Below are 138,492 nucleotides of genomic sequence, written 5' to 3' on the forward strand. Positions count from 1 at the left end.
AATAACTCATAGCCTAGATGGATGGTCTTTATTGTTTCAAATACCTCCACCTGGCCATGACACATTTTAGTTATGATTTAAATAACAGTGGACTCATTAACTCAATCAAAATATAATGCATAGATCATTTAATTCTAGCAGAGCCAACGAAGAGGAAACATATTCACAAGAATTACAAATTATCTACATTCAAAAACACTTTTAGGAAATATAATTCTATCAGAATTCAATAAGAGCAGCTGTAGAATCAGTTAAATAACTGCAGTTAAGTTTTTAAAAAAGATGAATCCGACGTTTAAGAGAGACAACTTGCAAATATCCTGCTGTGATTTGGGGTGTTGGGGTTTGGCTGCTGTGAAAGCTGAATCAGACCCACATTGACTCCGGACACCTGAGACCTCACAGCCTCATGCTCCTATTCCTCTGCGAGCCCAAAACCCAAGGCACCTTCTGATGCTCTAGGATGTGCGGCTATAGAACAGCAGAGCCAAGAAAGCCACTTGGGAAAAAGTAGACTTTAAACTCACTTCAAGCATTTTTGTTTGTTGTGACCGTTTTCTTTTCTTATAGTTCGTTGAGCTTTTTCTCAGTCAACACAGCCATCAAAGGGAAACCTTCTAAAGCTTTTTCTCTCATAGAAGATAATCTAGTTTTGATAAAGAGAAGTAAAAGGATTTTTCTGATTCTTTCTCAAGGTCCTTTATTCCAGGATATTTGTATAGCAAACAGCCTCGGAAGAGAGAGAACATCTACCTCCAGCGCACGGCGCAGGCGTGCTTACTACCCAGAAGATCCGGCTACTCCAGTTTGGAGTTCCGGTCCTGCAGCCCACTGTTTGCGCAGGCAGCCTGTGGGCCTATCCGCATCCTCCTTGGGGGGATTGAGGGGCAAGGGAGCTGACACAAATATGCCGATGCTCATGTTGTTTGCTGTGCCCTGAATGAGAACATCCTTTTTTCTGGTCCAGGAATTTCATGTCTTCCCACAGCACCCATGAAACTATAGCAGATTAACTTGTCAGCTTGCAGGTAAGGTAAAATCTCAGACCTTTTACAGTTCTTGACATTAAGCTAAAATGTATATACGGTGTGATTCTATTTATATCAAGTTCAAAAGCATTGAAGCTAATACATGGTGTTAGAAGTCAGGATAGTTTCCTTGGGGAGCAGAAGCATTACTTGGAGGAAGCATCAGGGGAGTTTCTGGTGTGCCGGCCATGTGCTGTCTCTTGGTTGAAAGGGTGCTGATTACATAAACTTATTCAATTCAAATTCAACAATCTTTTCACTTACTCCCCTCCCTTTCCCCCTTGTATGAATGTTTTACTTCTATAAAAGTTCAACTTAAAATTAAAAAAAAGAAAAAGCAGAGGTAGTGACCAGGATTGCCACATCACTGAATTAAAAAACATGTGGAACTAATTATCCACAACTCAAAAAGGAAAAAGAACTGAATATTATTAGCCAAAAGATAAAGAAAATGGAGGAGAGATCCAAAAAGAAACATGATTTTAGTTGAGATTTCAGAAGTAGAGTCAAAGAAGACACATGTTGGGATATATGCTATTTGAAATTCAGAATTTCAAGGATAGAAAAATAATTTATGCAATTGTCTAGTCAGGGAAAAGAAAAAAACAAGTTACCTAAAATAGAAAAACAACAACAACTGTATTTACAACAGACTGTGTTCATAATGTTCAATGTTGGAACCAAATGAAACAGTAGCTGCATCATTTTGGAAAAAAAAAAAGTTATCCAAGAATGCCAAGTTACCATCTAGCTATGTGACAAGAGAAATACAGTCTCAGATGTGGATGGATTAAAAAACTATACTACTCACTTACCTTACTGGAAAAAAAATATGGGAAGAAGTAGTCTAGCTGCCCAAGCAATAAATCTAAATTGATGTCCAAACACCAGGAAGACAGAGTGCAGAAGAGAAAACAACTACTGAAAGAACACTGAATACTTTTAATAGGCTTATAAATTACTCAGAGATGGTTACATTACACGCGGGACAATGTAGTAGTCTTCCTGCATCTCAGCCCCGCAAACTGCTTGATAGTGGCATACAGCTGTAGATGATTCTGCCCATTCTGAGTAAGAAATCCACAAAGATTGAGAAGGAATCCTTGTGGTTGTTGGAGTTGTGAGCCAGGAATAGACTAAAGACCCGCTTGGTACCCTCTCCTGCCTGTCTTCTAGGCAGTTTCTCGCTTATCCGCCTACCCCCTTACCATATATAAACAACTGGTATAAAGCAACCCCAAGACAATTCCATCAGGTGAAACCAAGACCAACTTCTGAGGATCATCCTTTAAGTTCAGGCATTAGGTTTGTCTGAGGTCCAATCGTTCACTTACATGGTCTGACATACGTAGCCATCAGATTTAGGCAAATCCATTCCTTTCCCCCCATGTGTCCCAGCAGGAATACTAAAGGTACAGACGGATGGCGGTTTATATCCGCGAAACCACCTTCTTTTACCATCCCCAGCTGAACATTCTGATAGATGTTAATGAGAAGAGGCTCAGTAGAAGGCGGCTCTGGCCTGGCTCCTAGAGCAGCCAACGTCAAATATGTCAATCAGATTGATTTTATTTCCTCTTCAGGCTTAAAAAACACAACTCTTTTTGAACTGATCATTTTCACTTTTCTGTTTAAATGGTTTACCGAGAAAGGGGCATCTGACACTTCCTGTTGTTGAATATATACATATAAATGGGGATAATTATCTTGTATGAAACATCCTTTAGCTGCTCTAACAAAATGCCGTAAACTGGGTGGCTTATAAGCAACAATTTCTCACAGTTCTGGAAGCTGGAAGTCCAAGATCAGGGTGCCAGCATGGTTGGGTGAGGGCTGTCTGCAGCTTGCAGACTACCCATTGTATCCTCATTAGGTGGAAAGTGCCACAGATGTCTCTGAGGTCTCTCTTATAAAGCATTGCTTTCATTCAGGAGGGCTCCACCCTCATGACCTAATCACCTTCTCAAAGTCCCACCTATTAATATCATTACCTTTGAGGTTGAAGGTTTTCACATATGAATTTGAAGGGACACAACTATTCAGACTATAGCAATTCTCACAGAGGTTGAAGTAAATGCCTTGTTCACAAACCATTCAATGGCTTCCCCAATGTCGATTAAATATATTCCAAACCTGATAGACCAGCAGACTCACTATGCCTTTCCTAGTGCTAGGAATATAGGAGGTCCAGTGATATCTTAGTCTTTATTTTCATATATAAGGACTTCATTTGTTCTCTACCTGTAAGCTCTCTCTTCTATTTCATTGATCTATTGTCGATTCCAGGGGTTCTCAACTGAGGTTTAAATTGTGGATTTGTCTACTGCTAATCTAAATCTCTCAGTTTTTGTTTTGTGTATTTTGAAGCTCAACTATTAAATTCATACACATTTAGAACATCCTTTTTACTTGAGAGACTGACTCTTAAATTACTATGAAGTGCTCTTTATCTCTGACAAACTCCTTGAGTTGTACATTCAATGATGATACAGCCTTTTCAGCTTTATTGGGATTGATGTTCGTGTGATATCTTTTTCTACCCTTTTACTTTTAACCTATGTAGTTTTATTTAAAGTGTATCTGATCTAAACTGCATACAGTAAAGCCCCGCTTTTTTTTCAATTTGAAAGTTTCTGACTACTAATTGGAATCGGGCTTACGTTAACTATCGTAATGTTTGTATTTACTTGCCCCACATATTTTCTGTCCATTTTTCCTTCTTTCCTGATTTCTACTGAGTATTCAATATTCTATTTTTAATCTCCTTTATTGGCTCTTTTGCTAGAATTATTTATTGAATAATAATATTTAGTGATTATAATAATATTTAATGATTGCTCTAGAGATTTTATTTTATTTTTTTAAAGATTTTATTTATTTATTTGACAGAGAGAGACACAGCCAGCGAGAGAGGGAACACAAGCAGGGGGAGTAGGAGAGGAAGAAGCAGGCTCCCAGCAGGCAGGGAGCCTGATGCGGGGCTTGATCCCAGGATCCTGGGATCATGCCCTGAGCCGAAGGCAGACGCTTAACAACTGAGCCACCCAGGCTCCCCTGCTCTAGAGATTTTAATTTTCATCCTTAACTTACCACACTGTATTTTTTAAAAGATTTTATTTATTTATTTGAGAGAGAGAGAGAATGAGAGAGAGAAAGCACCAGAGGAGGGAGGGTCAGAGGGAGAAGCAAACTCCCCGCAGAGCAGAGAGCCCACTGTGGGACTCGATCCTGGGACTCGATCCTAGGACTCTGGTATCATGACCTGAGCAAAGGCAGATGCTTAACCAACTGAGCCACCCAGGGGCCCTATCACACTGTATTTTTATACTTCCATTTACCACTTACTTATTCTTTGGGCTGTTACTGCCCTATATTTTACTTCTTCATATTCTATAAAATTCATTTTATTATTTTTCTTTCAACAGTCAGCTATCTTTTACAGAAATTAAAAAAAGGATTTCAAATGTGTTTTATATTTATCCACATATTTCTCATGTTGTTTTGTTTCAGTAGTCAGATTTGAAATAGTTTTTAACAGAAAAAAATCATGAATTTATGCTTAGACTTCCAACTCAAAACTTGGATTTCAGGATTCTGAACATCTTTAATTTTATTGTTGTGTTAAATTTTGTTGTATAAGGAAGCTTTATTTCTAAATATATTAACATAGTTATATATTTGCTTTATCCTATATTATCCACATATTTATTTTTAAAAATTATTTATTTATTTATTTATTTATTTAATTTATTTATTTTAAGTAGGCTCCATGCCCAGTGTGGAGCCCAATGCAGGGCTTGAACTCACGACTGTGAGATCGAGATCTGAGTTGAGATCAAGAGCCGGTCACCTAACCAGCTGAGCCACCCAGGTGCCCCCACATATTTATCTTTAAAACAACAATATCAATGTAACTATGAAAAAATACCAAATGCAGGTTAAAATTCCTATATGGTTCTTTCTGTTCTTATAATCTCTGTGGGGATGTATAGTTAAAACACTGATCAAGTCACGACGTAATTATTCTGCATGCATGGTTATCAACCTGATGCATAAACTTGATTCAGTCTGTTTTCAATTTGGGACCATTTTTTTCTTTATATATTCTTATTACTTAACTATGCAACTGATTTTCGTGATTCCAAAGTTAAAACCCTATACCAAGGTACAGTCACTGAAAGTCTCACTTCCGTCCTTTTCTACACTGTTCTTTTCCCCCACCAAGAGGTAGCCATATAAATTATATTAATAAATGATAAAATTACTTTTTGTTTTCATTTTTTAACAAAATTACGTATGTATGTATATTTGTATGTCTATGTCTATGTCTATGTATGCGTGTATGTGCCTATGTGTGTAGATACGTCACACCCACTACATGCTGTAAGGCATTGGAGACACTTGCAATGCAGAATAGGGCAGTGCATTCCACACACAACACAGCCCAGCAGACGGTTTGAATTCAGAGGTTGTTCTGGCCTCCTGGAGAATCATATACCATGAGGTCAGCATATTTTAAAAACAGTCAGCTAAAAGAGATTACAACTAGGACATTTTGTGATATGTGGGTTTTAGCAAACGGGACACCTTCTGATTTCCCCAAGGCCATTAGGGTGCTTTTATAACTAAGGCGTGGTGAGACTTACCTTAACTGAAATTTTGGAGTCTGATGATTTTACTCCTGAGCATCTGGGCCTTTTTTTTCTTTGCTTCATCACTGTTTGTCTGATTAGTTTTTCTAACACATTGATGTTTCTCAGGGGGAGGGGAGATGCAGCTGTGATGAGAAAAGTCAGGTCTGCCCAAGCCCCATATCTGTCCCCGTCACTGTTGCCAGCAACCTCCAAATTCTCTAATTCCTCAATTTCACACAAGTCTGCATACTTGTCTTTATCTTCGGTTTTAAGCCCAACCCGCTCTGGGACCAGGCCTGAGTAAGACCAATGTTAGAGACTCCTGTATTCAAATGCAATTGGCTCAGATCCAACTGGATTCATACTGCCAGGCCCTGTGCTAGTCTTCTACCCCATGCCTAGTCTCTGGTCACTGTTACTTGGATTACTGACATCCTCATTATAGTCTGTCCATTTTTGTATCCTCCTTTGTGTACTTACCCTGATGATCATTTTATGAACTGTCCTTGACATCAGCATCTGTACAATTCTCTCCACTGTAGTCTGAGATCCTTGCCCAGTATAATTTCTTTCTTCTCTCAATGGCCCAGAACTGATAACTGGGAACTGAAAGCATTGCCGGGCTATGCAAGGTAACATAGGGATTACAGGGATTAATCCAACATTTCTGAGTCAGCTTCAGCAGACAGATCTAAGGAATCAGAGTCCAGAACAGCCCAAATCCTTCTCCACTGCTCTTTGAGTTGACGCTGCAGTAAGAACATGGGCTCTGGAATCAGACTGCTGGGTTGCAATTCAGATTCTAATACTTATTAGCCCTGTAAACTTGGACATGTTACTTGACCATTATGTGCCTCAGTTTTCTGATCAGTGGAATGAGCACAACAACTGCCTACTCCATAAGGCAATTGTGTGAGTTGAGCAAGTCATACATTTAAAAGGCTTAGAACAATGCTCAAGTACTCAATAAATAATGAATGTCTGCTAGGATAAACATTATTATTGTCAAGAGATCATCAAGAATTTTAAGAAGTAAAATATTATCTAGTGATTATTAATGCTTGGTTATGGGCCATAGAAAGCCCTGGAGCACAAGACTCAATTTAATATAGCAGTCAACCTATAGCCTATAGCTCCACTATGAATCAACTTTACTTGGATTACTTCCTTAGAAGATATTCATGATAATATTATTTAATTTACACTTCTTAATTTGAGAGACATACTGAACATTATTATCACTCAAATAAAATTTGATATCCCATCTTTTCCAATCTCTACATAGAGTGTCACTCAAAGAAAACACAAATTCCCAGTTTGAAAAACAATTCAACCTGTGGTTGTCCAGTTTGGTGTTATTATCATTTTTAGCCATTTTAAGGTAGTTTGAGAGAGTTGGAGGTTTCTAACCTAATGAAATCCTAGCCAATCCTGACCCTCCTTTTTTTAACCTCAAGTAAAATTATTTATCAATGTCAAACTTTGATTAAAACTTGAATAGATTTATAATGATATTGTCTAAAACAAAAATAAAGTGTATGGCCATATCAGCATGTTAGTTACACACATCTTGACCAACCAAGAAGGATAAAGAAAAAATAGCTGCAACTGAGCTCTCACAGTGCATAAAATGCTTTGTATAATATACAGAAAGCACTTTGTAACGACCTATATGCTTTTTAGATGACAATTACAGCTAAAATTTGGCTCATATCTTGTCACTTCCTCTAGTAACTTAACACCCATCAAGTACTTACCAAAATTAGGAGAAAATCATTCTTTTTCTTGCCTCCCATTCTTTTTTTTTTTTTTTTTTTTTTTTTTTTTTTTTTTGTGTATAACACCCAGTGCACCATGCAATACGTGCCCTCCTTACTACCCATCCCCAGCTTATCCCATTCCCCCACCCTCCTCCCCTCTGAAGTCCTCAGTTTGTTTCTCATAGTCCATAGTCTCTCATGTTTCATTCCCCCTTCTGATTACCCCCCCCTTTCTTTATCCCTTTCTTCCCCTACTGATCATCCTAGTTCTTATGTTCCATAGATGAGAGAAATCATATGATAGTTGTCTTTCTCTGCTTGACTTATTTCACTTAGCATTATCTCCTCCAGTGCTGTCCATGTTGTAGCAAATGTTGAGAACTCGTTCTTTCTGATAGCTGAGTAATATTCCATTGTATATATGGACCACAACTTCTTAATCCAGTCATCTGTTGCAGGGCATCTCGGCTCCTTCCACGATTTAGCTATTGTGGACATTGCTGCTATGAACATTGGGGTGCATATGGCCCTTCTCTTCACTACGTCTGTATCTTTGGGGTAAATACCCAGTAGTGCAATGGCTGGATCATAGGGTAGCTCAATTTTTAACTTTTTAAGGGACCTCCACACTGTTTTCCAGAGTGGCTGTACCAACTTGCATTCCCACCAACAATGTAGGAGGGATCCCCTTTCTCCACATCCTCTCCAACAATTGTTGTTTCTTGCCTTGTCTATTTTTGCCATTCTAACTGGCGTAAGGTGGTATCTCAGTGTGGTTTTGATTTGAATTTCCTTGATGGCTAATGATTTTGAACATTTTTTCATGTGTCTGTTAGCCATTTGTATGTCTTCATTGGAAAAGTGTCTGTTCATATCTTCTGCCCATTTTTTGATTTGTTTATTTGTTTCTCGTGTATTGAGTTTGAGAAGTTCTTTGTAGATCTTGGATACCAGTCCTTTATCTGTAGTGTCATTTGCAAATATATTCTCCCATTCCGTGGGCTGCCTCTTAGTTTTTCTGACTGTTTCCTTGGCTGTGCAGAAACTTTTAATCTTGATGAAGTCCCATAAATTCATTTTATCTTTTGTTTCTCTTGCCTTTGGGGATGTGTCATGAAAAAGGTTGCTTTGGCCGATGTCGTAGAGGTTGTTGCCTATGTTCTCCTCTAGAATTTTGATAGATTCCTGTCTCACATTGAGGTCTTTCATCCATTTGGAGTTTATTTTTGTGTATGGTGTGAGATAGTGGTCAAGTTTCATTCTTTTGCATGTTCTTGCCTCCCATTCTTACTTTAACTTCTGAAATAGAGTCTTCCGCTGATCTACCCTCTTGCAGACTTCTCTTTATAGAAAGAGCATCGATTTAACTGACTGGAGAGATGGACAGAACCTCTCACTCTTTTAACTGCGTTAACCTTGGGAAGGAGCCCTGGCATTCAAGGCAAAGGAGGCTGTCATCACATCCCTGGCTCTCATTCATTTGCAATTAGGGAAGTTTGAGAGAGACTGACATCTCCCACATGGCTGGTTGGGTATCTCTTTTTAAACCAGCTCTTCCTATAAATAAGTCCCAGAAGCAAGCAGGATTTAAGTGGAAGAACTGGTAGGAAACTTATGCTGTCTTTGGACTCAAGCCATGCTTACCAATTTACCATTACCATTAATGTTAATCTTTTCCCCAATCTGACTTCTTTATGTTTCAATTGGTCAAGGACCTGTAGAGACACAGGACTGAGAAAAATTCAGCTAGCAGATTATATTTTTGGTTCAGTTTCTACCTCATTCATCTATGCTATAAGCAGTGATGAGAGTAATGGAATCTTTCTCAACCATGTCACTTCAGAACCTAACAAACTAGTAGGTGCCTAGTATGTGGTCATAGATTGTTTGCAGATAAAGCGATTCCCATGGAATGTTTACCCTGACTAACTTCAGAATAAGGCCTGATTTTAAAGATCAATCCCCAGAACTTGCTTTTGAACCTGTAACTTGATTTCTAACACAGGATTTTCAGTTCCTGTGTTCTCAAATTCAAGGCAAACATTCTTTAAAGTAGTAATGTTTTCTTTCTCACTTACCATTTTTACTTTCTGGGCTGGGTGGTGAGGCTCTTCCTGTTCCTGCCTAAAATAGAACTTTCCAAATGAGTCTGTCATGAATGACTTGGCTTCCTGCCACACCTGACTCCTGGTGGGGAGATGTGGGTTCATAAAAGCTAAGCTTTACACATCATCTGAGTTTCTTGTGAAAAACGCAGGATTTTATTTAGTAGGTGAAGACCGAAATTCTACATTTCTAACAACTCTCCAGGGATGCCCATGCTACCAGTTCGAGGACCATCCTTTAAGTAGCAAGGGATTAGATGACCTGTTTCACAAACAATATCATGCATTCTTTAAACATTATTTAATTATACTGTGTGCTGTATTCTTATACACTGGGATAAGAAACTAAAGATAAATGTAACCTAATCCTGACTCATAAGAAGCCCAGAGTCTAATATGGCAGCAAACATAACAAATAAATGCTATAAATGATGTCCATTAAAAGAATGAAAACACAAGCCATAAACTTGGGAGAATATAGTTGCACAAGCCATAACTGATAAAAGATTATTATCCAAACTATACAAATAACTCTTAAAACTCAACAATAAACAGACGAGCATCCGAGTTTAAAAAATGGGTAAAAGACCTGAATAGATACCTCACCAAGAAGATACATGGGTAGCAAATCAGAATATAAAAAGATGATCAACATCATATGTTAATAGGAAATTGCAAACTAAGACAAAGAGATATTACTATACGCCTATTAAAATGGACAAAATCCAGAACACTGACAACACCAAATGCCAATGAGGATGTGGAGGAACAGGAACTCTCGTACATTGCTAATGGGAATGCAGAATGATACAGTCACTTTGGAAAGCATTTTGACAGTTTCTTCCAAAACTAAACATATTCTTACCATATGATCCAGCAATCATGTTCCTTGGTATTTGCTCAAATGAGTTGAAAACTGATGTCTACACAAAAACCTGCCCAGGGACAACTGTAGCAACTTTAATCATAATTGCCAACTTCTGGAAACAATCCAGATGTCCTCCAGTAGGTGAATGGATAAACTGTGTTACATCCAGACAATGGGATATTATTCAGTGCTAAAAAGAAATGAGCTATCAAGACACAAATAGACATGGAAGAACCTTAAATGCATATCATTAAGTGTAAGAAGTCAAAGGCTACATATGGTTCCAACTATATGACATTCTGGAAAAGGCAAAACTATGGAGACAGTGAAAGCATCAGTGATTGCCAGGAGTTTGGGGGGAGGGAAGGATGGTAGAGCACAGAAGAGTTTTAGGGAGGTGAAACTATTCTGTATACTACTATAATAAAGGATACATGTCACCATACATTTGTCAAAACCCACAGAATTAAAACACCAAGAGTAAACCCTAATGTAAACGATGGACTTCAGTTGATAAGGATGCGTCCATGTTGTTTCCTTGATTGTAACAAATGTACCACGTACCACTCTGGTGCAGGATGTTGATGATGGAGGAAGCTGTGTGTGCACAGGGGCAGGGAATGCATGGGCATTCTTTGTACTTTCCACTCACCTTTATTGAACCCAAAACTGCTCTTAAAACACACACACACACACACACACACACACACACAGAGAGAGAGAGAGAGAGAGAGAGAGAGAGAGAGAGAGAGAAAGAATCTGGCCAGAGAATTCTGGGGCCTAAAAAGTCTTGATTGGTAGGCAAAACTGATCAAATAAACCTCATATACCAAACTGGCCTCTACACTGGGAAACCTGAATTAAATAATCTGGGGTGTCTTTCAATGGTGAAGATTGTAGAGCATATATTCTGGATCTTCTGAACGAGAATTTCTTAGTGCTAGGAGTTGGTAATCTGCAGTTTATCAAGTTCTCGAGGCTGTTTTTAAGTACCATAAAGCTTGAGAATCACTTTTCTACTTCATGTCTTCACATTTTTTTAGTACAAAAGCTAATACCAAGTTGATTCCAAATAAGTTTTAATAACTTTACTATTCATTACCTTATTATTAATGAAATAAGCCATGCAAATAATACTGAAATAGATTTATTTGGGAAATACCTATATAATTCTGACACCTTTTATTAAGAAGCAGTAAAAACATAAGTGATTTGGGATTTGGGCAGCATGGTACAAATGTAAGAATAAATCATTTGTAGAGGTGAAATCATTATCAACATTATCTTTACCATAAGACATGCTAGGAATATCCTAAACAATAGACAGAAATATTTTGTTGCTTAAATTTAAGAAAATTATGAAGGAACTGTTCAGCTGTGTGTTTATCTGATAAGGGCAGCTAAATGTATCCTCCCCATACTTCCTGTTTCTATATTTAAGAATACCGCAAACAGTTATTCTAATATATCTTTTGTACGTAGTTGCTTATAAATGCAGCTTGGCTGAAAGAGCCTACCTGGAACGAGTTGCTCAAAATTCCAGGTACGGCGCTATCGCACTGGCTTGATAACAGTGACTCTAAAGCAATACCCACAATCCCAATCTAAGGGGCAAAAGCTTAATGCCAGTGTTGTTACAGAAGAAAAGCTCCACCACAAAATCCTAGTTTTATCTTTATGGGATATCATACTTCCATCCTCCTAATTTCAAATGTTATTTTCATACATTTTCTTTAATGGTCCATTTGCTCTAGTATTCTGAACTTTTTAGGAAACTGAAATGGAATGTCAATTTTGTCAGTTTCTCTTTTTACCATTTCTGTAAGTCACCTAGTCTTCCTTCTACACACACACACACACCCACACACACATTCATTTGTGCAGCAGCTCACCTATTTGTTCAAATGGATCCCAACCTTTGCTGTCCACTTGGTATGAGGTGTACTGCTTTATTTAGTAGCAGCACCTGAGAATCCTAATAGCCTCAAGCTGTTGAATAAAGTTGTAGGCTATTTTTGAAATAATTAGACTCAAGTACTCTGGAAATTCAGAAACTTTGAAACCATCTCCTCTTGCTGTACTCAAGTGGCTGCAACTATAGCACATTAAAATGAATTGTTATGAAGCCGTACCACTTCGTTATATATGATTTGCCCTGATTCCTTAGTAAGAAGAGCAGCAAGATACAGATGTGCTTAATGAAAGTACGGTGATCTGTACTGGCCAACTAAATATTCCAGACTTTTCTCTATTCCATTAACTGAGCTTTTCATTTGCTCTCAGGTCAACCATGAGGCAGTTTAAGTTATCAATCTGCACTTGCTGGACGATACTTATTTTCACTGATTTTTATGGTTATTTAGACACCCCCAAGGATATTAACTTAGCAGCATTATGTCACATTTATATACATTAGTCCATGTGACCCAAACACTGAATCACAACTTTGTTTATAAATGCACCACACATTAATAGCTCCGTTCCCACCTGTGTTGGCTCAGCAGTGTAACAGGGTCGGTAAAACCATGTCGGGGATGAGGAACATCTGCTCTACATTAGTTGGTGTGTTCTACATCTGTATTGCACCATTTATTCTTTCCATTCTTTTCATATATCAAGTCTAAAATGATTTCTTCTTTACATTTAAGAAACCCCAGTATGAGATTGACAGAGGAAAATTTCTCATCATGGAAGAATGGCCAGAAATAAACATACTATCATTACTTGGTTGACGGTTAGTCAAATTGGAACATTCTTTCTTTGTCAGGAGAGTGTAGTGAACTAATCCAGACAACACAAATCTCTCTTGCCTACATGTGTCTCTTACCCTCCAAAAAACACACTAACTTTGTACATTGGGTAAAATGTAGACAAGTTTAAATGTTCTACTACCCTGCTACTGATAATACTAGTCAGTTTTGGAGGGAAGGCTTTTTGTGCTGTTGTTCAAGGCTATAATATAAAAAAGTTCCCTCACAATTTTTTGGGAGAAATTTTAGTTATTTGTCCTATGGACCCTAAAGACCCAAGCACCAACATGAACCTCCTTGAAGTGAAGCTTCTCAGGTCGAAAAATATAATTTGACGTTTTGTTGGACTCAGATAATGGTGTTGACATGCTGATCATTCAGTGATCACTGGTTGGAGGTTAAGACCAAATTTAACTCCTCACACATATGGCTGCATATTCTGTAGGTGCTTCTTTCACATTCCTTGCTTGTCTGGGGTTTATTCCAATGACAGAATGGTTCAGGGAGGCATAAACAACGCTCTGCTTGTTTTCCTCCAGACATGGGTTAGAATAAACTTCAGACTCTTCCTGGACCCTGAACCAGGGCTCATTATCATAAGTACTAGTTTCTGATGGCAGGGTTTGGGGATTTTGCCTGGTTCCCACTTCAGTTTGCTCACTCCTAAAGGGCTGGGGAATATCAACCTATAAGAGAAAAGAAGATTGTTTTAACTACCACCTAAGGATGCAATAGTGCATTCAGTTAGCAAACTATGAGTATATGCTAAATTGAATCAATACACCAACAGAAATAATTTACTCTTCCTCACATTTGCTGCTGACACCTACATCTTTAGCAGATTCTTACTTGTTAAAAGATGAAAGGCTTAGGACCACTATGTTCCTCCCAAGTAGTTATTTTGTGCTTTTTTATTAGTCACTTTTGAAGTCACAGAACACTTCTAGCTATACAAGAAACTTACCTGGTAAAAATGAAGATACCATTTTAATGCTAAGAGTTGTTATTTCAATTTGTATATACCAGTTTTGTCAATCAATTTATATTCTTGAAGTTTGGCCTAACTCCTTGAAGGCATCAAGTCCGCAGTCTTTGACAGTCTACGTGCCTTGTCAGGTCCTTTGTCGTCCCCATTTTATATATGAAGTAGTATATCTCCTACTCCTCCTTGGCAGAATTCTACCACAAGGGCATGTCTGGCCCTATCCCGAGAAGCTAAGCATTAGCTGCTGAGTATTCCGCTTCCCTCCAATGAGGTGGCTGCCCAGGAAATAACACTAAGACTGAATGATTGAACGAAGCAGGAATCTCTTTACCCTTCCCAGTCTCTTGGCTCAGCTGAAAAGTGCCCCAACCTCCACTCGAAGAAGCCTGGTTAGTCTCCAGAGAAGCACTGAAGAAGAAAATTGTCACATGACCTAATAAATAGCCATAAATCCTCAATATATCAACAAGATCCCTGTTGTGCTTTTACAATATATATGTCTGTCAACTCAATTACCTGGCTCTCTTCCCAAAAGATGGCTGGTTTCCATGGAAAACTTAATTAAAATGAAAGAGGCTAAAGAAAACATGGTGCTCTGTGGCTGACCATACCCTGTGGCACCTCAGCAAAGGGGTAGATGCCACAAGCTGGTGTGCCATACTGTGGTCGATAGAGATGACAAACACCAAAGCAGCGCTCCTACTCTATATTTGTATGGCATTTTACAGTTTACAAAGCACTTTAAAAAATACATAGCTGAGTGTTTTTTAGTAATCAAGTACGTTTACCCTCCAGGGACCATTACGGATTAAGACGAGAACCTTGTCTTTCATATGTACCTGCCATGTTTTTACCAGTTCCTTTCTCTCCTTTGGATTTCTTTTTTTTTTTCTTCTTCTTTTTTTTTTTTTTTAAGATTTTATTTATTTATTTGACAGAGAGAGAGAGAGACAGCCAGTGAGAGAGGAAATACAAGCAGGGGGAGTGGGAGAAGAAGAAGCAGGCTTCTCAGCAGAGCAAGAAGCCCGATGTGGGGCTCGATCCCAGGACCTTGAGATCACGCCCTGAGCCGAAGGCAGATGCTCAACGACTGAGCCACCCAGGTGCCCTGCTCCTTTGGATTTCTATTCCACTGGTTCTAATGTAAGTCCCTTCCTAAGAAAGCTTTCGTCTCAAGGATCTAATATGACATCACTTTATTTTCTGAAGTGTTGGCCAACTCAAATAGCACAAAGCTCTGAATTCGTGTGAAAGACACAGACATCTTAAAACAAAATTCCCAAATAATTACACACACACAGAATCCCTCTTGAATTCAACTTCAGCTCATAAATAATTTGTCCAGCCTACACAGGAAGAAATACATTTTAACCAAACTGGGCTTAACTCAAACAAGAAACTATTTAGATTATCATTTTAAATGGTTTCATAGATCTCAGTCCTGATTGTAACAGAATGCAATTCATTGGTGTTCACTATAGGAAGAAAGAAAACGACATTTAAGAGAATTTTCCTACTTGAGGAAACAAAATGTTAGCACCCAACACAATGTTGCCTACTGCCACTTACTAAAAACTTCATACAAGTTTACGAAATTGAATGCATTTGGTTTGATTTAAAAATGGGCAACCTGTTGGGGGATGATGAGTGTCATTTAGTATTATATGTAAAATTATTGGCTATATCTGCCTTTGGCACTTCTGGAACTTTTGAGAAGTTTACTATGTCTTTATCTACCCTTACACCCTGGAACATGCACGCACACACACAAGTTCCTTTGCTGTACCTCATTTATGACTATTTGCTTTTAACTAAAGAACTTCATAAAATGTTTTCAGAAATGTATTGCCTCATTTTGCTTTTTTTTTGAGTTCCAATATTTACACAACATTGAACCCAAATAAAAAAGCCTAAGTTTATAGTCCAAGAACTTGTAAGAAAACTTGGCTCTGCCTCCGAAATGCCCAGGCTTTGCCTGGGAGGTCTCTTCCTTGATGAGCCCACACACATTATGAAAGACTTTTGCAAAATAACTAGACTTCTGGTCAGGCTTCTTTATCTGCGAGTGATCTAGGAAGAAATCACACATTATTTTATGAGTTAATTTACGGTTCATTCTTTCATTAACTCTCAATTCTCTTCCAGAAAGACTTTAAGGTATTTTTTGTAAGAATAAATGAATAGCCTGAAGTTACATAATAGGGCAAGAGCAGAGCCAAGGTTCTATAATCCAGTCTCTGACTTTTCTACTTCGGGTCTACACGGCCACTCATGCCCTTCCAAAAGGCCACTTATTGTGAGTCTTGTTAATCCTGAAGAATCTTTGCTGCAGATGGAGGTAAATGTAAAATAAACACAATTTTTTTAAAGCAAGTCGATACATAGAGAGCATTTGGACAGTTCCCCGCACAGGGTGAGTGTTACATAGCCTTATTAAATTTAAAATAATATATTACGATGAACATGGTAGAACATAGAGCGCATTTGTTTTAGCAGATACATAGAACATACCAGGTTAATTTCCCTTCCTGCTGTATCAGAAGGCTTCTTTTGTTCTGCTGGAATCAAAAAAGAAAAATAAGAAATAAAAATAATAAGAAACCAAGAAGGGTAAAGAACAACACAAAATTCTTCCCCAATTCCCTGTAAGAGTATGGGTTCTGGAATCTGCAGTGTCTAGAGCAGAAGTGGGATGCGTCCCCACCTGCATGCCAGTGGCAGTGTTATTATTAGTTTGGGCTTATTTGCTGTGACCAGCAAGGCACATACACCTCAGTTTGTGTGCATTCACGCTGCTCACTTTGTTCACTGGTTCTTTGCTTCTTACTCCAGAGAGCCCTACGGCATGTCCAAGAAGAAGGGGCAGGATCTAGTACATCACTTTAAACACGTTGGAAATCCTTGTTCTGGGGATAGTCTATACTCGATGTCAGACACACTGCTGTCCCCTCACCTACATGGGCCAGGATCTCCAATGGCCCAGTTCACTCCAGATGTGGTAGGTCAAAGGATTTATCCCTGCCTCTTTTTCTAAAGTTTTCTGAAGCAGCCTCAAGAAAGATGGTGAAAGCTGGGGAGGGACTATGGAAAGAGTCTTGGAGTTGCAGATGTGAAGTTGGGGTTACAGAGGATTCCCTCAGTATTCTGAGAAGGTTCTGGGCTCCGGAAGTCCTTACCACAAAACACCAGAAGCACTTTTGCCCAGACAAAGATTTCTCTTGTGGCAGAAATAAGGGATGCTCTGTCTAGCTTCACTTCTGTAGCTACGCTGTGGCTGCCAGTGTGGCAAAGGGTGGGAGGAGATGGCAGAGAGGGAACAATAAAGAGAGAGAGAGAGAGCTGGGGCGTTTCGGATTAGAGCTACATCAGAATTCTCCACACATTTCTCTCTTATTGTGACTAAGTGTCTGTTCATGACTCTGAATGAATTCTTAGAAAAGCAGAAAGAAATTGCCTCTAAGATGTCATACCTCTCCCATCCTAGCCAAACCCACATTTTTCAAGTGCATTATTTTTGGGTGATGTGTTTGTGATGGTATCAGAAAATACAGACATAGGACTTTCCTTTGGGGACATTTGGTCTTCGTTTAGATAAGGGTGTGTATGATTGGCATGATGTGGTATGATTGTGAAAAAGAGAATGAGACGAATTCAAATCAGACATGTTAACCTGAGAGATTATTTCAACCTCCCTCTCAATACCCTTAAAGTTTAGAAGGGCTGCTTGTCTCGTAAACTTAAGATTGACACAAGGAGAATGGGTAAGTCCCAGCCATGTGCCCTCCTTATCACAACCCCTGCCTGGAGCACGGTGCTGTGGTGACCGTGCCTCACCACGACAGGAAGGGACCTGAATTAATTCATCTGGCTTTTTGGTGGAAGGATGAGCTGTCCCTGAGGAAATCATGATCCGTGGTTCCTCGCAGAATATTGGGAAAGAAAACAACAGGAACCAACTAAAAATTAATCAGCTCTAGTAACTGAACCTCAAATGTGTGGCACATAGCAGCAGCTGGAAGATGGAACCCACCTTGGTGCCTTCTAAGGCAGCAGAATAGGTAGAAACCGGTAATGAGCAGAAGCAATGCCCCCAAAGGAAGCAAACTATAAAGCATCCATTGTCTTTCATCTGTCCCTTCTGTGGAGGGTGGTCCTGAGGCACCGGTTGTATCTGAAATGTGAGTCAACGTTAAAGACAGGAAGTTGGAGATATAATAGGATCGGTAATAACTTCTGCACTGTTACAACTTAAATGAAAGATTTCCAGCTGATGCTTCTCTTTCTCTTGCAGAGGCCTTCCCCAAGAACACTGGGCCTCAGTGTTCTCACCCACCCTTTCTTTATTGATGAGCATATGTGGGTGGCTCTGGGTTATAATTCATTTTTTTGTAAGAATTTTTTATTCTGCTAGGGTTAATCCCCTCTAAAACAATACCCTCTAAAACAATACCCATAACAGCTCTCAGCAAGCACTTCACCTAACTCTTTCATTGACACGGACTTACTTAACTCTCATATTCACCCCTAAAGGAAAGTAAGGAAGCCATTATTTTTATCCAATTTCATGCCTTGATAAAAGTATTATTGTTCCAAGGTTTGGCCAAGGTCAGATAGCTAGTGAGTTGCAGTTGGGACTCAAGCCAACATGTTTCTGATACTAAATTCCAGTTTCTTTAACACAAAGGCTTTTTGTTGTCTCATAACTCGTTGGGACCTCCAAATACTAAGTACTCTTCTTATCTCAAGATACCTTTGTTATCACCAAATACGCTTTGCTGGGCATACAACCAGTGCTCATTGCTATGATCAATGTTAACATGCCTTAAATTCTGTTTGCCCGTGGTAGGTTGCAACTCACTGACAAGTCATGAAACAATTTAATAGATCACAAAAAACGTCAGAAACAGTCGCAGCCGAATAGGAAAATATCAGAATGCATCACACATCATTAATTTTGTATATATGTTAAATTTTTTTATGCAGGAAATTTTTATTCCTAAATAATAACCTCATTATCTGTTTGCTTCCGCATGTGCTTAGTTTGAGGTAAAGGTGGTCAGGACTACTGAGGCTGGGCAAACAGCGGTTAGGTAATTCAGACTGGTAACAAACGTGGCATTGTTTACACTGCAGCTGCTGCTTGGGTTAGGACAGCAGCCAAGTCATTACCAACGATGACAGACACAGCTGTCTGGGGGAAGGGTATGGATAGAAGCAGGGACGAAAGTTCCCACATAGATAACCTAATACAAACAAATCCACTCAGTTAGGAAAATCCAACTTATATTATTTTTCCAACCACCAAATAATCTATTTTGCTTAATTTTATTGGAATAGTTTGATACTTACTTATCAGAGGGTATTCTGAATTATTTCTAGTCCATTCTGAAATAGAAAATCAAGATAAAGAAGTAAAATTGGTTGTAAAAACAATACTCAGGTGTGTCCAAAGTCAGAGCTAATCTCTGAGAGGACTCCTATATTTGCACACTAACAGAATCCAGTAACCCAGCTCAAAGGAATTTGGACAATTTGCAAATCATCACCTCAAGATGATGGTCACAAAATAAGTCTCTGGGTTTATTTTGAGGCTTGAAGAAAGACTGTAAATACAAACTTTGTCTGCTTTGATTCCCTCTTTCCTATTACTTAAGTATAAAGATAGAATACAGCCTGTATGTCACCTTCTGGCTTGGAAAAACAGGACGTTCATTCAGCAGGTGCTGCAGGTGAGTGTGGAGAGCCACAAGGATGCTTCTGATGACATGCTGAGTATCATTCTGAAACAGATGGTGCCTCTCACTTCCTGCCCACTAATACCACCCCTGCTTTTCTGCTGAGAGGAAGACGACCTGCCCTTGTGAAGTTCCTAATCAGGGACTGACCAAGGGCAAGTTGGGGATGATGGAGTTGCGGCCAACGTACATTCCAGTGACTGTTTCCCAGCTCAGTCAACTTTTCTCCTGGTGCTTTGCTTTGCAAAGCATTTTTCTTCATTCTGGGAGAATGTTGCTTTCCCAATAGCATCCAAGCCCTGACTCTGTCACAGCCCTGTTCTTACATGGACCAATTCTTTTTTTTTTCATGGACCAATTCTTAACTTGAACATAAAAAGGAAAAGAGAGTCAGATACAAAAACAGGAAAATTCCCAATAGCCCCTAAAAAAGATATTTCAAGGGGAGAAAATGAAATATTTTTTATCATACCTCCACATTGTTTTTATGAAAAGCATCATCCTTAAACATAATTTCAGAGTATATTTTTCTCCTTCAGTACTCAGTTCACTGAGTATTCCCAGGTACAGAAGGAAAGGAATTTTTCTTTGACTCTTTCCCTATTATGTTTGTTTTCACCACATCATACCCAGTTCAAAGCCAATTCTGAAATAATTAATTTGGCCTTTGTGAAGGAAGCAAGGATGACCCAGAAAAATATGACACAGTTTCTGCTTCCCAGGACATTATAATTCTTCATGGGATAAAGAACATTTCCACTCATTACTACAGTACAAGGAAATGTCTGATAAATGAGAGGCACAGAACATAAATGGCATGAAATGTGCTAGAAAAGAGAAATCACTTTGCCCAGGGTGAACCCTGGAAGGCTTCATTAAGAACTTGGGAAATGAGCTGGGCTTGACAGGAAGGGCAGAATTGTGGTAGGTGAAGGCAGATGAATGGATGCCCTATGAATGGTGAGAGGAGCATGGTGAAGACATGTGATGGCAGGTAGGGCTGTTTGGGCTAGAGCAGAGACTCAAACTGGAGTCCAGAAACAATCCAGCAAGGTGGGTGGGGATGGACTGTGGAAGGCCTTGAATGCTGGTTAAATGCGAGCCCAACATTGGAAGCACTGAGGATGCTCTGCCAAAGACTCAGTAGAGGAGTGGCATGATGGGAGAAATTTATTAGGCAAATTAAGTGTATTAGGAAGATATTTGGCTGAAATGGACCAAAATAGGAAATACTAAAGACACAGAGCCCATTTGGTTGATTGGAATATTTGGAGGGAAGGTAATGAAGGTTTGAGATGCTCATGAAGCTATAGGAGGGAGGCAATCCCAGACTGAAGGTTGCCGACAGACAGGAGCAGAAGGCCAAAGCAAAGTCCTGGGGAATCCCCCTGGTCAGGAGCATGAATTCACGAAGTGATAAGAAAGGTAGGAGGGTACGAAATTAGGAGACTAGAAATCTCCAAAGGGAAACTTAAAAGGCCCTTCATGTCTCCTGTGTTGTTTTCCCTCTCACCACTCCATCTTTATCTCTCATTTCCAGTATGATCCTAACAAATGCATCCCCCCAGGGCACAGGGATTACAGGTATCAAGGGAGAAGCAGCCTCTCTTGCTTTTCTTCTCTTCAGGCCCCTCCTCCCCAAGGGAGACAGATTATTGATCCTAATTTTAGCCCCAACTTAATTCTTAGAACAGGCACCTTTACACACTTCACAAACTGTACAACCATCTGTAGTGGCCATGGAATGACCCCAATATGGGGCAGAGGAGACACAGTAACACCCCTGGGACACTTCCATGTCAGAAGTCATTATTGGCTTGCCCCTGACACTGGTTAAATTCCTCCCTCTTGTACAGAAGGGGATTGGCTCCCACGAAGGAAGAGAGAATTACACAAGAAGGCAGCTTTTTCAAGGAATGTGAACTCAATGCCACTGCATTTAATTTTATTATACATTATATTAACATATATAAATAATCTAGTAGTGTTTAATTGTTGTATATTTCATCATATGATTAATATCCTGGGAGTAATGTTTTGCAAGTTTGGCTCATTTTTATCATTTATTTTGCCAGTTAAAAAATTAATAGTTCTTTAAAAATTCAATATCTCATCATGTGAATTAATAGTGCAATTTTCTCCAGAAAGCATTCTTTCCGTAATCTTCAATATAAGCTTCTCCAGGTTGTTAAAGGCAATTGTTTCACTTTGCATAGATTTTGTCATTTAATTCATTTAAGAATTATAAAGAAATATTTATTCAGCACCTACCATGTGCTATACACTATGCCTTCTATTTGTAGAGAAGCAATGATGTTTAAGACACAGCTGCCATTCCAAAGTGGTTTATAAGCCAGTGCGCAGACAGTTGCTGGCAATTAGTTTTGGTTTTGACCCTACATTTGCAAAAGCAGATAACTCTGCCATAAATCCCTTCTACACTTCCAGGTTTCATAATAGAGGGTTGCAGCTAGCTCTAGAGTACTGTACATCCCCTTACTAGGCTGCTTTCAGAGGTCTTAAAGTGATCTAAAAGATTTTAAAGGGATTGAAATGGATTCCTTCATTGGGCTACTTTAAGGAAGTTAAAAGACTGACTCCAAAGTGTGCATTCATATGAATGGTGTCCATAGAAGTAACTGCCTAAGTCTGCATGTAGATTTCAGACATGCTGCCAGTGCACCAAAGCTCTTTGAAACTTCTCTTCTGCAGTAATCTTCAAGGTCAGTTTATGGGCCACAAAACAAGCTCCATTTCATTTCTTTTAATTAAAGGGTGATATTCTTTGATCCAAGTATTTTTTTATCTTGGTAAAATACATATTAACATAACTATTACTATTTTAATCATTGAGAGCATACAATTCAGTGGTATTTAAGACATTCACAGTTGTGCAACCATCACCACTATCTAGTTTCAGAACATTTTCATTATCCCCAAAGGAAATTCCATACACATTAAGTGGTTACTCCCCATTATCCCCTTCTGCCAGTTCCTGGTAACCATTAATTACTTTCTATCTCTATGGATTTTTCTCTTCTGGGTATTTCATATAAACAGTCATACAATAGTAATCTTTTGTGTCTGGCTTCTTTTAATTAGCATAATGTTTTTGAGGTTCATCTATTTGTTTTTTTTTTTTTTTTTTAAAGATTTATTTATTTATTCGACAGAGATAGAGACAGCCAGCGAGAGAGGGAACACAAGCAGGGGGAGTGGGAGAGGAAGAAGCAGGCTCATAGCGGAGGAGCCTGATGTGGGGCTCGATCCCAGAACGCCGGGATCACGCCCTGAGCCGAAGGCAGACGCTTAACCGCTGTGCCACCCAGGCGCCCCATGAGGTTCATCTATTTGTAACATATATCAGTACCTCATTCCTTTTTATGTCTGAATAATATTCCATTGTATGGATATAACACATTTTCTTTACATATTTATCAGTTGATGAACATTTGGATTGTTTCCACTTCTTGTTTTTTGTGAATAGTGCTGCTGTAAGTATTCATGTACAAGTTTTAATGTGGACATATACTTTCATTTCACTTGGATATCACTGGGTCTTGTGGTAACTATGTTTAATCTTTTAAAGAAAGGTTTCCAGACCTTTTCCAAAGCAGCTTAATCATTTTACATTCCCACCAGTGCTAGTATAAGAGTTTCAATTTGTCCATATCTTTGTCAACACTTGTTATTTTCCATTTAAAAAAAAATTCTAGTAATCCTAGTGGGTGTAAAGTAGTGTCTCATTGTGATTTTGATTTGCATTCCCCTAATGACTAATGACATTGAGCATTCCTTCATGTGCTTATTGGCCATTTATATATTTTCTTTGAAGAAACGTCTATTCACTCTTTCACCCATTTTAATTGGGTTGCTTATCTGTTTGTTGTTGAGTTGTAAGACTTCTTTATATATTCTGGGTACTAGTCCCTTATCAGATATACGATTTTTTAAATATTTTCTTACATTCCATAGGTTATCTTTTCATTCTTTTGATAGTGCCCTTTGATGTATAAAAGTTTTTAATTTTTATGAAGTACAATTTATTTATTTCTGTGTTTATGCTTTTGATGTTATATCAAAAAAACCTGACAAATCCAAGATCGTGAAGATCTACTTCTGTGATTTCCTTAAGGAAACATTGTATTAATATTTTATGCAAACATATATTTTATTATTTTAGTTCTTATATGAAATATCTGATCCTTTTTTACTTATTTTTGTATGTTATATGAAGTAGAGGTCCAAATTCATTCTTTTGCAATGGGTATCCAATTGTCTCAGCATCATTTATTGAAGAAACTATCTTTTTCCCATCTTAATGGGTCTGGCAGCCTTGTTAAAAGTCAAGTGGCCATCTCCTTGTGGTTTTGATTTGTATTTCCCTGATGATGAGTGATGTTGAGCATTTTTTCATGTGTCTGTTAGCCATTTGTATGTCTTCTTTAGAGAAATGTCTATTCATGTCATTTTCCCATTTCTTAATTGGATTATTAATTTTTTGGGTGTTGAGTTTGATAAGTTCTTTATAAATTTTGTATACTAACCCTTTATTGGATATGTCATTTGCAAATATCTTCTCCCATTCCATAGGCTGCCTTTTAGTTTTGTTGATTGCTTCTTTTGCTGTGCAGAAGCTTTTTATCTTGAACCACCTCACACCTGTCAGAATGGCTAAAATTAAAAACTCAAGAAACAACAGATGTTGGTGAGGATGCAAAGAAAAGGGAACCTTCCTACACTGTTGGTGGGAATGCAAACTGGTGCAGCCACTCTGGAAAACAGTATGGAGGTTCCTCAAAAAGTTAAAAATAGAACTACCCTACATCCCAGCAATCACACTACTAGTATTTATGCAAAGGTTATAAAAAAACTTATTCAAAGGGGTACATGTACCCCAATGTTTATAGCAGCATTATCAACAATAGCCAAATTATGGAAAGAGCCCAAATGTCCATTGACTGATGAATGGATAAAGAAGGTGTGGTATATATATTTAATGCAATATTACTCAGCCATCAAAAAGAATGAAATCTTGCCATTTGCAATGATGTAGATGGAACTAGAGTGAAAGAAATCAGTCAGAGAATGACAAATACCATATGATTTCATTCATATGTGGACTTTAAGAAGCAAAACAGATTAACGTCAGGGAAGGGAAGGAAAAATAAAATAAGATAATAATAGAGAGGGAGGCAAACCATTAGAGACTCTTGACTACAGAGAACAAGCTGAGGGTTGCTGGTGGGGAGGTGGGAGGGATAGGCTAAATGGGTGATGGGCATTAAGGAGGGCACTTGTGATAAGCACTAGGTATTATATGTAAGTGATAAATCACTAAATCCTATTCCTGAAACTAATACTACACTATATGGTAATAAACTTGAATTTAAATAAAATCTTGGAAGAAAAAAAAGCTAAACAAACGTCAATTGACCAAAGATGTATGGATTTATTCTGGATTCTTAATTCTATTTTATTGATCTGTATATCTATCTTATGCCAGTACCACACTGTTTCAATTATTGTAGTTTTGTAGCAAATTTTTAAATGAAGGAGTGTGAGTCCTCCAACTTTGCTCTTCTTTTGCAAGATTTTTTTTTTGGTTATTTGGGTCACTGCAACTGTATGTGAATTTTAGGATCAGCTTTTTCATCTATGCAAAAAAAAAAAAGTTTGTTGGGATTTTGATGGGAATTATATTGAATCTGTAGATCAATCTGGGAAATATTAAGTCTTTTAATATTTTTAAGTCTTCCAATGTGACTATGGCATGTCTTTCCATTTATTTACCTCTTCTTTAATTTCTTTCAGCCATGTTTTGTTCAGGGTATAAATCTTAAGCCTCCCAGGTAAATTTATTTTATTCTTTTTGAGGTCACTACAAATAGAATTTTTTTAAATTTCCTTTTCAGATTGTTCATTGCTAGTGTATGGAAATACCACTGATTTTTTTAGCTGATCATACAACCTCATTGAATTTATCTATTAACTCTAGTAGCTTTTGTGGATTTTAAAGGATTTTCTCTATATAAAATCATGTCATCTGTGAATAGATGTAGTTTCACTTCTTCCTTTCCAATTTGGATGCCTTTTATTTCTTTTTTCTTGCCTAAGTGTTCTGGCTAGAACTTCTAGTTCAGTGCTGAATAGAAGCGGCAAAAGCAGACAGCCTCATCTTCTTCCTGTTCTTTTTTTTTTCTTAAGATTTTTTTTTCTTTATTTATTTGAGATAGAGAGCACATGAGTGAGCATGAGCAGGGGGAGGGGCAAAGGGAGAGGGAGAAGCAGGCTTCCTGCTGTGCAAGGAGCCTAATGTGGGGCTGGATATGGGGCTGGATGTGGGGCTTGATCCCAGGACCCCAGAACCATGACCAGAGGTGAAAGCAGATGCTTAACCAACTGAGCCACCCAGGTGCCCCTCTTCTTCCTGTTCTAAGAAGAAAAGCTTTCAATCTTTTACCATGGAGTATGATGTGGGATTCTCATAAATTAAACATGTTCATTTATTTTCTTCTATTCCTCTCTGTTTGCTTTCCATGTTTTATTCAGTTTGGTTTTGCCCAACTTAACCTCAACCTATTCTCCTGATGTTTGAGCCTATTGAGGTCCTCCAGGAGAGACTGGGAAGGCAGCTAAAGCTATGAACATCCTCAAAACTCATCAGGGAGTCAGGGTTATTTGTGGACAGTTTGTTCTCTGTGCAAACTATGAATTACTAACAAGTGTATAATTGTCTGAGCACCACAAATATAGCTTCAAGGATTTATTATCAGTAAAAGTCAAGAACTGGTAAGTGGAAGAAAAAATAAAAGGAAAAGATGACAAAAAACAGAGAGCTGTCTACTACTATTGGTATTCACTTGATAATTTTTTCCATATTTCAGTGATCTACTTTTGGATTTATCAAATAAATGCTATACCTTCTAAAGGCAAGAACAGTAACTTTTATTATATTTTTTTCTCTATTTTTCTCTACCTCGCCCCAAATTTACACACACGCTTGCTCACATAGATTGCAATCTGCAGGAGTGTGGCAACTTTCCAATTTACATGACTTCAGTGTCTAACATAATCACTTGAGAATCTGGGTCCTCCTTTTCCTTAAAACATGATGAAAAAATATGATATAGTCTTGGTGTGTAGAACTCACCTGTCACATTAATGGTTACTGAATGGCTTTCAACAAGTCCAGATGAAAAATTTGCAGAACAGCGGTATGAACCAGTGTCACCAGGAAGTATGTGACTAAAATGCAGAATAAAAACTGAAGTATTCTCCTTTTCATTCCAAGTTGTGTATCCCTGAAGTTTATACCCAAGAGATAAACAGCTTTTTCCTTCAATCTTGCACCAGATCACAGTAGGTCTGTTAGTACAGTATTTCACAGGGCATTTCAGATCGAATGAATTCCCTGCTGAGACAGTGTATATGGAATATCTCTTTACATACAGTTGTTCATTACATGATTTTTCCCCTGAAAGATGAAAACAAAATTAAAATCAAATATGCTCTAGAAAGACCAGTTATTTGCCACTCAACTGTTTCTGCCAAAGATTTCTCAAGTATGATTTTATAATTCTCCCAGATACAATTTTTCTTTTCTTTTCTTTTCTTTTTTTAAGATTTTATTTATTTATTTGACAGAGAGAGAGAGTGCACATGCAGGGGGAGTGGCAGAGGGAGAGGGAGAAACAGGCTCTCCACTAAGCAGGGAGCCTGACGTGGGGCTCCATCTCAGGACCCTGGGATCATGACCTGAGCCAAAGACAGATGCTTAACTGACTGAGCCACCCAGGCGTCCCCCACAATAACATTTTTCAGTATATTAACCCTTATTAGCAGAGTGTCTGGTACATAGTAGGCACACATTATTTGTTGAAAAACAAATTTCCTCAATTGTTCAATAATTTCCTCAATTTCCAAAATACTACTGATATTTTTATTATTATAAAATTTTATTTTATTTTATTATTTTGTAGCTACTCCAATGGTAGCAAATAATAACAATTTCTGGTCAATAAATTATTATATTCCAGGGGCTGTTCAAAACACATTAAATAGGGACACCTGGGTGGCTCAGTCAGTTAAGCATTTGCCTTCTGCTTGGTCATGATCCTGGGGTCCTGGGATTGAGCCCCACATCAGGCTCCCTGCTTCTCCCTCTCCCTGCCCACCCCCTGCTTGTGCTCTCTCTCTCTCTCAAATAAATAAATAAAATCTTAAAAAAAAAACATTAAATATTTCAACTCATTTATTCTTCACAGCAAAAAAAATATATTATTATGACACCTATCTTACAGGTAGTAAAACATTTGCCTAAAGTTATATATTAATAATTAGGAGAATCAAGACTTAAACTCATACTATAGTCCATTAGTCTATAATTCATTAACCATTACTCTGTTATTGTTCCTTGAGTAGTAATCACATTTTCTATTACTAGCTCTGCTATGTTCCAGTAAGTGGGAGGGAGGAACTTTTGTGGACAACTATTTCCCTATTATACTTGGCATTAGAAATTTTCTTTACTTGTTTCTCAAAGGCTTTAGTGCTGCCTTGAAATTTTTTCCATGACTTTTTCTCTGTAGGACACATGCAACTCAAGATAATTGTTGGAAGATAGGATGTTGTGACATAATATGAATGTTTTGTCTTCCAAAGGCGGAGGAGGAACAGTGATGCACCTCTTTTGGCCTAACATACAGGAAGTTGCCTCCCTTTGTTTTGGTGGGGAGAAAAAGATTTTTTTTTGGAAAAAGATTTTCTGTTATCTTCTATGAACCTTCTGTTAGTAATTGTCAATTGCATATAAAATCTGCAGCCAAGAAAAAAGAACTTTTAGAATTATCTATTATTATTGAATAATTTCTACTACCCTTAACTTACCATGGAAGTATTTACCTGAAAACCTCAACATCTAGGATGTAATTGAGAACCAAGAAATATGAAGAAGAAGTGTTCTCTGAACATGTAAAAATAAATATTTCAAGAACGCAAACTCATCTCACTTTATACATAATCCTTATAATTCCATTATCATTTCTTAATTAGCTTAGAGAGCATAATTGTATTATATCATACAGAGTAATAACTATATTCATAATGAGAAGGTTGAATCAACAACAAAACTTTCAATTAGACTTAATGTATCCATTTCTTGAAACAAAGAAGAGTTCAATCCATTTTACAAAGAATTTCATCAGAAATGGTTATGTCAGAAAACATTTTGGCCTCCAAAGGGGCAAACTTCAATTACTTAGAATGTATATTTATATGAAAGTATTCATTCTTTGATAATTGTTGGATTATATTGTCCCTTTGGAGACTCATGCACATGAGCAAGAAAACGGCACCAATTTATGACAACCACTTAATTTTTTTTGCATCAGTTACATCACGAGTGTATTAAATCATAGAATATTCTACTATTGAACTGACCCCTTGTGCTGGTAAAACAAAATAACTACAATCAGTCATTCTTTTTAGTTAAGAATTCTATAGTGGTTCATACCTTTTTATTTTTCCATTAGAGCTAAGGTCTTAAGAGTGTTTTCTCTTTAAGTTCCTTTCCCTACATCCTTATGGTTTTTTTTTTTTTCTTGGCTCTTTCTTACCCCATTTTGAACTACCCTCTTAGCAATATATCAAATACATCCCCTTCATTAATTTCTTTCACTTATCTCCAGGCGTTCTTCTGAACAGATGTATGGTCTCACATCAGCATAACTGAGACAATAGCCTTAAACTCTCTTTTAAGGACAAAGCAGACTGAGGGCGACTCGGATGTTGAGGTGGAGGACACAGCTTTTGGCCCTGCTTTGCACATGCTGCTCTACTTAGCTGAATGTTCCACTTTATATCTACACCCTTGCCAGCATAAATATTCTCATTTTGAGCTATTTCCTAACCTCCAAAAAACCTCTCAGTATAATTTCTGTTCACATCTCATCAACCTCTGTTCAGAAACTGGATTGAGTTTCCAGGAACCAGACTGAGAACTGTGGAGAACTTTTAGAAACTTGCAAATATTTATACATTTATAAATGCATTGAAACTCAAACGAGTTCACTTTAAGACTCACTAATTCAGTTGCTTCCAAAAATTCAAAATAAAAATGAAAGCAAACTAAAAGCCAAGGTATAAGGATGAAGTTCTCAAAAACTTGAAGAGGAAGGGTAAGATAATTTACCAAAAGGAAGTGCCTAACAATGTAACACCTGGATGTGGTTAGACCTGCAACAAGAAAGCGAAGAGGCCAGAGGCAGAAAAGCCAAGTGAAACTCACATTTCCAGAACTCCATTCCCCCCACTAAAGTTAATAGACTACCTCAGCCTCCTAACTTCCCTTTTCATGTACCTGGATTTGGATAAATCAGCCAGTTTATGGGGCCTAGAACTGAGTGCCAACACTGTGGAAAACAAAAAGAGGCCTTCTGGCCCTCAAGGAGCTTAACATTTACTTGTCGAGACGAGATTAACTGACAAAGCCACTTTCCCAGAATAAATTTACTATCTACCACTCTTTTTATCTTCAAATTTATCTGAGCTGAAAGCAGGGCTCAGAGGGACCCTGTATGTCCTTGTATGTTAGTCGGTAGGGAGTATAGAAATAAATAAGACAAGGTGTCTTCCTTCAAGGGGCTTGCCTTCTAATGGGAAATAAAGATGCTTGACGGATGGGAGAATGAAATAACACTATAAAGAGGTGCAGACTTAGCTTGGGTGTGCAGAGGATTAACCTCAGCTGGGACTATTGGGAAAAGGCTTAATGGAAAGGTTATACTTGAGCTGAACCATAGTAAATGAGTAACCCTTTGATAATCAGAGCAGTGAAAGTGACAGGGGAGATATTTTAAGCCCGAGGACAAGGAAGGGCAAAGGCAGAGAAGCCAGGAATCTCACGGCAGATTCAGGGAATTGATACACACCTGATCATGGGTTTCTCACATAGTGACATGGAGACCACAGGTTGTTTCAGAATAAAGGCGGTTAGCATTAGGTGGGCCACGTTTAAACTCCGCTTATTCACCACGAGAAAACACAGAGCCTGATTCTTTTGGGGTATTTATAAAAGTCATGTAAATACCTAAAAACTAGAATATTCATTCAAACATGGTTACTCAAATACTAACACATTGTGTGAAGTTGAGATAGCCACCCAGTCTCCCTGGACCTCAATTTCTGTAAAACAGGATGAAAACAGGAAAATTTTTACCCACCATCCTCCCCTATGCAAATGTATCCACAACTTCACCTCCTTCAGTGTGTGACTGACACAATAAAACCAGGCCTAAGTCTATGTTGCCTTTCCATTTAGCCATCAGGCTGTCACCCAATGCTAGCAGCACATGCGAACATCCCTTCTAGTCCCAGCCTATGTGGCTATGTGCGTGGGGGGAATGCACAGAGCAGGGGTAAGAAAGGAGGAGAGCTCGCTGATGGTCCTGACCACATCACTGACTCCCAATGGTATTATGGAAACATCGCTGTGGTTCCTGCATATTCTTATCAGCAGGGTGAGGATCACTGGCTGTCATGTTGGCTGGCACAGAGATTCTTCTTGAATGTTGGAATGAATAGATGAATGCAGGCTTGCCAACAGGCATTAAAAGTCATCAAGAGGACTGCTCTTTGTTCAAAGAGGGTATTAATACTTCCCATCCCCCTGAGACTCAAACGGATGTTTGTAGCGCAGGAATGCTGCACAGAGCTAAATGGCACAATTCTAATTCTTCATCAGACAGCCATATTGACACTTTGCAGGACACTTTGTCCTGAATTCTGTACGGCTATTTCATGACATTCAGGAAATCAAAAGTGTCCCCGAGGGGTTTGTCTTGTCAAAAAAGCATTTTCTAAAGAGAGGTGAGGAACCCAGTTGCTTTTGGATGGGATGTATCAACCAACATTAGTTGTTCTGCTGTTATTCTCAAACATTGATAGCTAATGGTAGGGAATTTTCAATGCTAAAATAATTCAAATAAAGATATGCAGTGAAAGGATGAAACCTCTACCATCCTCTGGCTTTTGTATGGTGAAGTATCCCTTTTTAAGTCACTAGAGGTTTCAGAAGACTTACATTTTTGTTTTTGTTTTTTAAGATTTTATTTATTTATTTGAGAGAAAGAGAGCATGAGCAGGGTGAGGGGTGGAGGGAGAAGCAGTCTCCCGGCTGAGCAGGGAGCCAGATGTGGGGCTGGATCCCCAGACTCCATCATAATGTGGGCTGAAGCAGAAGCTTAACTGACTGAGCTACCCAGGTGCCCTGGACGACTTATATTTTAAAAATCTTTACGAAAGCCATGACTGTTTGTTACAGCACACATATTCCATGACCAGGGTATACCTAGTATATTTGATGCCCAGAGTGCACCATTTCTAACAACCCCTCCTCTGTATGGAAAAATATTTTCAGAGAGCATGAGTTGAAACGAACAATAAAATGGCCATAAAAGAAATACAGACAGTGAATATTTCCTTTCATTGAACTTTATACATAAAACCATGGAAGTTAAAAAAAATTTTTTAAATATTAGAATCAAAAAAGGAAAAGTGCACGAAATTACTTACTTAATAGTTCTGTAACTACTGAAACAGTGTGAACTTTGATCCTTTAGTTACAGTCTGATATAGTAGTCGATATAAATAATTTTCCAGTAGCTAATAAATGAATTTTATTAGAACTGAAATTGTCCAAAAGGTACAATTTAGGCAATTACTAAATTGCACCACAAATGTGAAGCTTTATTTTGATTCATTCTTTAATTTTAAAACAACACTTTAAGTAGAAGAACACATTTCAGTTGTATAGATATTATTCAATAAAACATGAAGTTTTAAACTTCAAAACTAAAGTTCATACCTGAAAACAAATTACACCACACCGTTTGTGCTGTTTCACTTTTAGATTTTAAACAAATAAATATTTGATGTGGTTGCACAGAATGAAAGCAATGGAATGGCTCACATTCTGTTTCTTTGGCTCCATAGTTGCTGTGGTGGTGTTATTTATTTAAAATCTGTTGAAATGAAGGACTATGTCGGGATCAGAGACACAACTGCCTGAAGCAAGCTCAGGTGATTCTGAACATTATAAATTAACTCGTGAAATGAACACATGAAACTGTATGTGTGTCCAGAGCCAGCTCTGTAACTGGGAAGTTCTCTGAGGTAGCTTTCGTGGAGAACGCAATGTTTATCAAAGGGGAAGTACTAAAAATGTGCTACTTTGAAACTTACATACATATCATTAAAACCCAGGAATAACTATAGTAATTATTTAGAAGACCAAAAATATTTTTGAGGGGAGGAGTATTTTATCACTGATATTATTCAGAATTGCTGGCCCATGGTGATAATTCAAAGTAGCTTTATTTGTTTTTAAATTCTGTACAGATAATGTATTCCCTTTTTGCCCAGACCCAGGGGTGTGGACATCACCCTGTCTATGGCTACTTAGTAACAGTGATAGTTTCTAGTGCAAAGGGAACGCAAAAAGAGACTTCCATTGCTCTTCAATTTTCCCTTCAGATTTTTTTTTATCCTTAACAAGATACAATCCCTCAGAGCTTTCAAATTTCCAAGAGGGAGAGAGCCCTCTGGCCAGGTCAATCAGGTAAGGCTCCAAGGAGGAGGTTGAATACCCTCCAGGCCCAAATCCGCCCACGGGCAAATCTGGTCCACATTCTATTACCACAATATGATACCATCACCTACTATCTGACATGGCCAGAACCTGGGAGCCCTCTTGATTTCTTTCCTCTTTCCTGTCCCATTATATCAGTCATCAAGTTAAGTTGATTCAGCATCCAAAATGTCTTGCAAATTTGCTTCCATAAAACTGCCTTAATTTGGGTCTTATTTAGTTTCATGTGCATTATTGTCACAGCCCACCAACTAGTCTTCTACATTCCAAACTTGGCCTTGTTCCCCTCCCCCAACCCCATTTATTCTCCACATCACTGTCACAGTTTGTATTCTCAAAATGAAAATCCAACAGAAGGATTTTGTGCCTTAAACCCTTCAGAGACTCTTCAGTGCCTGCAGGAAATGTCTAAACTCCATCAAATGAAATTTAACCCCTACTTCCTTTTGCAAACTCACCCCACCCCCATCCTCCAGCCACCCAATTTCACTGGACCTCCCCCCACTCTGTGAATGTGCCATGCTGCTCTGCATGACACAAAGCATTCCTTTATAATTAAATATGTGTTTATGCATCTGTCTTCCTATCAGGGCCACGACTTTCTTGATGAGATAGTACCTGTCTCTGCAGCAGGAGGTGGCCTTAGTACGAAAGGAAGACGGCCCGAAGTAGCCTGAGACTGAACAAAGAGAGCTCAGGAAGAGAAAAATTTCCTGTTCACAACTCTGACTAATGCTGTCTACGCACTAAGGGAGCAGAGCAGACACATCTGAGCTATTACAAAGGTGGCCTACAGGGCACTGAGGTGAAGACTGTATGCGTCTCAATATACCCCACAGTGGTTAAGTTATAACCACTAAAGAAAATCTAGACCTTACAAGTATACACTGTGGGACGGCCTGATTTATGTCCACTCAGGGGTGATATTCAAAATATTTAACAAGTGATACTCTGTGGTCATCCAGATACCTGGATCAGCCAATCAGAAAGGCATGCCAGCCACAAATAACTCCACGGGCCAGTACCTTGCAGTTGAGCAAGGGTAGCTGCAGGTGTAAATACCACCAGGAGCGAGGGAGGGTAGATAATTTGTGAGACCTATTAGCTCTTTAAAAAAAAAAAGTTTCGTGATTATGAAGCATATGTAAAGTACAAATATTTCTAATTTTTAAAGACCGTGCACCTTGATTATAACTGTTACCACGAGGAAAATCCCAACTGAGATTCACTCTTGCTCCATTGAAAAATTCTTACACATGCATGGAAAGTTCAATATGATTACATTTACTGAAAGAAATGAATGACTGTAATGAAGGTCGACTGCCTTGATTTGAGCTGTGACAGAGTTAAACATAAAAGTGTCAATAAATAATTTTTGAAAACCACAATTATCATGAAAGGTGTAATACATCAATAATTTTCTGTGGTGTGAAGCAGGATTTTAGCTTCTGTCAGAAGATACTATGATAGACAGAAAAAAATCCCCCAAACTTCAGATACATGGTAAGGAGACTGCAGAAGGAGGGAAGTCTTCAGACTTAGGAGGAAAACAAGTCTCCTGAGGATCCTGGTGGCACAATCTGCCTTACTTTCGAGGGCCAGGGTGGCGGACGGTGAGGGAGATCTGATGAACCCCCAGGGAAGGGAAGCAAGTGCTTGTTTCCCTGCAAATTGGTATGCGGTCAGGGGTCCCCTTGAGGCAGTGGGTTGAACAAAGTCAAGGCCAATTAACGCACAGCAATGGCGGCCATGGAATCACACATCAGAGGTTCTGGAAGCACATCCTCCTGGACACTTAAGGAATTACATCACAGCATCAGAAAGCCCATGTGGCACACTTCTCATCATAAGCTAGCTGGCATAGACTCCGAAAATCAGCAATGTGGTGCCATGAGATGAAGGTGGTGGACATATAGACATCACTAATTAAATGTATTATGTAGTGTGCATCAAGTTTACAACTTTAACTGTGTGGTAAACAAACCTACTACATAAGTCAGATACCCCCAGAAGTGCTAGGAATATCCGAGAAACTTGATGTACGCGTGCAAGGTTAAAACAGACTTTCTATTGTAAAGAGTGACCATTGGTAATCTAAGCCAAACCCTGTGTCATGATCTTAGGGGTACAAAAAAACTGGGAGCCTCAGTCCCTACCATGAGATGAGAGAGCTTCATATACATCCACCTGACAAACTACATGCAGTGTAATATGGATCAAAGACATAGACATAGTATGAAATAATGGTTCAGGTTTTTCTTCTTCTCTGTGGATATTGTCTGATACTGGTCTTTAGATGGGGGTAGGCATCTCTTCCCTGTCTAAACACATACATGCAAGCATGCACACAAACGGAGAGAGAGAGAGACAGACTCACATTGACATAAAGTTCCTTTAGCAAAAATGGAACTGGAAAGAATTAAAGAATAAACTTCACAACAAGGATGTACATAGTATGAATCCAAACTCATTCCCTTTGCTTAAAAAACAAAGGACAAGAAACGAGAAAATTGATTACCATTTCCTCCTTAAAAATCTCATTATACTGGTATGTAATAACTTTCTTAAAGTTTGCTTTCATGTGGTATTTATTTAGCACACTTCGAAGCAATTTCTTCCAGCACTAGAATTTCTCATTCTGTGATATGACTATTTGGGGGAAAATTTGAAGACTATTTTTTCAAACTAGTCTTATTAAGCCATCTCTTGGTTTTATCTAGTTTGGGATAAGTTTAAAATTGTTTTGTCTTGAAATAGTCTTTTTAGTATTTGCCATAGCTTTGTCCAACAGTCAGCAAAGTTCACAAAGTACCTGTGCCATTTCCCCTCCTTGAGATATTAAAAGACAGGACACAGAGAGAGCATTAGTGCTCATCAGGTCAGACAGCACATGGATAGAGTAAGTCACATTTGGGGGATCACTTCCAGAATCACCACTTCACATACTTCACATTCATTGTCCCTTGCTCAGAAGCACATAGCACCTCACATTATCAAAGTGCTGCAGACCCACCCTAGATCCTCCTAATGGGAGGAAGATAGGGATATAACTAATATTTTTGAGTTCTTATGATGTGGTTTTCACTCTTAGGTACCATACATCATCTCATTTGGTCCTTAAAATCTTATCAGGTACTTAAAATCATTATCTTAATTTTTAAGCTGGAGAAACCAAGTATTAGAGAAGCTAAGCCATTTGCTGAAGACAACCAGCTGGTGGGAGTCAGAGCCAGGACCAGGACTTGAGCCCAGGCCTGGCTAACTCCTAAGCAAAAGCTCTAATCTGCCAGGGTAGTTGTAGAAGAAAATAAGAACACATAAGAAGAGTTCTTAGCATTATGCTTGGTTTGTAATAGACAACAACAAAAAAATCAGGTATTATTATTTCTTAGGATGAATTTAGGGAAATGACACAGTAGTCGAGCAAAGCCTGCAGGTGGAAGAGACAAGATGGAAACCAGAAGGTCTGCCCCAAGTGCCTCTGCTCTGAGCAATTATTCCCAACGGAGTCAAGGATCAGCAGTGATGCATAATGACTGGCATATACATTGGACAAACAAATATAATAGACATAGAAAAGGTAGTATATCCCATAGAAAAATGTCCTTTTGTATGAGAGATGAAATCTTACAAAATTATACTAACCAGGGGCACCTGGGTAGCTCAATCAGTTGTGTCTGACTCTCAATTTTGGTTCAGGTCATGATCTCAGGGTCATGAAATTGAGCCCCGTGTTGGGCTTCACACTCGGCGTGGAGTCTGCTTAAAAGTCTCTCTCTCTCTCTCTGCCCCTTTTCCTCTAAAAAGTACTAATAAAAATAAAAAATAAAAAAAAGAATTATACTAACCAGCAAGGCTGGCCTTGGTCAAAGGTGGGAAGTAAAAATACCTTTGTCTTTGTATACTTTTCCAAGATTTCTTTCAGTACTTTCCATTACATCTCTACCAAGCGACAAATGTGCCCTTGTGGTTCTACCCTATTGGTCACTGACTTTGTCTCTCCAGCCAAAGGATTCACATGTGTTCCCTTTCTGCAGAGTCCTGCCCACCCCATTCTACAAGAATGAGTATTTAGTGGAGTGTTTGTTGGCCAATTCTGCAATTCTCTCTGTGGAGTAGCAAACACTTTTAGCCAGTTTTATGAGCCCTAAAGAACAATGACTCATATTGACAATTTAGATAATAGTTCTGGAAGACTTTGACTGCCTGCTCCAGGGAGGCCCTGTCCTTCAGAAATACTAGGCCCTCCACCTTGATCACAGTGCCTTCTGGAAGAAAAGTAGCACAGGAAAAGCCTAAAGCATACCTTAGAAACCATGGCCAGTAGCATCAAAGAGAGCCTTTGTCATTGTTATCAGAAATCAATATAAGTACTTCTAAATATTGCCTTCAGTGATAATGTGGCTACTTGGGATGCTCAGGGTAAGCATGGGTTCTGTGTTGCTGCAAAGAAACAGGGAAAGTCTGCCTCTACTTCTTTCCCAGGTACTTCCTCCCCTTCTTAATGCACTCTACCACAGAGATCACACTGAGATTCACCGGCGTTTTCAAAGCCCTACAAGATACTTAACAATATCTAAGTGAGCCGAAACTGCCAGCTGTACCCCAGTATTAATTCTCCTCTTCTAATATGGTAGAAGAAAATTAAATAGGGCCTCAATCACCCAGTTAGAACCTAAGTGCCCCAGCCTGCCTTATAGCCATTTCTGGACAATGAGCTGCTTATAACATATGTTAAGTTCAAGGTTGTGTTCACAAGATAAATATGGCTAACAGGAAGGAGAAAAGGAGAAGTTAGCTCTACCAGCTAAACCTGGGGTTTCCCTATGACTGGCCCAGATGGCCGTTTCAACACTCTCCTGGACTCTGTTCAAAGCGAACCTCAAATTAGACAAATTTAGATTCTGAGCATTCGAGAATGATACCCCTGCAAATGCAGCACAGGCACACGGTAATTGCTTCTGTAGAGATAAGCATGTAAATCAGAGGCCATGACCATGAAACAACAGGTGGGTAATATTGAGCTTATTTTGAGATAAGGGATTGGAGACTATCAGAAAAGTGAAGCAAAGTGCATACGACAGAACAGCTCACAAAGGCAATGTCACTGACGTCACATGATGACCAAAGCCTTGTTATTTCTTGGTAAATGTGGATGGTTGTAGATAATGATATCAAGAGTTATTGATAGACAACTTTTCTCAACCCCAAACGAGAGATGGCCTCCCAATCCTACTTGAGAGGAACTATCAAGCTAATTAAATTTTGGACTAAAAGAAAAAAAAAAACATTATTAGCTAAAGTTACACAGCACTTAATGATGCATCAAGTAAATCACAGGAAATCCTCAAGATATAATGTTTAAAATTAATGTGTTCTAAGTGTTGTATAGAATTAATTCACTTAATATAGCAACCCTATAAGATCAGTGTCAATATTGCCTCCCATTGTTTAGATGAGGAAACAAAACCAGAGAGGTTACAGTCACAGTAGATGGCAGAGATGGGACAGTAATCCAGGTGGTCTGGCTCTAGAGTCCCTGATCCTAACCACTCTGCCACTGCCTTTCCAAGAAACACAGCAAAAGATTGATTTAATTTGGCAACCTGATTATGAATGCCTGTGAACATTTTTCCTTCAACAATCTGGAACTCGTAAGTAAAGATGAAACTCACAAAAAATGAAAATTAAGTAGGAAAGCCCCAGCAAAGCAAGATAACCAGCATTGACTTCAGCACTACAATAGAAGAAATTTTGCTAGTGGGACAGAGGAAGCAACAATTAAAGAGCTTCTCAGGATTAGGAAAGTCTGTTCAAGGCTCTTATCAGCACACGGGTTAATCTTTCCATGCCTTAATCCAAGAAGTCCTTTAGCTGCAGAATATTTTCCTAGACATTTACGCAAAAGGTAATCATATTTTGTGGCAGGCATTTTTACAGTAACAATACACACGCATTTGGCAGAAGAATGAGTTCTACCTCCAGCATACCAGGTACACATTTCAATAGGAACAAATAGCTAGAGCCATAGCATTAAGCCTGATAAAGACACTGTGTTATCAAACAGGAACTTCAAAAAAATGATAGGCACAGAGCACTTTCTGCCCTGTTTCGGCTCTGACCCGGTGATATGGCCAATTCCCAGTAAAGGGACAATCTGAGTGGCATGCGGGGTATGGATCCAGGGACCATACTGAACTATCACAATGAAGGAGAAAGATGACACAGACAAGAGCCAAATGGAGAACTGGACCTAACTAACATGTTCTTGATGGAGGCAAACCCTAAGGAGCCACTAGTACTAGACCAGACTAGGATTTTTTTTTTTTTTAATCACAATAAGCAGCAAAGATTTGTTACTGCCTTAATTTCAGATCATATATAGTGCCAAGTGGTAGCCAGACATTAACTGCAGTACTCTGGCCTGCTTAGAGACGTAATCCTTGTTTGATCCTCAACTGAACAAGTGGTCCAAACCCTCACAGCTGGGAGCTGGTCCCTGGTGATGCATCTCCACTTGTAGCCTAGTTCTTCCCAGTATAATCTGCCCATCTGTGTGCAAAACGAAGGTGCTGACACCTTTATTCCTTTCATTAGGACAGGAATCGAAATCATAGCCAGATACCAAGGGGCAGAGTTCCCTCTAATTTTTTTTGAGAAACACAAAAAGCAAGCAAGCATAACTTTATTATAAACAAGGACCTTAAATAAGTTTATAGAGAATATAACATTTTTTCCAACCTTATGATAGAGGCACCTCATTTCTGGGAAGAGACACACAGATCTCACATTGCTTTTAAGTGGAGGGAAAGAAATCCATAAAAATAAAAGAAAAAATAAATTATAGATTAAAAAAATAAAAATTTAAGCATTTTGAAACTGTGCCAGTGTAAAGAATTCAGTAATTAAGTAAATCACAGGAAATCCCCAAGATAAATAGGTTAAAATTAATGTGGTTTTAAGGTATGGAGCCATCAGCTCTGTATGGCAGAAAAACTCTCACCAAACATTTATCTCAACCTGTATCTTAATTTAATGCAAGTAATGCTTCAATCTATCAACTTTACAATAGACCTGGTTGGCACTTTGTCTGAGGCTTTCCATTTCATTTTCCAAATAATTTGATTCTCTATAGTTGGGGTCAAATACATTGTGCAGTGTATTTTATTAGTTCATTTTTTTTTTAGCTTTAAAAGCTCAACCATTTTAAACGATAATATTAACACTTATTTCCCATTTAACTGAATTTTGTGGGGGCTGCTTGGTGAAAATAATATTAGCAAAAACACCATTAACATTTATCAGCTTTTATTATGTACACTTGTTATACCAGGCACTTCACCCATATTATTGCATTTATAGTTTTCACAATAGGCCCATATTTTAGGTACAATTATTATCTCTATCTTACAAATGAGGAGACTAAGGATAAGAGAGGATAAGAAACTTGACCAAGGTCACACAGTAAGTGGCAGAGACAGTAAACAAACCCAGTCCTAACTTCCCTCCCCCAGTCTAGCTTTGTAAACACATCGGGAGGGGAATAGAAGATGTACCTAACTCCCAGTGTGATATAGTATTGAACATTCTTTTTTTTTTTTTTTTAAGATTTTATTTATTCATTTGACTGACAGAGAGAGAGAGCACGAAAGCACAAGCAGGAGAAGGGGCAGAAGGAGAAGGAGAAGCAGACTCCCCGCTGAGCAGGGAGCCCAACAAGGGGCTCCATCCCAGGACCCTGGAAGCATGACCTGAGCCGAAGGCAGATGCTTAACCGACTGAGCCACCCAGGCGCCCCAGCACTGAACATTCTTTTTCTCCATTTCACAGAGGGTAGTTTATATGCTCTTCAAATTGGTAAGAATTCTATTTAATATATGACTCCAATTATAGTTGTGTGATTTTAGGCATCTGATGGAAAATGAAACACCCAGATAGCCGTCTAAGCTCCTTATCAACGTAGTACCAAATTACTTGCACATATAAAAATGCTTAGGTGCCTGGGAATTTTTATTCTGTACTTGGTTGTGTGCCATCCTAGTATCATGAAGACAAATTCCAAACCAAGCAGTTCCAGAATTTAAGATGACATTATGGAGTATTCCAGTCAGCATATTTTCTGATTTAAAACCATAGCACACAAACCAGTAAGAGTATGTGTGTTTGTGGGGATAACCAGGCAGGAGATTCGAAATCAGACCTGAGAAAATCAGAAACTTCTGTTAGCTGTTTACAGTCTTTCCAATATATGGGCCCCTGTGTCCATGTAAGGGAGCAAATGAACTCACTGGAAGGAAGAAATTGGTTTCTTGCCCCCATAAAATCTTTGCAGAGGTGGCCACACATCATCTGTGCAGACCTCAAGCTGTTTTCAATGCCACCTGACACCCAGGTAGGAAGCGTTCTCTCTTAGCCTAATAGGAACAATGACAGAATGCTTCGATCCTCGATTTCTTTTTTTTTTTTTTTAAAGATTTTATTTATTTATTCGACAGAGAGAGACAGCCAGCGAGAGAGGGAACACAAGCAGGGGGAGTGGGAGAGGAAGAAGCAGGCTCATAGCGGAACAGCCTGACGTGGGACTCGATCCCGTAACGCCGGGATCACGCCCTGAGCCGAAGGCAGACGATTAACCGCTGTGCCACCCAGGCGCCCCTGATCCTCGATTTCTGAGCATTTTCTCATTCGGTATTCTCCAGGCACACACCCCACTGAGGCAAATAGGGCAGCTCTGTTTAGTGACATTACTCAAGAGTAACCACAGAGTCAGGTACAACCCCAGTTATCCAACATTCATCCAGCTGAGACACTACCGCACTCTGCTTGCCTCTGTTTCGAAAAGACAATCTATTCAATTGTCAGGATGGCATCCAGAGCATTTTTGCTAGTAGTAGTGATAAATTTGTACTTTATTTATAACATCCGCCTAATTCTCTTACCATCAGAACACGTTTTTAAGAAAATCAGCCAAGCCATGACTTGAAACCCATGTTCTTGTTTGGTTGATGTTCTAGAACGTGCTCAGTGAGTTGTAGAAATCTCAATACATGGTTTCATCCACCATTATCCACTTGACATAAACACCGCAAGTGAAAGCATTCCCGCCACCACCCCCCTGGGAAATAAAACAAGAGATTATCTACATAGGTGCCTTACCGTTGATACTCCAGATGACCAGATGTGGGGTTAGGAAGAGCACCCAACACAATTTCCCAATTCCAAGCATGCCGGGGGATGTCTTCATCTCCGGTGCATATCAGGGACAGAAAAACTTCACAAGTAGACTTCTCTTCCTCCCTTGAATTCTTCAGGATTGGACTTGGTTATCTACCTCAGAGACATCTGTGAAATAAATAGAGAAGAGCAAGGAGGTGGCAGAAGACAGTAGGAAGAGCCTGAATCGTTTGTGAAACAACGTGAACAGAAAGACGATATGGTACTCTATTCTGTGGTTTTTGCTTCTTGTCAAATTGGCTGTTCACTTTCAAACACTGATCTGCAAAGCGGCTCAGTCCTTAACTTCTCCTTCCGCTTTACCACCCTTTTTGCCCCACATTGAGGTTTTTCTCATTCAAGTTGACTGACATGAAAAATCAAACTCTAAAGAAATCTATATTGTCACAATCTTTAGGTTGAGATTTTAATCAAATTAAGGTCAGGGAATTCATGCTAAAAAGTACCTATGGTAAGTATGCCTTTTCCCCCTTTTCATAGCTTGAGATTATGAAACTTCTTTTATGTAAAAGGTTTTAGATTTTTCTTCCTAAACATCATGTCATGGCAAGATGAGAATGCTTATTGTGATTATACCAGTGATTTATCTGAGGTTATGGAGAATATGAGTGACAGGAAGCACTTCCTCAACAGATGAGGGAAGGGCAGGTGTCTTTAATCTGTAGATAAATATCAATGGAACAAGATCATTGTTAATATTAGCTACATGTGCTCTCTCTAAATAATAAAGTTCCGAACTAACATCTTGAATACCAATTAAAGGAAACTTTCATTTTCAACATTCTTCATGTGGTTATTGTCTGGATGAAATAGAAGAGAAGCAATAAAAGGGAGAAATGGAAAAGTTCAAGATCAGATAGCTCAGGGTCAAGATGGGACTGTTTTCTCCAAGGCTACTTGTAATAATTAGCTGTGCTTCTAATTATACATACATATATACATATGTGTGTGTGTATATATATTTAAGATTGTATTTATTTGAGAGAGAGTAAGAGAGGGAGAGAGAGAGAGAGAGCATGAGTGGGGTGAGGGGCAGATGAAGAAGCAGACTCCCCACTGAGCAGGAAGCCCAGTCTGGGGTTCAATCCCGGGACTCCAGGATCATGACCTGAGCCAAAGGCAGATGCTTAACTGACTGAGCCACCCAGGCACCCCTGTGCTTCTAATTATAGGAGCTAATTAAATTCACCCATTTGAGATTCCAAATGAGAAATCTAGATTTGTGACATCTGTGGTCATTGACAGAGGCTGATTTTGTGTCTTTCTCCTGGAGGCTGGTGATTTTCTCCAAGGTCAAACTTCAATGGTTTTAAGTACGTAAGTTTAAAAAAATAGTTATCATTGTATTTATTAATTTAAACAGACATTGTGTGATGGTTGGAAGCCCCAAGATGAATGATTTTAAAGAGCGCAGTGAACCAGTACTATATCTGTCTTTAGTGTTGGAACTGAAATATTCATGTATTTCCACCACCACAGTTTAACACAGAGCAACTTGTACCTATCTTAGAACATTCATTACTTACCAAGTAAACATCCTGTGAAATATTTACCCAGCATTTACACAACTTTCTTTCCCATGCTCAAGGTGAAATGCAAACTTCCTGTGGCAGCTGAGGCAAGGCTCATTGTCCATTTAAACTGGTCCCAGAAGTCAAAAGTCATAAACCGTAGCCAAGGATCTCAGGATATTGTCCCAAACCAGAGACAAGTTATATACTTTGTTTATCTCAGCATAAAACCTTTTTGATCTACTATTTTAAGGATTTTTTTTCATATAAAAAACCCCATGCTAATAAGATAAAATTTGGGGAAAAAACCCTTATGTAACATCTAGTGTATTTTTTAAGATATCTATTTTGTTACTTTCATCAGCATGACTGGCTCTATTCCTCCACAGCTGGAGTCCTGAGAAGCCCGCTGTAGACAGAACCCTCCCTCAGAATCTGTCTCCTGTCTTCATTCTAATAAAAATTAAAAAAAAAAAAATGAAAGAAGCCTGGCTCCAAAGTTTGTTAGCTCAGCTACAAGTCAATTTTCCTTTAAATTTCTACCTCATCTAGCAATTACGTTTCTATTCTGACCCTTGTCCCATTATAATCATGTACTGTTTGATTGAAAAATTGTACTTTTTATTTAAATGTGCAAATTTAAAGAATTTACTACAGTTTTAAAGAATTTACTACATTTAAAAAAGTGCTTTGTGTTCTAGGAACAATTTTAAAAACATGAATCTATCTCCAATTTTATTGTGAAAGACAAAAAGCCAAGTAGAATTGGGCCTCTTGAAATTCATTTCCAAACATCTTAGGAGCTACATACAGGGCAAATTCTTCAGTTCACTTACAGATTCAGTTGCTTTCATGAATCATGAAGCAGCTGTACTTTCTCCAATATTTTTATGTCGGGGGGGGGGTCAGAGAAACAGCAAACACAAAACAGATGCAGGACCCTAGAGAGAGCTTACCACCGATATCAGACAACATCAGCCCAGAGGGAATCTTGGTTTAAAAACTTTTTGCACCCCAAAAAACACTGCATAGCTTCTGCCACAAATGTAGTCCAGCATTTAAAACTTTTTCTGTTCTGCTTGGCGTCTTCTCCTCATCGATGTTCTTGATAGCAATGGTTTCCAAATATGCTTGCACTGTAGAATCAGTCTCGGCACTTTTTATACACTGGGTGGGATTCCGGATCCTATCTATGTCCATTGAAGGAGATCCTCACGGGAATCTCCCAAAGGGATTCTGATAGCTGATTTGAAAGGATATTTGGAAAACAAGCATGAATTGGTGGGAGACACGGATTTTGAGTCACAAAAGACTTGGTACCAAATCTTTGCCGCTTATTAGCTGTAGACTCTTTAATAAATTCATGGATTCTTAGTCTGTAGTAGACACAGAGATGTACCACTTGGGTGCCCCTTCAAGGACATATTTGCTTTTGGCTGTGGGGAATGCAGTTGGCAGACAGCTTCCAGGTGTAAACTTCTTTAGTGACTGCCAGGTTGAGACTCACCTTGTCCAAGGTCATGATTTTCCATGAGAGCCTGCATTCAGTGATGGAGCAAGGAAAATGTAAAAAAGGCTGGCCATTTGGGGCTCCCATGGGATGCTGATGGGCAATACTTGACCCAGAGCTCCAGGCTGTCAGCCAAGGTTATGTCAGAGTTTGACTTCTTCCTCTGCCCCAAATCGTGCTTCTGGCCCCTTACTTTCGCAGGTGCTGACTGCTAATCTATCTCAATGTCTGCTTCCAGAGAATCAAATCTATTCCACATCTCAATTTCCTGTTCTGTAGAACACATCTATCTGTTATGTTGGTGAACTGAGATAATGTATGCAAAGTGATCAGTAAATTGCATCTATAATTATTCCTGAACCAAAGATGGTCTTTAATTTGGACAAGATGGATACCAGGAAGCCCTATGTTCATAAGCCAAGAAATAATGATGGCAGAACAATTTGAATATGTTTATTTGCTAATGGGAGTCATTGTTGCATGGAGATTGAGACTCTGAATAAGTGTGGTAACAAAGCTTTGATTAGCAAAGAAGTGTAGAGATTAAAGATGGTCTGAATTCCCCCTAAATTCACAAGGATGGATCAGCCATGCAAGGTGCCCTCAGAAGTAAAGCGCAGAAAAAAATTGGAAGTCGGAGGGCAGGAGATGTAAAGAAGGGCCCACACTGGGAAAGCACTCTAAGCATCCCAAAGACTGGAAGGGGTCAAAGCAGTGGTGCTGTCACAGTAGGACTAGAGGACTGGACAGGTAACCAAGGCAGGGACCACTCCCTGAAACTGGAACACAGAAAAGGATCAGTCATTGGCCTCACACCCCAAGATAGGGAAAGAGACCAACTTGATTTTGAGCCCTTCCCCTTTGCTCCTTATAGTGTCCCTTCAGTGAGAAGATTGGTCCCACACTGTGAGGTGGATAGGGTTGAGCCAAAAACACAATATAAAATACCCTCAGCTGCAAAACTTAGAAGACTGAAGATGCTTTGGGGGAAAAATAAATAAAAACGTATGTACAGAGAATGCCCAAGAATGCCCTTCTCCCCTTACTTCCCTACTGGCAGACTGGGAATGCATTCTGGATCTAGATGCGTGACCTTAGACAAGTTATTCAGTTTTGAATCTAAAACCTCCTTGAATCTTGTTAGTCTGTAAAGCAGGAATAATAACACCTACCTGAAAGGTTGTTATGAGTATCAATAAGTAGCTTAAATAGTACCATATATTTGAAGTTAGCATCATGAAACCACATACCACAGTGCTGGCACAAAACTAGGATCCTGACAAACGCATTTTCCTTTCTTTCCTCCCACTCAGACCCAAAACTATAGTGTTCCTATGTCTTGTTTATTGGTATTTTTGCAGCCTGGACAGAGAGAGAAAGTTGACTTCCCTTATATCCTATGCACCTGTGTGTACTATATTTGTGTATGCTTAGAGTACTTATTTGTAGTCTATTTTGGTGCCATTGTGTATATTTATCTCATTGCTTCCTCATGAAAACAACTTGAGGATGCATCACAGCTTTGCAAATTGTTTTATCTTTTACTTTTGTGGATGTGTATATGATTTGATGTGCCTGCAGCTTCAGATCTCAGCCAAATTAGAGTCTGAAGCCATTAACTTGTTCTTCCAGGAGGAATTTGGGGGGGTTCCTGGAAAAGAAGGGTGGCATACTTTCTAGATTTCCAACTACAAGCAGTGAAATAGACCAGGAGCCCAGGATCTGCATGCCAAAATCCATCACCCCATTTGTGCCACGAGGCCATGTTTTTCAGCCAGTGACTGAAGACAATGGAAATACCAAGGCAGGTCCATTTCTGAGAAACAGGACTCCTCTAATGACAGATTTTGGCTTAAGGACTCCCCTACAGCCTTGCCAAAACTTCCTTAGAGTACACAGTAGTCTAGGATGCTTCCACCCGACCTACTTCCCTCTCCCCATAACTAGGGATCAAGCTTACTTTGTGGTCTTTCTCCCATCCCCCCCCATTTTTCTCTCATACCTCCCCACTTTTTCTCACAGGCTTCTCTTCTAATCTAATCTTTACACTTTCCATCCTGTTTTGGAGCCTGCATTTGGAGAAGCCAGTCTGACACATTAGTTTTGCATAGTTATGACAATATGGAATACGCTTCTTATTTTGCTTTCCTTTACCCCTTGTTCAGGCGGTAGTATTCTTCATAGGGGGGATCTATTCTGTAGAAGGGAGGAAGGCATGAAAGCTAGTTAGTAAAAATAGCAGGATTAAGTTAGTCAATTTGGGAGGAACTGTAAAGATCAGCCAAATCGATGGAGAAAATAGTAAAAACACAGGCATAGAAAAGAGACAGAAATGTGGGAAGTTCAAGTTCTTTTAACTGTAACAGTGAAAGTAGCTAGGAGTATTGTGGGAATCAGACTCAAAAAAAAGTGAAAAGCTTTCTCAGCACTGCACTGCACATACTCACATTTGTCTTAGTGGCAGAGTCCTCTCCTTGCTTATATGGCTTTTTGAGGGAAAAAATGCAGATGAAGTAAACAGTAATTTGAAGCAAAACACAATGAAGTTAGCTTTATTTTGGAGTTAAGTCCAAAGAAATAAATTCAGGAGAAGTTTGTCCTGAAATGAAATATATGTAGACTTCATAACCAGTATGGTCCCAGTCAGATCAAATGCTGGCCACAGAGCTGGAACAGCTTTGTGGAGGCCCCAACTGTGCCAGTCATTTTAGGTGCTCAATAATTAGGAGATCCAACATGAGAGGTCCCGAGGAAGGGTCGCAGGAAGTCAGGGAAGAAGCAGGAAGTACCTGAGGGCTCAGGGCAGTAAGCTAGGTGCCATTCACCAACTGGTGTGAAAGTGCAGTATTCATATTTTAGCATCTGGCAATGGTAACTGACTACCTTTTGGTTGTTTATCCCTTTAATATTGATTAGAGTCGGTGTTAATAAACCCAAATAACTATATGGTTGACCCTTGAACAACATAGGGGTTGGGGGTTTCAACCTCCCACACAGCCGAAAAGTTGAATATAACTTTGACGCTCCCAAAACTTAACTATTATAGTGAGAGCCAGGAGAGACCACTTCTTACTGCAATGTTAATTTGCTGGAGAGAGGAACTGTTCACACAGAGATGACTAGCCTCACAGGGCATTTTAAGTGGATACTCCCAACACTCAGGCTCACTGCAAGAGCAACAGAAGGTGGCTACGAAATTATTACAGCATTACAGTATGTACTACAGTATATTTTATTCAGTTACAGTTTAATACTATGTCTTTATGTTTACATTTCTCTCAACTGTGCATGCTGCCAGGCCCAGCCTGATAAGTGTTTGTGAATTTTGATAAATTTTAACTTTATATAATAGATTTGTGTATATCTTATAAATAAAAAACTAGACTAGCAGTTATGCATTCATGACATACCTTTTTCCTAATTTTTTCGATAGTTCTAGGCTATGGGGTTCATCTGTGAGTTTTTTCAAATTGTCACAAATCTCCCAAAACATTTTCCAATATATTTATTGAAAAAAACCCCCACGTTTCAAATCCATGTTGTGCAAGGTGCAACTGTAACTCTAAGTTGTCCAACATAATGGTTTGAAAGGAAACTCAGAAAGCCCAGGGGGGCACTTTCTCCCGATCTTTATGCAGATTTTTAGCTGTCTGCTCAGTTGCCTGGCAAGATTGCTCTTCCTGCCCTTATCATAGGCATTTCTCCAAATGATTCAGGAAAAAAAAAAAAAAAAACCCACAAAAAACCACTCTAGTAGCATATATTTAAATAGCTGAATAATATGCCATCTTATAGGACTATTTAGCCATTTTCCTATTATAGGATATTTAGGTTTTTACAATTTTTCAAATAAAGATGAACACTTTTGCTCTGCTGCATTTTGGATGATTTCCCCGAAGTGGAATTACTGGGTTGAAGATACAAACATTTTTAGCATTCTTTATATCTACTGCTACATAACTTCAAAGACCAACATACCTTCCTAGAGATAAGTTATGAGATTACCCAGATATAGGTTAACTGCACCCTTACCATTAGAAATGTCTTGTTACGATCATCATATTTTAAAAAGTACATTTAATTTATTCTGGGTATTCATATTTGATGAAGATGAACAGATTTTGGGGTGTTTTATCATTTGTGAGTTGTCACTCATGTGCAATTAACTGCTTATCAAGATATTGGAATCAATGGCTTTTGTACTATTTTTTAAATTTGATAATGCATATATTGACTATATTAAACTCTTGCCACCTTGCCTGTTATATTTTAGGCAAATGGTCTGTTTTTGTCTTTTCACATTTTAATGTAGCTTTTGATTTATAGAAGTTGCCTTTTTAAAAGTAACCATGTCTAATAATTTCTGTTGTTTTTAAATTAGAAAAAACCTTTCCTGGATGATTTCTAAATCAAGATGTCTAGGTGAGAGTGGTAGGCTGAAAAACATCTGGAGAAATAAGTCTTTCAGTTCTGAAGGGAATCAGGAAGTGTATCATTGCCTCCACCAACTGGTCCTTTTTCCATCTGAGTAGAAAGTACAGAGACTTCCCATATACTCCCTTCCCCCCACAAGTACAGCCTCCCCCCATCACCAACATGCTGTACCAGAGCAGCACATTTGTTACAACAGATGAACCAACCCTGATACATCATTATCACCAAAGCCCACAGTTAACATTAGGATTCACTCAGTACTTTCTATGGGTTGTACTTTCTATGGGTTTTGACACTTGTATAATTACATTACAGTATCATAGAGACTAATTTCATTGCCCTAAAAATCACAGTGCTCTGCCTACTTGTCCCTGCCTCTCTCTGCTCTACCCCCTTACAACCACCATAGCCATAGTTTTGCTTTTTCCATAATGTCATGTAGTTGAAATCATACAGTGTGTAGCATTTTCAGATTGGCTTCTTTCACTTAATAGAATATGTGTTTAAGATTCTTCTGTGTTTTTCCATGAAAATGGAAATGATAGCTCATTTCTTTTTTAATGTCAAATAGTATTCCATTGTCTGGATGTACCCATTTGTTTATCCATTCACCTACTGAAGGGCATCTTGGCTACTTCCAAGTTTTCACAATTGTGAATTAAGCTGCTATAAACATCTTTGTATAGATTTTTGTGTGAACATAAGTGTTCAGTTCCTTTGGGTAAATGCCACAGGTGAATTATTATTTTTTTAAACTCTTCAAGATTCCAAATTACTGAAGGTTTAGTCTACCTGGATTGCAGGCCACAAGCCCATGACTTCTCTTTGCCAAGTGCTATTTTCTTCCACCCCCACCTTGAGTTGATCTGTTATCTTGCAGGATTTTGCTGAAAGCAGCAGGAATCAGCACACTTACACTAATATTTTGAATTTTTCCTAACATTTTGGTTAATGTTACAGGCATAGCTAGCATGGTTCTGCCATCTAAGGACTGCTTAACATATAACCTGGTTCACAGGCTTTCCAGTCTACAAAATCTAAATCCTTAGAATCTTTCTCCCTACTTCCTTTGTATAGCCAAGGCCATAGTTTAGGCTGTGACACTCTCTGTGCACTGTCCTGATAGACATGACTGTATTTCAGATAACAGAATTGTCTATAGATAGTTTAATCAAAAAAGGATTCATTTCAAATTTCTTGAAGCACCAGAAAACCAACTTAGGTGCTACGTAGTGAGAAGAAACACCAAAAAGACATACTAGTTATCCAATAGTGTTGTTATGACAAAATCACACTGCTGCCACTGCAGTCAGTATCTGATGCCAGAGGCAACTACAATTCTAGAAACAAAACAAAACAAATACCTTCATGATGGTGCTTGTCAGAAAAGTCACATGGCCACTGCCTCGTGATGTTCGTTTCCATGTTCCAAGTGTCACACACAGAATCCCAACTATAAGAGGGTCGGCAGAATGTGGTCCTCAGCTTGCCTCTCTTCAGAGTACTGGAAGGGAGGATACAAAGGAGTTGGATTTATATAGAGGAATGGTTCTCACCAAGGAATAATTTTGTCTCTTAGGGATATCTGACAATGTCTGGATACATTTTTGGTTGTCACAACTGGGGTGGGGGTAATACTAGCATCTAGTGGATGGAGGCCAGAGACGCTGCTTAACAACCTACAATGCACAGGACAGCACTAACAACAAAGAATTATCCAGCCCAAAATGTCAATGGTGCCAAGCTTCAGAAATTCTGGTGCAGAATGAACCAATCCGCAGTATCTGCCTCAAACTTCCTCCTTAGATTCATATTCCCTGAGGGCAGTGGAGGACCTAGAAATCATTTCTGGAGACTGAGAATGCAGAGTCTTACGCTAAGAACTGAAGAACCATACAATGATCATGTCAAAAAAAAAAAAAAAAAAAGGCTCTGTAACAAAGATAGGGACTATGTTTTGTGACCACCTGAGTTTCAGGCTTCCAACCCACTTTCCAAGGCTCCTGCATTATTGCATTTTTGAACTGATAAAAAGTTATGGAAAATATAAAAGTCTCTTCTCCTTTGATTCAAACTTGAAGAATTTGAAAAAGCACCTATATCAGTCTCTCACCAAAGCCATCTCAAATTCCATTTTAGATTGGGTTCCCCCTAAAGCAAATCCCAATTTGAGGACTTAAGCACAGTTTATTTGGAGGTATTCCCAACATAGTAGGGGAGTGAAGAAGACAGGAAAGAGAAGGAGGCTAATAAGTGGTTTGTTTTCTAGCAGGTTACTGCTGGGAATAAGGTATTTAACCCTCGCCTCTGGGAACCCTGAGAGCCAATACTGAAAAATGCCTCAGAGTCATCCCACTCAAGGACTGAAGAAGCTGGGGCATTTAACCATTTTATTAGTTTCCTATTGCTCCTATAACAAACTCGGTGGCTTAAAATAACACAAAATTTATTATTTTACAGTTCTGAAGGTCAGAAGTCCAAAATGGGTCATACTAGACCAAAATCAGGGTGACAGCAGGGTTGCATCTGGGGGCTCTAGAGGAGAACCACTTCAGCTCCTAGACACCACTTGCATCCCTTGGCTGGTGTCCCCTTCCTCCATCTTTAAAGTCAGCAGCATAGCACCTTCAGATTGCTCTCTGTGACCTCCTTCTTTCAGTTTTAAGGACTCATGTCATAAGACTGCGCCCACATGGATAATCTAAAATAATCTTTCTAAAGATCATGAACTTGGTCACACCAACAGAATAACTTTTGTCAGGTAAGGTAACATATTTGTAGATTTAGGGATTAGGATGTGGACATCTTTGAGTGGGTCATTTTTCTGTTATACACATCTGCTCTCACCAGGCATGACTAGCCTGCCACTCAGGTGAACCAAGTATACACTGGTGGCCAGGGAAAGCCTGTGAGCAAAGAAGTATAGGTGCCAGCAATCAGAAGTTGGGCAGTATTCACCAAAGCAGTGAGGGTTAGGGATGTAGGTGGGGCTCGGACACCATCTGCTGCAATTCTTCTTGGTTATAAGTCAATAATCGGAAAGCCCAACCTTTTTATTTTTGTTTTGGTTTAAGAGGGAAAGAAAGAAAGGCAGAAATGGACAAAGAGAGGATAAAAACCATAGGATATCTATGTAAAGATAATGTTTACATGTAAGAAAATATTCAAATAAAGGTGGAAGAAAGACACAGAATTCAAAAAGCAAGCCACCACTTTTTAAACACCATTAAAAAAAAAAGGAGATAACCCTGAAAAATCAAAGGAAACTCCTCCTTTTGAAACAGATTTATTAAGAGAAACAATAAATTTTGGAAACTTTTATGTTCTTAACATGATTCAGCAGGTAAGTTCATTTTGGGAAGTTGAGGGTAGCAGCAGAATGTTTTTGAATCCTTCCAAATCCCCACACCAAAACAAATAGAGCAATTATACAGCAAAACCAAAAACTCATAAGTAACATTCACCAAAACACACACCCACACACACACACACACACACACACACACCAAATAACAAACAAGACTCGAGATAACAAACTCCCCACAGACTACAGAGGAAGACAAACTACTAACAGGTATAAAGCTACCTATCAATTCTGTGCTGGAGGACTAAGAGGGATGCAATAGGCATCTCTCAGATATGAGAATAAGAGAACCCCCACATAGCTAACAGAACGAAATCATTGGAGCATACAGCAGACCAAATGGAAACGCAGCTGAAACTGGGATAGCTGTGTCCACTCCATCAGCAGGTAACTACAGGCACTCAGTTGTTAAGAGGGCGAGAGAAGTCAAGTCCCCATGAATTTTCAAAACAGGGCCCCATGCTCCCTCCCACAACAGGGCCCTATGCTGAGTAGTAGCTATTAGGAGTGACGTTAGAGCAGAATAGGATAGAGATAATGAAGATAAGAGAAAAAAAGTTCTTATAAAGGTGGGGAAGGGAAATAGAGTTCAAAAAGCAAGTCACAATTTTTTTGGCTTTTATAAAAAAGAGAAAGAAAATAGAGCACTCTCAAGTTAGAAAAGCTGTACTGAATCATTCTTCCTTTTAAAAATTTGGAACTAATTAAGAAGCAGAAAAGTATTGAGGTCACATCCCATATAAAATTACAAGAAAAGAGAATAAAAAACAGAATAACTTCCCCATAGACAGTGAGAGCATTGCATAACAGAAAGAAATGTTTGAAGAGATTCAAAAAGAGCTAAAAGAAATAATATACCATAAGACATGACAGAACAATATGACTTAGATCAGAAAAACTCAAATGAAGTGACAATTCAAAAAATAATTAGAAATAAGATAACAAAACATATTTCAAAAACAAAGACCTAACAAGAAGAACACAAGAGGGAATTAGCAGAACAGAATGCCTTAATGAAACAGAAGGTGAATCTGAGACAAGTTTTTAAATTCAAAAGAAATCAATAGAAAAAGGATTTGTGAGAAAGTAACACAATTATAAGTAGGCAAAGAAGATCCAATATGCAACCGAGAAGAACTACATATACAATGATAAAACAAGTAACAAAATGACAACAAATACACATCTATCAATAATTACTTTGAATGTAAATGGACTAAATGTCCAATCCACAAGACACAGGGTGACAGAACGTATAAAAAAAACAAGACCCATCCATATGCTGCCTACAAGAGACTCATTTCAGATCTAAAGACTTACAGATTGAAAGTGAAGGGATAGGGGGCGCCTGGGTGGCTCAGTCATTAAACATCTACCTTCGACTCAGGTCATGATCCCAGGATTCAAGGATCGAGTTCCACAGCGGGAAGCCTGCTTCTCCCTCTCCCACTCCCCCTGCTTGTGTTCCCACTCTTGCTGTGTCAAGTTCCACAGCGGGAAGCCTGCTTCTCCCTCTCCCACTCCTCCTGCTTGTGTTCCCACTCTTGCTGTGTCTCTCTCTCTCTGTCAAATAAATAAAATCTTAAAAAAAAAAAAAGTGAAGGGATAAAGAAACATTTCTCATGCAAACGAATGTGAAAGCCAGAGGTAGCAATACTTATATCAGACAAAATAGACTTTATTTATTTATTCATTCATTCATTCATTCATTCATTCCTTTATTTTAAATTGTGCTCCAATTTGGGGCTTGAACTCACAACCCTGAGATCAAGACCTGAGCCGAGATCAAGAGGTAGATGCTTAACCAACTGAGTCACCCAGGGGCACCCAAATAGACTCTAAGACAAAGACTATAGCAAGAGACAAAGGACACTATATAATCATACAGGGGACAATCTAACAAGAAGATATAATACTCATAAATATTTATGCACCCAACATGGGAGCACCCAAATACATAAACAGTTAATAACAAACATAAAAGAAGTAATTGATAGTAATACAGTAATAGTAGGGGACTTTAACGCCCCACTTACATCAATGGACAGATGATCCAAGCAGAAAATCAACAAGGAAACAGTGGCTTTGAAAGACACATTGGACCAGGTGCATTTAATAGATATATTCAGAACATTTCATCCTAAAACAGCAGAATATACATTCTTTTCAAGTGCACATGGAACATTCTCCAGAATAGACCACATATTAGGCCATAAAACAAGTCTCAACAAATTCAATAAGACTGAAATCATACCACGCATCTTTTCTGACCACACACTATGAAACTAGAAATCAACCACAAGAAAAAAACCTCGAAAGAACACAAATACATGGAGGTTAAATAACATGCTACCAAACAATGAATGGGTCAACCAAGAAATCAAAAAGGAAATAAAAAAATACATGGAAACAAATGAAAATGAAAATGAAAACACAATGGTCTAACATCTTTGGGATGCAGCAAAGGTGGTTCTAAGAGGGAAGTTTATAGCAGTACGGCCTACTTCAAAAAGCAAGAAATATCTCAAATAAACAACCTAATCTTACATCAAAAGGAGCTAGATAAAGAATAAACAAAACTCCAAACTAGTAAAAGGAAGAAAATAATAAAGATTAGAGCAGAAATAAACAAAAGAGAAACTAAAAGAACAATAGAACAGGTCAAAGAAACTAGGAGCTGGTTCTTTGAAAAGATACACAGAATTGATAAAACTTCAGCCAGACTCATAAAGAGAGAGAGAGAAAGGATTCAAATAAAATCAGAAATGAAAAGAGGAGAAATAACCACTGACAGCACAGAAATACAAAGGATTGAAAGAGTATATTATAAAAAATTATAAGCCAACAAAGTGGACAACCTAGAAGAAATGGATAAATTCCTAGAAACACATAACTTCCAAAAACTCAACCAGGAAGAAACAGAAAATTTGAACAGACTGGGGCACCTAGGTGGTGCAGTTGGTTAAGCGCCTGACTTGGTTTCAGCTCAGGTCGTGATCTCAGAGTCGTGAGATCAAATCCTGAGTCAGGCTCTGTGCTTGTGTAGAGTCTGCCTGAGATTTTTTCTCCTTCTGCCCCTTCCACTCATGTTCCCCCCCCACCTCTCAAATAAGTAATCTTAAAAATAAAGAAAAAAGAAAAGAAAAAAAAAAGAAAGAAAGAAAAAGGAAAGAAAAGAAAATTTGAACACCAGCAATGAAATTTAACCAGCAATCAAAAAATGCCCAACAAACAAAACTCCAGGACCAGACAGCTTCACAGGTGAATTCAACCGAACATTTAAAGAAGAGTTGATACCTATTCTTCTCAAAGTATTTCAAAAAGTAGAAGAGGAAAGAAAGCTTCCAAATTTATTCTATGAGGGCAGCATTACCCTGATACCAAAACCAGATAAAGACACTACAAAAAAAGAGGACTACCGGCCAATATCTCTGCTGAATAAACATGTAAAAATCCTCAACAAAATATTAGCAAACTAAATCCCACAATACATTAAAAAAAACCATTCACCATAATCAATTGGGATTTATTGTGCAATAGTGGTTCAATATTTGCAAATCAATCAATGTGACATATCTCATCAATAAGAGAAAGGGTAAGAACCATATGATCATTTCAGTAGATGCAGAAAGAGCATTTCACAAAGTACAACATTCATTCATGATAAAAGCCCTCAACAAAGTAATTTTAGAGGGAACATACCTCAACATAATAAAGGTATCTGTGAAAAACCCACAGCTAACATTATACTCAATGGTGAAAAACTGAGATCCGTTCCCCAAAGGTCAGGAACAACAGAAGGATGACCATTCTCACCACTTTTATTCAATGTAGTACTGCAAGTCCTACCCACAGTAATTAGACAAGAAAAAGAAATAAAACTCATCCAAATTGGTAAGGAAGAAGTAAAACTTTCACTCTTTCACATAATACTGTATATAGGAAACCCTAAAGACTCCACCAAAAAACTACTAGAACTGATAAATGAATTCAGTAAGGTCTCAGGATACAAAATCAATGTACAGAAATCCATTGCATTTTATATACTAATAATGAAGCAGCAGAAAGAAATTAAGCAAGCAATCCCATTTCCAATTGCACCAAAAATAATAAAATACTTAGGAATAAACTTAACCAAGGAGGTGAAAGATCTGTACTCTGAAAACTACCTAACATTGATGAAAGAAATTAAGATGTTCCATATTCATGGCTTGGAAGAACAAATATTAAAAGTGTCCATACTACCCAAAATAATCTACATCTTTAATGTAATCCCTATCAAAATACCAACAGCATTTTTGGTTTAGAACAAACAATCCTAAAATTTGTATGGAACCACAAAAGACCCTGAATAGCCAAAGCAATCTTGAAAAGAAAAAACAAAGCTGTAGGTACCATGTTTTGATTTCACATTATATTATAAGGCTGTAGTAATCAAAACAGTATGGTACTGGCACAAAAATAGACACATAAATCAACAGAACAGAATAGAAAATCCAGGAATAAACCTGCAATTATATGGTCAATTAATCTTTCACAAAGAAGGCAAGAATATGCAATGGGAAAAAGTCTCCTTAGCAAATGGTGTTGGGAAAACTGGCCAGCAATATGCAAAAGAATGAAACTGGACTTTCCTACACCATACACAAAAATAAACTCAAAATGGATCAAGGACCTAGATATGAGACCTGAAATGATAAAAATCCTAGAAGACAGCACAGGCAGTAATTTCTCTGACATTGGCCATAACAACTTTTTTCTAGATATGTCTCCAGGGGTAATGGAAACAAAAGCAAAAATAAACTATTGGGACTACAACAAATAAAAAGCTTCTGCACGGCAAAGAAAACAACAAAACTAAAAGACAACCTACTGAATGGGAGAAGATATTTGCGAATGATACATCTGATAAAGGGTTAGCATCTAAAACATACAAAGAACTGATATAACTTAACACTAAAAAAAAAACCCAGACATTTCTCCAAAGACAAACAAATGGCCAACAGACACATGAAAAGATGCTCAACATCAATCATAATCAGGGAAAGGCAAATCAAAACCACGACGAGATACCATCTCACACCTGTCAGAATGGCTAAAGTCAAAACCACAAGAAACAATAAGTATTGGCAAGGATATGGAGAAAAAGAAATCCTTGTGCACTGCCGGTGGGAATGCAAACCAGGGCAGCAACTGTGGAAGACAGTATGGAGGTTTCTCAAAAATTTAAAAATAGAACTACCATATGATCTAGTAATCACACTACTGGGTATTTACTCTAAGTATATGAGAATACTAATTTGAAAGAATATATGCACCTCTATGTTTATTGTAGCATTATTTACAATAGCCAAATTATGGAAGCAGCCCAAGTGTCCAATAGATAAATGGATAAAGAAGATGTGGTATGTATATATGAATATGTGGCATGTATATACAAATATTATTCAGCCATGAATGAAATCTTGCTATTTGCAACAACCTGGGTGGATCTAGACAGTATAATGCTAAGCAAAATAAGTCAGTCAGAGAAAGACAAACAGCATATGGTTTCACTCATACGTGGAATTTAAGAAACAAAAGAAACAAAAGGGAAAAAAAAGAGACAAACCAAAAAACAGACTCTTAATTATGGAGAACAAACTGATTGTTACCAGAGAGGTCAGTAGGGGGATGGGTGAAATAGGTGAAGGATATTTAGAGCATACTTACTGTGATGAGCACTAACTGAGTAATGTATAGAATTGTTGAATCATTATACTGTATATCTGAAACTAATATAACAATGTATGCTAACTACCCTGGAATTAAAATTAAAAAATTAAACCCCCAAACAAACAAACAAAAATCTAGTATGGGATTAATATAAATCCTTGGTGAACAAAAAATAAAGCAGGAGAAAAAAATACTTAAAAACATAAACAGTTTTCCTGAAATAAACAAACTATTGTCATCTAAGACTATTATGTGTATAATATAGGGTAAATATGTTTTTATAGGATAATCTAATTCTAACAATTCTTATGTCTCTGAGAATCATGAGTCTCTGTGAAGGGAGATACAGATGTAATGTGGAGGTCAAAGGCTCTGTAGCAGTCCTAAATTTTGGATGGCGGTATTAAATATTTTATCCTAAAGTGTGTGTGTGTGTGTGTGTGTGTGTGTGTAGGCACAGAGGTAGGAGACAGTTGGATAGAAAAAAAAAAAAAAGGAAAGAAAGGAGGGTAGGGAGGAGGAGGAGAGGAAAAGACAGAAGGGAGAGAAGGAAGGAGATCTTCCCAAGCTCTATCCACCCAAGAAGCCTAAGAACTATGACCAACCCTGTAGCAATGAGCATCTCTAATACCAGAATTCTGGTCTTGACACCATTTCCCACTTAAAAACAAAACAAAGCAAACAAACATAACAACTCAAAACCAGGGCCTGTTGGAGAAACAGTTAATTCAGAGTCTCGGGCAGGAAATATACAAAATAAACCTAGAACATCTTGTCAGAAAGAGAGCAAGGAAGCTATGAAAGATTACTAGGTTGTATCAGAAGGATTTGGAGCAAACTTGAAGAGGCTCCTAATGGCCAAAGGTAGGACAATTGAGCATTTAAATAGATAACTGCAATTTATTAAAATCTCTCAAGTGTGAGGAAAGAAGTGAGCAGGGAGAGAATAGAAAGCAGGGTGCCCATTCTAGCAAGACCAAGGGAGAAAATTTCATGTCAGTTTGAGGGTTTAGTCATCTACAGTGGATTGAGCATAGTGATACTGAACCATGACTGTGTTTACAAACATGAATCTGGGACGATCTATTACTTAAGAACAATGAGAACAGCCATGAGCCTGCTGAAGCCTTTACCCAGAGTCAGGGCAGGCTTACTGCTACTAAATAAAGTTTGAAGGAATGGTGAAGGATAAAAATAAAGTGATGTTTTGATTATAATGCATGTGACTTGTTTATTCAATGTACCAGTTACATGCATAAAACTGAACACTGCCCCCATGGAGTGGATAATCTAGGAAAGATTTTACATGTACACAAATAACTATAATGTAAAATGTTAAGACATTAATGCCACAATGGAGACAAAATCAAAATTCTATAGTTCGGTAGACAGAAATATCATGTCTGACAATGGTGAGAGAGGAGTAGGATCTGAGCTGGTCTTTAAAGGATGAGTGGCATGTGGTGGGCAGAGATGAGAGGGAGAAGGTGCTAGCCTGAGGAAAATAGCTGGAAGAGAAATCCAGCATAGGAAAGCGCAGGGAGTGTTTTAAATCTCAATAGGAAATTCCAGTTGTCTGGAGAGGAAGGTGTGATGGAGGAGTGAGAGACAAGGCTAGACAGATGGATTGGGACCAGGCAACTGGACAGGACTTCATCACCAGTGTGAAGGTTTGGAATTTATCTTAGAGAGTCATTCAAAGTTTTTAAGTGGGATAAAGTCCTACCCACTAAGAGCATTTTAAGGTACAGGAAAGATAGGTTCAAAGAAAGAGCATGCAGAAGCAGAGAGACCAATGAGGAGGCCATCTCAGTCATTAAAGAATTGAGCTGCCATGGTGGCAGTGGGGGTGGAAAGGAAGAAGGAAGTGCCAGGAATATTTTGAATGAAAACTCAAAATTGATTTTGGATGAATGATTAGATAAGGAGTTGAGAAATTTGAAGCAGGTAAGGATAACTGAATCTACGTGATTGGAAAAAGCTGTGATTGGAGAGGAGCGAATTTTGTGCTTCTTAAACTTGAAGTATGTTGACTGGGAGGAGCAGGACAATTGAAATGAGAAACTGGAATCAGCCAGGGGCTGGGCAGGAAACAGTTTTGTGAGATAGGCTCATAATGCAATTCAGGGGGAATAAATGAGAACTCAAAGGGAGTGTACAGCAAGAAAAGAAGGGAATGGATGACAGGCCCTTGGGAGAGGCTGACGTTTGGTGAGGGTAGGAGGAATCAACAGAGGGTAGGGCAGAGACCTGGTGCAAATTCTCTGGCATATGCCGGAGTCTCCCAGGGCTTGGGCTGCCCCACAGTATAGATTATATCGACCTACCCCTTCCATCAGGCCTACTTGAGAGATGGCACACTATAGAGCAGCGCTTCACAATCTGTGATGAAAGGCCAGTTTTTCCTTTCCAATTTGTCGGAACCAATACTTCTGTAAAATCAGTATGAGTCAATAACGAAAAAAACAAATGATCAAGAGCTTGGATGTTTTGGCAATGTCAACCTGCTGTGAAATTTTCTGAAAGCTTACTTTCAATTTCTGTGCTTACATTGTGGTAAATATAAATACCAACATATCCAAGTAGTGCTAAGAGGAACTGACACCAAGACAGTATGCTATTTCCAGTTCTGTTATTAGCACTGTGACTATAGGCAAGCCTCTTAACTTTTCTGGGCTTACATTCCCTTGTTTGTAAAGTAAGACGATTATATTTGCCCTACGAAGTCTAGATGGTATGGTGTTTAAATGTTAGTTGACACTGAAATGGCCTAAATTATCATTCTGCCCATACTCACTTTCATGCCAAAGTGGGAAAGAACTATTTTCTTCTCCTGGGAGCCTTTCCCCTTCTGCTAATGTTTTGAAGTGTATGCTGTGTTTTGAGGCTGGAAGGCTGGTCAGGAAGAAGGACTTCAGGGAGCCAGATTTTCTGCAAAACTATTCTGAGCTAATCTCTAGTTGATTCTAATCATGGCACATCAAAATCACAGGAAATCTAAAACAAAAACCTGAATCTGAACCACAGGCCCCAGTGTACATAACAGGATCCATGATTCACCAGCTCAGGATTCCAGGCTACAGTGTGCGCACTTCCACATGCCCCAGTCAACCTGAAATGGTCAGTGGTGTTTATCATATCCTGTTCATCTTATAGGCTAATGCTAAACATAGTGCTAGGCATACAGTAGATGCCCAATAAATCTTTCTCAAGTAAATAAATGAACGAATGTGAATGCCTCATGTCCTTCAAAAGCCTTCTACACCCCAGGCTGACACTAACTTCTTCTTTATTCAGTGTCCCCCTAGCACTTCTTCTGTGAAGAAATTACCTGTTTCCTGTCATTTGCTAAAGGAATTGTGATTCACATCTCTAAAAAATGCCAATTTGGACTGAACTGTGGCCCTCCTCCTTCCCCAAATTCATGTTAAAGTCCTAATTCCCAATGTGACTGTATTTGGAGACGGGACCTATACGGAGGTTTTTAATAAAGGTTAAGAAAAGTAATAACAATAAGGCCTTAATCTGATAGGGCTGGCACTCTTAAAAGAAGAGGAAGACATCTCTCAATCTCTCTCTCTCACTCTCCCTGCACAGCATAGAGGAAAGGCCATATGAAGACATAGAGAGAAGACAGCTATCTGTAGATCAATAAAAGACTCCTCACGAAACAGAATTTGCCAGTATCTTGATCATGAACTGTGAAAAACTAAATTTTGTTGCTTAAGCCACCCAGTCGGTGGTGTTTTGTTATGGCAGCCCAAGCAGACTAATACAATGCCCTTCCCTGATCTTTCTCATGCATGCATCAGATGATGGAACAAAAGTAGGTCAATAACAGCAAGAAAACAGGAATATTCACAAATACATGAAAACTGAACAACTCTTGTACAACAATTGAGTCAAAAAGGAAATCAGAAGAAAATTTAAAAACATCTTAAGACAAACAAAATGAAAACAAAACATAGCAAAACCTATGGGATGCAAGAAAAGCAGTAATAAGAAGGACATTCATAGTGATAAATGGTTGAATTAAAAAAGGAAGATCACAAATAGATAATAAGTTTACACCTCAAAGAACTAGAAAAAGAATAAACTAGGCTCAACATTGGCAGAAGAAAGGCAAATGAAGGTCAGAGCAGGAAAAAAAAGACCCAAGGGGGTAAAAGATATGTACCCACAAAAACTATATAATATTGATGAAAGAAATTGAAGATGACACAAAAAAATGGAAAGATATTCTGTTTACGGATTGAAAGAATACTGTTAAAATGTCCACACTACTGAAAGCAATCCATATTTTCAATACAATCCTTATCAAAATTCCAATGGTATTTTTCATAGAAACAGAAAAAACAAGCCTAAAAATTCATATAGAAGTACAAAACACCTTGAAAGCCAAAGCAATCTTGAGCAAGAACAAAACTGGAGACATCACATTGCTTGCTTTCAAACTGTACTGTAAAACTACAGTAATCAAAATAGTATGGTATTGGCATAAAATCAAACACACAGACCAATGGAATAGAATCAAAAGCCCAGAAATAAACCCACACATACATGGTTAAATTTTCAACAAAGATGTCAAGAATAAACAATGTGGAAAGGAGAGTTGCTTCAATAAATAATATTGGGGAAACTGGATATACACAAGCAAAAGAATGAAATTGGGACCCCTACCTTATACCATACACAAAAGTCAACAAAATATAATAAAGACTTGTACATAAATAAGACCTGAAACCATTAAACTCCTAGAGGAAAACATAGTAGGTAACGTTCTTGACATTGGTCTGGCACTGAATTTTTGGATTTGCCACCAAAAGCTAAGGCAACAAAAGCAAAAATAAACAAGTGGGACTACATCAAACTAAAAAGCTTCTGTACAGCAAAGGAAAGCATCCACAAAAGGAAAAGGCAACCTATGAAGTAGGAGAAAATATTTACAAATGACATATCCAATAAAGGGTTAATATCCAAATTATATGAGAAACTCCTACAATTCAATAGCAAAGACCCCCCCACATATTCTAATTTAAAAAATGGTCAAAGGACTTGAAAAGACTTTTTTTTCCAAATAAGACAAACAACTGGCTAGCAGGTACATGAAAAGATGCTCAACATCACTAATCATTAGGGAAATGCAAATCAAAACCACAATAAAATATCATCTTACACCTGTTATGACAGTTATTATCAAAAAGAAATAAGTGTTGATGAGGATGTGGAGATAAGGGACCTTGTGCACTGTTGGTAGGAATGTAAACTGGTACAGGCACTATAGAAAACAAGTTGGAAGTTCCTCAAAAAATTAAAAACAGAACTACCATATGATCCATATATCTCATTTCTGGGTATACTCTAAACAAAACAAAATCATTATCTCAAGGAGATATCTGTACTCTCATTGTAATTGTAGCATTACTTATGATAGTCAAGATATTGGAACAACTTAACTATCCTTCAAAGGATGAATGGATAAAGAAAATGTAAGATACACACACACACACACACACACACACACACACACACACACAAATGGAATATTATTCAGCCTTTAAAAAGGAAATCTTGTTATTTGCAACAATACGATGACTCTGAAGGGCATTTCACCAAATGAAATAAGCCAGATAGAAGATGAATAACATACATTTTCACTTATATGTGGAAATTAAAAAAAAAAATCAAACTCATAGAACTAGAGCAGATTGGTGGTTGCCAGGCGCTGGGGGAAATAGGGAGAGATTGGTGAAAAGGCATATTAACTTTCAGTTATAAGATGAATAACATATCAAGATCTAATGTATTGTATGGTGACTATAGTTGTTAATACTTTATTGTATAATTGAAATTTAGGTAAGAGAGTAGATTTTAAGTGTTTTCATCACCTCCCACAAAATGAAATATGTGAGTGAGGTGATGGATTTGTTAATTGTGAGAATTCATTTACAATTTATTTATATATCAAATCATCACTTTGTATACTTTTTTAAAAAGATTTTATTTATTTATTTATTTGAGATAGTGTGAGCAAGCACATGAGCTGGGGGGAGGGGCACGGGGAGGAGGGCCAGAGAGAGCGGAGAGAGAATCCCAAGCAGATTTCTGAGAGCCAGAGCCAGATGTGGCCTGATCCCACCATCCAAAGATCATGACCTAAGCCGAAATCAAGAGTTGGGCACTCAACTAAGCCACCCAGGCACCCCCACTTTGTACACTTTAAATACATCATCATTTGATCAATTATACCTTGATAAGACAAAAAGAATTTTAGTCCATTTCCCTCATTTTAGAAAGGTAGATATGAAGGTCAAGAGAGGTGTTAGGAGATTGAAACTGCAAATTATAAAAACGAAAAATATTTGTAAACCACATGGCTGATAAAGGGTTAATAACCAAAATAAACTGGATGTGTCGGTTTTTCAGTAAATGGAGGGATGAGAATCTCAAACATATTGGAGGTTCAGCAACATCATGCATTTCCTTCCTCCATTACAAAAAAAATTCAAGACAGGGAGAAGTGATTTCAGTAACTGCCATCTCCAGTATGCTTGAGTACTTAAAGTTTGTGCTATTCTACTGCCCTCTGCTGGATGTATGTGATACTTGTAACCTCAAAACCAGTTCTAGAGTGGTAGCAATAGTAATCATTATCATACCAGCAGCAACATTAAAGGTAAAGCACTGTACTAAGTGCTTTACATGTACTATCTTATTCAGTCCTCTTAATAACTCTATGGCTAGAAAATTGCTATTCTCTAGGTGAGGAACCTGGAGGTTCAAAGGCAAGCAACCCGACTAAGTTTACACAACTAAAGGGAACTGGGAATTAAATACTAACTCTAGAGACCAGTACTTACTTATCTCCTGTTTACTAAAACGTTCATGCTCCCAACTGTATTGGAGATAAATCTGGAAAGGATTATCATTTGAGACTTGTTGATTCACTGATTAATAATGGAATCAAGAAAAGGACTTTTATTCTAAAAAGCCCAAATATCTTCTAATTTTTCTCTCTCAAGCCCCCAAATTATTCAAAAAGGAAGTTTACTCAATTAAAAGCAGGACAAAGTGTTTCTTAGGGCTTCTCAATGTGTGATCCATGAATCTCCTGCATTAGAATCATGTGAGTTGCTGGTTCAATATGCAGAATCCCAGGCGCCAGGATGTACTGTGGAGGTAGAGGGAACAGGACTTGTCACTGACACGTGGTATTTGTTACTAGTGTAGGCATGGACAGAAAAAGGAAGCAAAGATGATTCCTAGGATTTTTTGCTTAGCAACTGGATTGGTAGTAATGACATTAACTGAGATGGAAGATTGGAAGAAGATTGGGTTTTTACTGTCAGCAGCCCAGTTGTGGTAGTTGGTGTTTGGTAGTGGATATAAAACTGGGAGTTTTGGTTTAGACATGTTAAGTTTGTAACGTCAATAGGTAGCCAAATAAAAATGGAAAACAGCAGAAACCACAAAGGAAATAACTGAGATCCAATTTTTTGATTCAGAACTGTATTTAAGACCTATCCATATTGTGTCATGTTTATCTATTCTAATTGCTGTACAGTACCTTGTAACCCTACCAATGAAAATGGCCAGATCGCTTCCAACTCCTGTTACCACAAACAATATAGCAAAGGCAACCTCACAACCATCCCCTAGTAAAATAATAATATATAGATTAGTCCTTGTCCTCAGTTCTTGACACAGGGATCCTAAAACTCTTAGAAATTCCTAAGTGATAAGAACACTAAGAGCATCTTTTGTTCTACTGAGGTGATTCTGGATGGTTCTTAGTTGGCTGCTGGTCACCAGAAAGACTGAGCTATGATTAGAAGTTTGGAATTTTCAGTACCACACCTCATCCTCTAGAAAGGGGAGAGGGACTAGAAATAGAATCATGCCTATGTGAGCAAGTCTTCAGAAAACCTCAGTAGTAAAAGATTCAGAGAGCTTCGAGTTGGCTGAACACATTCACACTGGGAGGGTGAGGCACCCCAACTCCACAAGGATAAAAGCTCTTGTGCTCAGGACCCTCCCAGACCTTGCCCTATGTATCTCTTCATCTGGCTGTTCATCTGTATCCTTTATCATATCCTTTAATAAACTGGTAAACATAAGTGTTTCTCTGAGTTCTGTGAACCACTTTAGCAAATTAATCGAATCTGAGGATATTGTGGGAACCTTTAATTTTGTAACCAAATCAGACATAATTTGTAACCTGGGGACCTATCACTTACTGTTGGTATCTGAAGTAGGGTGGGCACAGTTTTGTGGGATGGAGCCCTTAACCTGTGGGTCTGATACTATCTCCAGGTAGTGAGAATGGAGTTAAATTGGGGGACACCCAACTGGTGTCACAGAAAACTGCTTGGTGCTGGAAAAAACTTCTACACATTTGGTAACTAGAAGTAAAGTGTTCTACATGAGAAACAGGTGGAAAACTGAGTTTGTCTAATACATCCCTATAAGGTCTTCTGCAACCGTTTCTTTGATTATACACTCAAGAGTGAGACATTCTTAATTTGACGAGGTACTACCTACCAGATTCTCTCCTAAGATGGCTGAATCCGTTCACACTCTAGCAGTGCACAGGGTTGGTTCCAATATCTTCACATGTCTTTGAATGCCTGTCATTATCAAAACAAATGTTTGCCAACTAAACAGGTATAAAGAAGCATCTTCCTTTAACATCTTTCTGGTAAGTTTATCTTAATACAGTTCTTAGCTCTTGGGGGTTTTCTTCTATAAATTGCCTATTCAAACATATTTTATATTTAAAAAAAATTAGAATTCGTGGACTTAGTGAATCTAAAAGACGGCCCACAGTAATCCTTGCCTCATGGCATTAACGTCTTTGTGTTGTTTCCTTCCACACTGGGTAGGGCAGATCTGCGTAACCAACTGGATATTAAGGAAATTACAGTGTGTAAATTCTCAGAGTAGGTCATAAAAGATGACGGTTTCTGCTTTATTCTCTTACATGACTTGCTCTGGGGGAAGCCCGCTGACATGTCCTGAGGACATTTAAGGAACATTATGGGGAGGTACACAAGGTAAGACGTAGCTACCAGCCAGCACCAACCTGCTGGTCCTCTGGCAAGTGAGAGAGTCTTTTTAGAAGTGGATCTTCTAGAATGTGAAGTCAAGCCTTCGAGTACCTGTAACCATGGCCAACATGCATGATGCAACATCATGAGACCCTGACCCAGAAACGGCTAAGTCACTCCCAAACTTCTAACCTATAGACACTGTAAGAGATAATATGTGCTTATTATTCTCTTAAGTCACTACATTTTGGGGTAATTTGTTATACAAAAGATTAACTGACACCCTGATTGTTCTCTGTTGTTGATTTGTAGGACTTCCCTGCATAGTCTAAAAAGATGAGTCCCCTATCAGTTTTAGACTTTATGAATATCCCCTTCCAAACTACCATTTGTCTATTAAATTTGTTTGTATTGTCTTTTTAAAATCTGTAATTTTGATATAGTAAAATTCATTTATTTTCTGCATAATGGTTCATGCTGGGTAAGGGGAACGGCTGGTAATGTTTAAGACTTCTACATTCTAGGTCACAAGATATTTCCTATATTTTCTTCTAGGAAGTTTTTAATTTCACCCTCTATGGGTGTTTTTGGCCTACTTCTATACTCTCATCAGACCAGGTTGACCTCAATTCAGGCATATATAATTTTTCACTGCAAGAATATGCTCCCTTGTTTGGACGTAGAAAGAGTATAAATTATAAATACAAAGCATTTTCCATCCTGTAGCTTAACAAGTAGTAAGCTTTACCTATGAATCAAACTTACTAGAGCTCATGTGCTTGTAAAAGAATTCCTTCTAACAAGACCGTTTTTCTTACTTACCTAATACTTTAGGAGAATCTAGACTTAAGTTGCTTGGTTGTCTCTCCTTACTTCAAATAGAAGTCCAAATCCTACAAAACAAACTACATTCTTTAAACAACTGAATTTTGCAGAGTGCTTTGGGAGCTCTCAAGTCATTATCACACTATCCTGTATTTTCAGGATAAGTCATTCATGTGCAGAGGTCAGAATAAAAATAACCACCACTTGGCTTAACTGAATATATCTTGAAATCGGTGTTAAAAAAACATGAAGACTTTTGCCTCAAGATGCAGAGACCTGGAAAAAGTTATTTCTTCCATCCTTGCAGCAAAAAAAGAATAAAACTGGCTTCAAATTTAAGACTTCATGTGAATCCACAGGAGACCTAAGGTTGCAAAGGAAACAACCGATCCAAAGTCTTTCCTGCAGGAAAAAGGAGAGGTGACATAAGCCCACCTGAGGTAGTATAGCTGGAATAGCCGGCAAACAGGTGAAGGCAGACTCCAGAATGGCAAAAACTGTGAACCCTTGGGACCAAAGATACTGGGGGGAGTCCACATTGTCTCATAGGCTCTTCTTCCACTGGCACTCTACCTGGCACTCACAAAAAAGATCAGAAGGAACCCTAAGAAATATCCACTGTGGTGGAGACCCAGGGTAGGGGAATAGCAGCTCTGCACGAGGCTGAAATTCCACCAAGATTCTTCCCCTCTATCTCCACTACAGAACAAAATTCCTTCAAGAATACAAACTATCAAACTCAAGAATAAATAGTAGGTATAAAGAAAGTAATTGTATCTGTATTTAAAACTTTCCAAAAACTCTCAAGGCCCAGATGGTTTTACAGGAAAATTCTAATTCTATGCAGTATTTTCAAGAAAATAGAGAAGGAAAACTTCTCAACTCATATTATGAGGCTAACATTACTGTAAAACCAAAATCAAAGACATGAGAAGAAAACCACTCACAATATCCCTCATAAACATAGATGTAAAATTCATCAATAAAATTTCAGCAAATTGAATCCAGCAGTATATAAAAATAATACATGGTTCATCTGAGGAATGAAAGGCTGTCTTAACAATCAATGTAATCCCTATTACAAACATAATACAAAACACTATATGATTGTTTCAGTAGATACAGAAGACAAATTTGACCAAATCGAACATTTATAATAGAAATGCTCAGCAAACTAGAGACAGAAGGGAGACTCCTTAACCTAATAAATGGCATATACAACTAACATCCTACCTAATGGTGAGAAACTGAGTGCTTTTGCCCAAAGATCAGGAAGAGGTAAGGATGTCCACTCACATTACTCCTAATCAACACTGTATTGGAAGTCATATCCAGTTGAATGAATTAAGAAAAATATAAGATACACAGATTGGAAAGAAAGGAGTAAAACTATATTTGCAGAAGATATGACTATCTATGTAGAAAATCTAAAAGGACTTGCAACGAACAACAGGAACTAAAAACGAATTTGGCAAGGACGCAGAACACAACATCATTATATGAAAGTCAGTTGTATTCCTATTACAAGCAATAAACCATTGGAATCTGAAGATAAGAAACCTAGCAGACACCACCTTAACCAACTGCTTCCTAACATAATGCAAAGAGAAGGGCACACCAGCTCTGTGATATTCTTTTCCAATTTTTTTTTTTTTAAAGATCTTATTTGTCAGAGAGTGAGAGAAAGCACAAGCAGGGGGAGAGGCAGGCAGAGGAAAAAGCAGGCTCTCCGCTGAGCAAGGAGCCTGATGTGGGACTTGATCTCAGGACACTGGGATCATGACCTGAGCCAAAGGCAGATGTTTACACCCAGGCATCCCTTTTCTCAAAATTTTTAACCTCAATCTAATCATGAGAAAACATCAGGTAAATCCAAATCGAGGGGACATTGTCCAAAATTTCTGATCATTACTCTTTGAAAGTATCAAGGTCATGAAAGACAAAGACAGAAACTGTCACAGATTAGAAGGGACTAAGACATGAAAACTAAATGCAATGTAGTATCCTGGACTGGATTCCAGAACAGAACAAAGACATTAAGTGGAAAAACCGGGGGAATGTGAATAAAATATGCAGTTTAGTTAATAGTATGGTATCAATGTTAATTTCTTAGTTTTGATAAACATAATTATGGTTATGGAAGATACTAACATTAGAGGAAGCCGGGGGAAGGATATATAGGACTTGTGATGCTTCAGTAAATATAAAATTATTTCAAAATAAAAAGTCAAAAAAAAAAAAAAAAGAAAGAAACTATTACCAATTGCTACTATTTATACAAATCAGACATTTAAAAATACCATGAAGCTAATATAAAAAGTAAACTGGTTGCAAAGGCTTTTAAGATTGTCATCCATAATCTGAATTTCAATTTCATCAAAACAACCCATGTTGTCATAAAAATCCTATGAACTTATAAAAACACATTTATATCATTACAAATCCATTTTTGTTGTATGTATTAAGGATCCCTATGAAGATTTCAATTGGAAAAAATATCTGAAACTAAAAAGGTTTGACCAGCAAAATTATTTATGCCACCCAGTAGTGGTAGTGACTGAGATAAATAAGACTGCTAACTTAAAAAGGTTAGAGGTTATTTGTACTTTCGGTAAGATTTAACTGGGAACAAAGGTGGACCATGTGATAATATCTAATAATGGATATCATTTAGATTGAAGGTATTCAAAAATAGAATATATCAGTAAAATCAAGTTGGAAAATAAGAAAGAAAAAGAGCTTGCTGGCTTTATGAGCAAGCAGGATACCTGGTATATTAGGGGATGATGCCCATGTTTGTATCTCCATATCATACCGTATCAGACAGCACCTTAACTCCACCAAGTCATTATCTCTATTAGAGAGACTCCCTTGCAATATAAGAACTGAACTACAATTGGAAAAGGGAGAAAAGTAAAGGGGCACTGAAAGTAAGGAGAGTATTCTTAAATGATGAGAAGAGAGAAAAAAAAACACAACAACTAAGATTCCTTAAAGGCAGGGTTAGCCATTCCATTATGTGCAGAATGGAAAGAACAGGGACAAGAGGCAAAGTATAAAGAGAATGTCCTAATGGGCATTCTGGTCCTACTCTTTCGCTGTCCCACAGAATACATTTGACCTTTCTGAACTACATCCAGACCTACATACTGATGTGATTCAACAGAGACCCTTTTAAAGGCTAATATTCTACTATGCAATCACAATTGGAGAAATAGTCCTGAATCCTTAATATAAAATAATTTTGGTGGTATCAACTTACGAAAACAATCAGGAAACAAGGTGAATATTAGCATATTTCCTGCCACACAGTAAGTGCTTCATAAATATTAGCTATTAGCAGGTAGGAGACTTGAGAAGAGGGGAGAAGGAAAGTAAAAAGAACAGAAGAAGAGAAAGGGAAGGTATGTCTAGCCTGCAGTATTTTTTAGTCCTAGTTCACACTATTACAACACTTTTAATGACTTCCTCATAAATGTAAACCTAAAATACTCTTTTATCATCCTGCAGAAGTTACTTCTTCATTTCCAGGGCTCTTAAAGAAAATACTGTTATCACCATTTGATAAGAAGGAAAAAAAACAGTCTCTTTACCACTCATTTTTATTAAACAAATAAGTCTGGTAGTGTAACTTTTTTTATTTAATGCATAAACATATAAGTCCCTTTATTAGAGAAATTGTACATATTGGTGAATATGGTCAATAGTCACATCTATGGGTTAATTGCTTAAAAATCAGAAACAATAATTAGGATAGATTCTATGCTCTCTTCGTTACATTGTGAAATGTCTTGTGTAGTCATATTCTATTGTTGGAATGACAGCTTGTACAAACTTCAAGAAAATTAGAAGATACCTAAAAGTCTTTAGCTAAGGAAAACATTGGTAAATGGTACTATGATTTAAGCTAATATTGTAATTATTCTTATTAAGCAATTTCTCAGAAAAAATATGTAGACAAAATCTTAAATTAAGTATATTAAAAAAATGCACTCACACAAGTTTGCGTCTATTAACATGAGGTTCTCTATAACTTTAACCTGCTTGACCCATTCCCATTTAATATTTGAATGTGAAACTTAATAAGTATGAGTTCACAGGAGCCCGATTATTTTGATATAAACATAAGGACAAGACCATTCATATTTAAATGAGTGGGAAATAGTTCCTTTACTGTCTATTAGTTTGCTAGGGTACAAAATAGGGCAGGGGAAAGAATATAAAAGCACTGAAGCAAAAGAGAAAAAAATAAAGTGGAAACCCTCCGAAGGACTGATTCTAAGTTAGTTTATGTACTTGCCATAGAATCTGCTACAATGGGCTGTCTTTAATAAAATCCTGAATTTTTTTCTATGTTCCACTGTACCTGGAAATATTAAGAGCTTAATTTTTATTCGGGGAACTGATGAGTCAATTATTAAACACAGAGTCTTACAAGTTGCTACCTAGCCTCCAACACAGAGATGAATGCTCAAGTTATGCATCATAGGGTTGCAGGAATAAATCTGGTTTGGACCAAAAGTTCTTGGTTTCTTTCAATGTCAAATAGGACCAGTGTTCTTCTAAGGAACACACTTTATCAGCAATTCCTAGGTTTTTTCTAATTCCAAGACAGGGGTGACCCCTCACAGTCTACATCTAACACCGAGTGGCATAACCTACCAAGTGTAACATCAATCTAGCACCAAATTAATTCAAACTATTTGGCATCTTAATCATTGGTTTTGTCTGCTTTTGATGAATCCATTCTATGGGTACATGTAGTTCAGGACACAGCAGTTTACTTAGTTTATTCCTTTTATCAAACACAGAGAACTAAGTAGGAAAACTATAGTAAAATATAAGAAGGGTGCTTTTATCTGGAGAAATATAAAAATACTATATTTTAAGAATATCTGAAATATACTTTGTGTGCTTTACTTTTTTTTTTTAAAGATTTTATTTATTTATTTATTCGACAGAGATAGAGACAGCCAACGAGAGAGGGAACATAAGCAGGGGGAGTAGGAGAGGAAGAAGCAGGCTCATAGTGGAAGAGCCTGATGTGGGGCTCAATCCCATAACGCTGGGATCACGCCCTGAGCCGAAGGCAGACACTTAACCGCTGTGCCACCCAGGCGCCCCTGTGCTTTACTTTTTAATTAACCTATTTGTTAAGCTGAATTCTTTGCTTCAGAGACCTTAGAATGACACAACCTAACTTTACTTTTACCTGATGGGAAGCATATTTTTTTAACAGTTAAACTGGAAATATACTTAGGGAAAAGATACTCATGTGTTATCTTCTAAATTAGTAGGTTACTCTTCTTTCATCAATAAATTATGCCCATTGAGTTTTCCATCAAGAGCAATGGTTTTATATTCATATGTTCTTAGCCATTGCCTCTTGGACAAACAAAAGCAACTGGTAAGCTGCTGCCTAGAAAAGTACATATTGATCTGAGGCTTTGTAACAAGGCAGAGCTGACTGGTGCACACAGGGACATGTGCTAACCAACTGAACAAAGCAGAACTATCACAATATAACATTTTCCAACTAAAGACTCCTACGAAGACCTCCACATATGAGGGGCTAAAACAAGTTACAGGTACTGTGGCACTAACGTTGTTCCATTTCCCAAAGAGGAAAAAAAAAATCCTAGGAGCCAATATGCCACTACTGACATATATAGGTAAGGATACATATGAACACCAAGCTCTCCCCCTCCTTCTGCAACAGTCTCAATGATTTTCTTCATCACCTCAGCATGCCTAAAAGCAAAAGAACAAATAAACCTTATTAGCATAGATAAATTAGATCAAAATAGGAAAAGCAAGTTTTTGTGAAGTAATCTACCTTATTAGTGTCAGTGATTTAATTTTAATATAATAGTTATATTATAAAATATTCTCCTCCCTACTCCCCAAGTCAGATTGTTGAGAGTCATATACACTGTTTTATTGGAACACAGGCTAAATTTTAAAAGCTAGGGTAGTCAAAACACAATAGACTAGTTTTCCTATAACAGGGACGGAAAGAGTTGGGGGGAGGTTAGTACAGCAGAAAGCCAGAGAAAGGGAAATCATGGCAGGGTATAACTGCAGAGCAAGGACTGTCTGCTCTAAGAAACAAACAAGAAATAAGACCAGGAAAATTCAAAAAAGCTACATGGTAACAGCTAATCAAAAAAGCAAAGACAAATTTATAATGCTGTGATTTTTGACTATTCAAATATTTAGCAGAGAATAAGCCAAAACTGGGTTTTAAAAAAGCTAACTTGGTTTGAGTCAACAAGTTTATATATTTTTTCTTTGTCCTAATGCATATTTTAAAATTTATCTGATTTTTTTTTTTTTTTTTTTAATTTGAGAGAGAGAGTGCAAGAGCATGAGGGGGGGTGAGGGAGAGGGAAAAGCAGACTCCTCACTGAGCAGGAGCCCGACACAGGGCTTGATCCCAGGACCCTGACATCATGACCGGAGCCAAAGGCAGACATTTAACCGACAGAGCCACCCAGGCACCCCTCTCTGATTTTATTTAGAAATGATTTTTTGGCTTTATATAAAGAAATATGTGTATCTGAAGTTTTTGACCAATCCACAAATCTCTTCATAGTCAACCAGTGTCTTTCCTCTGCTATAGAAAGAATGATACCAAAGTAAATGCCTAAGTATAAAAACTGAGAAAAGGGCAGCGCACAAAAGAATGATCTTTTAGATATTCTCTGGCTTAAATATACTGCTTCAATTTTTATGAATATAAACTTCACGACAGAGGCAGTCAACTTTGAAGATGAGAGTAAATGTATTAGCTCTGAGAATCCAAAAACATAACCTGAGATGGCCCATGGCAATGCCTAAAATGTACTTGAAATCTCACCTTACAAACCCCCAACTTTTCTGCCCTATTTACATTACATTGCATTGGATAACACAGTCATTTATTAAAATATTTAACATTAATTACCAGTTAGACTACTTATTTCTTTTCCAGACTAAAATTTACACCCAAGAGAGAGACATGCCTCAGTTTGATAAGCACTGTCCTAAAACCTCAAACCACCACAGGAGCCGACAGAATAAAATGAGAACTTTCTAGATAATGCAAAACTAAAACTAATGACTCTTGAATTACTTTTCAGTTAGCGATATTAACAACTCTTGACATAAAAAAACTGGAAAAATGAACTAGGCTTTCTATACGATAAAGTTTAAGAATCAAGAGACTGCAAAAAAGGAGAAGAAAATATTTAAAAATTTTTAAAAGCTAGAATGTTGTATTTAATTAGTCAATGGAACGACCAAAGTTTTCATTTCAAAAATTTTGTTACCAGAATTTCTCAATGTTTTGTGAAAGCTACCCATTAGAAATAACTGAACAAGTCATGAATATAGACTCAGTTTCACTTATTTGGCTCTGAAAAAATACAATGATACAAAGAAAATCCCAAATTACAAAATGCACTTGATTTAAGTAGGGCTGAACATCTCTCAACTGAGGAGTAGAGGAAAAGAGAACTCTACATATATCTCCCTTCACTAACCAATAAAAGGAGATAATATGTCACGGAGAAAAACAGAAGGATAACTTCATACTCCACATTCATAGAAGGATACATAACAATAGGGCAAATCATGTCGAAATGATGGGCATTTTTTTTACTCTAAAAAGCACCTTCTAAATTATTCTTGGAGCTAAAAATAGTAGTAAAATCACAAAGACCTATACTATAATTAAACACAGAGAGAGAGAAAAAAAATTTTTTTAATGAATTAAAATAAACTGGTGACTTTTTCCTTTTTCTTACATATTTAAGCACAAGAACATTTCTAAGAAAGACAAAAGAGAACTGTACTTGCTTATTACATTTTTTCTGTTAGGGCACTTTCTTTACAGATTCCCAATAAATCCATAAGTACACACAACACACACACATACACACACCTGCATGGGTGAACTGAACACATAGGAGGTGGTGGGAGATGAGGGTGATTTTCAATGGTCACTGTTTTCTTCACATGATCTTGACTGATGTCTTCATACATGTGTTCAACTGTTAAAGGCTGCCTTTGCTAAAACAATAAAAAAATGTTTTGAAATCACTCTTTAAAATCCTTTAGACCTAAACCTTCATGTTTAAAATACATTTAGCCCCACCTCCCATATCACTTGTAATATAGAATTCCAGACTATTTAGAATTACCAGACTATTTGGGGGAGAGTTTACAATCCATTTTACCAACGAAGGGAGGAGACAGGTGTCTGTACATCGATGCTATGTGATTTCAGCCACCACCTAATACAATAAAGATCCTACAAAAAGGCAAGTTCATGGCTGTCAAAACATTTTATAACTTTATAACTCATCTTTTGGGTCTATTTTGTTTTACTTTTTTGCTTCCCATTCACAGTCATAAGAATGACAGGTTAAAACAAGTTAATTTTATTTCAGTTATCCTTTAATTCAATTAAGTAAATGAGTTAAAAAAAAAAAGGTTTTCTGTCTTAAAGAAAAGAACACACATACCAATATGATCATTCTGTAAATGCCTTGTATATTCAACAAATGTAATACTCAACAAATTTAATACAACAAACTAAGTTCAATTTCCCTTATATTTTGAAGGAATAACCTCAGGGACCAAGCAATAAATATGTAACAGATTATTTCTGTTTGATTCTTAGTAGTGTTGTCACACTGAATAATTCATAGTTTCTTCAAAATAAGAAGTTCAGTATTAATCATGAAATTGTAAAACAGACGATTTCTAAAATTTAAAAGGCCACAATATATATATCCACAGACCTAATGACAAAGGAATTAAATCCAACAATTTAAAACATTTACATTAAAATATATTTTCTGTTTTTACCTCATCATAGCCAAACAACCATAGTCGTGGTGTCTGGTAATATTTATCATAAGTGATATAAAGGTCATAAGTTCTTGTTTGCAAAATAGCATCTTCACCTCCAGCATCAGTTTTAGCTTTACAAGCTTCTACTATTTTTCTTGTGTCTAGGGTAGCCTGGCAATGCAAGGAGAAATTTACACCCATTAAAATCAGTATGAATGTGACAATTTAGAAAATATTTTTCCCACCCTGTATTTTTTTCCCCAAAACAAACAGAACTTAAAAGCCAAAGCTAAAACCTTATATGCTATAACCAATGCAAACATATAAATAAACGTTTACTGGAAAGATCAAGATACCATTAGGAACGCTAATCCCCAAGTTTATTCAGTAAAAGTTAACTAGAAACTCAATTTACAAACCTCATCTGTTTCCAACAATCCACTTTCTTCATATTCTGTTATAAAAAGCAACAAAAGATTAATCAAGTTCAAGAAAATTTCCTAAACCAAACTATATATTATTTCGGAGTATCACTCAAAACCTGGGTTTTTGCTTTTGTGTTTAACTGAAAATACTGAATAGGTATGACGGAGCTAATTTTACATTTCCAAAGCAGCTGATTCTTTAACTGACAGAGCCAGAGAAAATCAGCTTGCCAATGCCTGGTCCAAGCTACAGCCTATCAGCAATACCGAACAGCATAATGATCCTGTAGAACACTCAGTGACTCCATCACATACACAAGGCTATTCATATAATTGCATAAAACGTGCGCATTAAAATCATCATAGGTTTCCATGTTGCTGAATCCAGGGGTAAATTCCCAGTTTTCATCTTAACCGATCTCTCACAGGGCCATCTGGATAATTTAGTCCCATGTTCTTTGAACACTTTCCTTGGCTGTTAAAATACTATATTTTCCTGGCTTTGCCTCTCACCTCACTGGCTTCTCCTTTACTATCTTCTATGCTCGGTTCTTCTTCATCTCAACTTTTTTAAACTCTACAGTAACCAAGGGCTCAGTTTTTGGACTTTGTCTTTTCTTTATCCACACTTACTCCTTTGAGGATTTCATCTAGTCCCAATGCCTTTAAATGCTAATAATTCCCAAACTTATCTCTGGCTATAAACCTGGATATTTGTCTACTTATGGCTCTCCTGGAATGACTAACGTACATCGCAAACAGCACACATCCAAAACTGAACTCCAAAACTCCCCCTCCAGAGCTATTCGGTCCTGTATTCCTTATCTCAGTTACGACACCTTTCCAGACACTGTAAAAAATCCTTGGAGTCACACTTGACTACTGTCTCTCTCATGCTACTCCCCCTCAGCAGCAAATCCTTTTGACCTTACCCTCAAAATATGTCCAGAATTTTGTTTCTCATCACTTTCAATGTTACCACTTGAGACCAAGCTGTTATCATTTCTTGCCTAGATTATCAAAATAGCCTAACTATTATCCTCAAACCTCTCCAATCTGTTCTCAATACAGCATTCACAGTGATTCTGCTGAACTGTATAAATCTCATTCTAAGTTCCTTTTCTACTTAGAAAAACCCTCTTATGGCATCTTATCTCACAGAGTTAAAGACAGGGACCTATGTGATCTGGTCCCAAGGTTATCTCACGGACTCCATGCCTTACTTCTCTGCCTCTGCCCTTACTCCTCTCTGAACACGGGATATTTATTTTTTAAAAGTAAGTTCTACATCCCATGTGGGGCCTGAACTCATGACCCTGAGATCAAGAGTCACATGCTCTACCTACTCAGCCAGCCGAGCACCCCTGCTCACAATATTTTATATAAGCTACACAAGCTCCTACACCTCAGGGGCTTTGCACTCTTCCTTAGATATCCAAAGAGCTTGCTCGCTCACTTCTTGCCAGGCTTTACTTAAAACTCATGTTCTCAATGAGGTTTTTCTTGACCAACCTATTTAAAATAACACTCATCCTTCCCCAAGACTCTGTCCCATCCCCCTCCTTTATTCTTCTAACACTTATAACCATCTAATACAGCATATATGTTGCTTCTCTATTGTTTTTTGTATGTGTCCCATAACTAGAATATAATCTCTGTAAGATCGTGTATACCGCTTTATTTCTAGCACCAAGAACAGTATCTGATATACAGATACTATACTGCCCAATGTTTGTTGAATAAGGAATGAAAATTGCCTGTTATATTAATTGTTGTTACATTACCCGCTATACCATCAACATTGTTAAGCAAAATTCCATATAAAGCAATTTTTTCTTTAGCTCTATCCAAGGGAAATGTAACAAACACACTAAAAGACTGTCAGATATTTAAGGCAGTCCCACAGCTTGTACTCTAAAAACGGTGCTTTACTCATAGTATTCTTCCTACCCTTCACCCCAGCTTGGGTAACTGTACACAATTCAGACAGAAGGAATGCAGAAAGTATTTGTGCAAGAAGGTGGTGCTGACAATTAGAAGACATTCAGGTGCAAGTGAAAATAAACAAGTACATTTGAGGTTCAAGAGATATGGACTGGAGGTTTAGATATGAAGCTGATCACAGAGAGGGTATGTGAGGTTGCTGTGAGCAATTTTGGTTACAAGTAATTCATTTTGATTTCTTCAAAGGATGGGAGTTTATCATAAAAATAAGGACAAAACTCCTTATTTTCCTAATTAGAATTCAGGAACAGATACACAGCTAGGTTTCATAAGGACTTAAAAGTAATTTATGAAACAAAACTGCAAAGTACTTTAAGGGGCGCCTGGGTGGCTCAGTTAGTTAAGAGTCTGTCTTTGGCTCTGGTCATGATCCTAGGGTCCTAGTGAACCCAGAGTCAGGCTCCCCGCTGAGCAGGGAGCCTGCTTCTTCCTTTCCCTCTGTCCCTCTCTCCCTCACTTGTATTCTCTTTCTCTCTCAAACAAACAGGTACTTTGAGTCAAGGCCACTCTGGCAATTTGGCTAGGAGTCACCTCCTCATCAGCAAACACCACCTATTATGCTGCTTCAACTGCCCTTGGCACCATCTTCCACTTCTGCATGCTACACAACATTTCTATCTCACCATAAATTCTATGTATTTGGTCAAAAAAAAAAAGAAAATACACAATACATGAGCAAACTTTGTTCTGCTCTGAAAAAACTTTTAAGAATTAGCTTAAGAATCTGTATCTTTGAACTTTTTACTGCATTAAAGATGTATGACTCAGATGTATCCCACTAGAAATTATGCTTGTATCAAGGCTATGTCCTAGGTAAAGTACAACAGTCCAAGACCAAGGTAAGTTCTGCACTAACTAAATTTAAACTAAACAAAATCCTCTCTGGGCTGTTAAATGTTAAAATCTATAACTCAATGGAGTACAATTCTTGTCCACTTCAAGTACTCATATTCCAAAATCAACATTCTAGTGTGATTAAAGAAAATCTAGAACATAAATACCTTCCATATCTGCAGCTTCTCCTTCATCTTCTTCTTCCTCCTCCTCACCTACTGCTGAGCAATCTTGAAGTTTTATACTGTCCTATGAAATTAATTATATTTAAAGTCACTTAAATATGTCCATTAGTTCAAACACTAACACTCATGTATCATTCGCAGTGCAAACCACTGTGAAAATATGAGTGGTAAAGACAGTTCTATCCTCAAGAAACTCCTACCCCAGGGGAGACAACAAACCCATAAACCAAATATTAAAAGTGATGTGCTAAGTGCTGTGACCGAAAAATATAAAAAGTATCAAAGAAGCACCAAGAATCATCTAACAATTTAACGATTTTTGCACTTCCAAAAAAATAGTATTTTTACCTAGCCAATTCATTAATATTAGGAAATCGGTTCAGAGTTATAACTTACACACATAATTTAAAGGAGAAAAAAGGTATATATTTGTAAATCACAATACATTTGTAAGTTAAACTTATTATAAATCAAACATTATATTCTAATTTGTTAACAATATTTTAGGCTGAATTAAGTAAAATTATCAGACTTTAGTTATTTTAACGTATAAGATTTCAGTTCAATTTTTAAACTATATGTGCACTAGAATAAAAGAATAATACTAACCAAAGACAAGCCTAGTATATAATTATCATTTCACAAATTCAATATTCCAAAAATCTGAAGTCAATGTAGTAAAGTAAAAAAACTGGACATCTAGTTTCACCTAATTTACAATTTTACTTCGATTCTATTTACCACTAGAAACTTAAATTGTATGTTATTATTACCACACCCAAAATGTGAAACCATAGAAGATAGTATCTGGATAATTATTATATGAGCCAATATCTAACAAACTGATCATTAAGGTAAATTTTAATCATGTTGATGTTATGGTGATCATACTTGAAACAGTAGAATACAGTGGAAATGAACAAGAAAGATTAACATTTGGGTCTGGACATCAAGTATTATAAGATATAAATTATAAAAAATAAAGTAAATTCTACATTACAAAGGAAATGACAGGAAAGACATTCAAGTTGTACATTATTCTAAGTAGCCATCCTTCAGTATGACATAAGGATGTTAAGTGGGATAGCAAGTACCATATTAACCATCACTGCATTTTTAAAAAAATTCTTGAATTACCATAAACCTATCAAAAATGCTATCCACACTACTCTGCCATTTAACATTTCCAAAGTCTGGAGCATATACAATTAATGGCTGGAGTAAACAAGATTCCTAAAGTAGCAAAGCCATTTTGGTGATTTCTCTGTAGTCATTCAAACTCTCCAAGAAGTAGAATTTCAAAAAGAATTTTCGGGCCAATGAACTGAACCTGAATCCCCAGCAAGCATAAAATTGTACATTGGGAAAAAAAAAACAAAACTTGTTTTAGTTTCTAACACTTCCTGTTAAGACCCAGTTTTAAATCCCAAAAGATCCAAATGACAAAAACACACAAAAGAGAGTATCTTAAACTAGTAACTCTGGAGTAAATGTTTCATAAGAACAAAAGAAACTCAATTATTCTGCCCAAATATTCTATCCTCTAAGAGATCTGTTAACAAAATAATTAAGAAAAGGTAAGGGTAAAGACATTTTGTATTTTTTTCATATTGATGTGGTTTTGGAATATAGGTGAGGTTCAGTGGGGTAGAGTCTGGAGCCCATGAGCAAGAAAGAATTTTTGAGACGTCTTTGGTGCAAAATGATGGTTTATTAAAGCACGGGGACAGGACCCAAGGGCAGAAAGAGCTGCTGCCCCAGGTTGTGAGGGGTGGCTCATTATATACAATGGGGTTGGGGGAGGTAAGGAAAAAGGGAGGTTAAGAAAGTACTTTCATATGTTAAAGAAGACTCACAGGACACTGGAGGCCTTGCCATTGTCAAGTTAAGGTTGTTTTTCTCTCTAGCAAGGCATTAACATGAAGATGGTTGGGAAATTCCCTGAAGAATATCACAAATCCCACCCAGGAGTGGGGGGCGGGGGAGGTTGCAAGGTGTCAGCTTATGGTTTGTCCTCAGCTTGCCTTCCGTTCCCTCATCAGTATCATTTCAAATACAAAAATATGAAAACAACTGCAATCATTTTCTCTAGAAATGAAAAACTAATATAATATAGATGTCTGAATTGAAAATTTTCAAGCAGAAAAATTCCACCCAGTTACAGATTTTTACTCCCCTCCCCACAATAAACCATACAATAAAACCTAACTCATTTAGCTTCTACCCAGTCAAAATATATCATTTTTTGGATGATGTTAAAGTTTACCTTTAAATTTTCAAAAACAAAAACTTCCACTCAAAATAGCAGCAAATAAACTATAAAATTTAAACAATATATCATTAGCACCTAATCAACAAGTATCTAAACCTCTCCAAAAACCTCCATTTACCAAACATTTGGTACTCTCACTTAAAAATAAAAGCTATTCCTTTTAAACTAGCCTAGCAGCCTTTCCAATTGGTGAAAACCAGTAGTTTTCACCAGTTAGAATCTCAAAAAACTTTTTCGGCCATACAACAAAGTAAAATAAGCATTGGGAAACAGTAGTTTTGATATAGGAAAGTGAGAGAAAAAAAACAACTGGAATTTTAAAAAGCTTGAAAATAATCAGTTTGAATAAGACTATATACATGCAAATAACTATGTCATTGAATCTACAAATATAACTAATTAACCAGTACCTTGCTTTCCAATGTAATCTCCTTAACTGCTTCAGTTATTCCTGCAATACCTGTTTAAAATTCAAAAAAATTAACAAATTAAATTGTAAACATCTTCCATTTACCAGATTCAAGCAATATATAAACACTTAAAGTTACCTAAATTCTCACAACTTCTCTGAAACGAGGAGGCAATGTTAGCAGCATTTTACAAATGAACTCTAAAAGGAATAACACCAAAAGCACTTATCAAATTGAAACAAAACAAAACATACCAGCGTGATATTTTGCCATGAATTATTCTACTCTATCACTCATTTACTATCCCTCACTTACTTTCCCAGTGTGAGTCTCTATCCAATACATATTAATTCTCAGTGGACACATTAGGAGACTATAGGACTCATATTTATTTTTATTCAAAACCGTACTGAAATTTTCTCAAGAAGATATTAATGTTATTTGATTCAGAAATCTAGGATACCCAGAAGTAGTAATACCATACCACATTTATATGGGCTTTCCATTTTACTGTTTCCATAGCTTATTTCAGCCTTACAAACACTATCCTTTGAGGTAATTAATCATTTCTCCCTATGAAGAAATGAAGTCTCCAGAGATGAAATAACTTCCTTGAGTCTCATAGTTAGTGAAGAAATTGGAATTCAAATCCATGTGCTAACTTTTAGCTCAATGTTCTCTCCACTGCACCTCATTAAGCAACTACCTTGAACCTACTTGTCTCAATGAAGGTGGCACTAAAGCAGATGGGGGGCACCACAAGTCAGCTAAATAATATTTCTAATTCAAAATACATGTCATTGTTTTTAATTTGATAGTTCAACAGGATGAAATACACTAAAGGAAAAAAAAAACCCTACATACAAAATAAGTTTTGCCCCTTTGTTAATCTTCTAAAATCTTTATATATCTGTTCAACATCTCCAAACTAAAGAATAACTCACTTTCACTAATACAAAATGTCACAATCCACAGCTCTAACATAAAGCTTTTACTTCATAGTTTTTCTACAAATTACTATATAATAGATTTGATTATTTCATAACAATAAAACCCAAATCTTAACATACTGAATTGGTATAACAAAACGATTCACTGGATCCAGTACATAGATACAAACAAAATAAACCTCTTCAATCCATCCAAATATAATAATGTAGTAGTAGCCCATTAAACTGGACTCTTCTAAAAGTAGGACATACTGGCAAAGAAAAAAAAAAAAGCTCAAATGACTAATGAAGGTAACATTCTCAAGAATTCTGATGGTTAATTTTATGTCACCTTGGCTAGGTTATCGTGTCCAGATGCTTGGTTAAATACCAGTATAGATGTAGCTGTGAGGGTATTTTTTAGGTTTTAACATTTAAATCCATAGACTTTGAATAAAGTAGATTACTCTCTATAACATAGGTGGGCCTCATCCAATCAGTCGAAGGCCTTATAAGGAAAAACTGAGGTGCTCAGGAAAAAGAAAGAATTCTGCTTTCAGACTGTCTTCAGACTTGAGCTGAAACAATCAACCCTTACCTGGGTCTTCAGCCTGCTGGCCAGTTCGTCCTACAAACTTCAGTCTTACTAGCTCCCAAAATCACGTAAGTCAATTCCTCAAAATAAATCTATACCTATATACCTGTATCTATATATACATCCAATTTTTCTGTGTCTCTGGAGAACCATGACTAATACAAGGGCTAAGAGAAATAAAAGAAACCTATGAGAAGCAAAGATGAAGCAAAGAGAACTGAGGCGAATAAGTAACCAGGCACATGACCTTCTGAGTCAACTGGAAGCAGTGTTTTAATCAAATCATAATATAGTTTAAACTAAAATTCTAAGGATCTCTCTCTAGCAGGGCAAACATTTTTCCAGTTGTTGAATTTCTGTAACAGATTTTCATCAATCCAATAATACCGACTGACACCTACTTATCTCTGTAATAAATGCCTCTGTAAATATGCACTTAGATTTTGAGCTAGTCATTATGGAATAGAATACAACCAGACAACAGAATAAGTCATTTACTTGACATCAGAAACATTAGCTATAACTAATGACTCTAGTCAGTCAACCATTTCCTACAGATGCACTGCCCACATCTCCCACCACAGGAGAACTAAAGCAGAGCAGCTGAATAATTTCAGAAAGATCAAAAATTAAAGAAGTCCATCTACCATCACTCTCAGTGGGAGAAATTGGATGATTTTTGAAGTCATTTCAAAAAGCTGTTCAATACACTATTTTCTCAAGGCCTTGACATTAACACTCAACTCATCAAAAAACAAGTAAGTTTCAAATCAAGAGGCCCAAGTCTGGAATCTATGCCTATATCATCATAAACACACGGCAGTGTCCCTTTTTAAAAGTAGAGGGAAAACTGACCTAACAAGGTACTTTTTCCAGTGCAGATTACTTAGCCCTCTGACTACTACAGTGGGTCTCAACTGATGGCAGCAATTTTGCCCTTCACAGAATATCTGGCACTATCTGGAGGCATTTTGAGTTATCAAAATTGGGTGAATACTACTGGCATCTAGTGGGCAGAGCCCAGAGATGTTGCTAAACATTCTGCAATGTACAGAAAATGCTACAGCAAAGAATCATGCATCCCAAAATGTTAGTAGGGCTAAGGCTGCGAAATCTTGCTCTAGTACTACTTCTGATATACCTGCTACTTTCTAGGACTTCAAGGGAGAAAACTTATTTTTTAGTACTCTAGATTTAAACTCAGAACATATTTTCTCCATTAAAACTAAGTCATAAATGGCATTTATATAACTATGTAAATTAACTACTAACTAACTAATAGTTAACTATTAACTAACATTAATTAATTTATGGTACGGTACATAACTATTTATATAACTATGTAAATGCAGATTAGTATATTTTGCTATAGCTAAGTTAGTATGGCTAAGTTAGTGTGGCTAAATTAGTAGGCTATAGCAGCATATGCTAATCTGCATTTACATAGTTATATAAATATAGTGGCAAAATAGGTTTTTAGGACTTGAAATAAAAAATCATCTTCAGACTTACAAACAACTTCTGCAAACATACACTTACAAAAGGCTTGAATTTAGTCAATTCTTTTAACAAATTTATTGAACAACTTCTGTACCAGATACTATGACAGATATTGAGGATTCGACAGTGACTCTCTACCTAAGGAGTGTGGTCCTTACAATCCTCTTACAGTCACTCAACAAATAATTACTAATTACTTTTAAATGCCAGGCCTCTGAGTAAAATAAAGATACATATAGTTCCTGTCCTAAAGCTAATCATCCAGCAATGGGATGACATGTAAATAAGGAATTCTAAAGCAAAGTAGTATGCATACTCAGTAATTCTGTCTTTCTTTCTTTAGAAATAAAGAAAATGATATGGATATTTTCAAGTTGCTACTAACATAGCAGTACTTTAAAAATTTGGTATACTCCAAAGGCAATTTTTCTTTTTTTTCCAATTTGTCTTCCTGCTTCTTTTCAGGTAACTAAGTCTATTGGGGACAACTGTGCCTTATGTATCCTTTGTTTTTGTTGTTTTTGATCAATGCTGTAATAAAAGACTGTAAAAACATTTAAAACAACTTAAACTAATATATGGTATTCTATTCTCCTCTTACCTGTGTTATGATAAGTATCTACCCATCCCCCATCACCATCATCTTCTTCAATGATAGCTTCCAATTCATCTGAATATTCCATCTGTTTGCACCGCTTGTAGCACGGCACTATAAAAAAAAAAGGCAAATAGAGTTACAGCATATAATCTCCTTCCTATAAATCTATTAGAAAAAAGAGAGTTTATTCCATTTTAAGGAAATACTGTATTTCACTTCTAGTAAAAGTGATTAAAGAGTTGTATTCAACCCACAGACACATTAATGACCACATTTATCTTTCCCTAAGTAGCTTTGTCAGAACACAAGTAGGAAGGCTCTACTGGAAATTTTCTATGTATTCTTTACCCTGATGGTCTGTGAACAGCAGGCTAGAGCCAGAGATGACATTGTTCAACTTCAGGCCAATGAATAATAATAATACCTTATTTTAATAGCTTTACTCTCAAAACAGGAAGGCACCACCTGTCATTCTCAGGGGTGGTAGAGATGACTTCCAGTCTGCAATGCTATAGTAACTTTTAATATGTATTTCATAATTCTTAAGTTCCAGCTATTCATAGTGGATAAGCAAGTGTAAAATTCATTAAACTGCTACATTTTATCATCTTATACAATATTGGAGCCAAGTTTTTCATATAATATATGTGTCAATTAACAGATATTACTCATATAAGCCTAAAACTGAACAATTATAATGTAAAAACATGATGATGTAGAGTCAAGAAATGGCTATTAACCTCTTGATTTTTTTAAAAAACAAGCAGGATATAAATGATCAATTCTAATAAAACATCTGTGGGAAAGAAAAAAACTGATGTGTTATACATATTTTCCCTTTCTGTAACAGATAAATTAGAACAAAAATCAATGCACTGTTACGTGATTAGACAGGGACTATAACAACCTTCTGATGCTGTTTTCAAATTAACTTCATAAAGGAGAAACTAGCAGTTTCAAAAACATTTTTTTCCTAAAGGCAATCTTTCAAAGATACAGTGGATAATAAATCTTTAGCTTGGAATTTTTAGATGTCAAAGGTAGTATCAATTTCATTTTTCATGACAAATGTTTAAGTTTAAAGAAGATCAAAATCAAAGAGCTAAAAAGTTTATAATTATGAAGTCAACTTTAAAAAAAGGCAATTAAAATTCCAAATTCCAAATCTGCTTGGGCCCTTTCCCTCCACATCTTAGAACTAGACCTTTTTGGGAAAAAGTAGTAACAAAAAGGAAGGAGGTAAAAATGAAATAAGGAAAAAAATACTCTAGCAATAGAAAACGCAGAGTTTCATCATATTTCCAAATTTCTGTATGGCTTCAAGCATAAATTAAGATCAGTAAATGCTAAGGTTTTGGGCGCCTGGGTGGCTCAGATGGTTAAGCATCTTGACTCTTGGTTTCAGCTCAGGTCATGATCTCAGGGTCCTGGGATCAAGCCCCCACATCAGGCTCCCAGCTCAGCAGGAGTCTGCTGGAGATTCTTTCTCTTGCTTCTCTTGCTCTCGCTTTCTTAAATAAATAAATCTTAAAAAAAAAAAACTTTAAAAAATGCTAAGGTTTTTTTCTGTTTTTGCTTTTTTAAATATAACTCTTTGTGAAAAATTTACTAATATATGCAACATAATTCTTACCATTTTTGGTGACCAAAAATTGTTTGCCTGTTGGTAGGTATGCCTTCACTTTCAATTCTTCCCCTGTAGCCCTTTAGAAAGAGCAAAAAGCACCAAAATACAAGAACTATTTTAAAAGGCAAAGACAGAACAGAAGATATCACATATAAATATCAAAACTACATAATCCACACTCCTGAGAAAATTGTTTTAGGACTAGTTTTGGAAGGATGCCATTAAGTGACGTATGTTAGGGCATGGAAGACCATAGCATTGTACGTGAAATGTACTAAGAGACGCAGAGAGACCTAAGAGAATTTAGATTACATATTAGACAAAAAAGACAGAATAATATAGAACTATTAAGCAACTATTATGCTTGCCTCTAAACAAAAAGAAAATGTTGTTCCTTAGGGAGTGTATTCTCAGACTTTCAATTCCCAAGTACTGCTCATCTTCAGATCAAGAAGAGGCAGAAAAATATCTGTAGGACATTACATAACAAAGTAGGTGGTTGGCAAGATCCCTGTTCCTGCCACTCGATTAAAATTAGAACCAAGAGAAAAAAGGTGCTTTGAATCACAAGATGATAATATTAAAAATAATGACTGAAAAGAGAAAAAAAAAAAACCTTTATTGAGTGTTTACTAAGCGTAAGACTTAGAACACGAACATGCATTACTTTTATTTACTCCTCAGCATCCTAAGAGGTGAGTAATATTAATATTCCCATTTTAGCTTAAATAAGTCAGACTACTCAAGGTCAGAAAACTAAAACATAGAAGAACAAGTGAATCCAGGACTCCTGCTCTTAAACACTACTCTCTCTGTGGGTCAGAGCCAGCTATACCATTTCTGATTTCTCATAGCTACTCTGGACTATGTTACTAAGAATTTGTTCAAAGATTCTTCTGTGGGTCACCTAATGAACTGGCCAGAGCTGGAGTGGCATGTGTTATCTGCTAAAAACATGTGAACAACAATGGGGAGTCTACTGCCTTATCAAAGCTTCAGTCTAAAGTTTAACCATAGATACCAGCACAAAATAAAGCCAGGAAATGACCTACTATCTTTTAGCAGCCTTCTAGGTTTCCTTAGACCATTCTCGTGTGTCAAATTCAATAATGGCATAGCAATGCCTAAAGTTCTGAGTGAAGAATATACAATACAGTCATGATGGCACTTGTAGACACAAAACTATAACATGGAAATAACCTGTTTCTAGCACTGGTTTAAAATGAGTTGTTCCTTTGGCCCCAGGAATTCAGCCAGAAGTGTGGACACTGGAGTAGGGTATAACTGAGTTCTAAATTATTTCAACTATCACAATTCATAAAGTGAAACTATAAACTACCTGCTAAAAAAAGATCCTGTCCATATACACATTTCCCTGTAACAATACTATAAATCATATGTCTGAGCTACTTAGACAAATAAGGACTATCACAAAGAAACCTGAAGAAAATCTGTATCTATTATATTGAAGAAAATCCTAAATCAGTTCCTTTCATAAAATGGATATTAAATTTTATATACCTATTTGACTTAAAACACACAAAAATTATAGACTAGAACAAAGCTAAATATAATTTTAACAATTTGTAATCCAAAAAAAAAATCAATCACCCTTACTAAATCATCAGCTGCTATGATATTAACTCAATTTTAAATATGAACAGAAAATACATATAAGGAAGACAAAAGCATAAAAATAAATGAACCTGACATTTTGGCCTTTCTTGGTACATTAAGAAGCAGTGTTCTAAAAGATAAAGAGCAATTGATAAAAAGCAGTAAAACTATTTTGGGTTACAAGTCAAATATAAAAATTGAGAAGAGAATAGGCCATAGATAAAAGAGAGTTCCAACTTTGGCTTCAAATAGTTTTAACTATTTAAGCTCTTCAGATATGAAGGAAAACATTATCAGTTCTAACTTCATTAATTTTAGAACCCCTGCTCCCAAATTAAAACTGTACCTTTCAACCACAACTGAAAAAGTGTCATTAAGGGAATCAGAATAAAAAGAAAAAAGGATATAACAAGTTGAACCATTTATACCCAAACAAGATGATAATTCCAAAACAATTCTAGCCTAATTAAAATAGCTCTGCCAGTACTGGGATCACTTTTTTAGCTACAGTCAGGTGGCTTTACCTTAAGTACTTGAATGTAATGAAACGGCATTTGTTTTAAAACATTCTCTTATTACTCAGAATATTTAAAATATGTTATGAGATCTGCTAAGTTGCTTACTTTTTTTACATTACTTTCATTATAAAAAAATTAATAAAAAAACAAAAACAAAAAAGTCTGTTAACAGCAGATTTCTAGTTAAGACCTTTAATGAGTATCATGAACCTTCCTTAACTTCTCAGCTAATTCCTAAAATAGGGGCATACTTTTGAACCTTATAGAAGGTCTTATGATTAAAAAACTTAAGACGTTGCAAAACTCTGTATTTATTAATGTTATAAAAATATTCAGTAAACATTTTAGTTTGAAAAAAAATGAGCTGGTCAAATTTATTAAACTCTTGAACATTATTTTTTAAAGATCCACCACAAAATCGGACCTAGACACTATAAAGGGAATACTAATAAAGGAAATAAAGGCATTTATCTTAAAACTGTCTTTCATTCTAACAAAGCAGAACAAAGTAAGTATAACAGCCAATATATCAGCCTTTATTTTACTTTAGGTATCACTGGCTCACTGCTTAACAGAAAAATCTACTAGAACAGAGTTTAAATTGGTCATTCTAAAGTTCATGCCCTAATCTGTTTTGCAAACTGCCACAATTATAAAGCTTTACCTTTAACTAATTTCTCTTCCTCACTCAAGATTACTTACCATTGCCATGTTGGACAGTGGTGGACTAAGTGATCTCCAGCTGCCACAAACTATTTAGGATTTAAAAGGAATATAAAAGAAAAAGGAAAAAGAAAAATTGAACATCACTGAATGTAAGACGGTAAAATACCAAAGCGATCATCCTGTGTAACCCTGATACCCAATAATCATATAAATGCAAACAGCACCAAACCTGCTCTACCACTTGGATGATTTTTGATTATTATTAAAACTGCAAAATTTTCTACATCCATAAAATTTAAATTTTGGAAGACAAAAACATTGAGTGTTATTTATTTTAAATTCCATTTTTATCATTGGATTAAATAATGCCAAAAGGATATAGTATCATGAAACGAATAAAGGTAACACTGCAGGATTTAAAATGTCAAAACCATTTTATGGATAAATAAGATAAAGACACCTGCTAGGGGCTGAAAACTCAATGAAGATCTTTGGGAAAAAATACTAAATAGATACAGGCCTCTGATGTAAGAAGTTTATGACATCACAGTGCACAGTTTTCGCTCTCTTTTTTTTTTTCTTTTTAAGTTTAGGTAATAGCCCATTTTGTAAGCGTTTTCATATTAACAAGAGTGAGAAATGTAATGCTAAACAATGGGGGAAAGTTAGAAGCTTTTGGATTGACTCAGAAAATACCAACACAGTTAAGAAATTGAACCCTCTAACACCTTAGACTTTCTGGGCAGGTTGAACATTGCACAAGTTTTTATTTTTCTTCAGAAATCGAAAACAGACTCAGGAAGAAAGAGTTTAACCTTTCGAGAATTTCCATTATACATGAGCATGAACTCATCTTAATGTAAGCAGAAATCCTCCTTAGTCTTGAGAGCAGAAAATGAAAGAAAGTCTCTTAAGCATAACTGCAGTGTCCCAACTCAGGCAATATACACACTTCCCCAATTACTTCTATTTCACAATAGCTCTAACTTAAATTCATATATTGTTCATGGTTAATTACACAGCAAAAAATTACAGTATCTTTAATCTTCTAATGTTTGTCTCGGAAAAGAATGTCTATATATAATACTCTATTTTCATTTAACAAAGTAAAATTTTATAATATAGGTTTTCTAAGAGTAATTTCTTTCAAGAAGATACATTAACAAGATTTAGCAGCATACTCCCAACAGCAACTTTTCAAATGTTTCTGTTCTTTTATTTCAGAGAATCTTATTATTATTTAAACTAGTTAGGTAAAGACAAAAACCCAAATGAAAACAATACTCTCTCCCCAAGTTTTAAGTATTTTAGGTCACTGTAACCAAATGCTACCTTTATTTTTTTTTTAAGATTTTATTTATTTATTTGACAGAGAGACAGCCAGCGAGAGAGGGAACACAGCAGGGGAGTGGGAGAGGAAGAAGCAGGCTCCCAGCAGAGGAGCCCGATGTGGGACTCAATACCGGAACGCCGGGATCACACCCTGAGCGGAAAGCAGAGGCTTAAGGACTGCGCTACCCAGGCGCCCCCCCAAATACTACCTCTAACTCTGTGGTTACCAAGAACTACTCTAACACCACCAAAAAAGTATTAATTCAACAAAATGCAAGCAAAACAAAGAGTTAAAAATTTAAAAATTCTTTAATGATATTGCCTTGTCACAAGACTCTAATATTTTATTCCCTGACATCTCCAGTAGCATCTATTAAAAAAATAATAGGGGCACCTGGCTAGCTTAGGTGATCTAGCACCTAACTCATATCTTGGGGTTGTCAGTTTCAGCCCCACGTTGGGTGTAGACATTACTTAAAAAATAAATAAAAATTAAAAAAAATAACAAAATACTAGAAGGTAAGAAAAACTATAAGAGAACATGAATTGCACAGATAATTAGTACAGGTGTACATCTTGCCCTCATTAGCAATGGCCATCATTGCAGGCTTCATATGCTCAAACGAAACAAAACATAAGGCAGACTCAAATTTCTCAAATCTCAGTACCACTTGCAGTAGCTTTCTCTCGGTGATTAAATATTATATAATACTGAGTAACTCCAAGATAAAAACAGTTATTAACATTTTGGCCAGCAACTTTATCCTCAAGCTTTTCTACTACTAATACTCTACTTAAGTCACACAGATATATACTCAAGTAATTTTAGTCAGGCAATTCTGTATTAGATAATGCCTACCCCTCTTTTTAAACACAGTCCTTCCAACAGCTCTCAATGAAAACAAAGAGAGAGCTGGAGGATAAAAGCCAGAAGATCAGAAACAGTAAGAGAAAACAAATAAATAGATCAACTCAGTATATCTTGTATCCAAAGCAAATTGTGTCTTGTTTTCCTCCTCTAGACTCATTCTAACCTAACTCAATCCTGTAACTGTGCTCTATCTCAATTCAGCATCATGTGGTTAGTACCCAGGTGAGCTAGTTTTGTCTTGCATTTTTTTTTAAAAAGGAGGATATTCATAAACCACTTAATGATATAGTTAAGTGCTACTCATTCTACGGTTAGTAGCTGTTTTAAAACATCTTAAATCTATCCAATGACCACAGACTAGCATCTCTAACTCCAACCATCTATTTACCAATTAGCTGTCTTCCCATAGATAAAGCCAAAGACTGTAAGAAGAACAGCACACTTTCATCCCTGCTCCTGATTTCAGACAGTTTTAAGAGCCAAGTCTAACTTATACCTGTTTGGCAAGAAAGTTAACAATATCAAAACTTAGTTTATGTGGCATTCAAGGTATTAAACTCATGGTGCCTAAGGTAGGATAGGTCCTTTAGAGAATGTCTAGCCAAAACCCCACATTTTACAGACAAGGAAACATGAGGCCTGTGTCATAGCTTAATTGATTTACCCAAGTCAGTAAGAGAAATGGGTGTAGAAGACAGATCTCCTATGTTCTTTCTATACCACCATGTGTCGTCACTACAAATAAAGATAATTTTAGAGTAAAGATCAATTCAGCACATCATTCTCAGAACTCACAAAGATTTGGGACTCAAGAGATTCCATCACAATTGAAAACTGAAAGATCAATTAATTCTTAGGCTTGAGGTCTTAGAATTTACAGCAATAGCCAGATCATCAAACAAGTCCCAATTCAAAGTGTTTCTTTCAAAACAGTAAAGTTCTATTGCCAGTGAGTAGTATTTTTATTTTTTTATTTTTAAAGATTTTATTTATTTATTTGACAGAGACAGCCAGCGAGAGAGGGAACACAAGCAGGGGGAGTGGGAGAGGAAGAAGCAGGCTCCCAGAGGAGGAGCCTGATGTGGGGCTTGATCCCAGAACGCCGGGATCACGCCCTGAGCCGAAGGCAGACGCTTAACGACTGCGCCACCCAGGCGCCCCAGTGAGTGGTATTTTTAATGAAAGTTAAAGGTGAAACTTAAATAAATTCTGTTATTTATTAAGACTAAAAAATAAGTCTGATGCAACCATAACTATTAATGAACCTGGAATGTAAAAGGATGTTTAGAACAGTATTTATGTTTCTAAGGATAACAAAACAAATTACCTAAAGGAAAGAGAACACTTTTATTACACAGATTTGGTAAACAAGTAAAATGATTCCTCAAAACATAATTCTATGTTAAAAGTTCAATGAAACACAACTGGCCTATAAAATAGACATGAGCTTCAGCATTAAGCAGATCAACATTACTTGGTTAGTAGAAAAAGTGAAAGAATTGTGCGAAAAAACATCAGCATTAAGTATGTAGCAATAAAATATTTAAGCTAAATACTGAAAGAAAAATTAATATCCAAGCAGTGAGCCAAAGTTTCCAAATGAAAAGCCATGAAAACTTATGTTTGATGTAGACAGAGGCAAGACAACAGCAAACACCAGAGAGCCCACGGTATAGCCTCAATATAACACAAATATGAGTGAAGGGTAAATGACCATCAGAATCTTTTCCATTCCCTCTCCCACCTCCATTTCTAAATAAAGAGGAACTAGAGAGAAATATGAGAAGTGGCAAAGTGAGAAGGAAGTTACATCTTCTCTTATGGGAAGTAGAAATCCCTATAAAATTGCTAATAGAGTCGAAAGAATCAAGATTACAGTTTAAGATGTTTTCTTATAAAGTAAAAAAAAATCCCACCCAGGTAAATATAATTATAAAATGTAATAGCTTCAGAATAACACTCACCTCTTCTGGGGTGATAACACCTGTTTCCTTAAACTTTGATTCCTAAAGAAAGCAAAAAGAATAACATATTATACTCTTTCACTTTCGAATTAAAAATGTTTGTGGGCAAGTATTTGCCTGGCACCCTTCTAGTCAAGAGAGCACATACAAAAAAGAATCTATCACTGGTACCTGACCCCAAGGAATATACAAGTCTAATGAAGGAAACTGACATGAAAATAATTACAATTTGATCAGTGCTAAAATAGAGCCAAGATCTTTGGAAAAATATCAAAAGGTTTATACAACATACAATGATTTTGTGAAATGACCAAATATCTTTATTTTACAGAAGAGTAAAAATGTCTTAAGAATGTTTAGACATCTTACTATTCGGCCAACATCTCCAACATCTCATTTTAATCGAGTAACACTAGAAACCAAATCTAGTAGTCATAAATCATTTAATCCTTTCCCATTATCTCCAAGATATTGATACAATATTCTCTCCTCTAAAGCAAAGATGCTATTTATCAAATGTTTCTAAATTTTAAATTAAATGTAAGATTTTGTAGTACAGTCTACAAAAATGAAAGGTTTCATTGATGAACATTATTCACTCAACAAGTATTCATCGAATAACCACTTTGCGCCAGGCACTATTTGAAGTAATGGGGATATAGGAGTGGATAAAACAGACCAAACTCATCCTTGTTCTCATGAGGAGTTTAAACTCTAGTGGAGTGAGAAAAGTCAAATGGTAATGAAAACCACAAGGAAAAATGAAGCGGCAAGCAAACAGTCAGGGGTGGAGGGAGAGAGATGGCTCTTTGAAAAAGGATGGTGCGGCGCCTGGGTGGCTCAGTTGGTTAGGTGGCCAGTTCTTGGTTTCTACTCAGGCCATGATCTCAGGGTCCTGGGATGGAGCCCCAAGGAATGGCAGGCTCCATGCTCAAGAGGGAGTCTGCTTGAGGATTCACTCTTCTCGCCTTCTGCCCCTCCCCCCTCTTGAGCACACACGCACTCTCTCTCTAAAATAAATAATATTAAAAAAAATAAATAGTGGTGCCTTGGTGGCAGTTAAGCATCCGACTCTTGGTTTCGGCTCAGGTCTGATCTCAGGATCATGAAATCAAGCCCTGCATGAGGCTCCATGCTGGGTGTGAATTCTATTTGAGTTTCTCTCCCTCCTCTCTAAAATTAAAAACAAAACAAAACAAAAACAAACCTAAAATAAATAAATAAATAAATAAATAGGATGGTTAAGAAAACAAAGGTTTCAGTGATAGGTGACTTCTGAGCAGAGACCTTAAAAAAATGAACAAGCCACAAGGCTGTAAATGAGCATTTTCGGCAGATGGTGCAGAGAGTACGAAAACCTGAGGCAAGAGAGTATTTAATGAAGGTAACAAAGAGGCCAGACTCGCTCAAGCAAAAGTGAGCAAGGAGGGGCGCCTGGGTGGCACAGCGGTTAAGCGTCTGCCTTCGGCTCAGGGTGTGATCCTGGCGTTCTGGGATCGAGCCCCACATCAGGCTCCTCCGCTATGAGTCTGCTTCTTCCTCTCCCACTCCCCCTGCTTGTGTTCCCTCTCTCGCTGGCTGTCTCTATCTCTGTCGGATAAATAAATAAAATCTTTAAAAAAAAAAAAAGTGAGCAAGGAATAAAGTAGTAGTAGAGATAAGGGCCTCTACCAATCAAGGGGAGGCTTGAAGATCATTTTAAGGACTTTCGTTTTTACATTACCATGACTTTTCTTAATTTCTCCTTGCTAGGATAAGTCATTGTTTCTTTCCGAAGGATTTAGTTTTTCCTCCTTGCCTTCTTATGTCTAGTAAGAAACTACAGGGATTCTCTCTGTAAACAGGAACAGGCAAGGAGAGGGTCAATAATTCTGCTTTCCTTATTACTGAAAATACATACTGACAAATACATATTGACAAGCTAACACTTTATAGTTTGGAGAATAAGTAAAATGATTCCTCAAAACATAATAGTGCTATAAGTTCAATAAAATACAACTGGCCAATAAAACAGAAGTTTGTTTTTAAAAATTTTATTTATTTGACAGAGAGAGAGATAGAGAGCATAAGCAAGGGGAGCAGCAGGCAGAGGGAGAGGGAGAAGCAGACTTCCNGCTGAGCAGAAAGCCAGACTTGGGGCTCGATCCCAGGACTGTGGGATCATGACTTGAGGGGAAGGAAGACGCTTAACCAACTGAGCCACCCAGGTGCCCCTAAAACATTAATTTAATAATTTGGGAACTTTTTTTTTTTACTCTTCTCTCCGAAACTGAAGAGTTTAACAATCATGTATTATTTAAATGCTGCATATCTAGGCAGACATGTTTCTGAAAAATGACATGAGAAAGAATCATTCGATTCAAACGTCAAAATTATTTTCAATTTCAAAGTTGACTAGAATTAATTAAGAGGAATTTCACAGTAAAAAATATGTAAGCATAGCAAGAGTTGGAATTTTCATTTATAAACCTTTTTTTTGTTTTAAACTTGGCCCAACAAGGTATCATTTTAAAATCAGTCACAGAAATAAATATTAAAAAAGTACACGGCTAACATTTCCCTTTGTCATGGAAAGAGAGCAAAGTAAAACTATCCACTATTCTTCTTAGCATACTAGAATAACTTCTTATAGAGGAACAACCATATACAAGGATATTTCATCCCCACAGGATTTATAAAATTCTCATTGAAAGGTTAAAAAAATATAAATAAAAGCACTTAAGCAAGAACTCCCTATTCATTTAGTCTCATTGCTCACTTATCAGAAAGGAAAAAGTTACAATGACAAAAAACTTGTAAGACTTAAAAAAAAACTTGAACGTACTTCGAGAAATTTAAGTCTGAAAATTAAAGTCACTGCTAATAGCTAATGTTACAACTTTTACTTTAAAAACGTTGTATTAATGACAACGCAAAAAATCAATCAATCAATCAATCAATCAATCTAGGAGGGTCAGGCTGCTGCTTATTATCAATGAAGTCCAGGATTTACAAATAGTTTTCTGACTATTTTAAAAACTCGGAAAGGGAAGTTTTGCCTCTTAGCTGGGTTCAACGATACTGACAGAGATAATGTTGCAATTCACCTTATTCCTCTGAAACCTAACAAGAGGGGACCTCAGTCACAACTCACTATTTCAAACTCCTAATTATAAGAGACTTTCTATAAAATCTGAAAAAAAATAGTGACACGTCATTTTAGCACCAAATATTGATTTCGTTTTTAAAAAGATAAGCAAAACCCTCGTTTAAAAAGTTTAAAAGACTTCCAATGTTAAGATTTAACGCTTTCAAATCTACTTGGATGCCGACCACCTTCCAACTTGACATACCCAGACGCGCCGGGTTCTGACGGGTGGCGACAGCAATGCGCACACAGCGTCGCTCCAAGTTTACCTGAAGAGTCCGAAAGCCCTAGAGAACACCTGCGTAAGACCTCCAGCGGGGCTGCACCCTTACCTGTGTCCCACCCTTACCACCTTCCTACACTTTTCCCCGCCGGAGAACACGGTGTCCCTCCCGGTGCCGGGTCCTCAATCCCTGCGGAGTTGAGCGTGTACCTGACCGCCCCTGGCAAGCCCGGCCTGGCTTACCTTGAGCACCGGGGTCAGGTACTCAGCCACTTCCAGTGCTTTTCCCTTCACCGTGTTAATCACATTCTGCATCCTGGGGCCGGAGAAGCGGCCGGCCCCGCGACGGGACGGGAGGGGCAGCCAGGGAGGGACCGGGAGTCAGAAAAAATCCCCGCTGCCGCCGACGCTCATCGGCACCCGGCTGGCGGCACCCGAGGGGACGGGACGCGACGGGACGCGACGGGGCGGACCGGACGAGGGGGAGGGGCGGCCAGCGCCAATCGCGAGGGCAGGGCGCGCGCTGCTCACCACCCAGGCAGTGCGCGGCGGACTGGGCCTAGGTGTCACCTGGCCGCGAGGGAGGGCGGCGGGGATGAGGGGAGAGTTAGGGGGGAGAGGCGGGCGCACGCGCACCCCTCGCCTTCTCGGGAGCTGTCTTCTCCCCCTTGCTTCACTCGCGCCCCTTCCGGCTTCCCCTTCTCTCTCTCTCGCCGTAGCTCCGCCGCCACTTGGGCCTCACGTGACTCAGGACTCTCCCGACACGTGACGCGAGAAAGGGCGCGCTGGGGCGGGCTCAGGCCGCTTCTTCCCTCCTTCCGGAAGCGTAACACTGAACGCGCCTGCGCAATGGGTACCAGGTCCAATCTTTCTCAGTCCGGACGTTATTGTGCTTTTTGTTCCGGAATAGGAGGCTCGGGGGCAAAGACTTTTTCCCTTTCTTTCCTTCCCATAGCTTTCCCAACTATGGACCCTAAAAACTACTGCTGCTTCTGCGGAGCTACACAGTTACTGCCTCAGCTTTAGGATGTGCACTTCTTCACTAAAAACCCTTCGGACGGACCGAGGTAACCTCGCCCGCTTGGCAAACAAGTGCGCGTGCGTATGAAGGGATGGCGCTCCGCTCGAGATTCCTAACTGCGCATGTGTGAAAAGAAGGATTTCTCCCCCACCCCCCCGACTGTGGAGGGAAACCTGGCTTTCTCTTGCAGGGGAGGTACCTCTTTGACCTCTACGCCTGCGCGCAGGTGGGCTCTCTGTGTTGACGTTTCAAGCGCGTCTCTCCCCAGTGTCCCAGGCCTTGTGCACCATCCCTGCAGTGGGAGGTTTTGGAGAAGTTACCGAGCCTACAGTTTAGTTTCCTCAACGTATCAAAAGACGACTTTAGAGTCATTGATTTCTAAGCTCTCTTATGCTTTTAGCACTAGCAAAGTATAAATTCACAGCACTGTTGCAGATATTTCCATTTGGTTCATTATTGTAACGAAATCTTTCCCAGCAAGCCCTTCTCCCACTTTCTCGAGAAGAGCTGCTACTGAAGAGAACAATAGAAATCTGAAATTCTCTTCCTCTAGAGTAACGTTGCCAATAGGAATGAAAGTTAAAATTGCTTTCTCCAGAATTCTGCGGTCCAAAAGTGTCAGTTGCTCACTTGCTACTCTTGGCAGCACTTATAACCTGGCACTGCTTTTCTGTCTCTAGAGTTTCCCCTCCTATCAAATTCTGACTCTTTTTCATTTTTTCCCCATAGTTTCTCTTGTTCTCCTCAATTTTCTTGTTTTTGGTATATCCATAGCCAGCCATCTACAATATTTCTTTTCTGTTCGTTACTAATCAGTGGTATTTGTGCTATGCTTTATCTGCCTGCGGCGTTGCTCACGAATATGGTCTTTTCTTTAAGGCAGTTAAACAGTGGAATGGAAAGCAAGTGCTGTGGTCATCCCATGTTCTGCTCCTTGTCAACAATGTATACATTCCTGCNTGGCACCATATTCATTGCTTTAAGCTCAAGTCGAATCCTACTGGTAAAATATTCAGCCAATGAAGGTAAGTTAAGACTTGGACTATATGGAGCACTTCTATCTAATCATACATTATTTGTCCTGTCTTTGGTGTCCTTGTGTGTAAAATAGAGATAATACCTTTTCAGGTACTCTGCTTCATGTAAATAATAAAGTATGCTTAAATTTGATTCTGTAACTTTTCATTCCTTAGCAAGAAAAATGATGCTGAGTAAAATTTGGATTAGTCAAGTACAGTATTGAACCTTTTAGAGAACATAACATAACATCTGACTGTTGCTTTAATGAACAGGTATCTCTAGGTCTGTAGCAGTATGTGTAATTATAACTTTTTTTGAAATAGGAGGATATATATGGTCACTTGGCTTTTGTGAGGTACTGTCCTAATTACTGTACCAGTATGGCAGTAGAGATTATTAGCTCTAAAATTATTAGCTCAAGAAGTCTTCTGGGGTGTTTTTGTTTTTGTTTCTTGTGTATGTGTGTGTTGGGACCTCGTTTTTGAGTATGTTAGGGAATTCCAAATGCAGGGAAAGAGAGAATCTTAAGCAGATTCCATGCGTGGTGCAGAGCCCAGTGCAGGGCTTGATCTCAAGACCCTGAGATCATGACCTGAATTGAAATCAAGAGTCAGACACTTAACCAACTGAGCCACCCAGGTGCCCCTTCTGTTTTTTTGTTTTGTTTTGTTTTTTAATGTAGGAATTTGTATTTAGGCAAACAGTTTAATTTTACAAAGCTGTATTGAGAACCTTTCACTAGTTATTGAGAACACATAAAGTCATGATATCATGACCCTTAACTGTTTGCTTGGGTCTGATGTATAGATAAGTCTCTACTGAGGTTAACATTTATCTCTTGGGCACTAGGCCAAGTATTAAGTAGCATGTTCAAAGTGTGTAAGACATAGACATTGTTCTCAAGAACTCAGTTTATTAGGAGAGCTGTACATGTGAAACATCATGAAAATATGGTAGAATAAATGCAGTTTTACACCAAAGATGCAGAGATAGTTTAGGAAGTAATATATTCTGTCTGGGAGAGGATGATATGGAGTGCAAAGGGATCAGGGAATACTTCCTTAAAAGGTGAAGTTGATCCACAAGAGTACCGGTGGGCAGGGCTATTCAAAACAGAAGCAACAATCCATAAAAATGAATAGATACGTGGTAAAAAAAAAAAAAAAAAAAAAAAAAAAAAAAAAAAAAAAAAAGGATGAATTGTGAGAACATGTACTTCAGAATTACTGAGCAAAAAGTTTAAGGACTTGAAGGGGAGGGTCAAGGGTTGCTTTTTCCAGAGGGGAAAGTTATGATCAGATACTTAAGGACTTCATATGCCATGCTAAGGAGCTGGGACTTTGACTTTATTCTGTAGGCCCTAGAGTCTGGGGGATAGGGAATGCTTAAAGGATTATAAACAAAATGAGAGAGACTGTTATGGTAGCTGGATAGAGGATGGTCTCAGGAAGAGACTGGAAGCAGAGTAGCTAGTCGGGGTTATTGCAAATTCAAGCCACAGATGAAGAAGACTAACCAAGGCTATGGAGGTAGGAATAGAGAGGAGAGGATAGATTCAAAAAATACTCTAAACATAGAAAAGACAGGACTCAGAGAATGTATTGAATGTGGAGACTAAAGAACATGAAATACTGTGTACTCAAAGGTTTCTGGTTTGGGGTGCTAAGTAGATTGATGGTGTTCTCAGCTCATACGGAAGCTATTAAGAAGAAGCAGGTTGGACAGAATTCAGAAAGATTACAGAGTTTTAGTTAGGTACCTTCCGTGAGGCCAGGAGCTATGCCCTTGTTCACTGCAATATTCTGCACTGTCTAGCACATCACGTATGTGAAGGAAATACCAATTAAATTTATAAATAGGAGGTAGTTATTCATGTGGATATGTTTAGTGAGCATTAAACATTCCAGAATACAGATTTGGAGACATTGATATTAAATTGACATTTAAAACCATAGGAGCAGAGGGCTCATTCGGGATCAGCATGCAGAAGGAGAAAATAAGAGCCAAGGATAGAACTGCAAGGAATGCCAACATCTCAGAGCCATGCCAACACTCAGATGTTAAGAAAGAATCATTAGAAAAATAAGAGAACTAGATGCACATGACTTATAGAAGGGAAGGAAATGAGTTTGGAAACGAAGGACTTAGTATCATCATAATAAGATAGGGATTAAAGCATGCCCTTTGAAATTAGTAATTAGAAGATGTTTGATAATCTCAGAGACTAGGTAGTTTGAATAAAGTGATGGGATCAGAAACCAGATTGCTTGGGAGTAAGACCTGAATGGAAAATGGGTAAAATGGAGATAATGAATGTTGATGCTATTTTAGGAAAAGAAGGAGAAAGTATGATAGCTGGAGCGGGGGTAGGATCTCATATTTTGTTTTTTGGATGGGACAGTTTGAGCATACGTACAGGCCAAGGGAGGGAGGAAGCCAGTTAATAGAAGACAGAGGAGATACTTATTGGAGCAAAGTTCCTGAAGAGAAAGGAAGGTTTTAAAGGGGAGAATGGATCCTATTGGGATCATGGCCCCTTTCTTTGGACTAAAGGGAGCCCAGTAAGGATGGATGCACTGTAAATATGGTATATGAGTGAGAGCAGAAGGTAAGTGCAGGGAGGCCTGATGTGCTGCTGAGTCACAGTTGGGATCTACCATGACAGAAATGCAATGTAAAAATAAATAAGTAAAAGCCAAAGTGAGTTCTAGAGCGGCGGCAAGAATTTGAGAGTTGTAATCTGAAGGCCTCTCCCCTCCTTCTCGTGTGTGCATGTTTGCTCGTGTGTATCAGGGAGAGCAGATAGTAGAGTGTAATTTCAGCCTAGCTTTAAGCTCAGAGAAGGGAGGAGAAGTTTTGTGTTTTTTTTTTTCTTTTTAAAGATTTTATTTATTTATTTGACAGAGAGAGAGACAGCCAGCGAAAGAGGGAACACAGGCAGGGGGAGTGGGAGAGGAAGAAGCAGGCTCCCAGTGGAGGAGCCTGATGTGGGATTTGATCCCAGGACTCCGGGATCACGCCCTGAGCCGAAGGCAGACGCTTAACGACTGAGCCACCCAGGCGCCCTGGGAGGAGAAGTTTTAACTAGACTTTGAATGATGGAGAAAGTTTAACAGGCAAGTGTTAAGTTCAGGTGAACATTAATTAAGTGCAGAATACTGTTACCTGCCAGTTATATGAAGATGACTAACATGGGCCCTTTGTCATATGAAGCTTACATTCTAAGGGAAGACATATACAGAAGAAGTAACTATAATACAGTGGGACATGGACTGTTATAAAGGTTTATAGGTAGTGCAACAGGATCTGAGATGAACAAAGAATTGACTGTGCTTAGGTTGAGAAGGTCAAGGGAAACCACAGAAAAAAGAAAAAAGGTGTTCTGGATAGAAAGAATGTTGAGCTGGCATTTTTCCTCTGTACTTGGCCAGTTTTGGTTTTTCATATCATGACCAAGGGAAACAAGCAAATGTTTCAAAGGGGGGGAAAATGCATTCCTTAAAATAGGACCGAATAAAGTTTATGTTTGTCCTTGGCAAAATTGTACAGCAAGTTGTTTGTCAGCATTTAGAATAGACAGAGGTAACAGCTAAGACCAAGGCATACTGACCTAACCTCATTTCCTAATTAAATTGACTTGTGAGTTAAGATATATCTCCCAACTCATCAGTGGGTTTGGATATGTCAGATATTTCTTCCCTGCCCTAGAGGTAACCAGAGCCCTGGGCAGTTGCCTCTTGGCTCTAATAGCTTCCTTCTTTTATCCCAATGTACTGTTTATCCCAGAGTGCCAAACAGATACTGTTTGCTATATGTACCACGATGGGAAACAGACGGCAATACTCTAAGGGAATATCACGGACAGTGTACCTTGATGCTAGCAAGGGGGACAAGTCACGCTAGAGGAACCATGACCTGGGTTCTAATTCAGCCAGATAAATTTATAGCCTTTGATGAGTCAGGCCCTGAGTGCTAACTAATGGTCAGTTTAGAATCCCAACTCTAATGCCTTACCCCAAAGCCGCCTTTGCCCATATCCTTAGCCTCCTGCACATGTTTATCAGCAACTTGGATATGAACATCAGAAGCCTGTTTATCAAACTCAAGAATAATAAAACACTGAATGCGGTAGAGATAGCTAATACATTAGGTGAATTGATTAAAAAATCCAAGAGAGGGGGCACCTAAGTGCCTCAGTCAGTTAAGCGTCTGCCTTTACTCAGAGCATCATCCCAGGATCCTGGGATCGAGCCCTGAGTTGGACTCCTTGCTCAGCGGGGAGTCTGCTTCTCCCTCTTCCTCTGCCTGCTGTTCCCCCACTTGTGCATGTGTGCTCTCTCTCTCTGTCAAATAAATAAAAATAAAATTAAAAAAAAAAAATCCAAGTGAGAAAAAGCCAACTGGATGAAGTTTGATATAACGAGTATTAAAATCCAGCTTTTAAGTTTAAAAATAGCTATAAATTATTAACTGTATATAAACATTATAGGGAACAGAATTTATAGTTAAAAAATTTTTATTACATTTCAGAAAACAAGTATGATTATCTTCCAACTACCGTGAATGTGTGCTCAGAATTGGTGAAGCTAGTTTTCTGTGTGCTTGTGTCATTCTGGGTTGTAAAGAAAGGTGAGTCTTGAAGTGGTACTCTATACTTGTTAAAAATCACAGAATCAAAACATTTTAGAACTAAAAGGAACATTCGATGTCATTTAGTCTAGCCCACTAATTTTATATATGAGGACACTAAGATACAAACTTAGGTATGATTACCCCTGTTTTGCAAGTGGAGAAACAGGCTCAAAGAGAAAATGTTATGCATTGGTGAGTAGGAGGGGGCAGGGCCAGTACTCCAACCCACGTTTTCTTCGTGTCTTGGCCATTGCTCTACCTTGTTACTTGTTCGTTTGTTGGGTCACACAGTGAGTTAGTTTTTATTCAAATTCAGTATTTTCTCAATCACTGCTGTCTGATTTGATATGTAGCATACTGCAAAAACAGTCCTTATTTCCTACAGGGGAGGTAGTATAGTGGATTGGAGTCAGAAAGACTGTATTCTGGGGCAGATTATTTTAACTTCTCTGACTTCCAGTTTCATTACTTATCAAGCAGATACTTCCTTACATCTAAAGCATCTGGCCTTTTGTGGTTCTTCATATGTTTATGCATTAATGCTCCACCTTAGTTCCCCAATTCTTGAGCCTTAGTGCTCTCTATTCTTTGGTCTGCCCTCATATGTGAGGTAGGCATAGAATTTAAAGTCAAAGGTCTTTTCCAGGAAGATTGCTTTTTATTTTTAAAAGTTTCAATTTGTTCAAAGTTTCTAGTTGGTGAAATACATTTCTTAATCTCATGAAATTTATGAGTTATTTGCAGGGCTTATACTTAAATTGTTTTCTATTTTTGCATGTTATTTTATATTCTCTTGTTACAGTACTTTCCTAAGTTTTTGGAAATCGGGAGATGGGATCGTAACTCATACTAAGATTAGTAAAATTTAATTTTTTCTACTCCCATATATATAAATTTTTACCTGGTATCTTCTTTTCCTGATTCCCTCTGGGGGAAAAAAAAAACCCAGCATAAATGCTTGATTTTTTTTTTTTCTCTGTATTCTTACTTCTTGCTCTTTCTCTCGGCTTTATGTTCTAATAGCAGTAAGAGAAACCTTAAGAATCCTGAGATGTTTCAGGTGATGTTTCAAGTTAACAGGAATTAGGTATTCCTGAGGGTGTTGCTGATTGTCATTGATGAGGCATGGTGGTTGGTGGGTTGAAGAAAGAGAGACAATAATGAAATCCTATATTACCTTTGATTTCTTAAGGCTAATAGTCACTGATGAAAGCAAGTTCATAAAGCCTCTTTCAAAGAACTGTATCAGTAATCAAATACAACTTTGTCTAAAAATATGGGCATTCTCATCAAGATCCTTTGTTTATTGCTGTCTTTCTTTCTTTAGAAGATCATCAGAGTAGAAACTTGAGATGTGCTTCCTGGAAGGAATTCTCTAATTTCATGAAGTGGTCCATTCCTGCCTTTCTTTATTTCCTGGATAATTTGATCGTCTTCTATGTTATTTCCTACCTACAGCCTGTAAGTAAATATGATAGAAAATAGCATTGGAAAAATATAGAGAAACGAATCCCAGAACTAATCTATTTTATCATTTTCATTGTCAGTGTTAGTTTCTCTTTGCCCCGGGTGGTCTTCCTTAGGTTTGACCAGAATCATCTGAATACGGAATTCCCAATCTGCTTGCCACATTCTCTCACTGTTAAAGATTGCTGCAGAAAACTTGCTGACTATTTGGCAGGGGTTGCTCCCTGGCCAGTGAATATGGAGCCGTCTCTCTGTGTGTAACCTTGGTCAGTCTACCTGTTTGCTGAGCCATCCTATGGTCCCGAACCTCTGTTAACTTCAGCTTTCAGTACCTCCAAACAGATGTCCGTGATTAACTTGGAAAATCGTGTACTCAGTGCCATACTTTTTCCTATACCTGCTTTAATGTTGTATATTCATTCTGTTTGTATGATTACTTTTTTTTCCTATTAATCCTATCATTTAACCAACAAGTTCTTTAAGGGTAGAAAATACATTCTCCCAGCTATAAATGTTATCTATAACTGATAATACTAGGGGTCTTTCTTTCTCATCTCTCTTGGCATCCTCCATGCCAGTTGAGAAATCCATTCATAATCGGAATCCATTCATAATCACAATTAAAATTTGGTCTTCTGCTTTTATGTATTACTACTCAGTTTGGGGCATGTGTATATTTTCCCCTAGTATTTTACAAAATGAAGATTTCTATTGCCATTGTTGCCAAAATGTGTTTTAAGTTTCTTTGAAGAATATATTCAGGCATTTTTATGATAAATAAGGACTTTTACTGGCATTAGTTCTCTATGTGAAGCCTCTTAAATATAACCAAATCACTTTGAGAGTGGAACAAGGAGAGATCAGTAGAGCCCTAAGTAGAAAACAGAAATTTGATTCTTTTGCACAATTTAGAAGCTATGTAATTAGGCAACCCCCAACTACTATAAGTGTCATTTGCCCATCTGTAAAATAGAATAACGTTACCATACCAACCCAAAGGCAGGAACCTGGGCCAGGTGATCACCTGAAGTTCCTTTCAGCTGTGTGATCCATGTTATTAGTAAGTGTTTTGAATGTTAGAATTGTTCTTTCTTAAATTCTTACTTCCACTTTGTTTTTCAGATCTGAGAATTCCTGTACCCAACAACAAAATTATTGGCATCAATGAGTACACAGTTGTTGTATTTTATTAAGATTAGCTCTAAATTTCTATCCCTTTCCTCTATCCTCAATATGAAAGCAAGATTGCAGCTTCCTTGTTCTTCCAGCTCATTGCTTTGCTCTTCCTTCCTGATTGTGCACAGCCACAGATATTACAAAATCGGTCACATGGCGTATCCTGTGTATTGCTGTGCCCAAGTCTTCTTGGGAAGAATTAAATAGAGATGCATGGCAGTTTTGGGGCAAAGACTCTGGCGTTTTGTTTATTCTATGCTCTTGCATGGAAAGCAGTAAACTCAGAATTCAGCAGGGCCGCCAGGCTGCCTGATTGGGTGATCTGAACCATTATTGTGATGGATCAGAGTCACTGCCTCCTCCCTCTTATCAGCCACTTACTTTCCTCATCAGTTCTTACTCTTCTCCTACCTGGGGGTTCATAAACATTCGTCTCCAGAGGACACTGAGAAATCCTTAAAACAGCTCTTCCCACAAAAAACTCAACAGAAAAACAACAATGTTGTATTCTTGGAGTTTTTACTGGTTTTTATTGGATTTATTCTTATTTCTTTAATTTACCTACACATTAGCCACATTTGCTGGTTATGTAAGACTACTGAAAAATACTCTTTGGAGTTCAGTCAACTTAAACTGACAGCAAGGCAAAAGGCAGAGTGAAGGAAACGAGTAGGATTTGTTTTTAAAAATTGTTAATATCCTCAGATCCAATCATGGGGAGCGGTGATGAAATTTCATACTTTCTGAGCCAAGATATGTACATGTTCAGGTTAATATTCTCATGTCTGAAATATGACTGAATTCATGAAAAGAGACCATTATGAAATCTAGCTAACACATTTAAAAGTGTTGGGAACGATGTGAATAAATCAAAGGACTGTCAAATATGAGTTTGGTATTGAATCACTGGTACTGAGTCACTGCCGTTCAACCAGGAGAACTGATTGAATTCCTACAACAGTAAAGATGCTTAAAAACCTATACTTCAATTTTCTTACTGTATAAACGGGCCTAACAGGACGTGTCTTCCCTGCACCCCTGGAAAGAGTGTGGAAACTCTATAAGGCACTTGAAGAGCTTGACAAAGTATGCTTCATAAGCAAGGTAACTGTTATTTGTAGACCTGAACGTTTAGAGTTTCTAAGCATTTCCAGATCCACATATACAGATTATTTACACAGGCATTTGCTGAATTTAAGCACGTTTTCAAAGCGTATACAATAATTTGGTCATATCTGTATACGTTAACAACCAATAAAAATGGAATTTAATCCTCTGGTGAAATAGCTGCCCTAATAACCCCTCAGGTTTTGACCAAAAAAGCTTTTTTTGTCAGGTGAACCAGCAAGCTGGGAGATTTCTGAGGTCACTACTTTGTTTGGATTGTAACTCTATCTTCTTCTTCTTTCTAGGCCATGGCTGTTATCTTCTCAAATTTTAGCATTATAACAACAGCTCTTCTATTCAGGATAGTGCTGAAGTAAGTAACTTACTCTGAAAGCATATATCATACTTTAAAATGGCACGGCCTTATTTCAGATGATATACCCAGCACACTGAACCCTCTGAATCCCAGGACCGGGATTTTATTCCTCACTGGCTTTGTGTTTTGGACAAATTGTTTAACCCATCTAGAAAGCAGCTCCAGTGCTGACCCATCTAAATCTTTGCAACTAGTGTATGAAAAGTTTTTTCTTAGCATCTCAGAAAAAAAGAGAATTGACCAGCTTATTTTAATTTTTAGTGCCAAATTTTCAACGAAGAATTCATGAGCTTTTTTTTCCCCCCTAGAATCTCTATACTTTAGTAGGGAACCAAGAAGTTCCTAAATATTGTTAATGCATTTGTTATTTGTAGTTTGGAGGTGATAAAGAGTGGCAGCTTCCTTAAACTACTTGAGGTGAGTGCATGATTTAAGCTGTGATCGGCGGAGGATTTGCATGAGGAATCTAGTCAAAATTACAATTAATAAGAATGATAGATTTTTAAACTTTTAAAGTGCTATCACCAGTGTTTCCTTTCTTCAGGAAGACCTTTGAATAAAATAAACTATTAAGTAAACGGGCTCAGCTGCCAAGCAAAGGCCAGAATATTCTAAGGTATAATGGGATTTGGTATTTAACTCTAGCTTAATTTGTTACTTGATGATGATAAAAATAAAATTAACTTCTTGTTATATTTGTTGTGATTGTTTTTTTTTAATTTTGCGTTCACTTCCCCTTTTAATTTCTTATTTCTCAGTGTGCCATGTCATAATATGTGCTTTCATAATTTATGTGTACAGAAGAGTGAATGGCTTAGTGCATAGGCACTCAGTAAATATTTGTTGAATCCATGATGGGTTCAGTACATTAACTATATGGAGTTCTTGAAAGACTTTCTTTTTTTTTTTTTTAAAGATTTTATTTATTTATTTGACAGAGATAGAGACAGCCAGTGAGAGAAGGAACACAAGCAGGGGGAGCGGGAGAGGAAGAAGCAGGCTCATAGCAGAGGAGCCTGATGTTGGGCTCGATCCCATAACGCCGGGATCACGCCCTGAGCCGAAGGCAGACACTTAACCACTGTGCCACCCAGGCACCCCTTGACTTTCTTTTAAGCATTCAATTTAACAGTTGATGTGAGAGATGGGGGAAAATGAACATGTTTCGTCCAGGTTAGATGTTAGAGTGCACTGAAATTTGCTTTTGCATCAGGTTCTTCATTTTATTTATGAATTGTGACAGTAATTCAACTAGCAAGTTAAAGAATGCTAATTCCAAAAATGTTTCGAAGTCTTTAAAATCAACATAAAAGTCACTTCATAGGATAAAAAGTTGACTTCTGAGAAATTATATGTAAACGGTAATATCTTTATATTGATTCCTGTGATAAAATTGGAGATGCATGTCCACGGAGGACAAAAATTGGCTCTGCCACGTAATAAAAGTTTCATTATTTGATAAGGGAGTCTCATAATGGGGTCTCAAAAACATGTTTTTTTTAAGTAAAAATTTTTTTCCTGTGAAATGACAATTTATGGGTACACATGGTATTATACTTACCTAATACAATACATAAGTATTGTGTCAAAATTATGTCAATTTAAAATTGAATTTGCCCAACTGAAAATATATAAAATATGTATTGCCAGGTTTGGAATTGGCCCATAGCTCTAGCTGTGCCCTTAATTGTATGTAATACTTTTTGTTTGTTTGCTTGTTTTAATTTGCTCCAGAACGTGAGCTGTGGCTCAGAGGTCGAGGTGAGGGGCCTGTCAGAAAGGCCTTATCCAGGGCTGGCCTGACTGGTTTGTAGGCAACAGGGCGGGCAGGCTTGCAGCTGGACAGGGAGAAGATAACACAGTAAGGACTCCTCAGGGCCAAGGGCTGGGCTAAGGGCTGAGCCAAGGGCCTTTCCCCTGTCTAGACTTCACAACAACCCCAGGAGGCAGAAGTTACTGTCCTCGTTCATCAGTAGATTCATCCCAAGCTGAGTCTGTGCCCAGAGCCACCAGGCGTTTTGCAGCATTTAGGTGGCTTCAACCACGGGAGGGAGCAGGTGGGGCAGCAGGGTTAGAGGCAGATGGACCAACTCAAAGTGAACTGCCCCTGTTGGGCTGAGAGAGAGCTGGCACATGGGCAGAGATGACCATCTTTAATTTTTAAACATTAAAAATTAGTTAGAAAGTTCTTACTGTAACCAAATCTAAATCTATACTGTAAACTTAGTTTGCTTTTTATACTATTAATTATAACATTGTTATATTGTTGCTAGTTTTAATAATAATTAATATTGTGAACTAAAGTTCCAAAAAGCTTTTTCACACGTTTTACCTCTTAATATTCAGAGCAGTGATATTCTTAGACATGTATTTGCTTTGTTGTTAATATCTCTCAGTTTTGAATCCTTCGAAGTTAATTAAATAGACAATAAAATCACTCCATTTTTGTTATTTTTGCAGGCACTAACTTAGCTCCCAGAGGGGACCTTAATTTGAATGATTGACAAGTCAGCAATGAAACTACTCTTAATATTGCTAAAATAATATAAAATCTAATACTGTCTTTTATGAGAATGTCTTCCAAGTACTGTATTATCTGTTATTACATTTGTAATCAACTTTGTTCTATTTTGATCTTTTTGTCGTTGGTGGCACATGTTGGTTGTTTGGTTTTCCTTATTCAGTCTACTCTTTGTGAACCATTTAATGTTTTTTTCCCCTTAGCAATAAAGTTTTGACCCAGGAGTAGCAGCTTGAGCCTTATTACATATTCTTAATATGTTTACCATAACTCATTTTACATTTAGACTCTTTTTTATTTTAATTCAATTAATTAACATATAGTGTATTATTAGTTTCAGAGGTAGAGTTCAAGTTGTATATGACACCCAGTGCTCATTCTATCACGTGCTCTCTTTAATTGCCCATCACCCTGTTACCCCATCCCCCCAGGCCCCTACATTTAGAATATCAAAGCTGTTGTCTTATACTTGACTCTAGCAGAGCCATCAAATACCTTTCTCATACAGATAAAGAGGATAAGGCTATACAGGCAAGAATTAGTTGGAATAATTTGAAAGTGGTAGAAAAATATCACCAAGCAAATGTCTTACCAGATGTTCTAGAGAAACCCCATGTGCATGTGTAGATTTGTTCTTTGAATTATAGCCACTGGTCCACAGTAGAAACTGATGGTGGGCATTATGCCTCAAAGCCTTACTAGGTTGCTCTTAAGGCTTGGCAAAGTTGTATTATTTTGTTTAATTAGACTTTAGGAAATAGTAGTATCAACCTGAACATTCAGATCTGGGGGCAAAAGATAACCAAACAAGCACTTTTATCTAAAAAATGTATATAAATTTCCCTGATATCTTCAAAAAGAAGCTGTTGGGGAAAAATCAATGAAAAACATTTTGACACATGATGGGTGTCTTAGAATTTATGGTAATGTTTAATTACTCTCCAAATAAGCAGGAAAAAAAAATGTGCCCTCACTGGTACAAGCATTTCTTCAAAATTTTTCACTTGATAATTCTGTTTTATAATTTCCTGTTATACATCTGCCACTGGTCACTCTCTGTGCTACTAAGAAATGTTTTGTGTACAATTTTTTTTTAAGTCCTGTGAGTCTTTCCATTTCATTTCATTTTCGTGTTCTGCCCTGTTTTACTATCACCAGATATGGTAGAGATGCTCTTATCTAACACAATTTGGACTTAATTGTTTAGTTATTAGGAAAACTCAAAGTGGTGAATCATTTAAAAAAAAAATACTTTAAACAGCTTAAGATGTGTAAATGTCCATTCATCAATGTTTTAAAGAGCTCAGGCATTATTTATTTCCTAATCTTATAATTAGCTCATCTGTACACAGTTTGAAGGCAGGTTATCTTGTGAGTAATTTGCCTTTAATTAATCTTTCAAGCATCCAACTTTTCATAAAAATAGCAATCCTTTCCTTTTGCTCATAATGTATCATTTATGTAATCATTAAATATCTAATTACAATAATGAGGTCACCTGGCAAAAACACAGTTAGGAACAGAGACTCTTTGTGAGCAAGCAGTTCATTTGGGAGCAGAAGTCCTCTGGTAGAGTAGTCTTCTGGATGTAAGCAATCAGCTCTGATCAGCAATCTGAATGGTTTGGTTACCGGGGCAGTGGAGAGATCAGTTAGGCGAGTTTCTACTCTTGCCTCCACCAAACTGTGAGAAACAAATTCAAGCACAGTCATTGATAAGCGTACCTGTTCTCAGCTGCCTTTATGGGATAATTTATTAAGCTTTATTTTCTTTGCTGAAAATCTACCATTTTCAGCCTAATCCTTAATAATTTTTATATTCTTCTAGAACATTACCTTGAATGAGCAACATTTGCAGTGGTACTGATTAATTTGTTTAAGGCTTTGCTTAATTAGGTTCTTTTTTCTCAATGTCAGTGTTAGTGGAAAATCTATTAGCTGTGAGGATTGAAAACCTCTAAAGGAATTATAGATTATATTATACATAAGTATAATATATATTACATTTGTCTTGATGTCCAGTAATTGGTTATATAATGATTTTTATGAATTGGGCATATACTTTTCATCTGTCTTTTCTATTTCCAATCACTTTGCTTTTTACCACTTATGCATACCTGCCACGCCTTTAGAAATTTATGTGATTAGTATACAGTTTCTGACCTCATAGCTTCGGGCTATGCTAGCCTCGTAACTAAATGCTAGATCTGGTTATTTGAAAGTACATACATGAGAAGACATGATAATGTGCACATGTGTGCTGCTGTCTAGGCTGATCTGTGCACATACCAGTTTCAATTCATGAAGCTCTGTGGAAGCATTGGTGAAATCAGACACTCGTCCTATGTATGCACCTTGGGATCTCATTATACTTAGGCATTGTACTTAAGAGGCACATCGGTCCGAAAGGAAGACCTGCAAACCATGGCTCAGATCCCTTCGTTGCTCTTTCATAAACATGTGACCTTAGGAAAATCCGTTAAGCTCTCAGAGCACTGTTTCCTTCCTTAGAACAGAAATTGCCTGACCCACGTGTCCAGTAAATGCTCCAGAGTTCTTATAACTTCCATACTTTACCTGTTGCTTTACACTTCTTCCTTTGCTTATGTTCTGTGTGTGTGTGTTCCCTCTTCTTCATCTGACTAATTGATCTTTAAACTTGAAGATTTTGTTCCCCTTCAGATCTCCGTATCGTTCCCCACCTGAGTCGGCTGCTCCTCTTTCCTTAGTCAACATTGTCCATTCTTGTTGTTGTTGCCTTTGTGTAGACTCTTCCCTCTGCCTGGACATACCACCAGCTGCCATTTCACACGGCAGATTTCAGTTTATTTTTCATGTCTCACCTCAAGTGTCACTTTTTTCTTTGAAACAACATCTGACTCCATTTACAGACTCAAGGGTTCCTTCCTTATTGTGCCCCAGTTGTTCTATGTATCACTTGTCACACATTATGTTTACATTATTTAGTTTCAAGGCTCTTCCCTATTGTAAATTCCTTGGGATGAAGATCAAGTCTTCTCTCCCCAGGCTCATAGTAGCCTGGCACATAATAGCTGCTTATTTAAATGTCTGTTGAACTGAATGAATCCACAAAATAGATCAACAATAATGTATGTCTTCTATATCGCGCAAGTTTGTGGTTAGGCAAAATAAGTAAAGAAATAAAGCATTGTTAAGATTTTGTAAACCGAAACATTAAAAATATTTTCCTTATTGTCCCAAACGTAGTTCGCTGTAAAATGCTTTATGATTAGACCACAGATCTAGGAGCAGGCTCCCTCCTTAAATCTTTTTTGGCTCATGAATACCTTTGAAATTTGACAGCTTTGAAGGGTCTCATGGGATTGGTGGGAGTGGGGCCAAGAATTCACCTGTCTAGAAGATTTGGCACCTACTGCAAGGATTCATGGATTTCTAAAGCTCCAAATTCAGGTTGATGGAAATCAGGTTGAGAATCTCTGCCATACTTACTTCATAGCAAAGTAAAAAGTTATTGTTACAAAGCTCTATGATCAGCTTTGGAGGTAAAAAGGAGACTTAGTTAAATCTAAAGTTAAAAGGAAATGTAACAATGAGAAGAAATGACTGAATGGCATTAAGAGACAATTTATTACAAAGGTGAATAAAAATATCATGCTTTAGAAGCAGAGACGCCAACAGGTTTCCTTTGAACTTGAATCAGGAATGCTAGCAAAAACTGAGTACAGTTTATTCAACCAAGTACTTAAGTGTTGGAGTTTTCAGTAGGAACAGTCGATATAGGAAAGGAGGAGGAGGGAACAGAAGTAAAACCTTGTTTTTCCTCTTCGAACAGGAGGTATCTAAACTGGATACAATGGGCTTCCCTCCTGATTCTGTTCTTGTCTATTGTGGCCCTCACTGCCGGGACTGAAACTTCACAGCATAACCTGGCAGGACATGGATTTCATCACGATGCCTTCTTCAGCCCATCCAATGCCTGCCTCATTTTCAGAAACGAGTGTCCCAGAAAAGGCAATTGCACGGCAAAGGCATGGACTTTTCCTGAAGCAAAGTGGAACACCACAGCCATGGTTTTCAGTCACATCCATCTCGGCTTGGGCCATGTGCTTATTATAGTCCAATGTTTTATTTCTTCAATGGCCAATATCTATAATGAAAAGATACTAAAGGAAGGGAACCAGCTCGCTGAAAGCATCTTCATACAGAACAGCAAACTCTATTTCTTTGGCATTCTTTTTAACGGACTGACACTGGGCCTGCAGAGCAGTAACCGTGATCAGATTAGGAACTGCGGGGTTTTCTATGGCCACAATGCATTTTCAGTCGCTCTTATTTTTGTGACTGCATTCCAGGGCCTCTCGGTGGCTTTTATTCTCAAGTTCCTGGACAACATGTTCCATGTCTTGATGGCCCAGGTCACCACTGTCATCATCACAACAGTATCGGTCCTGGTCTTTGACTTCAGGCCCTCCCTGCAGTTTTTCTTAGAAGCCCCCTCCGTTCTTCTCTCCATATTTATTTACAAAGCCAGCAAGTCTCCAGGTCTGGAGTATGCACCTAGGCAAGAAAGAGTCCGAGATCTCAGCGGCAGCCTCTGGGAGCGCTCCAGTGGGGTAAGTTTGTGAGGATGCTGCCTTTTGCCTATTCTTCCCAAATTCAGTGCACAGTTATACAAGAAAAGAAACTGGGCAGTGCTTGTTTTTCAAAGGATGTATTGGATTTCTGTGACTTTGAAAAATTATTCAACAAACATTCACTGGACTTAGGTGTGCAAGGGCTCGTGATAATGCTGTAAGGGGTCGAGAACAAGCATAAATCACAGTCTCAAGGACCTTCTGTGTTAGTTGTATCTTGTAATGTTGTAGAGCCATTGAGCTGGGAGATGTCCCACAGGTTATCTTGTCCAGGCTTTCTAGTTTGGTAAATGAATAAACAGACTCAGAGAGGCTAAGTGGGTTATATAGTACATAAAAAAAACTATACTAAACCCATGAGGTCTGACTCCTAGTCCATTACTCTTTCCACCCCACCATAGTCAGGGAAATATGCCTCATTCATAAGAAAAGTTGGTCTTTGACATGAATAAGTCTTGTTCAATATAAGTGGAAGTCCTGGCTCCTTGATTTTCCCTCAGTTACTCATGAACCCTAATGTGCCAGAAGGGCAGGCCTTATCTCATTAAGAAGATGGTTTTCAAAATGTCTTCATAAGTAAGAGAAAAATATTTTCTCGTATTATTCTGCCAGTTGCTTATAATTCTTCTAGGAGGGTCTATCCATGGTGGTATTAGCAGATTAATAATAGTCTTATGGAGATTCAAGTAAGGAGTTAGATATATGTTTAAAAGATGAAATAAACTCCTCTAACTAGCTTTAAATTTAGAATTTTCATGAATACACAAAATATTAAGTACTTCACAAAATGAACATTTCACTCTTTGGGAAAATCATCTCTTGTCTATTAGTTTGTGGTGGTGTTTCCATCAGTAATGTCTCTGAAGTAGTGACAGAACAGATTCTTAAGATGAAAAAGTTAGAAGGGTGGGTCCCAGATGCCCTGATCTCAGCCAGAGTACAGTTTCAAAAGTCCTGTATTCTTTTCCGATGGTTTGATGACACCGCTTACTGTACTTTTTAGGTAAAAAAAATTACCGATTTTAGGCGAGGGCCTAGTTTATACTTAGTTCTCCGACCACTGGTTATTTCCCTTCAAGACCAGCAGAGGGTGCCCCTTACTGTGTTCCGGTTGTTGGTTTTGAAATTGAAGTACTGAGATGCATGTTGATTTTTTGTGATCTCATTATGTGTCTAAAATTAACTTTGCAAGAACATAAATATCTATCTAATTTCATTGACTAGATTATAGTTGTAGTTTAACGAAATAAATTTTTCCAGTAGGGTTTCTCCTTAGTAATCATTAAAATGCTACATTTCTAGTGTTGTTTTAAGTAATTACTGATTTCATATTTCCTTTTAGGATGGAGAAGAACTGGAAAGACTTACCAAACCAAAAAGTGATATTGAGTCAGATGAAGATACTTTCTAATTGGTACCCCAATGATTGGCAGCTCTCAGAAACCTTATTTTCACGTCTTCAGCATGTGTAATATTTATCTCTTCACTTTGATAAACAAGAACATTTCTAAAGCATAATACTCTTTTGCATATATCTAACCACTCCCGAAACAGTTCCATCCAAGGCTTAGAGTACCCAAAGGCTAAAGCATTCTAAGGAACTGACACGGGAGTAAGAGTATGAAGACTGCATTAATGGTACTTGGTAAGTCGACAAGACACATTCCCAAGTTATCTTCCTTGTCCTCCAGGGGTCCAAAAGACTTGTAATAATCACGTTGGCTGTACCCTATAAATATAAAAATAGTAATCAGTTTTCCAGATATTCATAATTATGAATGTAGTTCTATTCTGCATGCTAAAGTGTTCCCTTATGTATCATTATAAATATCACCTAGGTTGTCCCTTGAATTTTGAAGCCCTGGAGATACTCATTTTGCAGTTAAAAAGGAATGTGATTCTTTCTAAAAAGTTTGGTGGAAGGACTTTACCATTTGGCTACAACATTGATTTGAGGGCAGTGTAGTCTATACCAAATGTTTTGCCAAAGAAGCAATTTTTCAGAAGCAAAATATTAGAATTTTAATTTTTAGAAATTCATAGGGAATTTGATTTTCAGTGATTATCCTTTGATATTTTTCTACACAAATAAGCTTCAGTTTAGGTAAAAGTTGGTTCCCAATTACCACAGTTCTCACTTGGATTTTCAGTCATTTAAACAAACCACAGTGGACTTTTTTTCTCCTCGGTTTGACCTCATGACTCTTGGATTATCAGATTCTAGAGAACTAACGAGCCATTTCATTGTATTAGTTATAATTAGAACTTATGATTGTTATATATCTTACTATCATACCCTATTCCTAAGAATCGAGACAGTGGCTTCAGAATCATAACAAACTGTCAGTAAGACTAATGCCTGAAATTTGCTTTTTAAAGGGTCACTTTGCAAACAAATATCTTTCACTGAAATATGAATAGTCTTACTGTAAAACAAGGAAACATAGTAAATATACTACAGTAATAATATTGATACTTCAAGTGCATGATATTTTTTGAGGTATTTTTGCATGCAGCCAATTAAATGTGAGGTAGAGAAGCCAGGTGGTAGATAATAAAAAGTGAGAAAACAGAAGTGACTTGCTCAAGGTCATGCAGCTGGATGGCGATAGGAGAGGCCTACCTCACAGGCCTGTGTACACAGTTTACAGAGTACGACACTGTAGACGTGAACTTTAAGGTGTCATTTTCATGCAGTCTGTACATCTCTTCTTCCCCTAATTTTCATGCAGATGAACATGTGATAATACTGTAAATAATCCATCTGTGATATCTGGGATAATACGACAGGCAAGAGTTGGTGGAAATTTATAAATAAAATAATTATTAAACCCGTATCTTGAGTCTTCACTGTCATGTGAGGTGGGACACGGAGTTCTTTTCGTTTTCATTTCAAAAAATGGAGCGAGGCAAGAAATCCAAACAGCTTTTAAAACTTTCTTTTTCAGTAGATGTTGACTTCTGAGAATAGCAAAACTGAGAATCACCTTATCATAGGTATACCCCTCCAGGTTGTGAAAGAGGGAGTTTACATTATTATGGCAATTCATTTTAAAGGTAAGGAAATCAGGTATAGAAAGACCTCCTTTTTAGGAAATATAATATATAAAAAATCTAATGGAACAGAAAAAATTACAACAATATTATTGGCAAAGGTATTGCCTACATTAAATACATTACATTAAACAGCAGATTTCAGTAATTCGTGGAGCTTGATTTTCTTATTTGCAACGACTTTATTTGTAATTACAGGTTTAGCTGTGTTAACTGACCAATTACTAGGATAAAGAAAGAGCTGGAGCTAAAATGTGAAGTTCCGGCGTGGACGGGCTGTAGTACGTTGTGGGCACTAATGCTTTGAAAGGAGAATCACTGGAAGGTGAGAGGTCCAGAAACCACAGCTAATCATCTCAAGTGCTCTTGGAGTCAAGTATATGACCTGGGAAGAAGAACAATTGTTATGTGGAAAAAGAAGTAGTGTTTCCTACTCTGAAGAGCCAAATTAGAGTGAACATTGTAGAGTGACAGTTATTTTTTCCTTGTAACCGAGACCCTCCGAACAAACGATTCTTTTCAACCGTAGAAAAGGTCCTGAAGAGCAGTAGAGAGTAGTAGTGAATTCTTGATCACTGAAGTTTTCAGGGAGAGATTGTACCATTAGAATGTTTTAGAAGACATTGCTTCATTGGTATAGAAGTTGGCCTAAATGATTTCTGAAATCCCTTCTTATTTTTAGATGCTCTTCTAAGCAGGTATGACCTACAACTGATGTGCTGAATCTGCTTGCTTCATAGTTTCTGAATAGCCTTTGGTTGGACCTCACGTGTGGCCTGCAACGACCTGGTTCCAGCTCTGTCACCGGCCCCAGGACCAAACTTAGGTCCAGCAGTGCCTAATCCTGAAGGGAAGCAGGATGTGGATGTTGCTTGTAGAGGGAAAGATGGCCCAGACCCAGGATCCCAAATCCTTGGCCAGCTGTGTCCTGCTGCTATAGGTTTTCATGGTCCACATGCAAGAGGAGACTCAGGGCCAGATTCCTTTGTTTACAGCTCCGAGGCTTGCCTCTCAGTTCCCACGTGGAAGTCCTGTTGCTTGTGAGCTGGACTAGACTGTGCAGCTGCAGGGAATCCCTGCGCTTTTCCAAACAGCCCAACAGGCTTGACCTAACACAGCCCAGGTCCTCCTTGGCTCTTTTCCCTTTTATGTAAGTCCTGGTTTTTCCCACCAACTCTTACCACTCCAGTGTGGGGAAGAGTCAGAGAAAGCCAAACTCAAAGGAAAGACAGTGGCTTTCCTTCTCTAACACTTAGACTTCCTGAAATTGAGTAACCTATATTCCTCTTTTAAGAGAAAAACCATGTTTTTTCTAAAAGATCTCAGTGTTGGCCTTTTTCTCCTTTGCTGTTATTTAAACTCATACAAACATAATATGAAGTATAAACTTCCTTGCTTATAGTTTTTATATGAAAACCAAAACAAATTTGCAAATTAAAATAGAAATATAGCTATAAAAGCAATAAACTTTCAATTCATATATGAGTTTAGTGAGAAGGGGTTGTTTTGCTCCGATAAAGTCACAATAAATCCCTTAACAGACCTGCAGAACATTTGCCCTCCCTTGCTGTTTTACTTGCTTCAAGCACCATCCTGTCTCTGCCAAGATAACTGAAACCTGCTGACATTGCTAGTAATGCATTTAATCCTGCCGGGATTTATCAACCCATGTCCCTGACAATCCCATACGGATGTGGTGTGGGTCAAGCTGCCAACTCCCATTGGCCTCGGTGCCCTGGAAAGATTTTTAAAACGTCAGCTTTATGCGTTCCCTAAAGTTTTGAAAGAACTCACCAATGGAATTGCCTAGGCTTGTCACTTTTTGAGCCGCTTCTCCCCCCACCCCCACAACATTCTCTATTTATTTCTCATCCTCCTCTTGCTAAAAAATCATCCAGATTTTCAAACTTATTTGCATAGGAATTTTTGAATCATTCTCAAAATTATTTTCTTCTGTTACTGTAATTCTATTTTCTTAATTTTGTGTGTGGATGGTTTCTCTATTGTTTTTTTTTTTTTAAATAAGCTAACAAGCAGTTGTTTCTAATTTTTATTTTATTGAAGTTTATGTTCCATTTTTCCAAGATTTGTTTAATGTCCTTTTTCTATCTTATGTACCTGAAATACACTTATTTTCTTTCTCATTTGTTAATGAACATTTTTATAACTAGTAGAAACATTTCCTGGAGTAAGTACATATTAGGCCAATCCCCAAAAACTTTAGAATATGGTATTATCATTGTCTTCTAACTAATCTGTCTTGAGTCAAGGGCTGTGGATTGAGGTTTTGATTCATACTTTTGTTAATTTCTGGTTTTCATACACTTGATTAGAAAATGAGATTTGTATTCTTTCTGTTGTTTGCATATTTTTATTGAATTATTAAGTGTAGTTTGGCTGGTCCTTTAGTATGCAATAATTTTTTTGAGAAAGTTGGTATTGGTTTGATATTTTGAACCAGTCCAAAAGTTGCTTGTAATATTTGACATTTATTCTACTTACCTTTCTAATCTATTTCATCACCAGTAGTTATTTTTACATTTAAAAAAGCAAATTTAGTAACTTATTTATAAATTTATTTATTGAAAAATTAAAATACAGTCATTGACTCCTTTCACTAAGAGATGAGGAACTTAGAATATTATGTTTCCTCCCAACTCCCAGTTTGTCCTAATAAAGTCAAGAATTTTATCTGGATCTGCTATACTGTATTTTGTCTACTCTAAGACTCCTATGTTTTCACATTACCATCTCTGAGATTGGAATGCCTTAAGCAATGGCAGGTTAAAATAGCTACTGTCTTGCGGCATAATGATGACGTTGTCTTTGCTTGCACGTGCAGGCATTTGGTATGACTGGACAATGTTTTAGTCAACAAACCACTTAAAAACCATTTGACGAGAGGAATGCCTAGGTGGCTCAGTCGGTTAAGCATCAACACTTGATTTCAGCTCAGGTTGTGATCTCAGTGTTGTGAAAGCACGTCCTGTGTAGGACTCTGTGCTGGGCGTGGAGCTCATTTAAGATTTCTCTCCCTCCCTCTGCCCCCCCTTCCCCACCAAAAAAACCCCAAACCATTTTAGGAGAGGAAAAGAGTCCTGGTTGTTGAATGAAAATCTTCCAATGAGATCTCCTGGTAAGATCAGGAACATGCCAGCATTACATTTTACAAAATGGGTGTCCATCGCTTGAAAGTTTTGGAAAACCCTGGAGACAGAGAAACTTAAGAAATGCTATGTCATCATCAGTTCTCTCAAGGGCACAGAGAACTCTGGAAAACCTCAGACATCTGCAGCTCTGCACCAGCAAGTGATTCAAAAGATTTTTGGCCCAAATGGGAAGATGTTTTAGAAATAGCGTAATTAATTTATTTAAGTTACAGTTTGCCTTTTTATGAAACTAGAAAATGGTACATACATCTTTAAGAGCTCTTTAAAGAAATATAAAGTAAAAATTCTAAGTCATGAAAAATAATATGTTTAATTGACAATATGCTCTCTTAGTGGGGACATAAAATAGTGATTGATTCCTTTTGGAATTAATGCTATCATAGGCATGGTGAGATTTGGAAGTTCATTCAATTTTTTTGTTGTTTTGTACCTTTTCTTTCAAGATTAATAGTAATCCCAATTATCACAGCTAATTAAACTTAATTTGTTCATGACATAATTTCCTCATTCATAACTTTATAATGCTAATTTATCTCTCCGCTAGAAGCTGCCACGAAATAGAAATAGATTTTTCTCTTCTGAAAGGGCTTTTGGCTGATACACTCCCTGAGGTTTTGGGTCTTTTGTTTGTTTTAGCATCTAGCAGTTATTTACTAACAGCACTTTTTCTAGTCATATTGCTCAAACTGGCTTTACATTTTTTTACTTTCTATACTCATTTAACATGAATAACAGCTTGTCTGGAAAATATTTCTTGAGTCACCCATTTTTACAATCAGAAATCTCTTTTTTATCATTTAGTGCTGCAAGAAGTTAAATGTTTCCCCGCTATCTTATTATGTATGGATGTGTGTATGGATTTTTTCTTCCTTTTACAGGTGAGGTGTTTTCTAAGCCTAGGTGATTGAATGCCTATAGTATGGGTCCTTTCTTTAAGGTTTCTGTGTACTCCTCTTTTAAAAAGTTTAACATTCTGAGTTAAATATTTGCCACGTATTTGCCACAAAATGGTATAGATAGAATCTCCTTTACCTAATTGCTCTTTACCTGGATACTAAGAAGCAGGGACCATAGACAATTGCAATGAGGGAGTTTTATAGATGATGCTTTTCTTATAGGTTGAAACTTCTACTTTGAGGGTCAGTTCCATAAAGAAGGGGGAAAGCTATCTCCTGTCTGTGAGGAGGGAGTGTCACTTGAGTTTTAGTTTATTCCTCTGTTTTAGGTGGAACGCCCAGCTTTGGTTAAGAAGTCAGGTTAAGCAAAGTACCTTGAACGTAGCACACAAACTTTCTCTACAGCTAGAATTTACTGCTAGAATTTTTATATTGTATACTTACTTCTATACCATATAATATTTTACATATTATATTTAATACCCTATGTACATCTAACATACTATATAAAATGCTGTATTTTACATTTTGTAAATTTTTATATATATACATGTATGTATACAAATACATACTTAAATATCTATGGACATACACACACACACACACACACACACATACACACACACACACACCACCCTGCAGAGATTTCCCAAGTTCATATTTGAAAGGACTCACCAGACTCCACAGAGTACACTCACTTTTATTTAAAGGCCAAGGGTACAGTGCAGCAAGAAAAGGAGAGCGTAGACATTGGCGGTCCAAGAGAGAGCTCATGACTACGCTCCGCAGCATTCTCACCTGTTCATACAGACCACGCTGTCTCCACTGGCTCCTGCCTGAACTACCAAGATCTGTGTGAGGAATCTTGACTTTGGGAGAGCTCAAAGCAGAATTTTCCAGGACTTTTATGCCTCGCTGGCCATGTAATCAGCTGGATTTACTTAATCGTTAGGCCAGTTGGAAAACATCCTTAAAGAGACTGACCCTAGGGATCACCAGAGTAGTTCCAGACTTTGAACAGCACATCATAAATCCCACTGCTGTAATCCTGGCCAAGGGTCAAAAACCAGACATCCTTATCTCCCCAGAGATAAAGATTAAGCATTTCCAAGCCTAGCTGTAAACCAACTCTCTCCTCCATATATACACCCTCACCTCCAAACCTCCTTCCTCCAATTAGGAAGTTAGGTGAGTCAGAAGGGGGAACGTAAGGACACATCCATGTCACCTATCTTTGGCCTCTCAGACAGCTGACCTTGCATGGGTAATGGACTACAAGTGTATTCGTTATCTTTCCTCCTGCCAAGTTTCCCCAAGTTGGGGACGGTAAATAGGCACCCATTACTCAGAGTTCATGCTATAAGATTAGAGCCGTTCCCTAGTTTCAATTTTGATGAAGTCTTCTGCTATAAATTCAGTACCTTTTGTTCATTTTGGCTTATTTCAGTGAAAGGGTGGTGGTTACAAATGAATTAATGCTACCCTCTTCCCATGGGTATTCTAGACAACTTCTTAAATCTGGGATAGGGAAGACGTTCCGAGGAGAAGCAGTGCTTGCACTGTGGGTATCCAAAGCCCTTGACCATGGTGCCAATAGAGTCAATAGGAGGCACTTGCTCACATCATGTGGAGCTTGACAGGAAGAGCAATTTATAATTCTAGACTCCAAAAGACCGAAGAACTATCACCACTCATTTCTCCTTGGTCCCCTCTGCACCCCTTACCTGTCCCTCCCCACATGAGGACCCAATATTGATTATCCATACACAATATTTTATAATTAACTGTGCATGTGACTGTTCTCTACTGGTCTGTGAGCTTCTGTGCAGGGAATTTTTTTTTTTCAGTTTTATATTCCTGGTTTCTAGCAGACTACACAGAAAATGGAATAAAAAAAATAAATGTTTGAGTCACCATATAACTTGAGTCTAATCTACAAGCTAGTGTCTTGGATTAAGAACCAGAACGACCAGATGGTTCTTTGCATACATCAAGGCTTTCAGCTGTTGTGGATCAGGTCTTGCCAAATTTGGGAGTATTCCAGCCTCTGCCTCCCCTACCCTACTTTGGCTCTCTGAAGAGTATTCATCACAAAGAAGTAAGCTAAAGATAGAAAAGAGGACTGAAGGAAACAAATGGAATGACGGTGAAGTCTGCAGGCGGAATTTATTCTTTCTCTAACATTTTTGGGAAGAAAAGTGAGGCTTGCTTCCAGGGATTGGCAGTCTTCCAGAAGTGGTTTGTTCCCTACCTCTCTCCTTCAAGGATTTCCCTTTACATTGTAGATATTCTTGGAAAAGATGGAACCTTTAGCCTCTCAGTTATGCCTAATCAGTTGGAGTCATCTCTGAGCCAGAATGGGTCATGGGAAAGTGGCTGGAAAAGGGAAAATGATTCTTATGGAGGAGGTGGGAAGTCAAAGAAAATTTTGCCCAGGGTCAGTTTTAGCTATTTAAAATCACCCTATCCCTTCACCCAGCATCTTTGCCACATGTATCAACCCATAGACTGGAGGAATAGGGAATCACTCTTTTGCTTTCTAGAAGGAAAGTGCTAGTATTTAAGGTCTCTGCAGTCTGTCCAGGGACACCCCAGTTTGTCCAAGCTTCAGGTTATCAGAGAGGTGATGCCTGTGGTCACCACATTAGGAAATTGTGTTGGAGAGCAAGCATACACCTTGTTGGAGGGACTCCATCAGTGTTTGGGATGCTCAGTCTTTGCTAGCCTGAATGTCCTTGGAAGGTCCAGTCTGGCTATATGGAGATGATTAGGGTTTCTGTGTTAGAGGTGATGAGCCCAGTGGGTCCAGCCACAGCAGTGCACCATGCTGGAAAGAAGGTATTCAATACATTTCCCTATTCCCATAAAAATCTGGAACTGGAATCTGAACTATGAAGTCTGGGTTCTCTATGAATTTAACATTAATTCAATCAGAGGAAACCTCTGAGTTTAGCATCCTCTCCCTACTGGCCAAGAAAGATTCACAAATACCATGGAGTTAGATGATAACTTAGATATCTATTCCTATTCTCTCATTTTGTAGATGAGGAACTGAGTCCCAGGGGTAAAATGACTCATCTCAGGTCACACAGGTCAGTCTGTGGCAGAGTGAGGACCAGCTATTTTCCCAAGTCCAGTGGCTATTTTATGACACCCTTGAATTCTATGACACCTGACCCTTTGCCTCTCACTGCCCTAACCTTGTTTCCTGAGTTCTTAATAACACGTACAAAACTAAGAGAAAGTTTGGCTTTGGGAGATTTGCACCAACTTTGAGAGTACTGAAGAGAAGTAGTTAGCATTTAACCTTGCTTCACTTTGTCATGAAGTTAAGAGTATTCCTACCACACCCCACTCCCTGCGCCCCTTCCCCCCCACCCCAAACCATTAAGTACAGAGCAGCCAAGAAAGAGAAAGGAGGAAAAGAAAGCAATCCTGCAGGGAAAGGGGAGTTAGTGGTGGCAGAAAAACAGATATGGGTTCTTTTCAAGAGGCTTCTCTTTTTCTGGAATTTCCACACATTATTGAATACTGAGATCATCAATTCGTGCTCATTGAGCCATCATTCCTCCTAGTCTTGAGTTGTTTTTATCACCAAGACTCTAGAAGTTGAGAAGGTGTGAACTTCAATGTTAACTCTACTCCGGAAAATGAGACCAGCTGGGCTCTACGGATTCCACTGTGTCTGGACTGCCTGCCTCTGCCTCTGAGGCAGGATCTCTCTGCCCTGCGATTTCTCCAGTGAAAAACAATTCCTGGAAACTCATGGAAGTGAAATCTGACAACCAGCAACTTTGTCCTCGTCAGAGTCTTCCAGATTTCCCTCACTCTGCTGGGAGATTTCTTTCTACATACCATAATTCCATAATAATTCTCGAAAACTGTCTTCTTTGTTGCTGTTGTTTGGAAGGAAACACTTTCATTAAAAAACAAAAACCAAACAAACAGAAAATACCCAGATTACAAGTGCCCCGGTCTGTACTCCCAGAAGACAGAGATTCAGGTGATCTCATTCTCTAATCCTCCCATTTACTGAAACGTACTTTGTGTTTTTCCAGGTTATAAGATTTGAGGACATTTCCCAATAGCATCTTCCTCTGAATGTCTCAGTCCCTTTGCTGAGCTACGGCTTCTTCTACAGCTCTGCAAATGATGATTCATGGCTTCTTGGCCCACTCACATGAGGAAAGAGAGTTCAGACACCCTGCTAACTATGATTTCAGTGCCAGTGAAAAGTAATCTCAGGTTATGAAAAAGTGCTGTCTTTCTTTGGTTGCAGAAGCTAGAACTTTATTAATCTTATTCTATAAGTAAATTTTCTATTATTATCTAATTGGTTTCCTTGGGAGATGAAATTCCCTCGTTATTATACTTCCCAAAATCGAGACTCTTTGGGCCCCTTACTTAGAAATTGTCCCTACGTAATTTCAGAAGCGATGGTAAAGAAACCCATTTTTTATTGGCGATTTTAAGCTATCCATCATCTTGGCAAATATTTAAGAGTAATTACATCATCCTGGTTCTCCCACCTGCACCCTTTGAGCAGCTGGTATAGACTGTTCTAAAAGGTGAGAGGAGGAAAGCTCTTCACCATGGGGGGGGGGGCAGAACCACAATTTACACAATAAGAGAACTGTGTTCCAAAGTCGCTTGAACTGTCTGGACCTCAGTTGCCTATAAAATAGGTAAGAATGAATGGTCTTCATGGAGAATGAAGAGCAAAATAAGTGACTTCTCAAGTTTATTGAGCTACAAATTCCACTTTTACGATATAATTATGTATAAAAAAGTCCAGAAGATGTAAAGGCAAATTTGTGCAAATAGCCACAGATAAGTTAATAGCTAATATTCACATGTGGCTTGAATGCAGTTATTAATATCTATGCTCATTAGAGTTAATAACCAATACCAAGATGATTTGGAGAATTAATTCTTAATAAGAGGTGCAAAAAGATAAGCATCCCCATTATTGATAGAGGCTGGCACTCTTAGGGTGCTAAATGCCTGGGAATCAGACTAACTCCCTCAGGGCAAGTTCACAAATATTAGTTGTTAATATTACTTGGTTTTTGTTTGTAGAAAAAAAGGAAAGTAGGAAAGAAGGAAGGGAAAGAGGGAGGGAGGGAGGGAGGGAGCATATTTAGTTTGAATTATCATATCTAAAAAATAAATGCTCTTTTTCAAAGATAAAGATTGCATTTTGCACTCCAGCTACACTTCTGTCCATTGTAACTCAATAACATTTACCTTTTAAAACAAAAAGAACCCTTGCATATAATCTCCTTCTTTGTAATTTTCTTATATAAAATGCCAGTAGGGTAATAGGTCCATTAACGAGTAAGTACAGGGGTGTCAAGTGTGAGGGGTCAAGGTCTTCTGTGCCAGGAATTCCACGGCACCCCTAAAACCCCGGAAGTATCTCCTCTGGCTGCAGTACCAGACTCTGGTGATGATTCAGGGATTCCTTTTCCTGGCCCTCTGATCTATCTCCGAAAAGACAACAAGATAAGAGAAACAGGGCAGGAAATGGCTATGATAGCAAAGCAGGGTTTGGTGCTTTTCCTGGCTGTGGTGGCCAATATCGTTGGACTCCTGTGGTATCAAGCTTTATGAAAGAAACTCACAATGTAAAGCAGAGCCATCTCAATCATTTTTAGACTGACATTTCTGAAAGTGTTAAGAAGCTGTTTCCTCTGTTACATGTGCTCAGATGTTTTCTGAGAACATCTGTGCTGTGATGTTTAATTTTCTTCAGCAATCATAGTTTTACTTACCAGTGAATACTTTTTAAAATGTAAATGAGAGGTATAAACATTTTTATATAAAATTTTGTATTCCAAATAATGTCTATCATAGAAGAAGAGGGAAATATCCATTCAGCACCAGATCCCCTCCAGTTAGAGAAACAAACGATTCCTTTAAACATCTTTATGGTTTAAGGTTTCAATAACAACTCAAGAGTTGGCAAAAGTTTGCTATTTATTTAATTTTGGAAGAACACAGAAAGAAAAAGGCAGGGAATGTAGGCGGTGTGGAAAAACTCCTTTCCATAGCTGGCCGCTTGTGGCTTTAACAGCTGCAGGGGAAACTGGCTGGGGCTAAGGTTACGTATTTCTGTTCAGTAAGGGTATCCATGGTGGTAACTCTCATGGTGACGGTAGTCATCCTGATAACCATCTTGGTACCCTTGGTGGTAGCCATGGTAACCGTAGCCTGCGTACTCATCTTCCGGGCAGCGCATCCCCAGTGACTGCTGAATGGCCATTTCCTGTCTCCGGAGTTGCATCGAATCAATTAAATCATACACAATCACCATGGACCACATTGGGGAAGGATACCAGGATTTGACATTTCCATCTTTTCCAACTAGAAGCATGGAGAAGTACTCCGGGCTCACTTGAAAATAGTTCCGGATGTCTTTCACCAAATGGGCTGGTATGTCTTCTCTCTCCACAACAGAACTCCCTAGAACAGGTGTAGAAAAGTTGTTAGTGTAATGAAGAGTCAGTCCTCAAGCAAACATCGAAATGAGAAGAAATCACTATGAGAACAGAGAAAGGACCCATGAGTCCTTTGGTTCAAAATCCAATTAAAGAAGGTTGCTGGGTTTTTCCACTAGAAATTAAATGTCCCTGATGTTTTCCAACACCATTAGCGTCAAACTTTGGTACATGTGATGTCTTTTTAACAGGAATGTTATAAAACATAAAACCAGTCCTTTAATCTAATTCTGGCAAGATCAACTTCTTTCAAGTTTGTCACGAACAAAGATTATATTTTTTATATTTCTAAGTTTATTTCCAATTAGCTTAGTTAACGGCTTTCCTTTTGGTACTTTTTTGTATAACAAAAAACTTATTTCATTTTCAAAGAGGAAAAACACCAATTACGTAAGATGTGGATACATGTATTTAAACTATTAGGGTCAGTGAAAAGGAGAAGGGGAAGGGGGAGGGTGCTGACGCTTTCTCTGCCCCGGAGTTCATGCACATTATCTCCTGTGAAGATCTTGGTTTTGCAAGGAAGAACTGATTTGCTTTCTGAAAACTTGAATCACTAGTCACCTTTTTTCAGCTTCCCTGAGCCTTTCGGTATTGACCGTCATGTATTAAAAGGAAATCAGTAAGATATGACCCATGTGCTTCATAAAATTATTGTGGGAATTACATGAGATGGCACAGATAAAAATGCTTTGTAAGTCATAAAGTCCTATGCAGACCAAAAGCATTATTCTGGTTTAGAAAACGTACGCTTTTACTTTTATTGTCACTTATGAATGATTTATATTGACAACGATATTAGTGATCACACTCTATTTCCTGCTTGTGCGTGAACACACACACAGGTGGGGTGAATTCAGTGACTGTGTTCACCTTAGAGGTACACCCACTGCTTGCAAACAGTTTAATATAATTTAATTGAACTTAACAATAGTTCATACTGTTTTAAAATAACAGCGCTTTACCATTAATTGGGAACAGTTCTAAAACTCCCCCAACTTCCTCTCCGACCCCTAAAAGTTTCAGAATGGTTATGTGGCGCAGACCTGAAAGAAAAAAGAAAACCATAAAATTGGTAAATCATCTTTTACCTCCAAAGGCTGATATCTGACAATTATAAATCTCTACATTAAAAAGAATATAGAACATAACCTGATTAGGCAAAATAATCCATTTTTTTTTCTACAAAAAGAGTAATTAAATACTTTTAAAACCTTGAAAAAGACCAATTGTAGATTTAGGATAACAACAGGGTCAGATGCGGTTTTGTTTTGTTTTGTTTTGTTTGTAGATGGAAATAGAAGAATTTGCTCTTAAACTGTGGTTCTATTAAATAACAAAACACAAATGAAGCCATCAGAACATTAAAATATCTGGGATGATCTGTGCTGATTCGTGTGCTGAAAAAAAGTCATGCCTGGGGTTGCAACGGCTTACGTGGATAATTCAACTGTCTCTCAGAGAAAAGACAGCAGAACCCACGGGGTGTGATTGTTACAGGGATAGTTCCGGCTTTCTTGCACAAAAGTTTGTCAGCTTAAAGGACAGGTTCTTATCACTTATTTCGAGGATTCCAAGGAGAAGCACTTAAGCCAGCACAGCGGGCTTCCCACCCTCAGCTAAAATTTCAGGAAAGGAGAGAAGGTCATGCCTTGGTGGCTTGTTGGAATTCTTTTGAGGATGAAGTGCACACGAAGGGATTCAGGAGAAAAAACACTGGAGGACAAGGGGGCTGTCAGTTCATCATATCAAGATTTCATGGTGTTTGACAAAATGCCAACCCATGCAGGGTCATAGCTTGGGACTAATGATACAAATATCGATGGAGTTTATTGTTCAGAGGAGAAGACTGACAGTTGCCATGGCAGGGGCTGTTTTAAGGAGGGGCTAAAATCCAAGCAAAAGGCTATTCCAAAAAAAAAGAAAGTTTGTGGTCTTTGCTCTTCTCCCAGAGAAGTGAAGCATTCTGTTCTCCATGTTGTTGAGTCATGTTTTCAAAAGGAAAGATCATGAATTTAATTATTCCCGGAAAGTAGGACTTGTTTACATTTCCTGTATATTACAAAAGGGTCTGCTTGCACTAGTGTGATTTAGGCTCTGTGTGCAGAGATTAAACGAAACACCACCTAATAACTGTTCCAAAGCTGCCTTTAGAAAATTAACAAGCCATGATTTTATTTATATTCTTACTGTGAAGGGCCATTAACTGCTCTATGAACTTCTGTCTTATTTAGCAACATTGGTGGCTACAAATAATTTAAAATATGCTTAAAAATACAAAAAAACCCTTATATATTGATATAAAGTCTTATTGACTTTGATAACTATACATGACTTTGAGGACTATACATAAAAACTCATGAATTTTCTAGTTGTTCTTACTCTTATGAGCTTGTTTTCTGCCTGCTTTTGAGTTATTATTTCTTAAAACTGAAATGTATTTATATTTTACAGATACTGGGTCATAGTAAAGCCCCAGGTTCTGTTAATGCTTTACAAAACTTATACCCTCATCTTTTTATAAATCAAACACAGTTTTATAACTAATAAATGATTCTTCTTCCTAGTAGAAGTATCAGAATAATGCTGATTCATCTGTGTTCCAGTTAGGAATGGAATTTTTAAAATCTGTGGCTTCTAGCTACTTTCCCCCTCCCCCATGACTGTCAAAATTCTTCCTCTGTAGAACTGCATTTTAAATGAGATTTCAGTTGTGAATTCCACTTTTGAAACAGTCTCTTGATTCACCATTGAACTTAGTAATAAGTTTCTACGTACTATGCATTTTCCTTTCTATGTGTCCCTATTCAAAATGATACTTTAGGCCACTAGCATAATAATTTTGGTAAAGAAAGCAAATGTTAGTTTTCAAAACACTGAACAGTTCACTACAAAAAATAAATAATAAACTATGTTTCTCTTTGAACTACTTGTCCTAAAAATAAGACTCTGTTTAACAGATCTTGTTGTCTTTGGTGTCCAATTACAGATCAAAATCCTTTTTAAGGGAAGCGCAATATAGTACAGTATGCTTCCATTAATATATTAATTCTCAAAGCCATTCCTGTTTTACAAAAGACATTTAATCTATGGAGAAGGACCCAGTGTTTGTAGCTAAGTATTATCTAAGTAAATGATGATACCTGGGTTTTCCGTTGTTGAGACAAGTTAAAACAAACAAACAAACAAACAAACAAACAGGAAGGCACATAATACAGATCACTGAAAGCAAAACAGTAGGTATTTTCAAACACTTCAGTGAAGAACTCCAGAGGGGAGAATATTGAAAAAAAAAAAAACCAAAAAAACCCAAAACAAAACAAAATAAAAAAAGAAAGAAAAACAAAAAAACCCTCCAGTTGACTAAGGTTCCAGTCTGAAAGCAACTTTATACTCAATACAACTGAGTAAGTGTCTGGGAATCTCCAGTCTGGACCGAGGAGTATTTGGATGATCTAAGCTTCTCTGTTCCATTTTAGAATTGACCAGCAAGAGCGTGGAATGGGAAAACAGGGATGACGAGGCTTCCCACTCACCAAAATTGCAGGCCTGGCCACTGAGGGCCGAGAGCTGCTGTGAATAGGCCCAGTCTTCATCATTAGGGGCAGAGATCACCAGCAACCGCCTTCTCCATCGGAACCTGGAACAAGCAGAAGGCTGTGATTACTGCTTCAAACAATAGAGGCTAGTGTACAAAATCGGAGTCCCTTTGGCTGTCGGGTTTGCCTGTGCCCAGAATAAAAAACACTGGCCCTTAGAAATATCTCATAGTTCCTCAAAGCCATGAAGCTGCATTTCCACATTTCTTGCACTTTTTCTGTTATAACTCCACGGTCTGCCTACTGTGGCATTTGCATGAAGCATCACGCATGAGTCTGGCCCCCACGACCAGTGGGGTCACCTGGGGAGACACAAAGCTCTCAGACACCACGAAGACTGGCCAAAATGGTATGTTATATTGTAGCCACAGAAATAAGGAACCAGAAGGGAACTGAAGAAAACTCAAGTTCTTAAGAGTTCACTAGGGCATCGAGGGGGTTAAGAATCGAATGTATGGACAGGAAACAGAGTAGAAAAAGAGAACTAAATTTAAAGTGGGTGACAGTGACAGGGTGACAGTGACAGGAAGGAAAATGGGGAAGTTGTTCAAAGGGTCAAGAAGGATTCCTGGAAAAACTAAGCCCTAGGGGTCTTTCTCGATAGCTGGTGATTCTTCAGAGGCAAATGTAAGTTCTAAAAGGTAGCCTACCATCATTAGTAAGAACCAACATTATAGAGTCCTCCTGTGATGGGGCTGCACCTAGAGCCTAGGACTGCAGCATCTGTGGTCAACCTGTTTCTGCTCCAACACCATAGGGTAGCAGAAAGGGCTTTCGTCTTATAACCTGAGTTCATGTTTTGTCACTGCTAACTTTTTGGGTTCCTTGGGCATGTCGCTGAGTTCATCTAAGTCTCAGTTTTTCCTTATCTTTAGAACTGAAAATAGCATCTACTTCAAAGAGGTGATAGCACCTAAGAATTAAAGGAAAACCCATCAGTGTAAGTTGTCCGTGTGCTGGTGTAGATATAGATGGTGGCCCTATCTGCGGGCTTCTAGATGTAGAACTTTCTGTCGATAGCCCTTGGGCATCCATCTATTATGCTGCCGTACAATAAGGGATCCAGTCCTTATGTTTGTGTAGCGTTTCGTAGCCCACGTTCATCTACACGGACATTAGAGGTCAGGGTAGGCACAGCCTATTCATCTGACAGATGAAAAAGTGGGGCTTAGAGAAGAGAAGTAATTTGCCTAACTAGCAAATCGAAGAGGTGGTACCAAAAATCGAGTTTCTCTGACTCCCAGGACAATGGTCTCCCTCGTCTATCACCCTCAGAGATCCTGAGGCGTGGCCGACACAGTCGAGTCCCTCAGGAGATAAGAAGGAGAGAAGGTATGCAACCAAGGGCTAACAGCATGGAGTTGTCTCCACTTCCACTTTCGCTGGAGGCGGGGTTTTGCTTCCTGCCTTCCGTGCAGACAACTGTGGGGTGTTAGTACACTCGCTGAGCTGGAAGCTAGTTGATTTTATTCATGACTTCTCTCCCTGTGCCCATTCTAGCCTCACAGTGAACATGAGCATTTTCAACCCCAAAGAAAATGGCCTCCTGGGGGAATAGTGGTTTGGGTGAATGAGAGAAAATGATAGTCTGATGAAATACGACCTCTGAATGGATGCCTGTAGCAAGGCTCGCCAAGAGCTGCTTGCTATGACATTACATTCGCTTCCTCTGCTTCTTTCTCTTCAAGGGGAAAGAAAAACTAAAATCTCCACTGGGGATAGGGAGATGAAGGGGTTTGGCATGGAGGAGGGGAGAGGAGCATCTGAGACTGTCCAAGATCTCCTGGGAAAGGGAACAGTGACTGCCGTCGGATCACAGACACGGTCTCCTGTACCCTCCCTGCTTCCTTAGGAGGCATGCCAGCCCAGCACTGGCCCCTCAGCCAGCATCCAAACCAGGCCAGCCTTCCTGGCCTCACACAGAGCCGTAGGGTATCCTCGAAGGAGCTATTTTGGGTGAGGTATATTTTGGCTTGTTTACCTGCGTGCACCACTGAATGCTGTCCTGATTGGACAGGGACAGGATCTGAGACTCCCTGTCGCAGACACAGCCAGGCAAAGGTCATTTCCCCTAAGTGATGATTCTTTCTCCCACGGACCTTTACATTAAGATACAAGGCTCCAGCTGGCGACACCGAAGGAAATCACTTGCATAGGGCTAGCAAGAGATGTCAGTGTGGCCCAGATCCTTGTTTTGGACAAATTGTTCTCCTGTCACTTTAACGTATCAGTAAATAAAAATTCTATGAGCTGTGTGTGTGTGTTTGCTTCTCTAATTGGCATTCCCAAATTAGTGTGCATTTGCCCACTCTTTGGGGCTTCTGTCTCAGAGGAACGTAATTATAGCCTGAACCAGATGCGTGTCACTGAAGACCAGACTGGCTTCAGAGTCTGGTCAGCTGAAACCAGGCTGTATAGACTCACCAACAACTCAGCAAATTTGAAGGAAAATTCTGATTGGATACTTATTTATTTATAGAACTGCTATTTTTAAAAAAATCTTTTTTCAGTTCTCTTTGCCTGGGTTTCAATCCTGAGGTGTTTACTAAATCTCTTCCTACCTCTCCCTTCATGACAAAGCTCTCTAACTAGGAGCTGAAAAACTGGTACTAATACTACTAATAGCCAGTGTTCGTTGATCACTCACTTTGTACTAGGCTGTGGGCCCTCGTTACCTTAATTTTTATTTTATTTTATTTTATTTTTTAAAAGATTTTACTTACTCATTTGACAGAGAGGTAAGAGAGCCAGAGAGCACAAGTGGGGGGAATGGCAGAGGGAGAGGGAGAAGCAGGCTCCCTGCCGAGCAGGGGATCAGACGAGGGGCTCTATCCCAGGGCCCTAATATCATGACCTGAGCTGAAGGCAGGAGCTTAATGGACTGAGCCACCCAGGCGCCCCACCCCTCATCATTACCTCTAGTACTGAATTTATCTTTCACAACAATCTTAAGAATAGATACACTTATTATCCGCATTTTGCAAATGAGAAAACCAAAACCCGGAGAAGTTAAGTCATCGGCCCAAGGTCACACAACGAATACGTGGAAAAACCAGGAATCTAACTCAGGGCTGTCTTACTCATGCCTTTAGGTAATACACGATCCCACCTGAACTTTTAAGATCAATGATAACTATCAGCACGGTGATTTCATGAGTTGTGACCACAAATCATGCACAAGTCTAGGACGTCCGAATTATAATCCTCTCCATCCTGAGGAGCTACAGCAGGTGCCTGTTCCTGACATAGTACTGAATATTAAAGCCCGTAAGGCTCTGATGACCGAAGGAAAATACATTTATATATCATCGTGCCCTGTCCAGAACAAACGGCTTTAGATGAAAAATGTGCATACAAGTCTTAAAGATATGCCGAATTCGGATCAGTGATCAACAGGAATGAGCGCTGCAACTTTTGTGTGTGATCGAAATTGAGATCATGTCAAGCCTTCCCTGTCAAGGTTTGAAACCCATGACACAGTAATTATAAAAAGACAGCCTGCCTGGGGATGGTAAGAGAAATCTCTCAGAATGTCTGTAGCTGTTGGTCTCAGGGCTGGCCCAAATCCGTGGCTATAAATACAACAAAGAGCTGGGTGGTAACTGTCTGCTGTCGAGGATGGGCAACCTGAGTTTACAGGGCTGGTTCAG

At 37.9% G+C, this 138,492-nt stretch overlaps 4 protein-coding genes across 9 annotated transcripts in view; 1 reads left to right on the top strand and 3 right to left on the bottom strand.

The window, feature by feature from the left end:
- Positions 1-9,659: 9,659 nt before the first annotated feature.
- BTLA (B and T lymphocyte associated) lies at positions 9,660-70,782 on the bottom strand. Of its 3 annotated transcripts, XM_040621235.1 has the most exons (10): positions 69,430-70,782; positions 69,151-69,221; positions 67,823-67,908; positions 51,567-51,706; positions 42,670-42,855; positions 27,019-27,342; positions 19,480-19,515; positions 18,161-18,301; positions 16,642-16,688; positions 9,660-13,831 (listed from the first exon to the last, which is right to left on the bottom strand). In XM_040621235.1, the coding sequence occupies exons 5-10, from the start codon at positions 42,755-42,757 to the stop codon at positions 13,556-13,558; spliced, it is 912 nt and encodes a 303-aa protein (XP_040477169.1). In that variant the 5' UTR covers positions 42,758-42,855; positions 51,567-51,706; positions 67,823-67,908; positions 69,151-69,221; positions 69,430-70,782; the 3' UTR covers positions 9,660-13,555. The 3 variants fall into 3 exon arrangements, with proteins under 3 accessions (XP_040477169.1, XP_008704814.1, XP_040477170.1); XM_008706592.2 differs by having other exon boundaries at positions 67,823-70,782; XM_040621236.1 differs by lacking the exons at positions 51,567-51,706; positions 67,823-67,908; positions 69,151-69,221; positions 69,430-70,782 and having other exon boundaries at positions 16,642-16,685; positions 42,670-43,709.
- Positions 70,783-72,737: 1,955 nt separating this feature from the next.
- ATG3 (autophagy related 3) lies at positions 72,738-100,342 on the bottom strand. The gene is made up of 12 exons (XM_040621234.1): positions 99,932-100,342; positions 96,339-96,380; positions 92,208-92,257; positions 89,377-89,447; positions 87,747-87,854; positions 84,122-84,171; positions 81,422-81,503; positions 78,411-78,445; positions 78,007-78,162; positions 77,078-77,205; positions 74,836-74,904; positions 72,738-73,009 (listed from the first exon to the last, which is right to left on the bottom strand). The coding sequence occupies exons 1-12, from the start codon at positions 100,001-100,003 to the stop codon at positions 72,928-72,930; spliced, it is 945 nt and encodes a 314-aa protein (XP_040477168.1). The 5' UTR covers positions 100,004-100,342; the 3' UTR covers positions 72,738-72,927.
- A 454-nt stretch (positions 100,343-100,796) lies between these two features.
- Positions 100,797-120,458, top strand: SLC35A5 (solute carrier family 35 member A5). 4 transcript variants are annotated; one of them, XM_008706588.2, is made up of 7 exons: positions 100,797-100,935; positions 101,589-101,734; positions 106,260-106,358; positions 107,689-107,822; positions 110,417-110,484; positions 116,822-117,602; positions 118,966-120,458. In XM_008706588.2, exons 1-7 carry the CDS (start codon positions 100,832-100,834, stop codon positions 119,032-119,034), a joined length of 1,401 nt encoding a protein of 466 aa, XP_008704810.2. In that variant the 5' UTR covers positions 100,797-100,831; the 3' UTR covers positions 119,035-120,458. The 4 variants fall into 4 exon arrangements, with proteins under 4 accessions (XP_008704810.2, XP_008704811.2, XP_040477166.1 ...); XM_008706589.2 differs by having other exon boundaries at positions 107,692-107,822; XM_040621232.1 differs by lacking the exon at positions 106,260-106,358.
- A 10,246-nt stretch (positions 120,459-130,704) lies between these two features.
- The window catches only part of CCDC80 (coiled-coil domain containing 80), a 35,301-nt gene continuing 27,513 nt past the window's right edge, over positions 130,705-138,492 (bottom strand). The window contains exons 6-8 of the mRNA XM_008706587.2: positions 134,780-134,883; positions 132,209-132,289; positions 130,705-131,208 (exon numbers count right to left, since the gene is read on the bottom strand). Coding sequence (XP_008704809.2) covers positions 130,862-131,208; positions 132,209-132,289; positions 134,780-134,883 — 532 coding nt within the window. The 3' untranslated portion in view covers positions 130,705-130,861. The remainder of the gene's footprint in view (positions 131,209-132,208; positions 132,290-134,779; positions 134,884-138,492) is intronic.

Source organism: Ursus maritimus, unplaced genomic scaffold (assembly GCF_017311325.1).
Source record: "Ursus maritimus isolate PB19 unplaced genomic scaffold, ASM1731132v1 scaffold_4, whole genome shotgun sequence".
In the NCBI taxonomy this organism is placed as follows: Eukaryota; Metazoa; Chordata; class Mammalia; order Carnivora; family Ursidae; genus Ursus; species Ursus maritimus.

Bases quoted from the DNA above. Each gene is read 5' to 3' on its own strand.
- ATG3 (XM_040621234.1), bottom strand. From the start codon at position 100,003: ATGCAGAATGTGATTAACACGGTGAAGGGAAAAGCACTGGAAGTGGCT. The intron at 84,172-87,746 runs GTAAGAGGAGAA...AATTTTAAACAG, and splicing joins AGATACTTATCATAACACAG to GTATTGCAGGAATAACTGAA. The intron at 81,504-84,121 runs GTACTGGTTAAT...TTAATTTCATAG, and splicing joins AGATTACATTGGAAAGCAAG to GACAGTATAAAACTTCAAGA.
- BTLA (XM_040621235.1), bottom strand. From the start codon at position 42,757: ATGAAGACATCCCCCGGCATGCTTGGAATTGGGAAATTGTGTTGGGTG. The intron at 19,516-27,018 runs GTGAGTTCTACA...TTTCTATTTCAG, and splicing joins AGTAACCATTAATGTGACAG to AATGGACTAGAAATAATTCA. The intron at 16,689-18,160 runs GTGGGTTCCATC...TTTTGATTCCAG, and splicing joins CTGCCTTAGAAGGCACCAAG to CAGAACAAAAGAAGCCTTCT.